Source organism: Bidens hawaiensis, unplaced genomic scaffold, assembly GCF_021521415.1.
Source record: "Bidens hawaiensis isolate Kalapana, Puna unplaced genomic scaffold, B.hawaiensis_p1.1 tig00002477_1, whole genome shotgun sequence".
Classification (NCBI taxonomy): domain Eukaryota; kingdom Viridiplantae; phylum Streptophyta; class Magnoliopsida; order Asterales; family Asteraceae; genus Bidens; species Bidens hawaiensis.
The window spans coordinates 1580118-1724296 of record NW_027491136.1 but is presented as its reverse complement, the minus strand read 5'-3'; the positions used below and the strand labels follow the sequence as shown (position 1 = coordinate 1724296).

Genomic DNA, 144179 nt, shown 5'->3' with positions numbered 1-144179 from the left:
TCATCTGCTCATCCATCTCAAATGACTTGATAGTGGATATCAAATCACTGTTTGTCATGGCATTTAGATTTGTAGTTCTCTTGATTGTGATTGTATTGGTACTCCAGCAGTATGGCAATGAATTCATCAACTTGTGGTTGACCTCAGCATTTGCAATGTTGACACTTGCAGCCCTAATTCTTACCATCAACTTCTTAAATCTCTTTACCAAATCCAAAACAGCTTCACCTTGACTATGATTGAACATATTGAATTCTTCCTTTAATAGGGCCTTCTTGTTTTTCCTAATTTCGGCATTACCCTCAACTTTTTCAACAAGTGCTTCCCACAGACCTTTGGCACTTGTGTGTTCACGAAGAGTTTCGGTGATTTCATTTGAAAGGCAAACAATCAATATGAGATAGGCTTTCTTATCTTGTGCCAACAGGTCCCTGTCTGCTTGATCAAAGTTTTCTGGAGCCTTAAGTTGTTCCCCAGCATCAGTGCGAGTCATGTGAACATGAGGACCTTGTTCTAAACATCTCATTAAATTAGTCTCAGTCAATGAGATATAGTTTATGAATCTCCATTTGAAGTCTGCAAAGTTATCATCCAAGGTCATAAACTTTGATGGCTTTGTAGGTGTTCCCACTTGGTTTTCTAACAGCAAATACCCCTTCAGAAGCTCAGAATCAGTACTCGTCATGATTTAAGTAGTATCTACCCAAGCGAAGCGAAAGAGTCCCAAGCGAAGAGAAAGAGTACCAAGCAAAGCGAAAGAGTTCCAAGCGAAGCGAAAGAGTCCCACGCGAAGCGAAAGAGTCCCAAGCGAAGCGAAAGAGTACCAAGCGAAGCAAAAAAGTCCCAAGCGAAGCGAAAGAGTCCCAAGCGAAGAGAAAGAGTCCCAAGCGAAGCGAAACACTTCAAGCGAAGCGAAACACTCCAAGCGAAGCGAAAGACTTCAAGCTAAGCGAAACACTCCAATTAAAGCGAAACAGAATTCAGTTTTCTAGAAGCAATCTTCCTCGGGATCTATTTTCACCTAATCTTGTCAAAAGTGGGTCAAAAGTTGTCACACAAACTTTCATGCCATGAGAAGCAAAACTGCTTCTTTTCACTTTTGATCAACTGTTTGAACCCGTAACCCAAGCTTTAACACCTTTTAACCCAAAACTTCTTAGATCTAGACTTGATATTTTTACCAAGAACACTTTCTAAGACATTTTTATGAAGATTTTGCCCGATTCTTTTTGTATTTTTCTTGTTTTTGAGATTTTTGTGAACTTTCTTGTAAATAGCACTTGTTTTCTTCTTCTCAAGATCAAAACCCAAGGTTGTGATCCAAAAACCCTCAACTAGTGAGCCGAAGCTCTGATATCAATTGTAGGTCCCGAAACCGGATCCGACAACGAACGGTTTGTTCTTGATAAATGCTCGAGACGGGTGCGGTAAATCAAACGACCGAACATAATATAAAGATAATATAAAGTATAGGAACGATCTCGTTATCGGTTGAAAGATTTAATATATTCATAAACGAACCGACCCACCCAAGGTGAGCTCCCCTTGGGTGGATGATTTACACCTTAGAAACACACACATAAATGACTAACATATGACATATTTATAGCTAAAAACAATAATATTCTAGAAGCATATTTCTCGTTGAAGTTAAACGCATGTCCCGAAGCTTTCGTCTCGTGTCCGGACTTCTCGCTGACATTAAATATTATCTTGACCATAAATATATTAACGGGTTTCGTCATTTGATATCGCAAGTCACTCAAATTGGCCTTACAATCACCCCCTTGACTTGTGATATCAAAACTTTGTCTCACCGTGTCTCGCATCTTCACAAATCACCCGATAAATTGAAGCCTCTTCGTTTCAATTCACCCCCTCAAGGTATGACCCACCTATATTTAATGTTGAAGTAGTTCTCGCTTGTATATAGGCATGAGATGAGCTCGAATTTCCACAAATCAATCTCGAATTACCGGCTTCATCAATCAAATGAACAAAACTTATTATTTCGTTCGAAGTTCACCTTTCGTATCAAACTTCTCGAACGCCTTAGAAATAACGAGCTTTGAACACGGTTAAACAAGACGAAAAACCCGATCGCATTTGACTTTTTTCAGTTTGGTCAACCCCGAACATTATCAATTTTTTGGCCAAAAAGTATACTTCATAACCAAAAATCCATACAGCCCAAAATGAATATAACTAGAAGAATACCTTAGGCCCAGCAGCCCATCATCAAAAAAAAAAAAAAAAAAAACTGACCATGTCTTTGGCCCAATTCTTAACAAATGCCTAACATCAGAGCCTAACATCCGGCGCCGCTTTCCCGGTGATCCCTCTCTGGCCAACTACGTTTGTCGTCTCCCTTCTTTCACTCCACTTTTAGCCACCCCTCTGCCCGTTGCATCACCACCTACGGTCACTCCTCCACCCGTCGCAACACCGACGCTAGCAACTCCTCCTCCGACGGCGTTGGTTTCTTCCCTTCTCCGATTCCGGTGATATTTCCGGTGCCCGGTGTGACTCCAACCGGTACATCAACTCCGTCACTTACAAGCCCACCGGAAAACCGTGTTCTATTACCGGTCACCCTCCAAACATTAGCTGGAAAAAACGTTTTCTGATAACATTAGCTTCTGTGCTAACAACATTCGCTGCCTAAGCGAGGTCACCGGACACCCTCCACCGGTTGGCGTTTCAGATCTTCATATTTCTTCTTAAAACCCTCCAGTAAACTTGATAAAATCTTCAAACAAACCTTTAAACATGGTTGAGAATCCAGATCTACACATGAGACGAACTTCAAACACCTTTATTTTCTCGGATCTTCAAACTTTATTTCCAAACTTCAACTTTATTTCCAAAACTTCAAAAAATTTAAGGTCTCGGTTCGGGTAGTCGCGGAATTAAAACCCGAATATCAAGAACAAAGTTGAATCAGAAGATTCGACCCGCTCTGATACCAATTGTAGGTCCCAACGTGGGTGGATCTAACAACGTCTTTGGATCAACCGAGCTTAGTGCTAGCGGAAATCACACTAAGCCACCTAAACGGTCTCGGATCTTGAGATGTTATTTTCTTTTAGTTTGAGAGAAGAAGAGAGAGAGCCGAGAAAGAAAAGAGGAGATTTACAAAAGTTTTCTCTTGGATTAATTTCCTTCAAAAATGAACAACCTTACTTCTCATGGCATGCTTCCTATTTATAGGGAAGCATGCATGAGAAGTAGAATACATCACATGCCCAATGGGCTCTATAACTTATTTCTCTTGGGCCTGAAGTAAACAAAAAGGCCCATTACATAAACGTCAATACAAAAGACTAATATAAACAAAAAGGGACCTAACAGAACCAGTTTGCTTCAACTCGATTATTTTTAATTGTCTTTACTATGCTTGAGATGGGGTAGGTGGATCTTAATTCCAAAGGTGTGAGACCCATAGGTTTTTGATATCACATAAACTTAAATGCTTAATGTGCGTGGGGGCTTGATAGGCTGGTGGTTGGGTTTAAGTGGACAATAATATCGGCAATCGCGGTATTTACGTTTATCTGAGCTTTAAGATAACCTATATGTTTTTAAGACCGTGTCTCTTCGATTCTGATCCCATTGCAATTAGACTTTTTCAAGGACGAAAAAAGATAAATGTGGGGATATTTGATATAATGCTAAATATATATAAATCCCTTGTATATTTTAATTAATATTTTATTAGTTTTTGTTCGGGTTTTATTAGAATTTGTTTATTACTACCATATTTGAATAATGTAGGTTCATGGACTTGCTCATGGTTGAAAGGGGCGAAAAAAGAGCTAAAACAAGCCAAACCAATGAACCGGAGCATCAGAATTGAGCTGGACCGCATCAAGAAACGACCGAGAAGCCAAATCCTGACACGCGGCGCTCTGGTCATCAGTTTCTTAAATTTTCTTCGTTTTTTATCAGTTTTGGGCACAGGAAACCTATATATACACCCCTAAACTTAATCCTGAGCATACCCTGCGAACCGAAGCCGAATTTGGAGTTTCTTGGAGCTTAGGATTGCAATATTTGACGGGTTTGAAGGCAAAGAATCAGCCGGTGAAGTGCCAATCGATCAAGAAATGAAGACTACGGATTTTATCACCTATTTTCTTCCGTTTACATTATTTTTCACCATGAATTCCTTTATTATTGTTTTGTTTGATTCTACCATGCTAGGATAAACATTATAGACTGCCTAGGCTTATGATGAACCTTTGTTGATGTTTGATTTTGACTGGGGATTTATTTATCGTTATGGTTTTATGAATTAGTAAAAGGTTTAATTATATTAAATTGATGCATATGTGTGCTTAGGGTTGTTTGTTGAGTTTTATTATTCCATAGTTGCCTTGATTATTGTTTGTCATTATGATAGGTTGCTATTAGGTCATCTACTTTGTGTTTTTGACTATTTTATGATTGATTTCGAATAAGATCATAGGAATAATATTATTTAATTAAATAAACCTAAGTGTGATGCTAACCTAAATAGCTGTAAGGTGCTAGGTTAATGATAGGTCTTTGTTGATCAGGATTGCTAGATTTAGTTCTTCATAAGGAGTTCGTCTAGGTTTGATTGATTAACTTTGTCTATCGAGTCAATTGAATATATTAGACTGCCTTTGATTTCCGCGCTGTAATGTAGGATTTCGTATAAAGGAACTAGTTTGTAATCAATTAGGTGACCGTAAGAAAACTTGATTTTTAATACTAGTGTGCGTTAAAACTTATTAAAAACCCATAAGTGTCTCTTGAGAAGGGTCAGGGGTCCTGTTTGGGTTTTCTCTTATGTGTCTATTTTACGATCCCAGTTCCATAACTCAATATCCTCCTGGTTAATTGATAACTGAAACTTAGGGGATTCTAGCCTAGGTGGTTGTTCATCATCGTCTGAATTAAGTCCAAGTTCTAAGTTTAGTCGTCTTTATTTTCCTTAATTAGTTTAAATTAGTTTAAAATTAATTTATTAGTAAAACCCCCCTTAAACAAATAATAAATAAATAGTCGTGTCTGTAGTTGACTCTAATTAGATAGTAAACGTAATTTAAAGAGTCTCGTGGGTTCGATATCTGGACTTACTTAGCTGTAATAGAGTCTACCGGTTCACTTGCCGGTTAGTAGTTTAGTCAAGTTTTAGAGAGTCTAGAGTATTACTTAGTGTCTAGATTAGCGTAATTTAGTTAATAATTATTAGACTTCTTTTAGCACATCAATGACTGCCAAAATGGCAAAATGCCCTTAAGGCTAAACAAGAATTGTATGAAAAGCAAGACGTTTTCGAACCTGTAGTTTGAACATCCATAAACGTCAAACCAGTAGGTTATAAATTGGTGTCTTAAAATAAAAAGGAGCGAAAAGTATGAGACTTTGCGATGAATGGCACGACTTATAACATAATGGTTGTTTTCCTAAATCCCTGTGGTTGATTATGAGGAAACGTATTCCCCTGTAGTGGATGCGATTACCATAAAATGTTTTAATCGTCCTCGCAATCTCAGAATGACTTCAAATAAAAAGTTATGTATGTTATTACTGTATATTTATACGTGAAAATTGAACATTACATATACATGAATATCCCTGTACGGATAAAAATGCCTAAAGCATTAAAACCAATATCCCGTGATATGAATCAAAGATTTTTATATGGTCTCAATAAAACTAGTCGCATGTGGTACAAACGACTCTATAGACATCATAATAAAAGGTATGAGTTTGGTCAAAGAGTCATATGCATTTATCAGAACTTCTCTCATAAAATTTCATATAATCGTAGTTTACAGTGATGATGTCCTACATCATCGAGAGACTCTGTCGAACTATTTAAGAGAAAATTTTGATACAAAATAACTTGACACAACTAAATTAATCCTCGACCAGCATTTCGAGTATATGTGTAATTGCATATTTGTTTGTTAATTAAATTACATTCAGAAGATGTTAACATATTTTAATAACGGATAAAGTTGGTTCACTAAGCACACTTAAGATTGTTTGATTTCTAGATGCACATATAAATCTTTACCGTCCCCAAAAAGAGGGCGAAGATGTAATTGGTCCAGAAGTACCATAGTTAAATGAGATTAATGCCTCAATCTATCTTGTAAATAATACAAGATTGAATATTGCATTATTAATATATGTGCCAGTGAAATTTAATTCTATCTACCACGTTGCACTCTTTTTCCCTTCACTATGTTTTGTCCTAAGAGGTTTTCTTAGTAATGTTTTTAATGATGCAACATAATTGATCCAGTAGCATCAATTATCTTATAGGTCCCGAAGTACAGATTTAGCATCATCCTGAAGAATGTTGTTTATTATATAAAATACGCGATGCACAATTTTTTTCCTTAGCTACGGTTTTGTCCCACTAGGTTTTCCTAGCAAGGTTTTTAACGATGCAACATCATTTAGCGTATTAAATGATAAGTTAATATCCTTAAAGGCTCAATATATTGATTTGTTCCATAAAGAAAACATAGAGTCCCATGTTATGTTTATGCAGGATATCCATTAGACTTGCACTGAGCTCGACTATAATTCAACTACATTTTCACTCATGAAGATCAATGATCCAACACTTACAAGAGGCACGTGGTTTAGACCAAATCATGAAGAACACAAAGACTATATATGAAGACAATATAACTTGCATAGTTTCGATTGGAGACGACTACATTAAAATCAAGTTAAGCAGCAACGGTAGGAGATTATGTTCAATTGAGGGGGAGAAATACGCGCGTTGTACTCTTTTTCCTTCACTAAGTTTTGTCCCACTGGGTTTTCTTAGTAAGGTTTTAACGAGGCAGTTGGCAATATAACTAATCCTGAAGTATTGGTTAATATCGGTCCAGAAGAACCGAGCCAACATTATCCAATAGTATAATGTTGATAGTGTGTAATATCGAATCATGTATATCTGAGGGGGAGTGTTATAAAATCAGATATACATATATAGTTACAACTATATTTGGTATATATATATATATATATATATATATATATATATATATATATATATATTCTCATGTACTAAGCATTAATGATTAATCTTATTCAATACTACATAAATTCTCTCTGTATTCTTTGGTTTATAATAAAAACAACTTATTAACTCAAAAATAACTTTTTGTTAAAGCAACTTATTAACTTAAGACTATTTTATAATGAGTTTTTAAAAAATTGTTTAAATTAGCTTATGTGGTGGGAAAAACTAAAATGACCAATTAGGACACTCTTTTTTAAAATGAGTGTAAAGGGTTTTGTTGGTTTGAGAGGTGTAATAGGTAAATCAAACACAATAAGTTAATAAGTTACACATCCTCAACTTATCAAAACCTTTTTATTTTGTCTTGTTGATAAGTTAAAATCCATAAGTCATTTTGTTTGCCAAACAACTTATATAACTTTGAAAAGTTAATAAATTATAACGAGACTCAAATAAGCAATCCCAAACACCCTTTGATTTCATGATTACAATCACAAAACAAACTCATGATCGATCTTAAATTCTTAATGCAAAACATAGAGATTGAAACTTGATAAAATGAATGTGAAAATAACTAATTGGTTACAAATAACCGAACCAAACCCTACATATAGGGAAGTAAGCGACTTGATGATGACAATGATGATGCTTGGATGATAACCGCTACTAGCAGTTATATGATAATTGCCCAAGTAACCAACCTATTAATGTAATGGCCTAATTTCTGTATATTTAATATATCTTTATAAATTATGTATGATATTATGTGACGATAAACGATTAAAGATGCAAGAAATAAGAGAATGGATATGTGTTTATAGGCTTATGTGCTTTTGTTAACATGCTAGCTAGCGGAGGGACTTGTCAAATAGGAAAAACTTGGCGTTTTAACTTGTTCAAAGATGACGAAGCTACTTAGACAATGAATATGTTTGGTAGGGAGCTTAATAAAAAAAATATTAAAAAAACCTTGAAATGATGACAAAATAGTTTGCTATAACCCATATTAGTGTCGCATGTCACCATATGAGTGGATATATTTTTAATTTCTTTTTCTTTATGCTTTTACAATAATTAGTTTTATGTTTAATTTAGAGTTTTGCTAATAATTTTTAATAATTTCGTTTTTACAAAAATCTAAAAACACAGTCGTGTTCAGTTTTTTTTTTTTTTTTTTTTTTTTTTTTTTTTGTGAGCATACATGTATAATTTTAAGTTATGGTTGTTGGTATCTCATCCTCATTAGTATGATCATACGCCGTCGGAGTAGCTCATATTTATCGCAAGGAATTGTCTTTTCAATATTATATATATATATATATATATATATATATATATATATATATGGTAAGGAACCTAAGAGAACCATTGGCAAATTGAGAACTTTGAGAACCATTTTGGATCACGTAAAAAACCTCTAAAAAATATTTAAAAAATTATGAAACAAAAAAACGAAAATTTTAAAAAAGTAAAAAAAAAAAACAAAATTCTTGTATTTCATTCCGGTTTCATTAAAAAACGAATTTTTTCTTTTTAATTCGTATTATACCTATACACATATGTATACTTTCAATTAATCTCTAGTTACTTAATGTACACATATGTACATTATCATTTACCTTAAATTATACATATGTGCATAGGAAAAAACATATGTGTACATATATGTACATATTAAACATATATGTATAATTTAGCTAAACCGAGATTTTTTTTACGTTTTTTTAGAAACCAGGATGATAAATAAGAACTTTGATTTTTTTACTTTTTTTATTTTGTGTTTTTTTATGATTTTTTATATTTAGGTTTTTATATGGTCCAAAATGGTTCTCATAGTTCTCAATTGCCAAAAAGTTCTCACATGATCATGATCCTATATATATATATATAGGGTTTTCATTCTATACTTTGCCTATATATATATATATATATATATATATATATATATAGGGGAAGGATCAAGAGAGAACTCCTTTTGGGAAGAGAACTAGAGAACTCTTAAGTATAGGGTTATTTTTGTAAAAACCCGTTCCAAGTAATATCAGCAATTCACGACTTCCTCTGTAACCATCTTCACCATACGCTTTCACAAAATAATGATTCAGATCTTATATTTGTTTGAATTGATGAGTGATTGATGATATACGAATGATTACGATATGATATGGAACAAATTCAATGCTCAATTTCAGGTTTCCGTCAATTAATTTTCAAATCTAAGAATATGAGTTCGTCATTGGTCAAAATTGAATTGAAAAGGTCAAAATTAGAGTTATATTGATGAAATTGAAGGTTGATTGAGAGCAGATTATTGATTACGAGTATGTTTATACCAATTTCGTTAACAAATGTTAAGTTTTGATTAGTCAATTTGGAGAATTATAACCGATTGTATTTAGGGCTTCCTACAATACTAATATTAGGTATATCCTATAAGTGCATATATGTAATACAACATAGTCCATATTTATTTAGTAGCTGATAACTGCATATATGTAATACAATATCTTGAAACATTCTATATGCCTTTGAGTAAACATACCACAATCCGCAAAGTTGTCAATTGCCTATTCAAACAAAAGTAATACATGGATGCAAACAGACTACATATGTAAGCAGTAGATTAGTTTTGCATATGTATGCAAAATATAACTACTACATTTGTGTAATACAACAGACTGCATATCCACATAATAGACAAGTGTTGCATATATATATATATATAATACAACAGACAACACATGTGTTTAACAGACAGACACTATATACATCTAATACAACAAACTACTAATGCGTATAATAGATAACTGTTGCATATACGTAATATAACTGACTATGTACGTAACTGATAGATGAGTAATGCATCAAAATTATAAGTGTTGCATAAATACAGTAGACTGCATATATGTATGTAATAGATGACTACTGCATATATGTAGTACAATATATTGCTTAACTACGTACGCAATAGACGAGTGTTTCATATATGTAATACAACAGACCCTGTATGCATGTAATATATAATTGTTGCATATTTTAATACAGCAGACTATACATGTAGGTAAAGATTAGTGTTGCATATATGTAATAGATAGCTGCTGCATATATGTAATACAACCGACTATATATGCATGTAGTAGATAAGTATTGCATATTTGTAATACAACTGACTATATATGCACGTAGTAGACAAGTGTTGCAGTTAATAGGCAATCAATGTATAGAATACAACAGATTGCATTTAATGTTTTAAGTATTACACATGTGCAATATTTAGTATTTCATATATGTAATACTAGTATTACATTTATGTAATAATACTATACTGATTTTAAGGAGAAATATAGGTATATAAGAGATCTGATTCGCCAACTTAATGATTAGAGTTTTGTATTAAATATGTGTGTTGTATTTATAATTGTTAACTTCAAAACATTATATACGCGTACCTCTTCATATACATTATCAATCCAACCATATATGTCTGCATTTACACACAGCTAATGTGTATCTTACATGCGATTTAAACATTCTATATGTGCACTCCTTATTATACGTTTTTCTTCCATATGTATTTATGCGTCTATGCATATATGAATACAGTTTTTTCTTACCATAACATTTAGCTAGAAATTACATACATCAACTAACGCAGCCACGTACATATACCATAACATTCATATTCGTACTATCTAAGCATGCTCATTTTTAACAATCGATATGCAAACTCATCTGATTTTACAAAACAACTAGTGCGCTTTTAAACCCATCAGGCGATTAATACATACAAACGATACAAAACCAATTGTTTAATATCTTTAAACTACTAAAAGGAACTTTAACTAATCCTATTTTTGGGTTTTTTTTATTTTTCTTCATTCTTGCATCTTCCATCACTCGTTGCTTGATATATTGGCATCTGAAAGTGTAATACTTGTGGCATAGAACATTTTTTGAAGCTTTGAACTATTCATTGTTTCTAATATCCTCATTGCTGAAGTCACAATAAAAAAAATAATTCTTATCTTTTAAACATCTCACACGCCTCGCAAAAATCACCATAATTTGTGAAGTTTCATTTTGTTGCCCAATCTATCCTTATTTGTGCCGGTCTTGCTAATTGCATATATCCTGTCTTTGAATGATCACCACCTTTTAAGTACTCGTAAAAAAATGTGGCTTTCTGCAAAAAAAAAAAAATCAACTATTATTTTTCCCAAAATTGTCACGTGATAAAGATACTGCATATATGTAATACAACAGAATGCATATGCACGTAATAGTTAGTGCTACAAATATGTAATATAACATATTGTATACGCAATAAATATATCATTTTTGCAGCACGAAAATGTAATGCATTAGCACTTCACATATATTGTGCGTAAATGTAATGTATCAGTACTGCATATATGTAATGCATAAACAGTATTGCATAATGTAATGCATCAACATCATCATCATCATCATCATCATCATCATCGTACTCAGTATATCCCACCAATAGCAATGCTATGGTAGGGTCTGATGAGGGTAAGATGTAGAAAGCCTTACCTCTATCCCATAGGGATAGAGAGGCTGCTTCCGGTGAGACCCCCGGCTCGATAGTAGTTTTGAATCAAGCCTTGGACATAAGACACATAACACTCAATCATCGGGACACCGGCTGATTGGTGCATGTGCCATTGTCTTTCGGCTATCAACGCCACCACATGATGCCTGATTAACCTTCCGCCACTTTTAACGTTATTTTCACGTGATTAGTAAAATAACGTCAAAATTAGTGCAATTTTACTTTTGCCCACCCAAGGGTTCACACATATATACATTATATGTGCGCACCGCAAGCAGGGCGATAATGTAATGCATCAACAGTATTTCATATATACATGCAGTACATAACACTACATACATGTAATCGTGACAATGCATAAATGCGATCCTAACTTATATAGACCATACTGTTTAAGGTTGTGCCATCTTCGTCCTCATATTCCTTATCCACCAATGTTGTTTGTTCCAATTCACATGGTTGTTTTGACCTCCTGGTCTTTGTGACTGTGACATACGTGTAATGTTATTGATATGAATGCATGAATCACAATAATATATGCGTGCCATCAAGACTTTTATTTTACATCATCGTCGCCTGAACTGACCTCGTCTTCGTTTTCCAATAATCTCCCCTGTTTCACTTTGTGTTCCTTTTCGGGCTCCTTGTGTCTTCGTATCTATACAATATATGTACGACGTTAAAACAAACATATGATTCAGTTTATTCACATATGCAATATAAGTATTGCACATGTGCATTATTAGGATAAGTTACGCTCATAAGTTAATAAACTAGCATCCAAATTCAGCAAATTAGTAACAAATGTCAACAAATAACAAATCCAGCACATTAATATGAACTTCAACATATTAGCAATCAAATTCAACATATTGATGTAAAATTCAACATGTTAATATACAAATTCAACAAACTAAGATTAAATTTGGGTATTTACAATAAAATTCACAAATTAATAATCAAAATAAACCTATTGATAATCAAATTCAGCATATTAAAATCAAATTCAGCAAACTATGATTAAATAGAGCTATTGTACCATCAAATTCAGCAAAATAATCATTAATCAACATATTGATAATCAAATTCAGTATCACAGTATCAAATTCAGCAAAACAATAAACAAATTCAACGTATTGATAATCAGATTCAGCTTCAAAATATCAAATTCATCAAATAGCTAATTAAACTCAACAAACTATCAATAACAGGAATATGTCCTTCATGTGCGTACAGTTTAAGCAGTAATATATGATTAGGCTCACAACAATATATGTAATAGACTCTGTTTTTGCTCGATTGGGTGTTTAATACGCCTAATCGATGAGATAATGTGTAAAATTGAAGATTACAGTCGTTTACCTCTTCTAATTTGTGCTCGATTTTGCAACATATTTGGACAAATTAGACGATCGATCTCGGAAAAAACCCTAGATTTGGTGAAAGATTCAGGGATTGATGGTGTGAGGGGAAAGAAAATAATTGTTTAGATTTAGGTCAATTCCAGTTTTACCCTTCTTCATTAAAACCCACCTTTTTTTCTATTTTTCCCTTTCCTTTATTTTCAGTCATTAATCATGTAAATGCATATGTGTAATGAATATGTGTAATACATCTGAATGCAAGTAATGCGTATATGTAATACATCATACCCACATATGTATGTAGTACATCAATAATTCATATAAATCTAAATGATGATATTATTTATGAAATTGAACTCCATAATTGTTACCTGGTATTTTTCTTCTGATGTTCAATTTCGCAACAGATTTGGACAAATCAGATGATCAAAATAGCATTTCTGAAATAGATAATTATCGTTCCTTGATAACATACCTCGGCTCGTATTCCTCGTCCATGAGCATCGCATGTTTCACCTTTCGTGGGCGTGATTCTTATATCCGTGCCACATGCATAAGTAATGTAGTCGATTCAAATATATGTAATCAAAATACAAACTGTATGAAATTTATCAATCAAATTATACCATCAACACTCCTATATTCGTCATTGTTGTCCGAAACGACTTTAATTTTGTTGTTAGTAATTTTCCATTGTTTTGCTATCAGTGTAGACATTATTATCTTTAAATGTATTACGTATATGTATTATAACTAAACAAACGCTTTAACATTATCGTCACAGCTGAACATTAGTGTCATAATATGCATTGCATATATGTATTAACATTACTACCTTAACATTATCATCACATATGGCATTATTATCACAACTGAACTACACAAATGACCTAATATTCTTATCATATTTTTACATATGCATTACACATACGCAGTATAAAGAACATGCTAAAAAAACATTACGATTACTATGTTCAATAGTACATATGTGCAATATAATTAAAAATTACACAGTGAGATACATCATTCATGTATTATATCTATGTAGTATTCCACTAATCATGTAAATTAACGGACTGCTATTGATATATGACAACACGCATACAAAACGCTCATAATCGGTACTAATAGTACGTCTAATCGACACTACACATACAAATTGTTCATATTTGACGCAGTGTACGCCTAACCGGCACCTATAATATGCCTAATCAACAATATATACACAAATCATTAAGAATCGACGCAATATATGCCTAATCGACCCTTATTATGTGACTAATCGACACTATTGTTCTTCAATTAACCAGAAAAAACGAAAACAGAGACGGTTGAACGAGATTTCAATGTAATACGCCTAATTAATGTTATATTGTATGAATTGATTAATATTATTGCATACCTGATGGTGTTCTTCGTTTTTCTGTTTGATTTCTTACTCAATTGGATGAAATAGATGATCAATCGGAAGAATGTGAAAAACCTAGGGTGTTGGTCTGCCAGTTGAGTGAAGGATGAGAGAAAAAAGAACAAATGTATTTTTGTGCATATTCCAACTTTACCCTTCTTCATTAAAAAACCCACATTTTTTTTTCTTTTTGTCCCCTTCTTTTTTTTAGCCATTGATTTAGTAAAATCAATGGTTTTGATGGAGTTCTCTAGTTTTCTATTGATCTCATCCCTATATATATATATATATATATATATATATATTCAAAAATCATGATTCATTGCTCAACTTTATGTTGACAAACTATATATTTTCACGTATAACGCAGGTATCTTTTTGGAATGAAGAAACAAGATAAAGAATAGTTGGACCATAGGATGCATGATGAACTTTTATTGTTAATTATTTAAGTCGTAATGTTTATTTATTTTGAGACTATGTTGTGCTTTGCGTACTTGAAATTTATTAAATAAATAATTTAGATATTGACACGTGTATTTTACTTTAGTGTCTTTTGAGCTATGAGACAATTATGTCGCGCCCCGACATATTCCGTCGTAGGTTGGCATGTGACAGATGGAATAAGAATACTTTTGGTGAAGTGTTCCTTATATAGGTAGTTGGAAGCTTCCTTGGGGGGGGGAAGCTAAAGCTTCTTAAGAGGAAAAAAATCGGCTTTCCTTTCAACTTGCGCAGGCTAGTTGTTGTCATTTCCATATAAGCTTTGCTCAGTTTTTATTTGTCTTCTTGTTACTTTTGCTATATGGCAGACACCAGCTTTTGTCAGCTGTGACTTTATCTGACAATACTGTAGGGAGAGCCTCCTGGTCAACTTAGGAACCTTGCTGGGCAAGTGTTAAACTTCCCGTCTGGAAGCTTATGTTTATTGCTTTCTTGTTCCTAAGCTTCCCTGGTTTATAAGCTTGTGTTTGCTGTTCTTTTATTCTTAAGCTTCTTTTGTTTGTGGGTAGAGGTACCCATGTCATAATCCTTGACCACCAAATTTACACCTAAACCATCTTACCACCTCACTAAAATAGGAATAGCCTATTCGTCATATCTAATTATCTATTTTTATTTAATTAATAGTTAGGTATTCCAAAAGATTTTTTTTTTTTTTACCGTCTTTAGTCTTTTAGTTTTTTTTTCTCCATTTTTCATCCCACAACTTAGCACCATCAGTTTCCGATGTTAGCCTTACTTATAAGTCACATGAGGGGTATGCTTTTTGTAATTTTAATTCCCTCTTTTTATTTAATATTAACATTTTGGTTAACGTTACTGCAATAACTTTATTTTATCTTTATTATTTGCAACAATCCTAAAACCCTATTTTCCTTCATATATTAGTTTGTTTGTTTATTTATTTCAATTTAACAAGTAAAAATGTTTGAAAATCTATATGATGACATGTAAACCTCCAATTCATAATTAAAGAACCATTACATTGTTTAAGATAATATAGGAAAGCCATTGTGAATGGTTTAGTTTGTTTAACAAATTGTTTGTCTTTGGATTTTCATGCTTAAACTGTTAAATCTAAGAGATTGATTCATCAACTCATTTAAAGTTGAAATACAAACTATGTATCTTACAACGTTAGCCCACTATCCTTTTTATGAACAATTTAACAGTTAGTCTAAACTCACGAATCTGTTAACTCGGAATCTGTTAACTCGGAATCTGTTTAGCTCGTTTATACTATTAAAGAGATGTTGATAAGTTTAAATACAAGAGAAAACGTAAGGTCTACTTTTTGTTGGCTCAAAATTGACTTCTTGGATCTAAACATCAAAGTAAACCTCTGAATTAGAAACAATCAGAAAAGTGTGATTGATGTTGAAGTGTATGGCTGATAACTTTCATCCACTAATCATGTCATTAACACGATCCTACTGTTTAAAAATTGAATAAAGAAACTTAATACCTTTTGTCCTTTTCCATGTCCAAGAATAAAAATACATTATTTAACAAGGATTAAAAATTTGAGCTAACTGATAATATCTAAGAAACGAACCGTATATGTTTTGCTACATTTTTCATAATTCACTTGTTATAACTTTAAGTTCATTTGTAACTTAAGCTTAGCAAACTTGGCGGATTCAGGTTACGAGTCAAAAGGAGTTCAGGCTAGCATAAGTCCAAAGCAAAATGAAAAACAAAATGGTGTCTTTAGTTGGTATGAAGGCAACAGTGTTGGTGTGTCGGTGGTTGCGCGGCAGAGGTTAGGCAGTGGCGATAACGCTAGCAAGGGCAGACGCATAATGGTCATGGGTGGTACTAACTAATTTAAACCTCTTTTTAAGTTAAGTTTTATAATAGTCGATTTGATCCATTAACTAATTTAAAGTGACCCGCTATGACCTGGTGACTAATTTAAGGTGACTTAAGAGTTATGATGCTATCCATATCCGAGCCATGAACCAAACCGTAAAACCAGGCATGTAAGTGTGTAACCAAGAAGTCAAAGCAGCAGGTTCATAACATCTACAACCCATATGAGTAACAAAAAAGGTCTAAGATAGATGACGCAAGCACAAAGTACGATATTATCCGAGTTTCAACATTGTGCCAAATCTTTTTCAGCGAATTTAGTGTTTGTGTGCACCCACTTTTGTATGGACCCAAAAGAATCCACTCTGCCAACGTATCAAGGCCACAACAAACTGGTGGCTCACATAACTCCTCCCCAGCTTGCGTGGCATCCACCTTTCCCCTACCCCTATATCAAATCCTTATTCCTACTTAGATTTTTACACCCAACACTACTTTTCTTATTTCCTTCCCAGTTCCCATCCGCCACCTGTCACCGGCTAATCATGACGGATCCCGGCATCATTTTGTTCGGAAAGAAGATCGGCTTGCCGGATGCAACTCCAGAGAAGGGCTGCTCGTCAATGGATGAAGATGGTATGTCGGACAACCCACAAACAACCGACGCTGATACAACGAATTTGCAGCCTAGAGTTCTTAAAAAACCAGACAAGATTCTTCCTTGCCCGCGTTGTGACAGCATGAACACAAAGTTCTGCTACTTCAACAACTCCAACGCTAACCAGCCGCGCCACTTTTGCAAAAGCTGTCAGAGATACTGGACCGCCGGTGGCACCATGAGGAACATGCTGGTTGGAGCAGGTCGCCGGAAGAAAAAGACCCCACCAACGCATTGCCGCTACGTACTGGAATCGAAATCAGCAGCAAATAATATTAACATTGAACTTGCTCCTGATTCCGACCGAATTCAAATTCCATCAAATCTTGGATCGGAGAATAAAGATGATTGTTCTTCCAGTTCAGCAGTTGAGAACGTGGAAAACAACACTGGATTCCATTCCCATTTCCATTGGATTCCAGGGGCTTCATGGCCTTATAACCCATGGAACACACCGATTCCAATTCCGATGCCAAATTTACCCATTTACCCTCCAGGATACCCTCAAATCCCAATGTACCCTCCACCTTATTGGAGCTCGGTATCTTGGTTACCGCCTACCAATTCCATATTAGGAAAGCATCCAACAGATGAAGAACAGGGGAATGAGGAAATCAAGAAACAGAGGAATTCAATTCTGATTCCAAAGACACTTAGAATAGATGATCCGGATGAAGCTGCCAAGAGTTCTATATGGGCAACACTTGGAATCAAGAACGAACACAGTGGCAGAGGTGAATTATTCAAAGCTTTTCAATCAAAAGGAAACGAAAAAAAGAATAATAAAGAAACAGAACCGAGTCCCGTGTTACAGGCCAATCCTGCTGCCTTGTCTAGATCTCTTAGTTTTCAAGAAAGAGCCTAAATAGTTATAGCATTATAGGGTAATTTTTGTAAACTTACTGCAATTTTTTCTGTAAATTGGTTTGCTAATCAAAGAATCTAAGATGGAAAGAAGAGTAATACTGTACAACTTGCTAATGCATAGATCTCACAAAATCTCTATATCGACTGAGAAGTGTAAATCTTGGTTATTATGTGTGGGCACATCAAAATCAAAAGAACCAGCCATGAAAAAGATCAAGATATTTTTAGGTCCTCAACAAATTGAGGCCACATTATATGTAGAATATGAGTTGTATTGTGGACCCAAAATGCCAAATATATATACTATATCTATATCTTTTGTAATGGGCATTTGCTGCTTTCTTGCTTTCTATAAAGGAGTGGTGGAACTTAAATGGTCCAGATTAAAAATGGCAAGTTTTAATGATCTATAAAAGCAGAATCAACAGCTCACTATTCTTGAATCTGTTGTTGTCTAATTATAAGAAAGTCAAGCTTACTTCACTTTGTAGTTCCCTTCATATAGAATACTAGATCAATCTAAAGGAGATATCAAGTGACAAATGGCATACCTTATGAGCATATGATTGCGAACTCTGAAAACTTATGAGGATGCACATAACAACCACAAAAGGTCGGCAGTCAACAGTCAATGAGTCAATGGTCATGTTGGTCAAATCACTATAGCTCCCACTTGTGGTCACTTACTACTGCTTAGTACTTAGTGCTGCTTTACATATTGCCACTAAAGTGGAGGCAGTTAGAAACAGAAAATGCTAAAGAAACTATAAGGAAGTGTGTTTGGTTCAAGCCGGTCAATTGTCAATATAACCTTTGTGAACTCAAGTTTTAGGCCTAATGAGTAAATAATGATGTAGCAAAACCAAATAAGGTCTTGCTACTGATACAGATATCAACAAATAACAACTAAACATAATTGTAACAACATACTTTAATATCTGATCATTGCATGATACATCCGCCAGAATCTTGTCCTCTGCGGACATTGCCATAGGCTGCCAATTCAAGAAAATCCATGTCATGCCCTGCAGTTTTTCATTAAATCATACTGTTAATAAAATATTAAATAAGTTAATTAGTTAGTTAGTTGAGTTTGTTAGCAGTTAATTAGCTCCATTGTAACAAACTTTTTAAGATATAACCACAAGTTTCTCATTTAGTCATTTTCAATATTCTCCCTATACTTTAGTTTAGATTTAGTTGGATTTCCGTTCATACGAGAGTGCAGTCTAATAAATTAGCGAGTGTTAATAAGTTAATACCGTACCTGAAACCCTGCAGTAAGAGCTTTTCTGAATAAGATCAGCTCTAGAAATCTCAGTACGGTTCCCTTTGGATCGGTTAACTGTTGCCTAGAAAGAAACCAAACAGTCACGGGCTCATCAGTCTTAACTTAAAGCCGCAATTTTGAAACAATTTATAACTGATTAAGATGCAATGTTACCTGTAAAACCTGACAGTTTTCCAATGTGCTTTGCCCTCCCTGCAAAATCAACAAAATAAAGCACAATTTAAAGCCTAAACGTAACAATATTGCAGACAAGCAGTAAATTAACTCAAAATGATTAAATTAATATTAAATTACTTTGGAGTAGGGCAGAATATGATCGTAGTCATGGCAGAGGCAACCCGCACAGCCGACGAGCTTACGGAAGATAGTGTTACCGAGGGGGTCTCGACGCCAGCGGTCAGGATCACGTCCTTTGATTTTATCTGCTTTGTCCCAGCATTGTTGCTTCACGGCGTAGGGGAAGCTTCTAGGGTTTAAGAATTTATTATTATTATTAATAATATCGGAGGATAGAGAGAGTTCGTCTTCTTCGGTGACCAATTGGGAGTCCAGGAGAGTGGCGGAGGTGGTGCGGTGGTTTCGCGTTGGAGAGGATGAGTGACTCCTTCGTTTACCCCTGTTGTTTCTTCTTTGGTTCATCTTCTTTGCTTTGCTTTGCTTGCTTTATGGGATAAGGAATACCTGCAGTAGAAAAATACATTTGGAAAAATCCCCTAAATAATCACTTTAACCACCCATTCCCAACTTTGGCCATGATATTAATAAAATACCTAAATTAGTCGGATCTCACAGAATCACATCAACCTCCAACGAAATGCGCCAACCATTAAAACTCATCATGTGTCACCGTATTAATGGATCCGACTAAATACGCAAAGGACCTGACGGAATATGCAAGAGAGTCGATGGAACGTTAATTAGTCAGACCGACAGTGCTGGAGGCTGCTTCCTTCGGGCCCGATGGTTTCACCCCCCGTCGGATTTTTACACTATAAACTCTAGGGTTCATCACTTTCTTGCTCGAATTTCTCGACAACATATGTGATTCGTGAAAAACAAACACCATGGTTGTGTTTTTCTCGAAAAAACTAAGCGATTTAGAGCATTCCAGACAACTTCTCTATCTCCATCTATATAATTACACTAAAAAATATTACATTTAATCTCTCTTATTTTTAATAAAATAAATTTTGTTTATACTTCTATCATTGTTTTTTCTCTCTCTTGCACTCACTACTAGGGGTGCAAACGAGCCGAGCTCGAGCTCGGCTCGTTTCGAGCTCTATTTTCAAAGCTCGAGGTCGAGCTCTATTTTCAAAGCTCGAGCTCGGCTCGTGAGTAGATTTTCAAGCTCGAGCTCGACTAGTTTACTATATATCAATTAGTTTTTATATAATTATAACTATTTTTATATATTTTTTCTATTATAGTTTTAAGTATAAAATAATATATATTATTTAGTTATTTTTAATTATTTATTAATTAATAATTATTAAATATATATTTTCAAAAATTATATAAATGGCAAGCTCGTTTAGGCTCGCGAGTCGGCTCGAGCTCGTTTATTAAACGAGCTTACTTTTAGGCTCGAGCTCGGGCACGGGCTTGATTGAGCTCGGCTCAATCGAGCTTTTTAACAAGCCGATCTCGAGTAGCTCGCGAGCAACTCGGCTCGTTTGAACCCCTACTCACTACCATTTTCGAAAAACATTAAAAATTATAGAAGATGAATAATGTTTCTTCAAATTTACTCATCAAAAAAAAGTTCCTCTATATCCTCACCTCACAACCACTTACACAAATACAAACATAACAATTTCCGTGTCTCTCTCTCTCTCTCTCTCTCTCTATATATATATATATAATGAAAACCCACTTGAGTTGTGAAAACTCTATAAAATGAAAACTCTTGTTTGAAAACTCTATAAACTCATTGTGTTGTGAAAACTCTATAAACTCATTCTTAACCATATGTTTTTAATTAATGCTTAAATCTTGTGATCCACAATTAAAATGAATAAAAAAATGGGTTTTCATTTTAACCTTATCTTATAAATATATATATATATATATATATATATATATATATATATATTCGATTTTCACAAAACCCTAATCCTCATCACTAACGTACATCCTAAAGGGAAACTCTACCTTGCCGACAATCATGTCGTCTGGATCATACTCTGCAGCAGTGGCTACCATCTCTGCTGTAACAGGTTAATAAATTTAACATTATATTAACGTTTTCTATTATTATTATGAAGAAATAATCAACATTTAAATCTTGTTTGATTCAATAAGTCCACTAGGAATCCAAACCGTTTAATGAAAACTAAAACCAATATATACGTTGGAAAATTGGGCCAACAAGAATCATGACATTGGCCTAACAAGAATTAATCGATATAAATGACGCTCGTTACATAATTGAAACTTAACTAAAATTATGTTGTACAAAAGTGCCCAAAACTATTTGTGTCGACCTTGACACAACTCGTAAATCCAAACACGACTTGAGTTAGCATTCATATTCAGTTCAATACCATGTATTCATATATATCATATAATTACACTCAAAATTAATGCAGTTTTTCTTTCATTTTCAATTAAATAATACACTTTTATCATTATCATTTCTCTATCTGCACTCACAACCACTTTCAGAAAATATTATATGATGTGAACAGTGAAACCCCAAATTTAATTTTGCCGTGAAACATTTTTTTCTCTTCTCTACTCTACTTATAATCATGTCATATAATTTACAAATTTCTTTCACATATTTTACGAAATATTTGTGGTTTTATATTTTTCTTTTTAAAATTACAATATTTAGCATCTATACTATAGTATTAAAAAATAGAAAACTTAATTATGTTTGTTTCCAAAAGTTGTTCGCTGATATTACCGACCAACCAATTATCAGTTGAAAACCAATTGCTTGGCACCGTCAAAACCAATCGACAAGCCTACTTTTTTTTGTTAATTATTTTTCACGACATTACCAAGAAGCTTACATTGACAAACTTGTCGTCAAAATCATTGGAAATATTTATGCAGTTTCGTCAAAACTTCCCCATTTCATGTTCTACAAGAACCAAAGGATTCTCCACTTCATCCTTCACAAATGCTAGCAATTCTAGTCTCATAGATACTAAAACATGATTTACTTTATTTATTTGCATCTTACATGTTTATAGAGTGGTTTATCTTATTACATGACTTGTATTCGTTTCTTGTTCGTCCTCTTTTTCAGATTTTATTTGATATGCCAGCTGTCACTTGTGTGGCAGCTCCACCATGCGAAGAAGCTCATGCTATGAACTTTGGCGGTTTTGAGGATGATCAAGGCAAGAAGAAGTTGGGAATGAATCAAGATAATATTATGGCAAGACTAGGAATGTGTGATCAAAATGAGAGTGCAGGGTTAAAGGATATGGTTGATTTGTTTGTTGAGAATGAACCAAGCTTAGATGAAGTGAAAGAAGCATTTAGCATGTTTGATAAGAAAGGTGATGGGTACATTGATGCAAAAGAGTTACAAAATGTGCTTTATGATATGGGGTTTTCACCAATATCTGAAAGTGATTGTAGAACGATGATTGTTGGCTATAGTGCTCAGAAAGACGACAATATTAGTTTTCGAGAATTTTTAAAAGTTGTTGAGGATGCCTTTCTTTCTCATTGAAATCTCATGTATTAGGTTACATTGTTAGTTCCTGTTTATTTTTATTGAAACACATATTGTTATATTTGGTACATTGCACGAGTACTACAAGAAACAAAGTGCATAGTTTGTGTATGTATTAGATGCTTGTTGAAATAACTATTGTGGCATGCATGCTTGGTCTCAAACTCTTTATTTATCATCATTGATTTATCAAAAAAGATAGAAAAAGAAAAAAACCTAGTTAAGTTATGCACTAAGAAATGCCATAAACTTTTTCACCATGAAAAACCTTATACAAATGGAAAGAAATTCAACAACTACCAATTCACTTAAAGAATACCCATTGACAAAATAATAAGGGATTTTTACATATTTTACTTACTTAACACCCTTAATTATATTTTTCCTCACACTTAACAAGCAATTACATATTTTCCTTTTTCATATCAAATTACCAAGTTACTCATATCTCTTACCATTAATAAATTAATTAAAAAATAAAGTTATACTAGTAATTATAGAGTTAAACCCACACCATCAAATCATCTTCTCCAACCTACTTCCAGCAAGCTTCTGGCCATCTTATCACCGTCATAAATGACTACCACCACTTTTTCCCTCTAAATCCCGCCGTCTCATGTACACTTTTTGATTCACTTGAGTTGTTTTTGTTGGTAAAAAAATTTAAATTCAAAACTTTTTTATATTGACTATTGATTAAAAAGTTCGATGCCAATTGGTTTATTAGTGTTTGGTATGTTTGTCTTTACATCGACTCGGTTTAGAGTTTTAAGGATGCGAATATATGTAAATGCTTATTTAATTATGTCATTAAGGGTAAAACAGTTATTTAATTAGTTAATTTTAATGAAATGGGGAGATATGTAATATGGGTGGTTTAGGGATGGGAAATGTGTAATTGATTTTTAAGATATGGGTAAATATGTAATAAGGTAACTTAGCATTTAAGAAGGAGATATCTGTAAATGCCCAAAATAATAAAACTCTTAATACAAGTGAGTTGTATCAGTTTCTCTGTAATTGAAGTCTAGATGTTTGATACAAATCACTAGACATTTTTCCTACCATCATTTCATAACTAATAACCTAAACTAGAACCCAAACTAGCAAAATTCAAGACACTAATAATAATCAAGAATCCATTCCAACAAAACTAAAACCATATTGACTTTCAGGGGCCAAAAGAGCAGCCCAAGAGCACATGTTGACCAAAACCACAGTTACATGTTTGGCATAATAGAGATTTATAACAATGCAACTAAGTTGTAAAATTCATACTAAAGAAAAAAAAGCAGATTCACAATGCCACAGCCTTTACAACATCATATTACTCCTTTCCCAAAGAAGTACCTGCGAATGAGAACAACAAAAGGTTAACAAGGATGCATCATATCTGCTTTATTACACTTAATCATGTAATTAGATTTAAACACTCTATCAAGGTTAGATTGTTAGAATACAATAAAAAGAAGTATTATATTTGTCCCCTCTGACATTTTTCTAGATTTTGCTTTGCCGGCTCTCCTCCAAACTTTAATTCTCGGGCAATAGACCATCTTGTGCTTCTTCACATCTTCAGCCTGTTTATACCCAAAAAAAACAAAAACAAAAAAACAAAACAAAACAAAATTGTTTTTGCAAATGGGTTATTTGTTGCAAATTGACAAAAGAAGAGAAACAAAATGCAGGAAAACCTCTCTTTTTTGCTTCTTCATTTTGCTTCTGAAGAAGTTTATTTTGTGATTTTGTTCTACGAAGCAAGACCAATCGACCTTCCTTTGCAGTGATAAATGGTGCTGGTGTATTCTAACAAAACATAACTTAATAAAACCACTTAAATTAGATCAAAACATTGTTGAAAAAACATTAAAGAAGGTAAAAAAGAAAATACATTTTGAATACGATGGATAAAGAACTCATCATCACTTGGTAAATGATATGACGAAAAACTTGCGCGTTTGAAAAGCTCTTGAATGCAAGCAAGTGGATCTTTGGCGTCTCGGGAATGAGCACAAACAGAATACATTTTTTTGAATTTCAAACTCTAGCTACATGTGTTGCTCTTAAACAACTATTTAGAATGCTTTTGAACACAACTAAAGGAAATGAATTGTAACATCTCGGAAAAATCCCATGATTATTTTGGGCTAAATATGTCAACTTTGAAAGATGAGGGATTAAAAATTATCTCAAAGGCAAGTAATGGGAAAAATGAGATAAGAGAAATAAAACATCATGTATTAAGGAAGTAAGAAATTTCATCCCACACTGAAAGATGGAAGAAAGTGGCAGCATTCAACATGGGTATAAATATGAAAGATAACTTTTATCTCACTCCCACAAGGAAGGAGGAAAGAAAATAAAAGCTCTTTATAAGGAAGAAACTTTCCATAGTAATATTCTTATGTAGGTAACCACTCTCCATAATTCTAGTGGAGGGTGGGTGCGAAGCACCCGACGCGTGCGCGCATGGACTCGGACACGGACTCGGGCGATGGGCGTAGTGTGGCGTTTTGATGGCACACTTTAACGACATTGAACAACTTCGCGCTACGCGAAGTAATCTGATATGCATGCGTGACACGTGTAGACACGTGGCAACACGCCTGATGACTCAGCCAACTTTATGGCGGTTTGCTTGACGCAAAGGGTCCTTCGCGCGACGCGAAGAAGTCCAAAATCTGCTATAAATAGGAGGGTTCACGGCTTGTCTAACTCACACCGTCACACATCACTTTCACATGTTTTGCCTCGGGGAAGCATGCCGACCTCGTGGAACGTGCCAAGTTCCGAAGCTCTGACGGTTTAAGCTCTAGAACGCGATAGAGAGTAGAAGTGCTGCTCGATCAGTCTCAGGCATCTAACTCTGAATACCCGTGTGAGGTAGGAGTCCCGCGTAAGTATTATTATAATGGCTTAGACCATAGTCACGGTATAGCCCGAACCTTGATCCCAGTTAAGTATAATATAACTTTTCATAAGCAAAGGTTATAATCAAAGTATTGTTTCTTTAAGAAACATAAGGAATAAAATAATATTTCTTTATAATTAAGAAATGTATACAAAGGTTATAGTTAAATTAATGTTTGAAGAAACCCAATATAGATGTTTCTTCCTGAAGAAAAAATATATTATATGATTAATGAATAGACAAAGTGACTAAAGGTCCAAATGCATGTTTTATAGAAACAAATGATTTGTCAAGGTTAAAGCTATACGAAACAGACTATATGTCTGAAGCTAGATCGTTGATCTAGATATTTATACGAAGGTTATTCCCGTACTATAGGTTCGAGATAGCAAGAAAGCATAAATCAGTAAGACACATTGATAAAGGAAAAAAGTGATACGCTCAACCTTTTTTTATAATATGATTATGTTTAAAAGCTTCTTTATGGTGTGAATACGCCTATCTACTATTTTAAAGATATTTACTCTTTTAAATTATGGAGAGTTGTCCATATGTAAAGAGTTATCAAAGTATTTGCATATGGGTTGGTTCAAATCCTTTAAAACGTTTTGGTACAAGGTAGTACTAAACACTCAAACTAAAATACACATGTGTCTAGATCCTTATATATATGAGTTGTAGTGGGCACACTACAAACATACTGACAATGAGGTAAATTGTCTCTAGGGCGAGTGAAGTCCGATTATGTGGTCTATGGGTATTTTTAGTTCCGATGAGATGGGATTGATACCCACTGAGTCGTTGAACGCTATTGGTGTTGTGTCATAACGAATGTGATTTTGTATTAACGAATGTGATTAGGTTATGATGAATTAAGAAACCTTTTATTGAGTCAGCGTTATTCACTAACATATAGCTGGCGTATTTTCCCCACATTTAAGGGAAACAGTAAAGGTTAGAACAGACAAGCAAGACAGATTAGAAGATTGATGATATAGTCATTAAACGTTATCTGATGACTTAGATATTTTATTCAAAATATTATAAAGAATGATACTTTCAAATAACAGGTATTTGAAACATTTAATGGGTATTCAAAAGACTTCCGCTAAAAGAACATAACTCTGATATATTTGCAAAACAGGTACCAACTATTGGTCATACGTCTCGGCCCTAGGTCGAGGTGTGACATGAATATCATTCAGCAATAGAAATCACTTTATTAAATTGTTTGAAAGGGACAGATTGTATTGTATCTACCTGGTAGTAACCAATATCATTACTGAAAATATCCTTAAGATGAAGAGAAGGGTCTAGCCGTCTCTCAACAACCAACTTCATGAAACTAGAATCACATATCACAAAAATTGAGCCTTCCTCATCCTCCATACGATGTTTCTTTAATAATTCAGCCTATTTAGAACCAGAAAAATAAATTTGTTTTTGGAAATGAGTTATATGCTGACAATAGACAAAAAAAGAGAAGAACAATGATGGAAGACCTTTATCTTTTTCTCTTCTTCAGCCAGCTTCTGAAGTAGGTTATTTTCTGATTTTGTATTAGGAAGCAAGACCAAGCCACCTTCCTTTGCAGTGATAACTAGTGCTGGTGTGCTCTAAAGATAAATAAAACATAACTTAAGAAAACTACATAGAATGAGATCAAAACATTATTTAAAAGAAACATTAAAAGAGACATTAAAGGAGGTAAAAAAAAATATACATTTTGAATGTGATGGATAAAGGACTCATCATCACTTGCTGAATGATATGACCAAACTTGGGGATTTAAGCAGATTTTGAATGCAAGCAAGCGGATTTATGGTTCATTTGTCATAAGTGCAAGCAAAATCCATATCCTTGAATGTCAAACTCCATTTGCATGTATGGCGCTTGAACAACTCCTTCAAACGCTCTATAACACAACTATTAAAAATGATTATTATTTCAGCAATAGAAATCACTTTATTAAACTGTCAAAATGAGGAGATTAAGCCTAGTAGTAAGCAATGCAACATCATTAATAAAGATATCCTTCAGTGGAATAGAAAGGTTAAGCCCTTAACAACCAACTCAATGAAACTAGGATCACAAATCACAAAAACTGGACCATCTTCCTTGCTGACTATAGGTCCCTGGAATGGATCTTACAAAAGATATCACAAACTCTAAGGGTATAGAATCCCTTAGTGATTGATTACGAGTATTAACACAAACTAGAACAATAGACAACGATTAAAGAAAACGCTTACTTGTATTGAGTAATAACCCGGTATCTTTCAATACACTGCAAAGAAATTCGCAAGTTCACAACTATCAGAATGAACTCTCTACAAACCCTTGGCCGAAGTTATGTTTATATACTACATATCTTCGCCCGTTACGTAATAGGCGAAGCTATCACAACTTCACTTATCCCACAACTTCACTTAATACTAACAAACGTAATTGAAATTGATTAAATTCTCATTGACTCACCACCACAATGCCCAAGACCGACAACACTCGGATTTTACCAACTCACCACCGCAATACCCGGCTTTTACCGACCTTTTTGTTTCGTTCCAATACTGTAACCGAGACCAACCAAATTCACGTCGACTCACCGCCACAATGCCCAGGACCGACAACGCTTGGATTTTACCGACCTTTTCTTTTAGTTCCGGTATCGTAATGCAGGTAATCAAGACTGACCAAATTCGTGTTAACGTGAACCGCAACACGCACATTTCAACTATTAACAGTTTATCCCGGATGTTATATGCATATTAGCATATATACCGTATTATCATCTCACGAAAAACATTGTAATAGTAATGTGTCTTTCATCTATACATAAATTTAAGTCAAAGATATGTGTGGTTAATATGAGTAAGTTAAGAGTATGTTATGAGTCGTTCTAGAAAATAAAAATAAAAAAGTAAATATATTGTATAAGATATATCTTTGCTTTTGGTTGCTATCATGTTTCTACAACTAACTTGATTCTTTGCAAGTAAGTTGTGAGGATGGACCACCTGAAGTACTACGTACATAACCTCCAATTCTGAAAAGGCTGCAAGATACGACACATGCTAGAATTGCTTAATCGCCTATTTCTTCACAATATTGTTGGCTAAAATATTTTCAACGATTTTGAGCTGTGGATTTGAGTTAAAAAATCTTGACGGAAACCGACCAAATTTGCATAGACTCACAGCCTCAACACCTCGGTTCGACAAACGTCAGGTTTTACCAACGCTCGAGTTTTATTCACCGACCCCACCTCATTAGTCCACCCCAATTTTTATAATTTTTTTTTCTTTTATTTTTGGCTTTAGTTCCAGCACAATAAAAGTAGGTAACCAAAACCGACCAAATTCACCTCGATTTACTGTCTCAACACTTGGGGTCGACAATGCTTGGATTTTACCAACGCCCATGTTTTACTCACTTGACCCAACGCAACGCGCCGGGTGTAACATTAAATTCTATTAAAAATGCTAATTCACAAACATCGGCATACAAAATCACATGAAGATCCTATCTACCAATGCACATGAAGCAATGAAATCAAATACTCAATATCAAGCATCAACATTCTATCCACCAATTCAATCATATGATCATAACATAATTATAAGAGAAATTTAACGAATAATCACTAAATAAGCTAGATTATGACAATCAATTAAAATACCAATTGAAACTGTACGGATTAACCTAATTTCTATTAACAAACAAAACGAGCGAAATCAATCTAATGAGATGACGAACTCACGAACATTAACGTGAAGTTGAACGAAGAAAATGCATGTAGACGAACCTGTGTGAAGTGAAGTGAGGTGAAATAATAGCCGCTTCAATGAGGTTGGGTGGTAACGCGTGGGGTGGGATTCGTTTAAAACAATATATATATATATATATATATATATATATATATATATATATATATATAATATGGAAAAAAGATTATGATTTTTTTATAAGGGTTAGATTATAATAGTAAGTATGATTTTGGACATGGATGGTTGAGATTAATTTATGGTAAATTAAGTGTTACATAAGGAGAAATGCATAATAGGGATAGCACATTTGTTAACTTTCTCTTTCTACCTGAAAGGGACGTGTCAATTCCCCATCATTTAAAAAAAAATAAAATCATCATATTAATAAGTGTTTTTTAATCTTTATAAGAGTACCATGTTGCTATATAAAAAAATTAGTGAGTTCTTTACAAATTGTGTTTTACAATAATTGTGTTACACAATTATGTTTTTCATTGTGTTTTTCATATTATTTTCCATTTTGCTTTTTCCGGCGATATTTTCTGGCAAAAATTCCCAATGACTTTTCCGGCCAAAAAATACAGACGCCTTTTCCAGCAAAATTTCCTGCAATTTCTCGGTGAATTTTCCGGCAAATCTTCGGTCAAAATGGTGGCGGTGGCTGACATTTATGGTGAAGGTGGGAGGTGGGTAGTTGTAGTTGCAGTAAATGAGTGAAAATGTATGTGAGTTTTTGAGATTAAAGTACCAAAATGTTTTATTTTCTAAAAAAATCAAACTTGATATTTGAAATCAACCCTTTTAAAAAATCTAAAGAAAATAGATAATCAGTAAAAACGGGTTTTTGCCACCCCTCGCGCAATCCCTCTCACGGCCCTTCTCCATTTTTTGATTCTTTTCCTTCTTTTTTTGCTTCTTTTTTCTCCAACAAATAAAATATGGTGATGGTGATTTGGTGAATAAGATGGGAGATGAAAATAATAGAGTTTGAGGAACATATACGAAGAAGTGAAGTCAAGATAGAGAATGGTGGTGTGCGTCCGCTAAGATATATTGACAATCAGGAAGGGAAGAATGGTGGTGTGTGTCGGTTAAGTTTAAGAATGAGGAAGAGATAGATAAAAGAAAGTTTGGGGTTTGTGCATTTATATAGTTGTTTTTTTTTTTCCTAAATTTTTCTTGAGGTTTGATCAATTATGCTGCTTTCATCCAAAAAGTTTCTTTTTTGCAAGTGAATCATTGAGAATTCTTAATTGTTGTCAATAACGTCAAATTCACTAACTCTATTGTATTAGTATTTTTAACGCTAAGTGAAGGGTAAATCTGTCTTTTACTTTCTTTTGTTATTTTAATATGGATGAATGCTATCAACATCATATGCCATTATCATCATCATCTAGTCATCACCATCCCTCTCAATCGTACAGCCACCCACCACCACTACAACCTAAAGAATAGTTTAACACTCATCTCCACCAATAGTTTAACACCATTCAGACACTCATTAATACAAGATTACTGTCGACGACCTCCCATCACCCGACAACAAGCCACCCTGCCCACCCACCATTATTCATCTTCATTAATACAAGATTACCGTCCACTCCTTCGCTTCTTTACAACATTTCTTCTTCCCCTAACTTCAAAACCCCCAATTTCAAAATTCAAAAATAGATTCAAGCGACCGGCGATTACACCCGATCAGAATTTTGTGAATCATTTATCCGGAGATGGTGTGAATACAAATCAATCACGATGGTGGTGGTGGCCAGATTCTTTCGTCGTGGTGGTGGTCTTTAACGGTGGCCTTAGAATGGGCGACGATATAGTGGGATGAGTTGTTTTTTTGTGTTTTGTTTTTTTATTTGTTATTAGTTTTTTATAGGGTTTGTGAAAATTTTAATATATTTAAAACAATAAAGATATTTTGGTCTTTGTAAACAAAGTTAATTGACAAAACGTAGAAAACCTTCATAAACCAGACATACAAAAAAAGTTTTTTGGGACAAAAATAACATTATCTACCAAACCTCGGGAAACATTTTAAGACTTTACTGTTTCTTGAATTAAAGATTTTAAATATGAAATTTTATTTAGTATAATTGCTAAATGCATCAAACAACCCCTATTTGGTTTTACTTATTTTATTACTTCCAGGACTAGTGTTTTATCCGGTACGGTACGCTGGACAGATTGGTAAAATCCGTGCAGTGATAAAGAACAAGCGTTGTTGGTTCGGAGCGTTGAGACGTTAATTTGACGCTAATTCGATTGGTTTCGGTTACATGTGTTATGATACCAGAACTAAAACTAAAACTAAAACTAAAACCAAAAGGTTTATGAAAATAGAGGTGGACCAATGGGTTGCCGTTGGTTGGTAAAACTCGGGTGCTGGTTAGACATGAGTTGTCAAACCCGAACGTTGAGGCGGCTAGTCTATGCAAATTCGACCGGTTTCCATCACGTTCGTTATTTTACCGGAACTAAAACAATATATATATATATATATATATATATATATATATAATTCTCGTTACATTCGTTACGATACCATAACTAATACAAAACGCGGTGAGTCTACGCGAATTCGGCCAGTTTCCATCATGTTCATAACGATACCAAAACTATAAAAAATGACATTCGGTTGATTATCGTTACAGTACCAGAAGTAAAACGAAAATAAACAAAAACAAAATGCCTTGACCAATATGGTGCCACCAAGTGGCCCAATGGGGACTTAGCGACACCAAAATTCTCAATTGTAATATATAATAACTAGTGTTACACCCGGTGCGTTGCGCCCCGGCAAGTCAGTAAAACCTGGGCGTTGGTAAACTCAAGCATTGTCGACCAAAAGTGTTGTGGCGGTAAATCGAGGCGAATTAGTCAGTTTTGGTTACGTGCGTTATTGTACTCGAACTAAAACAAAAAATAAAACAAAAAAATAATAAAAATTGAGGTGGACCAATGGGTGGAGTCGGTGAATAAAACTCGAGCGTTGGTAAAACCCAACGTGTCGAACCCAGGTGTTGATACTGTGAGTCTACAAAAATTCGGTCGATTTCTGTCAAGTTTGTTAACCGGAAGCCAAGGCTCAAAATGGATGAAAATATTTTAGCCAACAATATTATGAAGAAGTATGTGATTGGCCAATTATAGCATGTGTCGTACCCTGCAGCTTTTCAGAATTGGAGTACTTTAGGTGGTCCATCCTCACTACTTTTTTTTTTTTTTGAAAAAAATCAAGTTAGTTGTAGAAACATGATAGCAACCAAAAGCATAAATAATATGTTATACAATTTATTTACTTTTCTATTCTTATTTTCTAGAACGACTCATAATATACTCTTAATTCATTAATATTAACCACATATATCTTCGGCTTAAGTTTATGTATAGATGAAAGACACGTTGCTATTACAATGTTTTTCGTGAGATGATAATACAGTATATGCTAATATGCATACAACATCTAGATATGCACAACAAAACATCTAGGATAAAATGTTAACATTTAGAGCGCACGCGTTGCGGTTCACGTTAACGTGAATTTGGTCAGTCTCAGTTATGTTCATTACAATACCGAAACTACAAAAATTCGGTCGGTTTAGAACCCAGGTGTTGAGACTGTGAGTCTACAAAAATTCGGTCGGTTTCCGTCAAGTTTGTTAACCGGAAGCCAAGGCTCAAAATGGATGAAAATATTTTCGCCAACAATATTGTGAAGAAGTATGTGATTGGCCAATTTTAGCATGTGTCGTACCCTGTAGCTTTTTCAGAATTGGAGATTATGTATGTAGTACTTTAGGTGGTCCATCCTCACTACTTTTTTTTTTTTTTTGCCAAGAATCAAGTTAGTTGTAAAAACATGATAGCAACCAAAAGCATAAATAATATGTTATACAATTTATTTACTTTTCTATTCTTAATTTCTAGAACGACTCGTAATATACTCTTAATTCACTCATATTAACCACACATATATTCGACTTAAGTTTATGTATAGATGAAAGACACATTACTATTACAATGTTTTTCGTGAGATGATAATACAGTATATGCTAATATGCATACAACATCTAGATATGCGCAACAAAACATCTAGGATAAAATGTTAACATTTAGAGCGCACGCGTTGCGGTTCACGTTAACACGAATTTGGCCGGTCTCAGTTACGTTCATTACAATACCGGAACTAAAACAAAAGGTCGTTAAAACCCAAGCGTTGTCTGTCCCGGCCGTTGCGGCGGTGAGTCGACGCAAATTCGGTCGGTATCGGTTGTGTTCATTTCGGTATTGGAACAAAACAAAAGGTCGGTAAAACCCGGGTGTTGCGGTAGCGAGTTGGTAAAATCTGAGTTTTGTCGGTCTCTAGCATTGTTGTGGTGAGCCAACTCAAATTTAGTCAGTTTCAATCACGTTTGTTACAATATCAAAACTAAAAAACAAAAATAACCATAATATTGACGTGGCCCATTACCGAACCGCCAAGCAGGTTACCTAGCAGCACCAAAATTTCGTTTTATACATATTGGATAATAGATAATTACTTATTGTTAGTATTATTATTTTACTACATAAGCACTTTTTTTATCTTACAATCTTACACAAAGGAGATAATACCCAAATCTAGCTTGTCATAGAGCATTTGCAACAAACGAATCCTAGACAAAGAATTTTAAACTAGGACAATAAAAACATGAGTTTGATTTATACCTTCACATGCCAGATACTTTATATAAGAATCAAGAAGGGTTTTGGATGTTTATAAATCAAGAACTATGACAGAGTAAAGAAGGTGAATTTAACTTGTCGGCCGAGTGATTTGAAGAGTGAAATCGAATAATTTTCTATATTTCAAAGAGAACGAGTCTAGCGAGGGAAATCAACAATATTAGCCCATCGTTAATGTTATGACTGTTGACTATGAGTTTTTAAGAACTGATTAGTTGTCTATACCAGGGTAGTAAAGTTAGAGATATTACGATTTGCGATAGGCATTTAAATTGAACAAGCTAAGAAACTAATAACTAGTGCTTTATCCGGCGCGTTGCGCCGAGGTAGGTCGGTAAAATTCGGACGGTGGTAAACCCAAGCGTTATTTGTCCCAAGCCTTGAGGCGGTAAGTCGACGTGAACTCGGTCAGTTTGGGTTACAGGCGTTATTGTACCGTAACTAAAACAAAAAATATAACAAAAGAATGTGAACCAAAAGGGTGGCGCTGGTCGGTAAAACACAAGTGTTGGTAAACCTGAGCGTTGTCCATCCCGGGCGTTGAGGTGACGAGTCCACGCAAATTTAGCCGGTTTCCATTAACTTAGTTACAATAATGGAAGCCAAGACTCAAAATGGTTGAAAATATTTTAGGCCAACATTATTGTGAAGAAATAGACGATTGGGCAATAATGTACCGTACCTGCAACTTTTTGAGAACCACGGGATATGTGTGGTTGTAGATCAGGTGTTTTATCCTTACAGTATATTTGCCGAGAATCAAGTTAGTTGTAGAAACACGTAACAGCAACAAAAACTTAGAATAGTATGTTATACAATATATGGCTTTTTACCTTTTTATGTATTTGATTTTTTATTTTCTAGAATAACTCGTAATATACTCTTAATTCAGTCGTATTAGTCACATAGATCTACGACTTAAGTCTATGTACAGAGGAAAGATATATTACTACTACAATGTTTCTTGAGATGGTTATACAATATATGCATACAACATTTGGGATAAATTGTTTACATTTGGAATGTGGGCGTTGCGGCGGTGAGTCGATACAAATTTGGTCGGTCTCGGTTACGTTTGTTGAAGCACCGGAACTAAAACAAAAAGGTCGGTAAAACCTTAGCGTTGTTGGTCATGGACGTTGAGGAGGTGGTGTGAATTCGGGTCGGTCTCGGTTACGTTCGTTACGGTACTAGAACTAAAATAAAAAGGTCGGTAAAACCTAAGCGTGGTAGCGATGAGTTGGTAAAACTGAGCGTTGTCAGTCTCGGGCGTTGTGGCAGTGAGTCAACGCGAATTCAGTCGGTTTCAATTACGTTCGTATCGTACCGGAACTAAAAAACAAAAAACTATAACATTGACGTGGCATAATGCTGAACCGCCATTTGAGCCAATTGGATGACTTGCAACACCAAGTTTCTATTTTATGCATATCAGATAACTATATAATTAATATGCACAAGTATTATTATTATTACTATCATCATTATTTTATTAATTAATAACTTTTGTTGGGAATGGCCAAAGAATCTTCCACACTCACCTTTCGCGATACACATCATACCCTCACCTTTTGATCTGGAGAAAACTTTCACCTAATGCCAACGTTTATGAACACCTGCCCGAAGGCATGACAGTGCGATGAGGTAAAACCCGCTTAGTTCAAATATCCAACTAATGAACGTCACATATTCGCCTAGTCTGTCATTATCACCCGGCGCCGCCAAAACTAAATAATGGGGACATAAATCAAACCTAGATGACATGGAACACCAAGTCTCTCCCTTACCACACCACCGCGCCTACTCATTGACAAATTACTAACTTAAGTCTCTCTATGGTGCCTGGCTTACGTAATTTAAACAACACTTCTACTTGGTCGTTAGGTTAAGAACTGAAATAACGATACGTCGGGCATCGGTAACACAACGTCAAACTTGGCACGAACTTCAAGAAGCATATCATGACTACTTGCTTCAAGCTCGGGAACGCAAATCGAGACAAAGGCAAAGAGATATTAAGTGTGATGTTTCAAAATGGCTTCCTCTAGGTCATTATTTATAGTTGAGGTTGTCCACCTTTGGCCGACCGTCGGTGCTATGGCGACGGCTCGTCGGGCCACAATATAACACGTAATCGGACACGTGTCAAAATCCTGTTAGAACGAATAAATAATCAGTCATTGTTATATCATTGGCGGCGCAATCGGAAGTTTGTCGGGTAATGAGTCAGCGTCACGTGTCACTCGTTGGTTGATCCTTATCCGCCGCATGTCGTTACCAAGTTTATTACATTGGGGTTAAGCGATAGCCCATCGACCGTTTTAAGACAATGATCCTTTTCCCTTCTCCATTCTTGGCAGACCCTACACATTTGTGATAACGGTCCATTTGGTTTTGGGGGGGGGGGGTGTAATTGGCATCAGTTTTCAGTCCTTTGCCTTTTGATGTTTGGAAAATAGCATGAAATTTTAAGGCTGCTACGCTTCAAAAATCGTACTCGAAATCAAAATCCTTCACCACCGTCCTTCGTAACGAAGTGAGTCTCGCCTGTTAAAAAAACAGTTTAAAAAAAAAACATCTTAAATATACCACCACATAGGCACCCTCACACCGCCCATTGCAACCCCTAGCCACCATTAAAGCAAACCCCTCACTTTCAGTTAGAATCCACCGAACTACCAACACCACTACCAACTAAACCCCAATAAACCCTCACCAACGAACTAGATTGACTCGGATTTTGCCAACAGATAAAGGTTTTTTTGTATGAACCTTTTCATTAATCATGCTTAAATCGATACGAGGATATGTCACGTTGTCATCGTCATATTAGAACTTCGACTAAGGTAGAACAATTGGAACTGGGGGGTGGCCTGGATGAGATTAGCGGTAGAGAGTTATAAAAGAGATTTAACTGCAATCTGCTTCTCCTGGAGGGTAAAGATGTAATTTCAGTGGTTTGTTAGCGTTCATTTTAACGGGAGATAGACGGGGAAGAGGGGGGGGGGGAGTGGGGGCTAATACTAAACACGTACGTCGGGGACTCAAACAACCATCCTTTCAAAATAAGGATGCGGGTTGCTCCCGCCCAATACCAACATGGACGCAAATTGCAGTTAATTATTTTTAATAATTTTTTCTATAGTAAATATAAAACGTGTTTGTTTCTAAAAAAATTTTTTGCTCCATAAAATCATTCAAACCTTGCATTTGAAAGGATATGAACCGACCCTCAATACAGGGCCGTCTTTGAGAACTGTTAAATTTTTTTAGGGCCAAATCTTTCTATGGATTGTTTTTTTTCGCCTCTTTTTCTAACTCGGAATTATTTGGAAGTGCGAGATGCACCAATCGGAAAGAGACTGTAGGCGAAAAAAAATTATGCCTCAAGTAAAAGGGGCTTTTTTTGGGTTTAAATAATTTAATTTTTAAATTTGCTTATTTGATTATGATTTGGGTTGTGCACAAAAAAAAAGCTTTTTATATAAAAATGGCCTTAAAAATGTCTTAAATGAGACCGAAACCCCCAACCTTTTGACTGGGAGTCTACCCCTTTGCCACTAGACCAAACTAGTGTTTATGTAATTGAGTTTAAACATTAAATATATACATATATTGTTTTTCACAAATATATATATAAATTTGTTTCAAAATTCCAGACCTAGCAGGGTGTCTGGGCAGGGTTTGTCGACCACCCTGCCCTCCTTGAGATTTGAGAACCAGCCTGCCTCAATATCAAAGACAAATAAAAATAAGAATGCCAAATATCAAAGATCAAAAAAAGTAAGAATGTCAAATGTAGTCGACTTGCTAGCGGCGATTACTTTAAGTAGCACGATAACCTATAATTGGGTAAGACTTATGAATGTATTGCCAAGTGTTCAGTAAAGTTTGTCGTATATACTCGAAACATGAGAACACGGATACTTAAATATCTCCAATTTACCACACGAGCAATTTTCTTTTTTTAAAATTAACTATTGGACATTTTTTTTCCCTTTTGTATTACGATCTCAAAAATTCCTTCTCCCAGTTAAAACATCTAAAAGAATGTGCACCGACTTTTGACATTAAGGCAACTTCTTTTGCCCAAAAAACATCTCCATTAGTTTGAGCGTTAGTTTGAACCAATCTACAAAAACTAAAAATTAATATTTAAAACACAAGTGTTACTATTAAGTGACAATATTATCGTTAATTAATTTACAAGTCAAGTACACAGGTTTGAAACAAGAAATACAAGGAAAATAGACACAACTAAATAGTTTGTCTAAGTCTAGTGTCTTCTCCGTATGTCATTTTTTACTAACAGTACCTGTAGCATATGTATAAAATAATGCCAACTATATGAATAGTTTGTGAGTTCACACAGTTTGATATAAATACGCAAGTAAAATCGTACAATTCAATGAACAAGTGTAATCGAGCAAGTAGGGTCATTTCCAGTTGGTAACAACCAACGTACTCGGATAATCGCGCAACTAAGGTCCTTTCCAGTTGGTACAGCCAACGTACTCGAATAATGAGACCCTTTTACACTCATAACAAATGGTCCTAAGTGCAAAAGGGGGGGGGGGGCGTATGATCATACTTATTGAGGCAAGTATGAGCAAGTAATTCTGAGCAAGTAATCAAGTAAACACACAAGTCCATGTAACGAATTGTAGTTTTGTAAATGACTCGATAAACCATTGAGTAAATAGGATACACATTCTACCCTCAGAAGTAATAAAAGAGTAAAAATGGGGTGTGAAAAACTCACATCGAAATCAAAGATAACTTGAAATATAAACCGAAAGCACAATAACGAAAGCGAAGCAACCGAATGTCTTGAACTTTAAATAAAATAATACGAAAATTTAAAGACTAGCTAACGGGATAACAAGAGTTAATTATTTGTATAAATTTGCTGGGGAAAAATATTATTTTATTATATTTACAAATTTTAATGCATTTGATTATTTTAATAATATTTTATGTTTTAGCAGAGTTTTAATGGTTTAATATTATTTGATTGATAACTTAACGTAAATATGATATTTGCAATGCATGGGTTAACATTTACAAGTTAAAACTAATTTTAACGTTTTAACGAGTTAAAGTTAGATAACTAAAGTTTAACAAATTTAACGAACAAATTATAATTAACGAGTTAACGATTAGGAACGTTGGTTTTTATATGGGAAAAAGGTGAAATATAATTTATACTTATTTTATAAAAATTTTATTTGGTTTAAGTTGATTTTATTTGATTTATAATAGTTTTTTTAATATTTTTTAACAATTTAACCTTTTGGTTTATATAAAAATATGATTTAAGAAAATAAGCAAAGAAATAAATGGCTTGACCCGGGTGGAATTAAAAATATATAACATCTTAATGTTCATCATCTCCTCAAACCCTAAATTTCAATTATCTGATTCTAATCTAGTTTCGTTAAAATTGAGTTAGGGATTTTTTTTATAGATGAACACGATCAACATACATATTCGAATTACCTGTAAAGATCCTTGGTTGACAGGGAATGAGAATCGCCGGAAAACGGGTTTTAGATGAAGAATTACGATATCTCGAAGGGTTTTCGGTGTAATTAAAGGTTATGAGCAAGTTTACACGATGTAGGAGGGTCTATTTATAGTTCAAATTAGACCGTTGGACGTTTTAATTGCTATTATTACGTTTTAATAAAATCCGACCGTTAAGGGTGGATTAAATCGGCATTATATGATCGTTATTGCAATAATAATGGCCGATTAATGCTTGACATTAACGGAGAATAGTGTTACAATCATTTAATTGGGTGAAAAACGCATTTTGGTGGTATTTTAAGGTTCGCCGGAAAAACTCCTCCGTTGCCAGCCGTGGTTGATCGGAAAACCGAAGGAAGAAGGGGTGGGGGAAGGCTACCGGATTATATCATCATCATCATCATCATCATCATCATCATTATTATTATTATTATTATTATTATTATTATTATTATAAATTCAATTTACATACTAAGACCTCCAACTTTCATAAATCTGTCAATTTTTATTAACAAATAATTAAATCATAAATTACCAAAGGAACCTTATACTTTGAAATGTTATAAAAGTTTGAATGCTTAGTTAATTTTTTTTTACCCAAATAGTGTAACTCGTTAATCCTTTAAACAAAACTTTAACTTTCAGAGTTTCGTTATTTGAACAAAATGAATAAGAAGAACAAACGAATGATAAACGTAAATCCACGTGTATATTATATTAACGAAGAGCGATGAACGAAATACATTGAAACGATAAAAGGGTCAGTTTAACAATACAAATACAATTACAAACAATAAACATTGACGGATGTCAATTAAAATACATGAAATGAAACTTGAGAATATAATAAAATATTTATAAACAAAACCGAAAATTCAAAATGGGTCGGATTTTTGGGTTTAACGAATGTTATAACCATCGACCTCTAACTACACCAATCTGTCACAACCACCATCCAACCCATATCATCACAACTCTGACAGACACCACCACTATGTCACCGACCTCCATTGCAGCCTCCACCTCCAAACAGAACCACCACAACTACCGTCGTTCATCACCTACTCGAAAATCTTTACCCTACCACCGTTTGTCGCACACCCTCCACGTTCATCGCTGTAACCATCCATCACTAGCATTCCCGTCCTAGACCACCATAAGCATTACTTGTTGCCACCACCCTCCACCGCTATCAACACCATCACTGCAACCATCACCCTTCATCATCTATAACGAAATGCACCTCAAATTAAAATATTTACCACATAAAAAAAATCCTAAAACAAATCGCAAAAAACGATGGCCAATCAGTTGTTGCCACTGAACAATAGAACCAAAAAGACCCAAAATTGACCCAAAAATGTATCCTCGCTTTACCAACGGATAGTCCATCGGTTTTGAGTTCCTACTAAAACCGACGAAATTCAATACTTTTTATATGTTACCGGATTAGGTTGAAATTATGTCGGTAATAACCAAAAGATTTCGTCCATCGATGACACTTGTTTGTTTAGTAGTTTATACAATCAGATGCGAGTGTGTGTATAAACTTCATTTTAGTGTTTGGTTTGATCGCATTTGAATCTGATATGATTCATTAAGGTAGCGTTTGGTATGCAGGAATGAAGGAGGAATGGAATGATTCATTGCGCATGAATGAAAAAATAGGTGGTTGGTTGTTCAATTGAATGGAATCATCCATTACACATGGAATACCATTACATCAAAACCATTCCTTCCCCCCCCCCCCTCTTTTTTTTCATTCAATTCATTCTTCACCCTACTTTCTCAACACCACCACCACCTAACAACAGCCACCACAACTACCATCGGCACCGCCGCCACCACCACAACTACCACCAGCATTACCACCGCCTCCACCACTTCAACGACGTAACCACCGCATCCATTGTCACCCGCCGCTGCTTTACCACCACCGACACCACTAGTGTCGTTGCCTGATCACAACCACCGTACCATTGCCATCGCTGCCAATGCTACCACCGCTTGACCACCGCCACACCTGCCGCCTGACCGCCACCGCCAACACCATTTTCGTCGCCAGAGCTACCATCTTCATTGTAAGGTTTTTTTTTTTTTTTTTTTTTTTTTTTTTCTATGAAAGTATTTTAAGATAGGAGTGTTTTTAATATTTCTATTTCATTCTTACAATTTTTTTTGGATATCAAACAACATGAAGTAATAATTCATTTTATTCCATAGGTTAACCAAACAAGACAAAGAAATTGTAATTATTCATTTCATTCTCATGTCTATTCCATTTTTTCTCCCATTTCGTTCCCCGTTCATTTCATACCTCCAACCAAACATACCTTAAGTCCAACTCACTAGGAATCCAAACCGTTTAACGAAAACTCAAACCAATATATACATTGGAGAATTGGGCCGACAAGAATCATGACATTGGCCTAACAAGAATTAATCGATATGAATCACGCTCGTTATATATATAATTGAACTCAACTAAAATTATGTTGATACGAAAGTGCCCAAAACTATTTGTGTCGACCTTGACCCAACCTCCTTAGTTTTGTTTTTATATTTTTCTTTCTAAAATTTACATATATGTATAGCATCAATAGTGTTAAAAAAATAGAAAACTTAATTATACTTGTTTCCAAAACTTGTTCACTGATATTACCGACCAACCAATTGCTTTGCACCGTCAAAACTAATCGTCAAGCCTACTTCTTTTTGTTAATTATTTTTCACGACATTACCAGGAAGCTTACATTGACAAACTTGTCGTCAAAATCATTGGAAATGTTTATGCAATTTTGTCAAAACTTCCTCATTTCATGTTCTACAAGAACCAAAGGATCCTCCACTTCATCCTTCACAAATGCTAGCAATTCTAGTCTCATAGAAACTAAAACATGATTTACATTTATTTATCTGCATCTTACATGTTTATAGAGTGGTTTATCTTATTACATGACTTGTATTCGTTTCTTGCTCGTACTTTTTCAGTCTATATTTGATGCGTCAACCACGACTTTTGTGGCGGTTCCACCATGCGAAGAATCTCACGCTATGGACTTTGGTGGTTTTGAAGATGGCCAAGGCAAGAAGTCGTTGAGAATGAATCAAGATGATATGATGGTATGACTAGGAATGTGTGATCACAATGAGAGTATAGGGTTGAAGGATATGGCTGATTTGTTTGTTGAGGATGAACCAAGCTTAGATGAAGTGAAAGAAGCATTTAGCGTGTTTGATAAGAACGGTGATGGGTACATTGATGCAAAAGAGTTACAAAATGTACTTTATGATATGGGGTTTTTACAAATATCTGAAAGTGATTGTAGAATGATGATTGTTGGCTATAGCGCTCAGAAAGACAATAAGATTAGTTTTCGAGAGTTTTTGAAAGTGGTTTGAGGATGCCTTTCATTGACATTAAAGTCTCGTGTATTGAGTGTTAATGTTAGTTCCCCATATAATTTTATTGAAACATATATTGTCATATTTGATACATTGTACGAGTATTACAATAAAGGAAGTACATAGTTTGTGTGTGTACTAGATGCCTGTTGAAATAATTATACTGTGGCATGCTAGGTCTTAAACTCTTTATTTATCATCATTGATTTATGAATTTAAACAAAAAACCTAGTTGAAGTTATGCACTAAGAAATACCAAAACCTTTTTCACCATGAAAAACCTTATACAAACGGAAGAAATTCAACAAATAATTATTCACATAAAGAGAATGCACATTGACAAAAAAAACATAATACAAGTAGGATAGCATACCAAATTTTGGAGATCAAAAGTAATTATGCAAATGCATACTTGCATCGACATTACGAAAGAAAATATTTTAAAAATCGAAGTTGAAGATATGATAGTTATCAATTTTGAAAATTGGTCATATGGTTGGTGGTCCGGTGGTAGAAACAAAGTCTCTTAAACATCCTAACATCCTAGGTTCGAATACGTTTAGGTAAAAGAAAATGTCTTTCAAAAAGAAGAAAATAACATTTGAAAATTGCATGAGAAGTGACATTTAGAGTAACAGCATCGGTTGCTTACAAAAATCTAGGTTCTATTATGTTTTTAAAAAGTAAAAGACTAAAATTTTTTAATTTTATAGAATTAAATTTATTTTTAGAAAAACCCAGGTTTTATTTTATTTTATTATAAAAACACTTTTTAAAAGAGATGTAATAGAATCGGTTTCGTAGTAAAATTGCTAAATTCCATTAAATTTTCAAAAACTATCGTTCAAATGTAATAAAGTTTGATTCCATAGTAACCCGGGCTATAATTGAACATTTGAACGATATTGAACCAATCTTTTTTTTTACTAGCAACTGGGTTCTATTAGTTTTACTGTGTAATTACTAATGTTTTGAAACCCGGACGGACCGGTCCGACCGAGACCCACTAGGTATTCTGGTCTACTTCGCACTAATAACCCGTTTTCTAACAACCCGGCCAGGTTGGACGGTTTCCGGTCAGACCAGAACCGGTGATTGAACCGGTAAGCCCTTGACGTTTTTCATTAAATAAAAAATGAAATGGTAGCCGGGACGAGCTAGGATTCGAACCTTGGCAAATAAATTTAAGGATGAAAGCTTCAACAAATGTGACTCATTGGGTTGAATGAGTTGTAATAAAATGTATATAATGGGAATTGGTAAAAAAAAAAAGGATTGAAACGGGTTGACAATTTTGAGTTTTTTTTTAATGGAACGAGAAAAACGGAGGAAACTTTTTTGTTTTTTATTTATATTTCAAGTTGTGATTTTTTAATTATTTTTTAATGAGTGGTTTTTGAAATCTCAACCTATTTTGACCCATTTCAAAAATCACTCATTTCAAAATTCAAAAAAAAAAATTAATAATTAAAAAATCATAATTCGAAATATAAATAAAAAACTAGAAAAGTAATAAAACTAAAAATTTTCCTTCATTTTTCTCGTTCCATTAAAATAAATAAATAACTCAAGAAATGTCAACCCGTTTTGACCCGTTTCAATCCCCCTTTTTTTAGTTTGATTAACTCTGACCCATTATATACATTTTATTACAGCTCATTCAACCCAATAACTACATTTGTCACCCCTACAAATACCCATGAGTCAATCAACCAAACTTTATTAATATCTTTTCGTTTCACAAACAAACCCTATATACAAAAAAAATTGCTTAAAACATAAAGGGACATTAAAGTAGGTTATTTTATTATTGATACTTTTTTGTTACAATTATTTTTTTTATATCCATATGAATTATATAAATATATATTTATATTATTTATAATGTCAACCAAGTCAAACATCAGTCCGTCTTTCATGGTCGGTCAGACTTTTGACCCAGTAAGACCGCCGGGTCAACATCCAGATCAGGTTTGAAAACATTGGTAATTACTGACTAAACTCTGTATTTTTGCTGCATAGTGGGTTGTATTACTTTTATGAGCACGCCAATATATGGCAGCTGGCATATCCTTTCCAATATGCCTTTCTCATATATCTATGTATTTCTAGTTTCTTAATTATCATATCAATCTGAAATGTTTTATGGTCCACTATTTTACTATGGTTTTCAGGAATGAAACTAGGCTTTCTTTTTGTTTGTTCTGTTCCGAACTCTTTACTTGTTGTTTAGAATAATTTATATTAAAACAGATTGAGCAGCCACGAGTTAAATTTCTGGTCAGTGTATCCTCATAATTAGAAAGATCTTTCATCCTTTTAGCATATAACATTGTGTTTTAAACACGTTAACTATATTCAAGGTAGGCTATATGAACACTGCACATCATTCACAAACCACTAACATGTTAGAGCTTTCTTAGCCTATTCCCTATATTTGTATAAGGGAGTTTTGTAAATTATAATGTATGGCCGTATGTATGGTTATCAGTTTTTGTGAGTAAAGAAGATAGAAAATGTTACATGGGAAAGCTAAATTTGGGGTTTCACTGTTCATACCGTATAATATTTTAATATTTTTTATAAAAGTAGTTGTTAGTGAAAGAGAGAAAAAATATAATGATAAAGGTATATAAAGTATTATTTATTAAACAAAAGAGAGAAAATACAGTGATTTTTAGTATAGTTATATGATATATATAGATATATGGTATGAAATTAGATGAGAATGCTCTTACATAGACACATCATTTATATATCATTGACAGGTTCTACTGTTCGTATAACGTTTTCCTTATATCATATGGTCATATATCCGTATGATACGACTCTACGAGAAATTAAAATGCTATGCGAGCTTGAATAAAAATAATATAAGATTTTTATATAAGCTTGTAAGATGTGTGTAAAATGTTGTTTGATATGTGAAATATATTATACGTCATGCATGATATGACTTCAACCAACAGACTAGGCATTTGTGTTTTATATCCGTATAACCTCATACGATGCGTATGATAAGTAGGAGTGTAGTTAGACCAAACTTCTAGTTCATTATCATTTAGTTCGGATCAAACCTTATAATTAAAGTTGTGCTTGCAATGAGTAGTGCATGATGCATTAGTCTTTGTACAAACTCATTACTACATTTAGCATATTGGCATTAACTGTTATACATGCAATAAATACACAACAAGCCAGGACACGTGTCTAGTATATGTGACAGAAAAGGACTGAGATTACACATAAAAACAGTTGCACACAAACTGCAAGCAAACATCATATTCATTATGACGACAAAGAAACAGCACACACACAAACAAGCCGTGTGTCATCACCAGGTGACCACACTGACTTAATAATAACAATCAACAACTAAAAAAGGCTGGCTTCTTTAGTTTTCACTATTACCTTGTGAAAATTCCACCACATTAATAATATTAATCTAATTCACACACAACTACGAAAATATAAAGACAAAAGAGCCTCTTTAATACGAGCCCCTTTGTGAGCGTTAAATGTTTGATAAAATGCCTAAGTGAATTGTCCACCGGTGAATGTTTGACCAAAGGACCAGCCGGCGGGTATTGCGTTGTTGCATATGACTGTATGGCCATCACTGGTCGTCACCTTGAAAGACAAAGCCTGTCGATCAAGGTTTGAGTTGCTCTGCCAGTTTTGACCCCAGTTTCTTTTCATGGGTGCCCATCCGGTCTTTGAACCTTTAATTGAAACCGAGGTTACGTCCCCGGCTCCTCCTACGTTTGTTATTAGCACTAAGTTGAAGTATGAGTGTCCGTTCAATGTGAACCTGATCCCACCTTTCTTTTTGCATGGTACCCTAAGAAATAAATTAAAAAAAACCAAAAAAACCAATATCAAAATTGTTTTTTTTTTTTAAGATGTTGCATGCTAGTATGTTACAGAAATATAGATTTTCGATTTTAATTTTGAATAATTAGTAATTTATAACGGTTAATAAATAGTGTAACTCAATTATCTTAGTTATTACGAAATAATCAACTAATCATTAATAAACAAAACGAATTAGCTCAAAATTTTAGGCCTGAATTTATTGTTTAGGCCAAATATATGTCTACTTAGATCAAGCCCAAATGGTAAAACTGAAAAACCTGAAGTTGAACCGAACCCAAAACCAAAAAAGAAAAAAGAAGAAGAAAAAAACCTAAAACCGAAGTCTTAAAAGATTCGAAAATTGAATTTTCAGTTTTGCTTGGGAGGTCACAATGGAACCAAACCGAAACCATATAGTTTTCGAAACTCAAACATTGGTTTAAGCCCAAACCAACCCATGCACACCCTAGTAGAAAAAACAAACCTCAAAAAACAAATATTCACTTTTTATTCTATTTGAGCCCAAAACCAATGAAAGCGGAAAAACCGAAACAGAACCCAAAAAAACCAAAACCGAGCAATTTTAAAAACTCAAATACCAAATATTTCGGATTCTGATTCGGTTTGAGCAAAAACCCAATCATACCGACTCATGCACACCACGTAACAGAAAAATTCGAATCTAAGACCTTCTGTAATGAACCGGAACAATTCCGGCTCTAAATTGAGCAATGTGTTGAAACATAGGTTGAGAGAGATCAAAATGATGTTGTGGTGGATTACCCCACCCTCCTTTATCATTAGGTAAGGCATTGTTTGGAGGGCAAAAATTAGTGGCAGTGACTACTATAGAACCAGGATGACACCATTTTGGCTGACCAGCACACTTGAGTTCAAAGCAAGCTCCACAACTCATCCCATTGTTGAATAGAGCTGTACTCAATGCTGCTGTGTTTGTACCATACCCTTGACTGTATAAATTCCCATACCCACAAGCACACCTGCATGTTAATTAATAATTATAACTTCATAGTTCATAACACAAATATAGAATAATAATATGAAGTTAAAGCATAATTGTTGTGTTTTAATTTGTACCCATTGTCCCAGAAGCATCACCACCTCCATAGAAGGTAGCATGAGCATTAATCCAACCTCCATTAATGTTGTTTCCTTTAACCATAGAGACCAATGACAATATACCCACTATTAATATCCCAATTAAAGTCATTTTTCCTGCAAAATATAAACAAAAGTTGAGACTTTTAGAATCTTGAAATCCAAGATTTGTGAAAACTGAAGAATAAAATTAATAAAGGTTATGCCTTTATAAAATATAATGCAAGAGAGTGTTTGTAGATGAAAATGATGAGTGGGGGTGAACTTTGAAGGGTGTTTAGGTGGGAATAAATAGGTGGTTGAGAGTGGCATTTATGTAAATATAAGTTAAAATGTTTTTTTTTTAATTTATTGTAAGGAAAACACGTTGTAGCATTGTAACAACAAATCGCCAGGTGCTGCTAGGGGTTTGATCTTATGTGAAAGAAAGAAGCAATATTGCATCAAGACAAAATCTGTATAAAATGTTTTAACTTTATATGTTGGATTTGTAACATTTTGACATAAAAATGTGGTTGGTTGATTCTATGTTTGTGTGCTGCAAATGGAATTGAAACCACAGTATGAATGTGAAGGTAGAAGATGATATTTGACTCATTCATTGTATTTCTAAATCATTTAATGTTATCTCCCCCTGACTGACATATAATCAATTCTTTCACACTTATGTGAGAGAGAGGAAGAAAATGTGTGATTAAATGGTCGGTCGAGTTTCTTAAATGAATGTTGTACTTTCGAATCTTATATGTCGTATCAAAGTTTTGCTCAACCGTAGCTAACAAATGCTTGAATATGTGAATACATAAATGAATATGATATTCGTATTTGTTCGTTAAAAATATAAATGTATTCATGTCTATTTATGCCAACATCAAAAAAGTTAAGAGCGGTATAACATGTAATGTTATTCATACCAAGATAGGCATACTAATTTTAAAACACAAATTAAAACTTGAAAAGTAATGATTAATTACATCGAAACAGAAAGCAAGCGGACAACATGTAATTAACTCTTTATAAGACCGTATACATTATTAAACGTAAATAAGTGAATAAGACTTGTCTTCACATTCATTTGATTAATTAAATAGAAAAACTGTATTTTTATCGTTTATAAGGCTTTAGATTTGTATATTATTAATTCTTAGATGTTAAACTAAGTGGCGAACGCCTACTTGAAAGTCGTGTGGCAGTTAGGGACGCGTCTTGTTTCCAACATGAAAGTCCTTACTAATCGCCTTTGGAGTAGAGAGACGGTTCTTTGAGAGAGGGAGGAGAGACGGGACGGTTGGCGTTCACTAAAATTTTGTTAGATAAGTCAGATGTGGAGGTCCTTGATCTCCCAATAGTTGAAGATGCTCTAAGGGGGATCTCGTTAGTTGATGATATTAGTAGGGAGTATCGTACACAAGAATTTTCTCATGGGGTTGGATATTTTTTATGGTGGTTGGCTATCCTTTAAACTTAAAATAACTTAGGTCTGATTGGGGCTGGTTCCAGTCGATCGAGTCGGTCATAAATAACCAACAAGTTTCATAAATTAAATAATTAATCTAACAAGAAGTTTCAATTTTTGAGGTAACACGCATACTAGCATTCAAATAATAAAGCATTAAAGCAAGCAATCAACCTATAAATCAAATAATATGACCCACTAATCAATAATCTAAAAACTAATGTAGCAAATAATTCACTTCACTAATAAGGAAAAATTTGCAGAAAAAGTTTTGTTGAATTGAATATTTTTAAATGATTTACAATCAATTCCTGGGGGTGAAGTGGTGGTCAGAGTCGATTGTGTGTGTGTGTGGGGGGGGGGGGGGGGGGTTGTCAGAGATAGTTGGCGGTGGTTCAGGAACAGGGGTAGCAGCAGTGCGTTAGGGTGCATGTTCAATTGTTCCTCGTATGGACTTTGACGATTGACGATAATTGTTGAGTTTCAAATTGCTACTAATTTCATTGTTTTGTTGTTTAAAATACACGTATGTTATCCAAATTAATTCTTTAAAATGAAATTATATAAATTCGATTTGGATTATCCAAATATATTGTTTGCGGTGGGATGTGAAGTAGGGATTTAATTGAATGTGTGCTATGAAAAAATTATTCATTGGTAAATTTAACACTTACGCCCATCTACATTGTGCATGTAGGTTTGTGATTCAATTCTTTAAGACCAATTGTAGTGAAGGGAGATTACTTAACAAAAAGTATCGCAGATAACTACCACACATGCATGTAGCATTCACTAACTTTACAGTTAAAAATGTATAATGGTTTAACTGAAAAACACGTATTTTTATATATCTTCTTTTAATAGAAGAATGAGTGAATAGTTTGATTGGTTGGAGAAAACCTTGGCCGCCACCAAATTTGCCCCTTTAGTCTTGCTGTGCTGGCGTTCTAAAGAGCTGACGGCCTTCTTATTCTTTTGTTTAACAATTTTAGATGTTAAAATGGATGAGGTAGCAAGAAATAACGTTCTCACCTCTCCACTACACCAGGTATAAGATGGTTAACAGCATGGGAAGCAACCATCGTAGGATAAGGTAAGATGTAAGCAAGTTTCCTAAGGAAAACCAACAAACTACAAATTTTGACTTTGAAAAGTCAATTTCAAATTCACATGGGTCAAACTATTTCGAAACTTGTGTTCTTTAGGTTTAAAATGAGACCCAATTTTATTCACCGTTATCCATAGATAACCGTCGTCTTCCTCGGTTAACCCTTTCAATAATATCACTTTTCTTTTTGAAAGGCAATTCTTTTAATGATATCACTTTTTTAATTTCTTATTTTCTTCCTGCCCTTGACTATCACTTTGGCACTTTATTGTGGAGGGGTTGTAAAAAAAGAAACCAAACCAAAAGTTAAACCTAAGCCCGAACGTACCTACACACGCAACCAAACAAGATTAAGCTTTTAAATAAAGATTGTTTTAGGTTTGGCAAACCGTTTTGTGTAATCATGGTTTAGGTTGGGTAGCACTAAGCGACTAACTTAATCGAACCACTTAAATTTAAGAACAATCAATTGTGGGTTAAAACACTTGTTTTAGGTCGGGTCAAGCCTGTAGTGAAATTACTTGTTCAACTATTCACCTGTTTGAACCGCTCTGGCCACCATCAAATTCATTGTCGTTTTCAACCACATTTGATAATATAGGAGTTTCTAACCACTTTGGGTTTTTTCGGCCGTCTTGCCAAAAATTGATCAGTTTAACTTTACTTTTGCATGATCCACTCTTTTGTCAGTCCTGTGCTTTAACATGGATATGAAAGTGTTCGATCATCGGTCATAATTAAAAGGCCACAAACAAAAAGCCATGACTGATAAAAGTATTTGGTACCTTTTTTGGGTTGGATGTTATGTTACTTGAATCGGGGAAAATATAAATATAGACATTGATCTGGACATAAAGCCCATATATATCCTACAATCTATCACACGTCAATGCTGACAAAGAGGTTACTTTTTCTTTTTATCTCCTACATACGTTGTCGTGAACTTTCTCCTTAAGGTTACCACTGATGTGATGTAACCTTAAATCACTTGCAAGGTACAAATATCATACAATCATAAAGTTATTTTATGTGCTACTTATATAAAAATGGTATTGCTATTTGTGAATTTCTAGTGACCATCTAGACATTTAGAGTTGAAATAAAAAATGTAAAGTAACACTAAGTGAACTTGAGGCGGTCAACTTAATATCTCATCCGGGTACAAGACTAATGTCAGATCTTTCAAGGTTATCACTGACGATTCCTGCAAAACAGAACACCGTGAGCTTGTTACGAGAAGGGGAATGTGGGGTTCTTCTTGTAACACCATCCAGCGTGAAAATCAGTATGGTAAGTTATGAGTATTTCATAGGAGAGAATATAATGTGTTTACCATTGGGTTTTTCCTTCTATTTGTAACCGAAAGGGTTGAGAAGATTTGGCCAACTGCCACCATCTTTGGAACCTTTTATTTGCTATGCTGCTGCACATTGCGGATTCTTAATTGACCGAGACAGCTGATGTATATAATGTTTGTCTGCTGATAGTATGGTGTTGGCCTTTTCTTATAGGCCCGTCGTGCACATCTGTCCTTTTTGTACTATTTGTCTCCCCATAAGATTTTGAGGACTGCGTTTGGTAGTATTATTCCGCCGTCCGCATCCGCTTCCGCGGGTGATCATGTTGTCTGTTATGATCTTTCTCGCGAAGTTTGGAATCATGTCCTTCCTGTGAGGTACCCTACCTCTACAAATGATATCGCCATATCGGTTGTATAACTATATAAGTGTAACTACATGTGCAATCAACTTATATTGTATGTGAGTTAGTTGAGATCAGTTTGTTCAAGTATGGCTTAAATGAGCTTTAACTCAATTTGAGCTCATATTTGGGGTTCATTTAATTCATTTAGCTTGAGCTTGTGCTTCATATACCGAATTTTACTAAGATTACGAGCTTTAACAGATCTTTTTATGTGGTTCCAACGTTTTAATCGTTGGCCAAAAAATTTAGAAAGAAGCCAGATTAGAAATTATAGTTTTTTTTTGTGTAAAACACTTGATCATTCGATCATAATATTTTCATTCATAATCTCATTAACTAAAGAAATGCTCCTTAAAAATAAGGACTGCTCCTTAAAAATAAGGACTACAAGAAACGGAAACTAACACAAAATAGGAAATCATGGCAACCCATGCTTAACTGCCCACGACTAGTTTGTTTGACCAAAATAAACAAGTGAACAAAACATAAAATCTTATATTACGATACTAATAAAAGAAAATGTTAAAGCTTAGGTGTCAAATCCACATTTCACCTAATTCATAATCTCTCATTTCATTCATTATAGCTATTCATGGGTCATTGGTCAAACTATTTTATCAAATGGGTTATAACATAGTGTGGATTATATTTATTATTAAATAAAGTGTCATTTTCATGCCTAGGTTTGACCAACTACACAACTTTAGTACAATTTTTTAAATTTCTTGCAAATCAACACCCGGTGTTTTCAAAATCATGCTATTTTAGTACTTTTCGTTAACTTCGTTTTTTCCATTAAGCCTACATTAAATTAATTCACAAGTATTTTGAGAATCACAACTAAAATAACAAACCTTATTTATCTTTATCATATGATAAAACCCGTGTAATACACGAGTTTAAAAGCTAGTAAACTAATATAAACTTCACCACTAAATTTGCATGCACATGGAAACCCTCCCTTAATCCCTCCACGGGTACATATCACTTTTATTTATAAGTATAACAATTTTAGTCTATCTAGTTAAACAAAAAATAGAGTGGATTTCACTTCGGGTATTTGGATACATCTGGGGTTGCTTGTGTAACTTCTCATTCATCATATAATAAATTAGATTTGGAGTTGTTTTATATAAATAAGTGGTTTCTAGAAGATGCTAGCATTACTTTAGCATAACGCCTAGAAACCTGATATTTCCAATGATTTTATCCTATTTTAAAACTAAAAACTTCATATATTCTATAAGAGCATTCTCAGTCCGTTCTCTAAAAATATGTGAGGAGAATTTATAAATTATATGGCATGGTTATGAGTGGCTGTGAGTAGAAGAGAGAGAAAATGTTATGGTGGAAAGTTAAATTTGAGGTTTCACTATTCATACCGTATAATTTTTTAATATTTTCTAAAAGTGGTTGTGAGTTAAGGAAAGAGAAAAGATAATGATAGAGGTATAGAAAATATTATTTAATTAAACAGAAGAGAGAAAAAACAGTGATTTTTAGTGTAATTATATGATATATATGGATATAAGGTAGGGAATAGACTGAGAATGCTCTAAGGATACAAACCAGCTGACCATAGTGTACTAGTGTCATGGGCATTTAAATTGCACATCATGGATACAGATATACGTTCGTTTATTGGGTTGTAAACTTGACCTATAATTACTTGGGCCCATAGTAAAACAACCGGTTAAGTAAAAAGCAGCCCAGTAGGCCATCAATATGGTGTGTCTATATAACAATCGCTAAATTGTCTTGCTGCTGACCAATAAACCCTAATAATAATAACCAGTGTCGTCTCCCCGGTTCGATCTGCGGCTTAATCGCTCAAAAGTGTTATACTTTATTTGATTTATGATTTATGTTTTCCACTTATTTGTCGTCATCAAAATTTGATTTTATTTTTTGGTTTAAGTGCAAATGATGATATACCAGACTGACAGGGACATCTGCACTCCACTGGAGTATGATGATTTGTCTGTGGGAATCTCTCTGATGCTTAATCTTAAGCCGCAAGAACATAATTGTTTTGAGGTTGTCCGTTGTATTGTTCTTGATACTTTACTTTTTTTCCTTATTTCTATGCCATTTTTGAATAGCCAGTGATGCATAAATTTCTTTATGATAATTTAAGATGATTATACCTCAAATAAAATGAATCATCGCAGCTGAGGCTATGTTTTTTAGTGTAGTTTTGTGTAAGTCGTTGTCGTAATTACAATTAGTTTTTCTTTCATATTTTGTCTAGAGCCTAGAGGTTATTTTATTTCTTTTATTCATTGATTTATATTTTTTAATAGGTAAGTTTTTTGTCCCACCTATTTTACTCCTCAAGGGAGAATAACATTTGATGTAAGTCACGCACCTTTGTCATTAGATCAAGCTAGAAGCGGTAAATAGGGGTTATTTGTAATTAAATAATCAAACCAAATCAACAATACAATTAAGGTTTGGACTTCAATCTAGTTTCTTATTATGTGTTTTTTAACGGCAACTTTAAATATAGCAGGTTGTATTGTGTGTAAGAACAGAACATTTACAGACGAATCCTAGACATAATTTTAAACTAGGACAATAAAAACATGAGTTTAATTTATTCCAAGTTAAGAAACTTTATATAAGTTAAGAACTATCGAGGAAAGAGTGAATATTACTTGTCGGCTTACTCAGTCTTGCCGGCCAAACCTTTTTGGGACATAAAATGAATCATTAATTCGGGGCTTTTTTTGAATTTTATTGTTGTGAAGCAAAAGAACAAACCATGATAAACTTGTCTTTTCAAATAACACGAGATATAAACAAATCTTTTTCTATATTTCCAAGAGAACAAATCTAGAGAGTGAAATCAACCAGAGTAGCTCGCTGTAAAGGTTGTGACCACTGACTTGGACTGTCTAAACCGGGTTAAATAGATTGCTTGACTCAGGTTAGAGTTAATATGATTTGTAATAGACAGGTAAACTGACTGTCCAAGATACTGATAGAAAACCTGTTATTAGTGAGCCCGGCTTAAAAGTTATGAAAATTGGTTCTAAGTTAAACGGTATGATTTGTGTCATATACAAAAACCCGACTTGAACCGTTAAACAGTCAAAATGAAAATGTTTGAACTCAAACCACCCTATCAGTGTGATTTTCTCCAAAAACTTTAGTTACTCGTTTGAGCTAAAAAATCAACGTAAAAAACAACCCATCTGTTAATGTTTGTAATTTTGTTTCATGTGTGAACTCACCAGAAAACATCAAATAAAACATAATCAATTTAAATATCGTTGGCCTATTAGCTCAGTTGGTTAGAGCGTCGTGCTAATAACGCGAAGGTCGCAGGTTCGAGACCTGCATGGGCCAGTTAACAGTAGTTTTTTTCTTTCTCTCTTTGATTTTGTTGGTTGGTCAAGGGTGGCTTGCATACGATCCTTTCTTAATCCCTCGTTTGTCATAACTCATAACACCCAATTTTAATCAACAAACAATCTTCATGATATTATTTTTTGTTTCAAATTTATTTTACTATTTGTAAAATATATTAAATAATTATACTATATCTACCTATTCTAATAAAATACTTGTAGACACGTGCCACTGTATCATGAATTCTTGATGGTAACTTCCTCTCAAATTTCTTTTACCTGCATAAACAACACATGCGAATCTTCTTAGACCCATACCCGGTTTGTTTTCTCTATCTTTGAACATCTCTTTCAGCCAAAACCTAACTTCGAACCTTACGTATCTCTTTGGCCTCTGTCAATTATCAATCTCTTGCATATGTGTATTACTCATCAAGATTGAATTCCTTACAAATCGATTAGTCAACTATGTTTTGTCAACCTTATCGATTTTTTATGCCAATTTCTCATCTATTTTATGTATATCGAATTGATTTTTTGTTCATCGCTCTTTTAGGAAGTGCGGTGGCCTAACACACATGAAAGTCGCCGTTAAAAAAAAAAAGAATCTTGTGATGACCCCAACCATGCATTTAGTGGGAAACTTGAGTGAAAGCGTGATTATGTTGGCCATGATTTTATGACTTTAAGGTACTTACCTTCTCACTATTGAATTGCAGTAACAATCGTGATAGGTTGAGTAACGGGTTAAAATGAGTCATTTTTTGTATAATATGGGCTGAGTTTTAACTCGATTTTACAAAAAAAAGGAAAAAGATGACTTTTTTTATAAGTACAATTACAAAGCTAACCCTTGTCCAGTGCCTTGCAAAGCTAAGGGGGCTTGATGCTTGCGCTTACACTCTGTTTCCCAGTCTCATTTTTAGTGAGGGAAAGGAAAAGAAAGTTAAAGGAATCAGAAGATAAGAGCGTTCCTGAGTTTTTCTAAGGAAGGAAAGGAAGCGAAAAGGAGTGGATTGGAAGGAAAATCAACTCTTATCTTCATCCTTCCAAATTGGAAGGAATCAAAGAGAAAGAATAGGAGAAGAGTTTCAATCGAACTCAAATTCCAAACCTACCCTCGTTAACCATAAACCAAATTACCATCCATCACCGCCTCATCACCCTACTCCGATGCGGAGACGCTCAAGCACACTGCCACTTGCAACTCCATTCTTCTCACCATTGTTCCTTTATCAAACAATCTTTTATCAGGTAGGTCCAATTGATACTTTTAAGTTTTGCAAAGTTGTTTGAACTCACTTATATCAAATATTGGTCAACTAAACTGTGTGTTTTCTTCTCCTGCTAATCACCTATTCGAGTTATTTATTTCGATTATTTTGTCAAATTGTTAGTTTTGCATACTTAATTTATTAGTTTAATTTATGCATCACATTATCAAGATTTAGAAGCTAATTGTAAATGGCGTAATTTTAACAACTGTTTTCACGATCCAATAGCTCAAATTTGGAATAATGCTGCCTGCCCGGATCTGCCCTAATTCAAGTTTGGTTGTTTGTGCTAAAGTTGTATATGTTAAGAGTTACCTGAGGTTGGAATACTGTGAAAAATTATTGATCTTAAACAAGAAGACCCAACGGATGTTATATCATGCATTTTCTATTTAATTTTACTCAAAGGGCATAACGGTAAAATTGTAACTTTCTTTTCTTTTCCTTTCCTCCCATCTCGGGAACACATAAAATGTTTAAATTCATTTCCATTCCATTGAACTCAGGAACACGAAATAAAATTACATTTTTCCTTTCCTTTCATTTCTTTTCTTTTCTAATTTCTTTTCCCTCGTTAAATGAAACTCGAAAACACAACGTTAATGCAGGCATATGAAGCTGGTGCATCTGATATAGCATCTCCTAGAAACAATAATTAAAATTAACAGCAAAATCAAATTCATTGGATGATTATCAACTTATTAAAAAAGATTCTAATTATTTATAATCAACACTCAGATTTCTTTAATATATATATTGGAGTCATAATATTACTATTGACCAATTTTATTACCTGTAGATACGTTGTCAAGGGATGGCTAGAGTTTATGCAACCTTAATGGTATATCCGTTGATGATCCTTGTGTCTTCGCGTTAAAGAAAACACGTGATATGATTGTAATCCAAAAGATGACAGACATGATCTAATGTAATACGCAACTTTATTTATCTTTATCATTATTATTATTATTATTGTTATTGTTTTTGTTATTGTTATTATAGACTTATGACTTATAAAACTTTTAATTGTTTAACCCGTGTAATACACGAGTTATAAAGCTAGTAATATAATATACTAAAAATCAACATCTAAATTACATGGCCATCAATAGATATGGATAGTTTAAATGTTAGCCTTTTCCCCTTAACAAAATATGACTCACTTTCTTTATTAAAAAAAGTAAAGAAAACGATAAACTTGGTAATCAAGATGATTATAGATTAAAATAATTTGCACACTAATAAATATGAATTTGGCGATTTATGAATGTTAGTTTGATAAGTAGCATTGCCCGTAATATATTGCATAAGAGCCATGAATCTTATAATATATCTTGGACTCAACTATTTATACACGTAAATGAAGAAACACTAAGTTACCCCGGGCAGATTACGGATAATCTGGGGGTTATATAGATGTTTCCCACGAGGGGTTAGATCCGGCAAAGATGGTTCTTCTGATAACCTGCAAAACAGACACCGTGAGCTCGTCACTGAGAAGGGGGGGTACCTCCTTGTGACCACCCTCCGGCGTGAGAATCAGACTAGATTACTCTTGAATATAAGTGTATATTAAGAGATTGCTAGAGCAGATATCAAGTATAAGATGTAAGATATAAGATGAGATACCATTCCAAGGTGTTGGAGTATTTATAGCCGAAGGTAGGTTTCCAAGAAGGTACAACCGGCTGAATAGTATTCCTGTTCTACCAACTGTGGCCTACGCACGTGCCATGCTGGCAGTTGGTGGGTAGGCAGCGGCTGACAGTGACCAAGCCTGCTGTGTACTATTCCTTTTCCACCAACTGCAGGCTATGCACGTGGTATGACAGGAGTTGGTGAGTAGGTAGCGGCTAATAGTGACATACAGTACAAGAGCATGCTGCTCGCCATACTGTTGTCAATGGGCTGTCGTATCTCTGGTCAGATCTTTTGCCCATACATCGTCAGGTACAGTACAAAAGATCTTCCAGTATCGTACGGACTGGCTCATTTGGGCGGGAGTATTCCCCCTCCCGCCTTTGTGCGGGATTGTTCCCGGCTTTGCTCATTCCTTCAGGTGACTACTGAATTATTGAGAGCTAAGTGCCTTGTGCGTGTAGCCTTGCTGCGCGGGTGGCCTTCCCTGATGGCTTGTATCCGCAGCTGCGGGAACAGGCGGAGTACACCATTGGGAGGCATTTCCTGCGGGAACAGCTTGCGAACTGCGCGTAAGGACGTCACGTCTCTGAGCATGGTGGGTCCTGCGGATCCAGTTGGTTTCTGCGCAGACGTCTCTCTTCAAGGTGAGTCCTGTGGGTCCAACTGGGCTCTGCTGGGACCTACCTCTTCAGTAAATGATATGTATTTATAGAAGAAACTTCAAATTATAGGAAATGAAACCTTGTTGGACAGATGTTTGAGTCAATCAACTCGACAAAGACAAACAAAAGACATATTGTCTAATCAAAAATCAACAATTTTGAAAATGACAACTCTAAAAAAGTCAAATTCCAAGTTTTAATACATCGTTAACAAAAAAGACAACCCTAAAAAATATAGATATTTTAAACTTGAAAGTATTCTTTTTCTTTTGGAAAATTGATTCAAAAACAAATATTTTGGTTGAAAAACTTCGTTAGTTAGTATCAGTTGAACAACTAGTTTTACATTCAAAGTCGGCTGATTTCATTAGATGAAATAGAAAACAAAGAATTTATATATTCTAATAGAATTTGCATACATATTGATGGATATGCATATACTTTTAGTTTTCCAAATATTATTTGTTAATTATAACACGATTTAAGCTTTTTAACCTTTACTATACCAAAAAATATACTTTGTTACCTATGTATGAACATGACGTCTCCCATCTAAAAACCGTACACCTCTACCAAATTACTAGCCCCACGTTGGTGTTTATCTACTAGACTAATTTTGAATTTAAACAATAACCATTTGATACCTCAAAAACCCATTTGATATTAAAATACTTAAATTGTTTTGTGACATGTGGCACAATAGCATAATTTATTTATTTATTTATAAATATACATTTTCATCTGAAAGTTTGCATTAAGGGTTATACCACCAACATAGCAACTTATACATAGGTTTATGGGTATCAACTTCATTTAATTTAATATATTTTGTACCATCCACGTATTATATGTTCCACCTTATCATTTCAGCCTTGATACGTGGCTATTGCTACTTTCTCCTAGATCACCACGTATGATGTAACTCTCTTCTCAAAAATTAGCCACCATCAAATTCTATTAGATTTCAGCTTTCTTTTTCATTTCCCTCTGCTAATGAAGTTATGTGGTGGAGTCGGAAACCATGTTCTCTCTCTCTCTCTCTCTGTTTTCTCCATACATTTTTGGCGTCCGTGTGACGGTGTGGTTATATTGTCTCCTTTTCCGACCACCGGCCACCTACCACTTTCTAGAGAGAGAAACATAGAAGGGTTTTTTAGAGAGAGAGGTGTTGCCCTGCTGTTGCCGGCTGTTTTTCGGCCGTCTATGGCGGCGGCGGATGTGTGCGACCCTCTCTCTCTCTTGTGTTTTAACTCAATGATAGTGAGCCCAGGCTCATCTGAGAAGTTGATTGCTACGTGTTCTCTGAGAAAATGGGTGTTGTCGGGGGCTTTCCGGCCATCTTTGGAGGTGGCAGCGGCAAAACTATTTTTTGTGATTCTATTTCGTAACATGTGATAAAGGCTATGATGATGTGATTGGACATATGTGAGCCTATCGTCAACATTGATTTGTGGTTGTGTGATCTTTTTCAGGTAAGAATAACCTCCGGCGCTTCAATCGGCAGCACAGACAGTGGCGTTGCCGGGTTCGTGGCGGCCCAAAAATAGGGCTTTTGAGGAGTTGTGAAGAGTATTGGAAAGCATGGAGGTGGTTCTGCGAGTTGGTGGTTCGTTGATGGCTCCCATGGGGTTGATGAAAGAGCCGGCGATGAGTCATGTCCATCAGATTTATGTTGATCTGAACTACTTACTGAATATGTTAATAGTTATTTCTTAAAGGGCCACAATTTATTAGAGAGTTATTTGTTTAATATTTGTTACCAACAAAAGTTTTTCGTCGGCATAGTTAATTTTTTATATTAAAAATATTGGTATTGATTCAAACAGACATTGTTTATGATAAGTTTGGTTGGCGATGAATAGCAAAATACTTTTATTATTTTGTAATAATTATATTATTTCTAAGAATGATAATCTTATAATACTAAACATGTTTGTTTCTACAAGTTAACCAAACTAGCTCCGTACGCGTGTTCTTAATACTACATATGTATTTTTGTACAAGTTAACGGAACCAGCTGCATATGCGGGTTGCAAGAACGACATAATCTTACAACACCAAGCATAATACTAAACATTGTATGTTTCTACAAGTTAACAAAACCCAGCGCAACGCACGGGTTGTAGAAACTAGTATATTTACATTTATGGGTGAAATGCTACAGCCAAAGTTGTACGACCTGCTTCTTAAGTAGTTTGTGCTTTAGTTTGTACACTAAGAAACTTAAGTTGTACCATGACTCTGCTGGTTACACGTATCTTATTAACGTGTACCCTCATCATTCACGCATATGGGCTTGCTACCACAAGTCCACAACACATTCATCTCATCCTCTCTCTCTCTCTCTCTTCCGATTTGATCGACGTTACCTCAGGCCCGGCTTCGAGAAAGCGAATGCGGAAATTTTTTTGGGCCTTAAATAAAAGAAGTATTTTGTTGTGTTTAAACAATTTAATTTTGATATAGGCTTAATTGGTTATAATTTAGGTTGTATAAAAAACTTTTGTATAAATATAAGATTAAAAATATCACAAATGACACTAGAACCCATAATCTTTTGGTTGGGAGTAATTCTTCTTTGTTACTAGACCAAGGTAATGTTTATACAAATGAGTTTAAACACTAAACATATATATTGTTTTAATAAAAATACATATAAATTAAAAAAAAATTTCGGGCCTAACGGGGGTGTCGGGCCTGTAGCCGTCGACCACCCAGCCCCCCTATGGGCCGGCCCTGCGTTACCTTCATCCATGTCCACCAGAGCCTCCAGCGATCGATTCATCCCTTGCCGATCATCAGTCATTACCTACTGTTGCCGGGTTCGATTTCAGATCCCTTGGTGGCGGTGGTGTGGTGTCGCAGTGGTCTGGTGGGAGTATAGACCATCGCTGCTCAGGAGTGTGGTTTCCAATCGCCTGCGATGCTTGCTGCCGATTGACCACTATTAACAATCAAAATCGTTCTATTCGGTGGGTACAATTAATTTGACTGATTGCTTATGAGTTGAATTTATCTGCCATAAATCATGTAAGAACCAAAGTTAATATATGTGAGCTACACCGATTATTGCAGTGATTGGCTTCCGGGTTCGATTTCATAATTGGTTAAATGGTTAATTTGTGAACCTGTTCGCTTTTTAAAGTTGTGATGGTTTATGGAGCTTTATAGGCGATGATGTTGTCCGAACCTCTTTGGTCCCTGCTTTTGTTAGCTTGATATGGTTCAATTTGTGAATCCGTCAGTTATTTAAAGCTGTGATGGTTGTTACCTGAGCTTTATAGGCGATGATGCTGTATGAGCCTTTTTGGTTCCTATTTTTGACAAATTGAAACCGTCACCATAATTGAGTTAAACGGGCCAATGTGTAAAAGCATCAAGTATTCAAAAGTTGTGATGGTTTCTTGAAATTTATTAATAGCTTGAAGCCTTGAACAACAAAAAAGTGCTAACTGTTATATATATATAATGGTAGACCGAATTGGTTTAACGGGTCAATGTGTGAACCCATATTGCTTTCATGATCTTTATAGGCAATGAATGTGTAAACCCATATTGCTTTCGTGATCTTTATAGACAATGATGTTGACTGAGCCTCTTTGATGACCTGAATTGGTTAAAGAATGTAATTGGGTTAAACGGATGAATGTGGTAGCCGGTTATGTCACTTCACTTTCTCTTAACTTTTCTTTTCACTTTTCATCGCAGCTTTTCATTATCTGTTTTCGTTCACGCTATTATCGCCAGTAATGAAATACTTGTAGTCAAGGTTTGTTTTGGTACGTATTTAATTTACTGCTTATCAATGTGTTCAATTTTACATGTTATCATTGCGAATGTGTTAGGTTTGCAATCTTGTACATAGTTGAATGAATCTGCATTAAACTTTCCTAATTGTTCTTTCGCGGCTGTGATTTAGTCTTTGTTAGGTCATATATATTCTTTAAATTAGCAAGTCAATTTACTTGAAATTTGTTTTCTCAATTCTTGGTATTTGAAATTTGATAGATGATTGTGTTAACTTTTATTAACCATTACACAATCACCAAATCACAATTGTATTAGCATGTTAAAACAATACCATCTGGTTGTTGAAAATACATTAAAAAGAAACATGTATGCTATAAACAACACAATTAGGTACGCTAAGTGAACGTTAGTCAAAACTGTAAATTACAATAGCAGTAGCATGTTATTTATCAAAACTTAAAAACTGTTCAATTTGGTTGACTTTTATTTCGTCAGAGGGGCTTTGTTGTTATAATCTTTGCTAATAAAAAATGAGATTTGCAAGTTGTTTTTTATTTGCTAATTGTTGTCGAGTCTTTTATGTACATGACTCAACTGGCTTGGCAGCTGCCTCGGGAGTTATACGAAGACATAATTATGCAGCTCTTGAGGGACAATTTCACTTTGTGGACTTCTAACATTTCAGCAGATGAAAGTAAATCATGTATTAACCTTTTATCCTTATTTTACAACCAAGTTTTTGTATTAATTTTTTTTTCTCTTAGTTTGTCTCTTGAAGAATTATGATTTTATGCTTTATATTCGCTTTGTTAACAGGATTATCTAAAGCTTTGAAATGGATTGTGGTGCTAGAGTTTCACTTTGCTTTGTATGTACCTTCATTTGTTTACATGTACGATTAGAGGTGCACAAATCGGGTATTAAAAAAAACAGGTTCGGGTATGGAACCGGGTACGGGGTGATCGGGTATTGGAAAATCGGGTATTAGTAATAACCGGGTCGGGTTTGGGTTCGGGTATTGGCATGAAAAACCATACCCTATGTACCGGGTCCAGGTCCGGGTCGGGTATTGAACCGGGTTTTCAATACCTGGGTATTTGAATACCCTATTTTCGGGTATTGAAAAAACCCATTTCCAGGTATTTGAATACCTTATTTCTGGGTATTAAAAATATCAATTTTCTTCAGCATTCTTCTATTAACGGGCCTACTTTGTTTTTTTATTATAACTCCATTTTTTTGCATACAAACTTCAAAGTTCATTCGAACATATGTAAATAACTAAACATCATCATCATCATCATCGTACTCAGTATATCCCACCAATAGCAATGCTATGGTAGGGTCTGAGGAGGGTAAGATGTAGACAGCCTTACCTCTATCCCATAGGGATAGAGAGGCTGCTTCCGGTGAGACCCCCGGCTCGATAGTAGTTTTGCATCAAGCCTTGGACATAAGGCACATAGCACTCAATCATCGGGACACCGGCTGATCGGTGCATGTGCCCTTGTCTTTCGGCTATCAACGCCACCACATGATGCCTGATTAACCTTCCGCCACTTTTAACGTTATTTTCACGAGATTAGTAAAATAACGTCAAAATTAGTGCAATTTTACTTTTGCCCACCCGAGGGTTCACACATATATACATTATATGCGCGCACCGCAAGCAGGGCGTATGTAAATAACTAAACAATGATATAAAAAAAACATATATTTTATGTATTTTAAATTGTTGTTTGATATATCAAAAGACGTTGCTCTAAACAAAATATTTATATCAAATATGTGCTTCAAAAAAGATCTGTTGAAGAACGACTATAGATCTGTGGGTAGCCACACAACCATTGTCAAGTGTCACACAGACACATGTGCACAAACACTAATATCAGGTAAAAAAATCCAGTTCGGATATGCAAAAAACCTGGGTTTCGGGTATAACTAGAACCAGGTTTCGGGTATTATCGGGTTTGTATCGGGTACGGGTTCGGGTTCGGGTTCGGGTTTCAGCATTGAAAGTCATACCCTATCCGTACCCTACGGGTAGGGTCGGGTTCGGGTATAAAAAATCCGGGTTTAAAAAAAAACCGGTTCCGGGTTTTTTTCCGGGTCCGGTTCCGGGTTCGGGTTTTTTGTGCACCTCTATGTACGAGGTAACTAACTCTGTGTTACCGTTTTAACATATGTTTAACTGTAACATTGACTTAAGCGTAAGATGTGCGTGCCCCAACATCCAGTTGGCAGCCCAATTACGCCGCAACGCGGCAGGTAAGCCAACTAATATATATACATTTGTGGGAGATTATGTGCATATAAGTGTACTTCATGCTTTAGTAACTTCTTTTTATCAACTTTTCAACGTTTAGTTTTGGCCCATGCACTTTCCATAGTTTACAAATATGTCATAAAATACTTTTAATTTTAGCCCCCAACATTTTTCACTTTCAACTTTGGCCTCTTATATTTTTCATCCTTTACAATTTTTTTTAACGTTTTGGGCTAAATTTAATGAGTTAACATGCTACAACGTGTGTCTGTGGTTCAATCTTTTTATGTCTATTTTTTCCCGTTTATGGCCCCTTTGCAACGCGTAGATGTTAAGTTGACTTAGTTATTTTTTTCTATATTTTTCGTTTCGGTCTAACTTTTATGTGTTAACACGACGCAACGAGCGTATGTGGTTCAGCATGTTTACGTATGCTTTTTGTTCGGTTTTCTTAATGGTTAATGATAGTTACTGGCCATGAGAGAGGGGATGGTGACCGAAGGAGGCGATGGTGGCAAGTTCATGCTTTCGAGTGGAGTGGATGTGTAAATACACGGTTTTACACCCTCCCACCGCAACGCGGTGGGTGTTAATACTATTTTAAAAATAAAACTAGGTAAACAACCCACCGTGTTGCGGCGGTGCAACAATGTAAATTCGATTGGCATCGGTTAGGTCCGTTACGACACCGACACTAAATCGGGGAAAAAATGTAAATGATCAAAATTGTATCGGCACACATACAACTTATGATCAGAATGTTCAAAACACCCCTATAACTTTTTGCTAAATATGAAAATGTTGATGATGACCAAATTTTACATAAAAATAAGCTCTCATAATAATATATTAATATAATATTAAAAGTTTTTATAAGTTATAAGGAATGATGCACCTTCAATGTTGGAAGAACATTTTACGTTTTGTGGCGAATCAACCTTCCAAACTAGTTCACATAGAATTATCATAGATAGAAAAGAAAGACTCCTCTACGAAATGAATCCTTCAAAAAGGACTTTGACTATATGAGGAGTCAAATCAATGTCGAATCCTTGAAATACCCTAGGAATAAACACCATTAAACACATAGTCTTTTACCTCATCTTTGTTTCTTAATAACGGGTACATATCTTTTCATATTGTATCAGTTTTTTGTATGTTTGTGTCTACAGTCTCAATCAAGTCCTATTCATTAAGTAAATTATGGTCTCGAACCATGTAATTTGACCAATATAACTATGTAAATTGGCATGTACTACTTAGGTTAGGCCATAATCCGTTACCTTTTGTCATCTTGTATTTTAATCCTATTTGTTAACAATCAGTGGAATGCTTGTATTAATTCTTTACATCCTTATGCTTTCTTGAATAATTCTAAGTGTTGGAGACACATCTAGCTTGCCTAGTCGAAGACTGATCTTAGGTTGTAGGTGGTTTTAACTTTTGGTTCGATACTAGATGGTACATCAGGTGAGCCAAGACTTAGTCTTGTCACGTGGCGCGTCATATGCTTATAAGTTTTACATACTTTTACCCCCATTTTTTAATTATCTATTGGAAAATTCATGAGAATCAACAGTTAAACACTTCTTTTGTGAATTTATGGTATTAGTCGACAAAGTTGTTGATTTTGAAGCATTTGGATCAAAGATTGTTGGAGTTTGATCAAATTGCTACAAATTGACAGTGAGGCACACCCGTGACTTAGCCAGACACAATTGTGCCTCAGCTCGTGCTCAACAATAACTACACTCTTCTAGCCCTATAGCGGGGCCTACTCCGGGCACACCCCCGCCCAACCAGTGGCGGACCCAAGATTTTTTGTCAATGGGGTCCCAGTTTTTTCGATTTACAAAATTTTCGGGTCGGTCGTTATTCGGGTCGGGTCGAGGCGAGGAACATGATAAAACACGGAAATATGGTGTCATTGGAAACGAGTAAGCAGAAAGAATCTAGATTAGAAACTAGATAAAACATAGACTTTTAATTCATTTTTATTCATACCCGGAAAACATAAACGTAAGTTATATATATATAATCTTACATACATGACCAAACATGAAAAAATAACTCTAACATAAATAAATGATTAATTATAATACACATAATCAAGATAAATAATAAAAGCATATGCAAAACTCACTTTGTCATTATATATGTTGCATGGTGATAATGGCTATATGGGAGAAACTAACGAAAGACACAAATACACTAACTAAATAACTAATATTGACTAGTATATAAAAACACAACAAAATTAGAGTATGGTAAGGCTTGAACCTGCAACCTCTTAGAGGGAAAACAACAGATTTTCCACTACACCCGTTATAGTTTTAATAGTATGGGTTCCAAGTATTAATTTTTATGGGGTCGTTACAAAATTTAATATACCGCCTCTAATTAATTTTTAAAAAACATTGGTGTCTCGGGACCCCGGTCAAATGTATGTGGGTCCGCCCCTGCGCCCAACACATTCTCGCAACTCTTGAGCTTTGTGCATTGTCCGAATAATAACATCGGCAAGAATCTTAAGAAGCATTTCCAGGTTTCCCACCCACATACCCATGCGTCAGACAGGCACACCCGTGCCTTTGTAAGGAGGCACACCTGCACCCTTGTACATACGAGCGTGCCTAGCCCAGGAGACAACAAAATTCTTCATATGAGACAAATTTTGGAGAGAGAAACCAGTTTTCTCTCTCAGAAAGCCGCCATCTTCACCGTTCTTGAGCATTCTAGAAGCTTTTCAATCACCAAAGGAGGAGATCTGCATCATCCTAATCATCTAGCATCAATTTTTGGTTTGAAAACTTCCATTTTCATTCATGAAGTTAGTTTTGATAAAGTGTGTTGCTCTTATGCTCATAGTGAGCTAAACTTATTTTATCATCCTTTTCAAATGAAGTTCGGACTTTTATTATGATATAATAAATTTGGCATGATTTTATGTATGTTAATGTTATGATAAATGTATGAATATTTCTTGATGAGTAAGAAATATTGAATCTCTGATTGATTATGCGAAGTTTATGAATGTTGGATCAGATATGTTGGAAGACCTACATTTTTCTAGCATTTGAACATAACTTTGTGTTCAAATGCTTAGGACTGGTGATGGAAATTCATGTCCCCTTATCAAATTAACTCAAAGGGTTAACCTCATTAATTGCAGTGCCGCTAAAGGATTATGAGCATAAACATAAGCTATTTACAAGAAGTATCCAACAGCTTGAAGTATAAAGGAATAGGTCACTGGATAAATATTTAGTTGATTTTGATAACGGCTAGAAAGAGCCCTCATGCCTGCCAGCCCCATCACGCCCTCTACCGCCCTGACATAACCATGTTATGCTGAGGTGGAGTGGGGCATGAGCCCAATCCATATTAGTTCTTGTATTCTAGAATGCTCACTTACTGAAAGACTTGGTTTCGTGCAAGGCCTGACAGCAGGAAGAAGCAGTTGTCATTTAAAAGAAAACGCTCTTTGTTTGTATAAAGTTCCAAACCTTCGCACCCTGATGAAACCTTTCTTTTCTATCTTATTACTAAGCCCCAAATGTCCTTATTGAAGCCTAGCTAACGAGAAATATAAACAATAATGCACCGATTAGAATCCAAATAGAAGAGAATGCCTTTCTTTCTCAAAGTAAACTTTCTCCCTTCCCTTCTTGCTTTAGAAAGATTGCAGCTAGCATGCGGGACTAATATAATAGAAGGTCAAGGCTCTTCTCCTATTCTAGCATGCTCACTTATTGAAAGATGAACTAAAGTCTATGTTCACATAACAGTTTGCAGGGCCGGCCCAACTAATATGGGGACTCAAAGCTAACTAAAAATCAGGGGCCTTTTTTTCATAATTTATTGATACAAAAGTTTTCGTACTTTATTTCGATATGGAATCAACAATAATAAGTTCTTTATATAACAAATGTAATCTTGCATCAATGATCTTTTTTCGCTTAACATTAATATGTCTTTTACCAAGTTTGTAGAAAGTGAAGAGGTTTAAGTAAACGAGTGAGATTAAATATAAAATTTAAGGGAATATGGGTAATACTTTATTTTATTAGAATGGGGTGTAAAATTTATTTAAATAGGAATATGTTATGGGTTGGAGATAAATTAGGATTTAAGCTTAAAAAAGAAAGGTGTATGAAAAAATTAAGAATGAGATGAGATTCAAACACCAATTAGACAAATCAGTATTGTTGGAAAGGAAGCGCTAAAACCACTCGGCCAATAAACCTGATTAAAATGAAATTCCTTTATTCCTTATATATATATGCTAGTTTTTATCCTCCCGTAATACCGGGGTTGTTTTACACTATTCGTTTATAATAGTTATATATTTTTTTGAATTTTAATTTATTCATTATAAAGAAGTTAATAATATATTTAGGGTTTGATAATAAAATGGTTTCACACATAAATGAGATGGTATAGCCCGGTTTAAAAGCCATCTCGGTTTGGTAAGACCCAACCCGCTTATTTTTTTACAATAAAACTGTTTAATTATAAATAATATATATATATTTTTAAAAAAAATAAGATATTAATTTTTAGTATATCCCTATTGAGTTAATGGCCATTTTCGTCCATGTGGTTTGCTACTTTCGCCACTTCCATCCAAAATTTGTATTTTTGTCAATTTAGTCCTCATAGTTTTAAATATTAGCCAATTACGTCCTATCCGTCTAACGGCATCCAGCTATGCCGTTAGTTTAAGGGTATTTTTGTCTTTCTCCTTTTTATTTTGAGTTATTGGTCATTTTCGTCCCTGTGGTTTGATATTTTTGCCAATTAAGTCCAAAGTTTGAAATTTTGTCAATTTAAGTCAGTTTTTTTTCTATAACCCTAGAGAGCATTATCCAAGCCCAAACAAGTCTGCATTTACTCTGTCGACAATAGTAATCATACCCCCTCCTCTCGTATTTAGTTTCTAGACGGTTCCTAAAATCTCCCCCATGGTGGAATTCAATGGTAAAGTGGTCAAAGCAATTCCGTAAAACCGAATTGTACGGAAAAAACTAAAAATCGTTTCTTTGATGAATGCATAATATTTAGGGTTTAGAGATTAAAATATCATAACGAAAATCTGGGTCGTAATCAACTATTATACATTAATCAACAAAACAATTTTTAGTTTTTTCTGTATAATTCGATTTCAAGGAATTACCTTGACCACTTTACCATTGAATTCCATCATGGAGAAGATTTTAGGAAATGTCTATAAACTAAATATAGGGGGGGTGTGATTACTGTTGTCAACAGAGTAAATGCATACCAGTATTTGAGGTTGCTCGATGGTATTGGGCTTGAATTATACTCTTCAGGGTTATAAAAAATAAAAAACAAAAAATAAAAAAACTGAATTAAACTGAAATTAAATTGACAAATTTTCAAACTTTGGACTGAATTCGCAAAAATATAAAACCACAGGGACTAAAATGATCATTAAATCAAAATTAAAAGGAGAAAAACAAAAATACCCTTAAACTAACGGCATAGCTGGATGCCGTTAGACGGATGGGACGTAATTGGCTAATATTTAAAACTATGAGGACTAAACTGACAAAATTAAAAATTGTGGACTGAAGTGGCGAAAGTAGCAAACCACAGGGACGAAAATGGCCATTATAAAATTTTCACATCAAATATTTGGTGAAATTAATTTAATTTAATGAGATGTTATAACCCGTTTAAGGGCTATCAGCCTTTGGTGAGACCCATACCCGTAAATTCGGGTAAAATGCACGAGAAGCCTCCAATTACAAATAAAGCAATCTAGAGGCTTGAAAACTAGTAGGGATTAATCAGAGAGCTTTTAAAGATTTCGTTTATATATATAGATACAAAATATATAAATGGGGGCCTTTAAAATTTGGTGGCCCTAAGCTAGGGCTTGGGTTTCTTGGTCTTACGGGCCGGCCCTGACAGTTTGCCACCACAATCTTCTTAATTTTGGTGAATCTGCATATCAGAACACCAATAATTAAGTCAAACAAATCCAACAAAGAGAGACAGAAGATCAGGACTGAGAGAGTGAAACCTGCTAATGAAAAAATAACTGAGCTATCAAGGCAAATAGAGTTATTTGATTATATATCATCTACCTATATATTAAAGCAACACAATCTTTATACATGCCATTCAACTAGACCCTCCACATAGACTGCCAAATATACAAGTTTCCAATTTTACAATTTCCATTTTATGAGTGATAAAATGAAAAATATTCTTACTAATCTATGTATTTTAGAAAATTATTTATATCTTATTAATTCATAATGTATGTTATTATACATATTATTTTATTTAACTTTTTTGTTATATTTTTTTAACCACCCGTGTATCACATGGGTTATATTCTAGTAAAGCATTAAAGAAAGCACATGGTTTTTATTTTAATGGAGTAAGGCCGGAAGAAAACAAAGAGAACATGTTAATAGTAAGATATTAACTAATATTTTTTCCACAAATAGTAGTGCAATAATATTCTTATTTTTAGATTGTTTCAAAATAAATATTATATTAGTATTATGTGGTACAGAAATCAGAATATGTTTTGATCCTTTATATATTATATATAAATAATGATTCTTAATGAGTCAATAGGTGCTTTAATCTTCTTGTTTTAATTTACAAATTGTAATGTAAGTTATTTATTTATTTTTTATTATCATGTATTTTATAATCAATAGACCAAATGAAGAACAAACCACTGTCCATAGGCTAAAGTTTGGAATAAAAATGAAAATGTGTGTAAGAAAAGTTATTTCAATTCGTACAATATCTTCAACTCAAAGTAACATATATACATTAACGATGATATGATCATGTCCTATATATAACTTGTTGTATTCACAATTATATAACAAACTTACCATCAAGTATCAATATACATTCGCTTATACAATTCCCTTGCCTCACTTAAACGTCATTATTCCGTTAAAAATAAAACCTCATTATTAATGGCACATGTCCCTGGTAGATCACCATTCGGTGACAACCAAAGTTCTCGTTTAGTATTCGAAGAGTTTGTGCCCCCTTCAGATTGGACTGAAGACTCAACTTGCCATTACCTCCTTGTTGATCTTCCCGGTACATCAAATTCATCTTGTTTTTACCCTTAAACTTATAGTTTAGAGACCTGAACCCATAAACAAATTTTTCTCTATTTTTTTTCCAACTTTTTATATAAAGTTAATGCATTAACTATGATTACAAAGATAATATTACTACAAAATTTATAAAAAAAATCTTAATAAAGCTATTTAAGAAGATGCACTTGTAACTTTCAACCTGTTTGACGTGTTCCTCTTTTAGGTCAAACAAGGTCCAAATCGACTAATTTATAAAAAAATACGAGAAAACAATTCTTAGTTTGGTGTTTTTTGCATTACAGGTTTTAGGAAACAAGAGCTAAAGCTTCAAGTCGATAAAGGAACCCATATATTAGTTAGTGGAGTAAGGCAGGCGACAGAGAACAGATACAAGCGGTTTGAACAAAGTTTTGAATTGCCAAAAGATGCAAACACAGAAAAGATCACCGGGAAGTTCGATGGTGAGATTCTATATATTTCAGTCCCAAAGAAAGTTGAACAACAACACAAAGAGATCAAACAAGACATCATTCAAGAACCGGAACCGGAACCAGCATCAGATGAAGATGATAATGACAAGAAATCAGATACACATGAATCTGACGATGAACAAGAACACAAAGAAACTCCAACACAATTATCAGATGAAGATGAAGATGGCAAGAAACCAAATGCATATGAAACTGAAGAAAGTGTTAACAAACATGGTGAAAAGGATCTTGAAAGAAAGAAACAAAGAACGGGTTTCGATGATAACTGGGGACAAGATGCTGAATTTCTTCTAAGGCTAGCAATGGAGAAACTAAACAAGAATAAAAAGATTGTTGTGACAGCAATCTTTGCATTTTCATTAGGGGTGTTGGTGTCTCAAAAGTTTCAGTCAAATGGGAATTGATGGAGCTCTTGAAATCAATAGTAGGAGTCCATCATGCATTATATCAAATTGTACTTTGAGAATAAAAAATGTAACACAAATTGCAAACATCAATAATGTTAAATCAGTTTGATTATGGTAATACAAAGGAACAACATATCAATTCCTCATATGATTTTGTCTCCGGATATAAAAAAGACAAGTATCAATACTATTCGTTCATTTCTTTTTCTAACTTTATATTTTAAAAAGGATCAGATGCCATACCATCGACCAAAACTCGCTATTGGTTTTAACCTCCTAAAAAAACTATTAAAAACACTTAAGATTAACGCAATAACCGTCCATATTTAGAAGGTTATCATATTAGGGTAGTAGTACTACACTGTAACACTGTAGTTTTTATATAACGACTCATTGTAACCTAATATTTATACAATCAATATACAATACATTCTATAGTGTTACCGGTTAAAAAACAATATCCCACGTCCAAATTGCATTCTTTTAAGTAAAAACAATTATATCATGGTAAGTGTGAAAATTTGAATAGGATCAAAGGAAGAAAATAGTAAAAGGGAATGCTTACTTCTAAACACTTTATTCAAAAAGTTACTTTTTTGACAAGAAAAAGGAGAGAAAGAAGGTGGAATCATGTGCCATGGAAGCATATTAGGTTACAAGTGGTTTGAGAATAGTGATATTTGCTGATGCAAAATGGAGTTGGAGTGAATGAGAATGCAAATAGATGATGAATGAATAAAAATAAAGTAACTTGATGTTTGTGACAAAGAATCTAATGCTGATGTCCACAACAAGAATTTAGTTGCTTGACTAAAAAGCAACATATTCAAATCTTGTTCTACACTTTAGCCTCAACTCCACATCTCTTTTATAGTTTTTCTACTTTTTATCCCAAATCATCTAAAAATGCGTAGAACATAATAAAAATAATATGCAGTATACATAATTTAAAACCATGAATGAGAAAAAAAAATATGTATTATACATCAGATAAAAACCATGATCGATGCCACAAATATGGTTTTGTTTCGATGTTGTAATTTGATACCGACTAAATTTGTGTTAGGCTGCCAGCTAATCACTGTAACATGCAGTTTTAGTTTAACTTCTTGTATTTGAGCGTTAACGAATTTATTTTTTGGTTTAATTCCGGTATCATAACCTACTCACACCCAAACCACATGGGTTTAACCAATTGAGTACACAGCGTTTCAAATATATTTTACTATCATTAGCTATACGAGTGCACTTACTATTCTTTACATTTATTTTTCTGGGTTTATCATCGTTATCATTACAAACCTACCCGATAACATTCGTATTCGTGTCGTTACACCGTCACCAAAGAATAGGAATTGCACTCACATTTGGATTCGTGTCGGTACTCCGTCACTAGCATAATCTTTTTTCTTTCTTTTTTTTTAGATTATTTTAGTTTGCAAAAAGAATAAGGGGATGATGAAAAACAAAGAGAAAGCATTCTTTTCTCATTAAACAAAGTCATCTCTCACCATCTACCACCACGGATGCCACCATGACGCCGGACCAACAACCACCGCCGTTGGGAAGACCTGTCCGGAAACTAGTCGTCGAAGTTTCCGACGCGCGTGACCTGCTCCCTAAGGACGGACTAGGCAGCTCAAGCGCATACGTGGTGGCAGATTTCGACGGCCAGAAGAGACGAACATCTACAGTTTCTAGAAGCTTGAATCCGGTATGGAACGAGAGTCTGGAGTTCGTGGTTTCCGATCCGAGCACCATGGATTACGAGGAGTTGGAGATTGAAGTGTTTAATGATAAACGGATGAGTAACGGCAGTGCTCGGAAAAATCATTTTCTGGGTCGGGTCAAACTGTACGGAACCCAGTTTGCCAGAAGAGAAGATGCGGGTTTGGTTTACTTTCAATTGGAGAAGAAGAGTGTGTTTAGTTGGATTAGAGGCGAGATTGGATTAAGAATTTATTACTACGATGACGTGGAAGTCACCGCCGGAGATAATATTAATCCCGATAATGCTCAATCAGCACCACCGGAGAAAGACGCGCCACCGCCGCAGCAACCACCGTTTGAAGGTAGGAAAATAGAAGAAGCTAGGGTTATGGATGTTCCGGGTCCGGGTCAAGTTCCACCTCCGGCGGAGATTCCGATGGATAATATGCACCCACCGGTAACGGTTACCGAAGAGCCTCCACCGGCGGTGACAGTACAAATGGAAAACCATCATCATCATCAGCATCAAGGGATGCCACCACCTCCGATGAATCCAGAATACCCACCGGATATGAGGAGAATGCAGGCTAGAGGAAACGAGAGAGTTAGGGTTTTGAAACGACCAGATAATACTGGGGATTACTCGCCACGAGTAATCCCTAGACGATCTGGAACCACAGAATCTGAAAGAATCCAAGCATATGATTTAGTAGACCCAATGCAATACTTATTCGTAAGAATAGTTAAAGCCCGTGGTCTCTCACCCAACGAAAGCCCGTATGTAAGAATCGGTAGCTCCGTCCGGTCTAAACCCGGGATTCCCAAGCCGGGTGAACCATCGTCGAATCCAGAGTGGCATCAAGTGTTTGCGTTAGCTTACAACAAGCCGGAGTCTGGAAACTCGTCTACACTCGAGATCTCTGTATGGGACACTCAATCGGAGAATTTCCTTGGCGGTGTGTGTTTTGATCTGTCCGATGTCCCGGTTCGTGATCCGCCGGACAGTCCTTTGGCTCCTCAGTGGTACCGTCTGGAAGGCGGTGATGATCCTAACGCTGGAGAGAAAGTTTCGGGTGATATACAGCTTTCGGTTTGGATAGGAACGCAAGCCGATGACGCTTTTCCGGAATCGTGGAGCTCGGATGCGCCTTATGTGTCTCATACTAGATCAAAGGTTTATCAATCGCCTAAGTTGTGGTATTTGAGAGTTACTATAATGGAAGCTCAAGACCTTGAGATTGCGCCTAATTTGCCTCCGTTAACAGCGCCCGATGTGAGAGTTAAAGCGCAGTTAGGGTTTCAGTCTGTACGGACAAGGAGAGGCGTGATGAATAATCGTACGGCGTCGTTTCACTGGAATGAAGATTTAATATTCGTCGCCGGTGAGCCTTTGGAAGACAGTTTGATCTTGCTGCTAGAGGACCGGACGGGGCCGGATCCGGTGCTGCTGGGACATGTTTTGATCCCTGTCGCTGCGATTGAGCAACGATTAGATGAACGCCACGTGAAAGCAAGGTGGTTGTCGTTAGAGGGTGGCCCTGGTGGATCCTACTGCGGCAGAATCCAGTTAAGAATGTGCTTGGAAGGCGGGTATCACGTGCTTGACGAGGCAGCGCACGTGTGTAGTGATTTCCGGCCTACCGCAACCCAGTTGTGGAAGCCGGCGATCGGGATTTTGGAGCTCGGTATCCTTGGTGCCCGCAGGCTATTACCGATGAAATCCAGGGGCGCGGGTAAAGGGTCAACAGACCCGTATTGTGTAGCGAAGTATGGAAAGAAATGGGTCCGGACACGAACCATAACCGACAGTTTTGACCCACGGTGGAACGAGCAGTACACGTGGCAGGTCTATGACCTGTGCACGGTCCTAACCATAGGCGTCTTCGACAACTGGCGTATGTTTGCTGACATGGCAGAGGAGAAACCCGACTTCCGGATAGGTAAAGTCCGAATTCGCGTATCTACATTAGAAAGTAACAAGGTTTACACAAACTCATACCCGTTATTAGTCTTACAACGAACCGGGTTGAAAAAAATGGGAGAAATTGAGTTGGCGGTTCGGTTCGCATGCCCGTCATTGTTGCCCGACACGTGTGCGGTTTACGGGCAGCCTTTGCTTCCACGAATGCACTATTTGCGCCCACTTGGTGTGGCGCAACAAGAGGCGTTACGTGGGGCTGCCACCAAAATGGTGGCGGCCTGGCTGGCACGGTCAGAGCCGCCACTAGGTGCTGAGGTGGTTCGGTACATGTTGGATGCAGATTCACATACATGGAGCATGAGAAAAAGTAAAGCGAATTGGTTCCGGATCGTGGGTGTACTCGCGTGGGCGGTTGGGTTAGCTAAATGGTTAGATAATATTAGGAGGTGGAGGAACCCGGTTACTACGGTTCTAGTGCATTTGCTATATCTGGTTCTAGTTTGGTTCCCGGATTTAATCGTCCCAACCGCATTTCTATACGTGTGTTTGATCGGGACATGGTATTATCGGTTCAGACCAAAAACACCTGCGGGTATGGACATCCGTTTATCTCAAGCGGAAACAGTTGACCCGGAGGATTTAGACGAGGAATTCGACACCTTTCCAAGTTCAAGACCGCCTGATCTGGTTCGAGCCCGGTACGACCGGTTAAGAATGTTGGCAGCTCGGGTCCAAACCGTGTTGGGTGATTTTGCAACACAAGGGGAGAGGGTCCAAGCCTTGGTGAGCTGGCGGGACCCAAGGGCTACAAAACTGTTTATCGGGGTGTGTCTTATGATCACGGTGGTACTGTATGTGGTGCCGCCCAAGATGGTGGCGGTGGCCCTCGGGTTTTACTTTTTGCGACACCCGATGTTCAGGGAACCGATGCCGCCGGCTAGTCTGAATTTCTTTAGAAGGCTTCCAAGTTTATCTGATAGGCTAATGTAGTGATGAAATACACAATAATAAGGTTGTTTTTAGAGTAAATTGGGTTGACATTGGGATTTATCATTTTTGAATGTTTTGAGACGAAAATAAATAGTGTTACGGATGCTCATGAACCGGTCTTATGATCAAGTGACCCGGCAGAATTTGCTTTTAGTGCAATGTAGATCCTATAATTATAATTATATTTTTACATGAAAAGAGTTATCTCGGTTTATGGCATCACCTGCTCGGCCACTGGCTATGATTTAATTTAGTTGTATCAATGCTTGTAAATGAATGCAAACAAAACAACATTGGCTATTGATATTGATATTAAATATTAATTAATGATGTGGGTCGTGGGCCAATCTTTTGGATTCTTTTTATTGGCTTATTCTCCAATAACTGAGGCCCAACCTCGGTCATAACTCATGGCTACCAACCATAGAATTTGTTGGTCCATGGCCACATTATATAATATTATAATGTCAAGTGTCTTTTTCTTTCTTTGTTTTTTTTTATTTCCTTTTTTTTTTAAATTATGGCATATCATAGAAATCTAGCAAGAAACTAGAAAAGGCAAAGAGACCAATTACGAGTTTGAGCCCACAAAATATAGAGGCCCGTCCTTAAGTTTTGTAACACTATCCATACTTCCATTATTGCATAGTCATGTATGTACTCATGTATTTTTGTTGGACTCAAGAGCATAATTCTGGAATATTTATCAAATGTCAAGTGGTTCTAAAGTAATCAACAAGGTTATATTTGTTCTATAATGATGCTGGTACCATATTTTGATTTGTTTTAACATAATTCTAGAAACTTTAACTCGCAATGGTGATAAAGATCCTTATCTCTGTTATGAAAAGAAACTTTATGGCATTCTTTATAGCCAATTATAATTGTTTATCAAAGTTTTTGAATATAGATGTTATATGTTGTTAAAAAAATAGATTATTTTATTTAAGCAAAGAATTATGTAAATTCAATCACAATCATATTTCTGCGGTGATAGCTATGCCACAATTGCAATTACTGATCCATGGTAGCTGATTACTCACGATATTTATAATTAGTGGTAGCTATGTCACAATGGCAATTGAGTGTAAGCAGCAATGACAAACGTTGTCAGTGGTAACTAAGTTACCATGATGGAGTCTTCTGTTGAAGGTTTCTATTGGGTAAGCAGCCCAGCAATTGAATCGTTATAGTTTGCTCCTATATAAAAAAGGTCTTTGGTCTACATTCTATACGTTTCAAAACGTATATTCATATGTTATTCTTTGCGAATTATCCGACTGAACCAGTACAATCAAAATGTTTCAATCTAAAAGTGATTCACACACCACTCAATTAAGGCCTATTCGATTTCTATAAACCTAAAAGTTATATTAAAATAATTCAAAAGGTGTGAAAAACATGTATTGTGATGCAGTTTTGAAAACGATCAATGGTTCAAGACACTTTATGATTAATCAAAGACGATAAATTGAACCATAGGTTTCAAGAACTCTGTTCTTATAATTCAAACTTAATCAAAAACTTATTAAACAATAAACCTTCAATCCTAACTTATACTAAAATAAAATGAGATAAACTTGGAAACGAGATAAACATATAATAATAAAAAATAATGTAACAAAAATAAAATATTCCAAATAAATATAAATGTTCCTGTTCCTGCATCATATTAATACCAGCACATATCTCTTTATATAATAGATTACAACAACAAAGATAATGATTTACAATTTGAAGATAAATGATAGACCAAATAATAATAAGTAATAACTATTAAGTTAATAAACTCGGCTAACTTGTATAATTATTTAAACGGATATTAACAAAGTAGTTGTTCATAACACAAGATGATTGTAGGCCAGAAGTCCTCTAGTTGGTGACGCACCATTTGTGGGGTATTCACATTTTTAAGGCCCCTGGTTTCATAATCTCTTTCAACCCATTATTTCATACCAAAATTAGTAAATAAAAGATTGATATAAAAGCTTGAAGTCACACTTTTAATACATCAAATTTTCTTGGGCTTTTTGCAACAACAGGTTAGTTATTCAACCTCATTTCTTGTTTAACTTTTTAATATTAGTATAACATGGTTTGGTTTGGTTCTAAGGCACAATTAATATATCACATAAAATGACAAAATCTATGGTGACAGTTAAGAAATGGGAGACACCGAGGAAAACCTTAAAAAGGAAGAGAAACAGGGAGACAAGGATGGGAAAAAAGAAAAGGTTAAAGACAAGAAGAAGAAGGAAAAGAAAGAAAAGAATCCCGCGGATAAAAATGACCCGACCAAACTAAAGGCCAAGCTTGAAAAGATTGATTCGAAGATTCAAGCGCTTAACGTTAAACGGGAAGAACTTGTCAAACAAATTGAGCAAGCTCAGGCCAGTGCTCCTGGGCCACAAGCATGAGCCTCTTGAGGTTGCTCATATATGTTTGCCTTGAAACACGTTATTTACAAAATGCAAAATTTAATCATATACTCCAATATTACCACTTGTTTTTAAGTAAAATTTCTTTTGTTTTTTTATGTCAAAATCATTGTTGTTATCAGGAATTAGGGACTGATGATGACTCTTTGGACTTAATATTAGGTATGGACCATTTTGTACCAATTTGTGAACCTTGGTTATCTTAATCAATCAATTTGGGTAATCTGTCAATGATTTATTGTATGTTAGTTTAGTGCCTCTTCTTCAGTTTCTGGAAAAAAAATTTCCTTAATTATCACTTCATATTATTATTATTATTATTATTATTATTATTATTATTATTATTATTATTATTATCATTATCATTACCCCCACCATTTTACATCCACTTATGTTACTTGATTAGACTTCATTCAACACAGGTGTTCTAGCTAATTCATTTTCTTTTTCATAATCAAGCGTGTGCATGGGTTTTTAGTTTTTAAAAAACTGTTTAGTTTTTTTGGTTTTACCATTTGAACTTGAAAATTTTGAGGAAAAAAAAAGGTCAAAAGTAATGAATTTTGGTCAAAAGTTTTTTTGTTAGTTAATAACTAACTGATTACATTAGTTTGGGCTAAAATTTTTGGTTCAAACTCTTACATAATTATAAATATAAATTACCTGATATTCAAAATAAAAAATGAAAAAAAATCGAAAGTTCGGTTCGGTTTTTTTCATTTTAAACTGCACGCAAAACCGAAACCGTACCGATAGTTTCGGTTTTTACAAAAACATAAAACCTATCGATCGGGTTTTGTTTCAGTTCGGTTTTTTGGTTTGGATCGGTTTTTCCGGTTTTATGCACATCCTTACTTATAATCATAGTTTTGATTTTCTCATCATTTCAAATCAACATCAGCAAATGACCGAATTCACCGAACCGCAACAGAATTAGTCGATGGTTTCGGTTAAGCCATAATCGACTAACTGGAAATTGCTTTCTGTATTTGGTATTGGTGTGTGATATAACTGAATTAATCAAAGAGAACTGATTATAGTTTATACACCTAGCTATTCAAAATATGTGATGTTCTTCAGACACAGCATGCGTATATTTTTAAAACAAAAGAAATAGTATTAAAGAAAACAACATACATCAACTTAAAACCACTTAGTACACACATTAACCAGTAACACCGACCCTAACTGACTCATGCACACCCTAACATTTACCATTGAAACCGACCTTAACTGACTCATGCAAACTCTTACAGGCTCATGCACACCTCTAACTACTAAACTCCTGATGATTTGCACAGCATTCGTGTGTCTTGAACAGCCACCGTTGACTTTTGACCCTTACTTATATGATTTAGCCCAAATGAGATACACAATAAAGTTCAAACCACTTAATACACACATTAACCAGTAAAACCTCTCAAGATGATAATGATTCAAGTTACTTCCATAGAGCCACGGCGTGTGACGGAATGTGCCAGTAACATGGTTCACAACAGAAACCAACACTGAGCTAAGATAATAACCCATGGCTAATGAGACCCACGAGAGCGATGTAGCCAGTGATCTCATGCTAAATGGCGCCTCGGTGAAAAAGAAGTCCATCATGCCAGCTAAGCTAAAAAGATCAGCCGACCCGAGAAACAAGTACTGCAAGGAAACCCAAAGGAAAGTGACTGGAAGTGGCTCAGTGGAGTTTGTTAGACCGGTTTGGTTAGCCACTCGTTTTCGTTTGATTTCCACTAAGGCTGCAACCGCCATGGCTATGATGGATAAGACTAGCCCGGTCCCTATTCGTTGTAAATGGGTTATACCTGTTTCGGTTTTGGTTATTTTTCTTGCAAGTGGGATTACAATATGGTTATACATTGGTGCAAGTAGCATGATGAAAATAACTGGGAATACAGGAAGTGAAGCGGGTGGGACCCGTAACGACCGGAGTTTAGTGTTCATTGTGGCTGCTTGTTGGACCGAGAAGGTTGAGAGCTGCGCGAGACAGCAGTTGAGCATTATGGTTGATATGAATACTGGGAAAATTTTGAAAACAATTTTAACTTCTTCCACTTGCTTGACATTGACCTTAAATGGTGGAAAGGTTGACTTGTTCATAACTGCTCTGTTGAGAAAGGCGAGATCTTCGGTTATGTTCTGTTTTAGTTTAGCTTCTTCTTCTTGTTCCTTGTGTTGTGTTAGATTTGATGTGGGTGATGATGGATTTGTGCTAACTGCTGCATTTCTTGCATTACTTGAAAATGTGTTGAAGATAGCTGCAGCAAGTACCTGGTGCAAATAACTTATTAGAAATAGAAATTGAATGCATTTATTATCCAGTAAGTTTCAAAAGTGATGAGGAGTTGATCCAATAGTTTGCGGACTCTTAGTTCGACAGGTCAACAGGGCAGGCAATGCCCAAACTTCAAATGGTATAACTTGGGCTATGGCGTAGACGAAAAGGTCTCGATGAGCTGGATCATGGCCAAGCTGTGAGACCCGAATTCCTTGATTTAAAGCCTAGATTTCATAAATCAAGATTTTTCTACAATTTCATATTTCTTTTGTACTTTGCTTTTTTAGCCTAAAACATGTAAATCAATGATTTATAATAATTCACATGATTTATTTTGTTTTTTTTTAATATAAGGGTAGAGTGGTAATTTCACACCTATTTAATAGAATAAAATTATGAGTTGGGACTAAATGTGTTGCTTTTTTGAAAATGTAATTTTTCAAAAGTATGTTACAATCCGAAATTTGGATAAACCACAAGAACCATACGTGTAAGCATAATTTGTACGTCTATCTATGGTTTTAACTGTCAGTTGTCATTTTGAGAACTTGGCAAACCTACCAAATTTCGAAAATCCCTATGAAAAGGCACCTCTTGTATTGATTGAATTATTCAGTTTTTATATAAAGTTTATTGAGAAACTATTTATATGTTACTCTTGCTTCCGCTATGCGGCAAAAACTACCTTGCATATGGTTGTTATAGGACTTCCATTGGGAACTTTGATCTTGTAGACAGTGGAACCAAGAAGAAATATAGGTATAGAGATCAATATTGCCAAGGTGGAAATACCAAAACCCCAATGCCATCCTTTATTATCCTCAACCCACACTGCAAAGGTGACCGCGATAAGTGCACCGAAAGCGAGACAAAATACATAATAATTGAAAAATGATGATCTTTGTTTTCTTCCTTGAGTGGTTTCTTCATCAAATTGTTCAGCCCCGTGAGGGGGAAGTGATCCTTTGATGCCTCCAACACCCAATGCCACTAAATATAATCCTATGAAGAAAAACACTTCCTTGCCTCCTTCAAGTTCTTCACATTTATCATTCCTGTTGGCTGATAAACAACTTTCTGGTTTCAAAGAATGTTTGTGGGCTTGTGTTGTGAGTATTATAAGGCCCTGTTTGAATAGTCAAAATCAGTTCACTTATAATTTTGTTAATCACATTTTTGAGTAGTTACAAGCTCGAAGAAATTCAGATTTAGTATACAGTAGGATTTGTTAAAGAGTGTCGTTTAATACATAATCAACTTTAAGCAAAGAACTGCAATAATCACATAAACATTTGTGTCTTTTGCTTTATTTGTAATGTATAAGGTGGTTATGTAATCACCTACCCTACTATGTCTCCCAGTATATTGGAAAGCACTACCTGAAGTGTATTATGCGATTCTTATAATTCTATATTTACATGTATTGAACGTGCATTGTGAATATATGTTCCTCGCTAGTAATATAAGTGCAACTAATAAGAAAAGAAAAAGAAAACATAAATATGTTAGTATCCATGATGAATTGACTTAATTAACATAAGCTGTTTAAATTTAAACACGAGAAAACTTCATATATAAAAGTTTGTTACGTACCGTAAGTTCAATTGTAGCGCTTATAAGATAGATGGAATAGGTTGTAAAGAAAGCATCGGCTAAGAAGCCACCAAGGATAGCAAGAAAGAAAGATGTGCCCATGAAATTGCTCACAATGTTTGAACAACTTGATGGAGAATAGTGCATGAATTTTGATAGATAGAGCACAAGGTTGCTTGCATTAGCCAGATATGCTAAGTTCTCAAGTACCTCCACAACTATTGGAAAAAAAAAATTATAAAATCAACTAATTTGTATACTAAACAATATGACTATTTGAACATAAGAGTTGACATAATTACCCAAGACAAAAGATGCTGCAAGTGTGCCACCATGTTGACCTTCTACAGCTGGTTTGTTTCTCCAACTAACATACCTGTTGGATTTGCTTATTTGGCATTCTTCATCCTACAATATCATCACAAACCAGAATAACAATGTTACGATATAAGCAAGTTATTTATTTAGTATTAAAGAGAAATCATAAATAAGAGGTACCATGTTGTTGTGAAAACTTGGGATGATCTTTCTCTACAGAATAATGTTGTGTTACAATGTTTTATGTGGTGAGAGGATGATGCATGTCATCCTATTTATACATGGCATTATACAACCCACCTGGATCGAATGGTCTAGACCATAGACATCTTGAAAGTGATTGCATCCTCTAATGTTTTAACCAAATGGCTTACCTTTTGTTACTATTAATATTGTTAAACATTTTTTATTGTTGTTATTATTTATAAGTATTATTTTGGGGAGAAGAAAACTTGATCACTTAATTTCCAATTAGGGTATGATTCAGCCACTAGTTAGTGACTGAACGGTAGTGCTATAAGTGCGTCAAAATAGTAGTCTCTAGAAATAGTGTTAAAGATGATAATGATATACTCATAGGATTGCTTAATCAAGTTAATAGATAAATGATGGTTATAAAAAAAGTTGATGTCTTACTAAGGCTACCCGTTGTTGGCCTTAAACCCACATGTGCCGAAGCCATATCATTGTCAAACATAAAAACGAGCTTGTGAAAGTTGAGCGTTAAACCCATGGGCGCCAACCCATTAAAAGCTAAATTATATCAATGAGGTGGGATGTTAGTGATTTTAGTATAAATGGGGATTACCTTGTTGATCAAGTTAATTTTAATATGAAATTAAATAAATTGGGTGTGTGTGCACACTTATTTAATCTTAGTATAATTTATAATCATATTGGTACTTAGGCGCAAAGCCCCAAAGCAATGAGGGTTCTAAGGGGCTACGCCCCCATGGCATGGGTCCGGGGGCAGCGCCGCTGATAGCAAGGTCCAAGGGACGGCAACCCCTGGCATGCCAGTTTGAAAATTTTTTATTTTGACGTATGTAGTTATATTAAAAATGCATTAGAAATTTCATAAGTATTTTATTTGTCAAAATCAGGAGCGTATTTTGATTATTTGAAATTCAAAATATGATATGACCCTTAATTACCATCGCTTGATCATACGATAAACTCTCTGGTTCACAAAACTCTCAAATCCATACTCATTTCTTGCCCTCAATCTGAATTTTATCCGGTCAAGATATTTGGGAACCACAAATAATTTGGATCTGAAAGTATTTCACGACTCTCAGATTTCCGAGGATACCCGTTTTCCGTATAATTCCCTAATATGGATCCACCCCCAAACCAACTAACTGATCACACACTTTTATAAAAAAAATTCTTATACTTGTTTTTTATTGAAACCGCAACGATCTTATTAAAGTGGGTTTGTTAAAGCCCACTACGCCAATGATCCCAAGTCCAAGTTGTTGAGATTTAAAAGTGGAGGTCATACACTCATACCCACTTATGACAAAATAGGGGTTCCAGGTTGGGCAGGGGGTTTTCTAACTTATGGTGGGTTGTCTCTTGAGGGGGGACTATGGTACTTGAAGAACAGAGATGAACTTGTCGATGGCCCGTCAATGATTCAAATTGTCATTCAAAAAAAATGTTAAAGCTTAATGCCTACGTGATAATAACATGGTAGAGCGTTTTGCACTTTTTAGTTAAAGCACAACACATAGTCTAATGGTAATCCAGCGAGATATTAAAAAGCAACTTTTTTGTCATTATACATTTATTTGTTAAATTAAAATAGGGGAAAGTGAATACGGTGCTGTCATGCGTGTAAGCTTAGACGCAAAACTCATCAAAACTACGTAGTTTTGATTAAAAATAGTCCAAATTTATTTTTTTTTACTCTAACCCCTACCATCTATATTCTATCATCTATTCCTTAACAGCCAGATCTTCCTTCCACCCACCATCTCCCAAGGCTTTAATCCGAAAGGTTTTTTAAGTTTTTTTGCTTTAGTATCACAATGATGGTTAACAATCAGTCAATTTTAAAATTGATTTGTATCCTTCCCTAATGATTGTATCATATGCTTCCCAACTGAATCTGTTATTGCATATGGACTTATTTGTTTAAGCAATTCACTCAAAAAGTTCATTCCCGTAATTATTCATGAATTCCCCACTTTGTGTTTTATTACTATTTTAATTTAATAATAATAATGAGTTGTACGGCAATTGGATATTAGTATTCTAATTTTGTGGATACAACACCTGAACACACGAACACACACAGTTAACAGATTTTAAAACAAATCTAACAAATGATATTGATACAAAAGGGTATTCGGTCTAAACCCGAGATCCTGATGCTAAAGAAAAGCAAAGAAAGACATAGATGACATGGGTCAAAATAAAGTTTTGATTTAAGGATTGCGTTAATTGCAGATCTAAGCCTTGGGAGACGGTGGGTGGAAGGGAGATCAGGCTGTTAAGAAATAGATGACAGGGATTAAGGTAAAAAATTAAATTTTGACTATTTTAATCAAAACTACGTAGTTTTGATGAGTTTTGCGGCTAAACTTACACGCATGACAGCACCGTATTCACTTTCCCATTAAAATACTACTAAGTCTAAAGTTAATTACACAAATGGTTGTTTCAGAAAGACAAATTGTCAAAAAATAGTAATCAAGTTTCAAAAGTGTTTCAATTAGGTCACTCATTCATTTCTTTTTTCTCCAAATCGGGTTACTATATCTCCAAATCCCGGATTTTTTGTGCGTCTAAAAAACGCTATTTTTAAAAACATAAAATCAACGTTACCACTCTACATTAACATAAAAAAAAGATATATATAAAGATTTCCTTATTGAAAGAAAAATAGAGCATGATTAAAAAAACATGTAACAACCTATAATTTAATAAAATATAAAAGTTGAACAACTTAATTAGAACAATTTTTAATTTGAGTGACCTAATTAAAATATTTTTGAAACTTGGTTACTGTTCTACAAATTATATGAGTACAATATAAACTTCTAGATATAGAGGTTTACTTTAGTTTTCAATTTTTTTTTATTATTATAGAAAATTCAATATACATGTTTTAGTTGTTTCTTTTATTTTTCTTTCATATTTATAGAAAGTATGTATATAAACTATAAAGGCTCTAATATGAATGTTCCTCAAGTGATTTTGTTAAACACTTAGAAAAAGTTCGAATATGGTTCTATGCAGCTTTTTCCAAGGCATCGTTTTAAAGTTTGTGTTTCTGCTGTTCAAGTCTCCAAGTAAACCAATTTGGTTAAATCCCTCATAATTTAATTAAGTATATTTAATAATATTACTAATAATTATTAACTTAGATTTTTAAATATATTTAATAGTAATTAGATTCAATAAGAATAAAAATTAATTTTGATAAAAACACGTCATTCCGATAATAAGATTATCCAATTATTCAATCATACCTAAAATTTTAAATTATTCGCGCTGCATCCACCTCTCGAGTATATGCTTCAACAGGTTTAACACAATGGTAGATTATGCACCTCTAGTAAAATAACCGTTCATAACCCAATAGTCCGTTTTAGGGATTATAGCGACTTATCCATTCAGTGGCTTAGGCATTGAACGTTCCCCAAACGGGTACTATTGGGTCGGATGAATTGAATAATGGCGCATGTTGGCATTCTAACCTTCCTTCGTCTGTCATGGCCACATATCTTTCCAGCTAAGGAATGAAAAATCCTTCTCCTGTTCCACATATCTTTACGTGGGAGTGACCACATGTTAACGTATAGTCTCTCAAACTCACTTCCTTTCTCTCTTGTAGTTCACCTTTCGTTTCAAGGATATAAAAACAAAACATGATAGAGATTCACCGGCACTTAAAAGTCTTATATGCACATAGAGAAGTAACAAATTTGCATTCTCTTAAACTCAGTCAAAGTCTTTGGAGTGTAATAGCCGATTGGTGCAAGGTAGCGCCAATATTTGCATTCTCAACTCGTGACTTGTTAGAGTTACACAAGTTCTCCTTTATGCCAAAATGAAAAGCGAAGGCTTTTTACACGGCTTGTCTTACCACAATTGTTGTTTTTTGTTAGGAAGCTTTTGCAACTAAATAGTGTGATTGCCAAGATTAAAGCGTTGAGCTTCTTATGGGTTCGAAATAAATCAAAGTGGCCGGGTCTAACGTGGAAAAGGTGTAGTTTTAATTGAAATATGTTGTAATGGTGCAAGGGATTCTTTATCTCGGGTGTTTTTGTTGCTAGCATCTTGCTTGTAACGGTTATTTATTTATGATATTTTGTTGGTCGAAAAAAAGGTCATATTTATAGTTTTAAGTAGTGTGGTAGTTTATTCAGTTAATTTCCTTTTAAGTGCATGCATTTGCTTTGTATTGCTATATAATTACTAATTAGCCACAAGTACTTTCATTAGCATGATATGAATATGAATTGATAACTCTCTGAATTATCTCGTGTTCCTTGTATATTCTCTCACTTTGGTCCACATAAAAGTAATAAGTAAAGACCTAAAGCTAGCCAATGTTAAATAAACCTCTTGAACTTCATCATGGGCATTGTAAATGTGATTTTTGGATGGGTGACAGAAGGTTTCATGAAAAAGAGACTGAAGACAGAAAGTTTAGAACATCATCAATAGTGGTTTTAAGAGCATCTACCTAAATACCGATCCACCTAAATGGGTAAACCAACATAGTTCTACTAGAAATATGACTATTTGCAACGGACAAAACCGTTACCACACTCCTTCGCATCATATCCGGATAACGTGGCACAGGATAAAATGATGAAATGCAATACACATTATTCGTTTTCCACTACTTTACACCGACCATATCATGTGATCTCAGTTCTCGTTATATTGCAATCGTAATCATATCTCCTTCTCATGAGGGGCATTCATGGGCACCATTGATGGTAAGGGGGATGCTACTAGGTTATTTTCAGTTTGCAGTCTAGTCATTACCAAACAATTCATTAAGGCGTACTATTTCCCTAAAATAGTGGGGAACATGATCATGAAAAATCCATATAGTGTGGACGATGTTCGAGAAACTGTAATATATCTATCTCAATCTTATGAATTATAAGTTTTTTCGCATCATACAATGTTGTCATGTAAGGTTCTAGTGTTGTGGACTTGTCTCTATGAAGTCACTTTTGTACCTTCCCAATATGTTTTTGGACCAGTGGTTACTTGTTCCCAGCCACCCATGGGCTTGGTCAATGGACCATTCGTAGTACACCGCATTAATGAAGAATTCTCTTTAAGGTTTTTCATGTTACATGGCTATTATTCCATATCGTCATCGTATCTAAGTAGCATCACAAACTAACAAATATGTTACATGTGACAACGAATTTTTTCACGCAATAAATGAATTGTTAATCTTAGCAAATGTGTAACATATTTATTGCGTGAAATGATATTTAAAAATTCGTCTTGAGAATGTATCTGATTTAGAGCATCATTAACTTACCTTTGTTATATTTAACATGATATTATTCTTACCTTTGCTACATTTAACATGATATATTTGGAGTCAAATGATATTTAAAAACTCATAATCACTCATAAAATGCAATACCAAACACCCAACAACTCTTGTTATTATATATAAAGTTTCTGTTGGACTTCAACTTATAAAATTTTTAGTAGATATAATTTATTATTTCTCAGTTTCAAATTTGGAACATTTGTGTATAAATAGAGAAGATAGTGGTCACGTGAATTCCTATCTTCAACCTCACCTTTTGGCTTTTGGTGACTAAAAATGCCCACTAGGCACTAACTCATATGTTCCAACTAGAATTCACTAGGGGACAACAAAAACTCCTGTCACGGTTGGTAATGATGCATCATAACCTTTTTAATACTATAAACACAACCAAATTGACATTTAGCATATATGATCCAGACCCAAAAGGACGAAATTAACAACCAAATCGCCCAAACCCGTTAACAAACGGTTCTGTGGGAGTATGGAGTAAAAAGGCTAGCGGGAGCACGCTCGCCCATAACACTATGGATTGCTTTAAGAACAGTTTAGAAGGTCCACTAATGGTTACCACCGGTAAATATATATATTTATAAAGGTTCACTAATTGTTACCGGTAAATATGAGCCTAACTTTGACTTGGGCTTTTAATAGCTCTTTCTTTGTATTGTGCTTGCAAAATTTGTTTATTATTGGGCCAATTGGGTATATACACAAAGTGACAAAACTAAAGTCCATCTTTGCTTATGACTACTAATACTAAATTCAATAATATCCTTTTTGAAAGCTAGCTTTTGGAGAATGCCATCACCATAAAGCACTTGGAGATGTGGGACTGCAATATATATATTTACTTGTATTTCATAATCTTTATGGTGGTTTGTATGATTGGTGCAAGAAACAGGAAACATGAGATTCGGAAAAGGAGAACAAATATGCGACAAACAAACGGGTAGTTAAACAATTAATTGCAAAAGCTCTAGGTGGATTATTAGTGCACTCTTTGTCGTTCCATGTTCCATCATTATTGTATTATTTGTATTAAGCATATGAGATCTTAGTGGTTGAGACATCTTTAAAGAAATGTCTTGGAAAGTAGGATGGGTTGTGTGCCTGAGGGCTTGATAATGTATTCCCCAAGACCTGAACTTGCTTAATTCGATATGTGTTGGGAACAAACCATTATCGGTTAAGTGTATTGTCTCAACATCATTGTTCGAAAGGTATCGACTTTCTATCTGAAGAGTCTTGTCATGAGCCTACTCCTTAAAAAAGCATGGAGCTGTGTTGAAATATTAAGTGGTAATATTTTATTTGTTTCAATTCAATAATATTAAATGATTATTTGATGTATTATAACTCTTTTTTTGTTGGTGACATATTGTTGGAGTTTTGGGCTGCTAGACTTTATGGACATTCGGTTTGCTTTGATGGGCTGGATAGAGGACTTTGGGCTAGAGTCTTGGAGCAGGTTAAAAGTGAAAGGCCTTTCAAGTTGTTACAAGAAGTTATAACAAATTAACTTTTGTTTTCCCAAGGCCATATAAAAACGAGTGCATACTCACATATTATCAAGTTTCTTGTCTTTGGTTCTCTCAAACTGTAATCTAGAGTCAGGTTCATGATGTTATTGAATCGTTAGTTTGCTAGATTGGTTTAGAGAGATTAGATCATTGGATTGGTGATCTTGTTGCTTCTGATTGATATCTTCCGCTGTGTATGTAATCGGTTCAAATTAAAGAATAATATCGGTGTTTATGATATCTGTCTTTTGACAAACCGATTTTTTTTTAATCTTTAGGTGGTGGTTAGATTTCTAGGTGGTTATATTAATTAATTGTAGAGGTAGGTAATTCGCTTGGGGGAGGTCCCAAAAGCTTTCATGAAAGTCGTAGCTGAGTTGCGACTTTGATGAATCTCAATCCGCAATAGTGAATGTTGTCGCATGCTTACTCTGCATGTTCTTCTTCTCGTTACGCATGAATAATCAAGGTGGTATTGCTAATCATCTAAAGATACAAAAAAGGCAAAGGTTCATCCCCTAACTTAGAAAGAGTTTGTTTTTTTTTTTGGGAGGGGGAGGGGGGGGGGGGTGTTATCAATATAGTCCTCTAAGCATGCTAGCAAAAGGAAGTCTAAACGGCCAACCCCACATCTTATTTCTAGCCAAGGCGCACGAAAAGACAAAGCTCCCTATGAAGTAAACCGACAAATGTTGAAGATCGTGCGTACGGCACAATTGGGCATAGAAACAATGCATGCAACAAAAGGATAATACAGACACAAACATTAATGCTCCTAATAAGTAAATATTTCATGATGACAAGTTGCGGATAATAAGGTCAAACTTAAGATGATAAATTGCATATACAAAGGGGCTTCTGGCCTAGTGGTATCAGTGTGGTTGATAGTGATGTCCCTCCTCATGAGGTTGAGGGTTCGAGTCTCGTTGCGGATAGTGATATGCATTCAGGAGTAGAATTAGTTAATTGTGGGTAACTTGTTCTAAAAATGAAAAAAGGTAAAAAGACATTGTTTATACACAGATGTAATCACTAAGAGAATGTGTTGCAGAAGGATGTGGAGTGCTCATCACACTCTTAAGAGCATTATGAACAAAACTTTATCTACATGACTGCAACTATTGTGTTAGCTCATGCCAAATTAGATTCCAAATGTTAATTACTATGTAATACAATTTGAGTGAGACAAGAGTATTATTAATCATATCAACAAGTCAACTGCTGTTGGCTTATATACTATTACTACTTGGAGCCTTGGCCCTATCACCATTTCATTCTTTTTACTAAAAAAGACATAAACAACAATTGCAGTACTCTCTCTTTTTGGATAATATTCCTTCTTTTCTGTTCATCTTTCTTTTGATTCGCGGCTTACTTCCCTACGATCAACGGGGAGTTTTGTTATGATGGGTGTGACCAACAGGTGTTCACATACCTCCCATATCACCGAGATCATCATCACCAGCTTCTTCCGCCACAAGATTTAAACAGCCCATCTTTCCATAACAAGATTACTTTTTTATAAATCCAAATTATCCAGAATCTATAGAGTTGACGTTTGTCATCACACTTGATCTAACTCAAAACTGTGTTCATGATGTTCTTGATTGATATCCCATCAGGATCCAGATCAATGGTTAGTTTTGGAGATAAAAAAAATGGATCAAGAAACGCGTTTTATAAAACATTCGATCAGGAAGACAATGGGGATGACGAATATGACGATTACTTTCACCATCACGAGAAGAAAAGACGATTGAAAGCTGATCAAGTTCAGTTTTTGGAGAAAAGTTTTAAGACAGAAAACAAACTCAAGCCGGAAAGAAAGATTTGGCTAGCAAAAGAACTTGGGTTGCAGCCTAGACAGATCGCGGTCTGGTTCCAAAACCGCCGTGCGAGGTGGAGAACCAAACAGCTTGAAAAAGACTATGATACTCTCCAAGAAAGTTACAACCAACTCAAGGCAAATTATGACAGTCTACTTCAAGAAAAGGAAAAACTAAAATCACAGGTAGTCATGTAATCTTGATCTTAAAGTGTTAACTAAGTTTATTATCTATATTTGGTTTATTATTTATCTTTCATTAAGTTTGTTTGGTAGTCATTAAATAATCTTTATTTTAAATATTAGGATAGCTTTTGATGTTTTTCAATTGTCATTTGTTAGTTAGTTTAATCATTCACCAATACAATTTTTTTAGTTATTTTGAATTTTTCGTCGATATAAATAAATCTAATCTTTACATTCAAATAATTGTTTAGGTTGTTGATCTAAGTGACAAATTACTTCAGCAAGAGACAGAAAAGGGAAGTTTTGATACATCTAGTACCAAATGTGTATCTTTTCGGATCCAACATGAACCCGTTGCAGATTGTTTGAATGATGAACATATATCCAAGAACTTAAATGTGGGGGACGTTATGAGTGACTCGAGCAGCCCGAAATATACAGATGAGGTGCAGTGTCTATTAGATCAGGGTGACTTCTCTTATTTGTTTGATCATGATCAAACTGATGAATCTTTGGATGAAGAAGATAACTTGGGGAAGATGTTTGTAACTGCGGCTAGCGGTTACATGTCACCAAAGATCATAAATAGTGATGACCAAGAACTTGATCAATCATTTTGTTTTTGGTCTTATTGAGTTAACTCATTATGTAAGTTTTATTGTTGTATGTTCTTCATGAAATTTCCCAAGAAAAGAATAATGTAGAAATGAATTAGCACCTATTTGCATTCCCATCTAACCATGAGTGTAATGTTTGTTTAATTTTAATATAAATTGAAAACATAAAATAACTAATGTGAAAACATAAATTTGATCCATAATAGTTTACTAAACAATTGTGCCTGATGAAATATATATGCATATAGTTGTATATAATTTGCATAATCTTCTTTATTTAAAAATGCAGAATAATCCTGCCTGCCTGCCTGAGCTGCTTAATTTAAGACTATGATCTACACGTGGAATCTTAGTGATGCCATCTGAAAATGATGCAACCATTTTTATAATATAAGCTTGTTGACATCTTAACATATTGAATCAGTTAGAACAATTCAACAAACAATGAAGCACCAGCTCAACTTTAGCCACAAATTTATTTAAAAAGCTCTTAAACTCATTTCAAATTCATTTCTGGTTAACAAAATCTTTAGTTCCCAAAACAATAATATACAAACAATCTCAGCCACAGGGAAGTTACTTAATTTAGAAAGGGTCACGAAAATAAACGGATTGATTATGATCAAGCATAATCTGAATGTGAGTCATAGAAGTCACTCGGGCAGGGTGACATAACCTCTTGTTCTATGAACTGCAAGACCTCTTGCATCGATGGCCTGTCATCCGGGTTTGCCTCGGTGCACCGCCCTGCAATCTCCAGAACCGCTTCTACAGTCGTTGCATCTGCATCGGTGCACCTATTGTCCACCACATCTTCCAACCGGTTCTCCTTTCGCAGGGTGTTCAACTGTTTAATAAAATTCATAATCAAATTATTGCATTTTCAAATATTCAACCTTTATAATAAATAAATAAATAATAATAAAAAAAAAGTTAGAAATACATACCCAACCAACAACATTTAGGCCCCGTTTCACAAAAGTCGGATCGGTTGGTCGTTTCTCCCGTTATAAGCTCCAACAACAAAACCCCAAAGCTATAAACATCAGATTTCATAGTGGCTCGCCCGCTTTGTAAATACTCTGTTTTACATACCCGGTGGGGAATATGAAATTATTTGTGATTTGATGCAAGACAGCAAAAGGTGAAAAAAGTGACGAACCTGGTGCAAGATACCCGAATGTGCCGGCCACGACAGTGGTTACATGGGCTTCCTCGTCTACCAAAAGCTTAGCAAGACCAAAATCAGAAACCCGAGGCTCGAGATTATCATCTAGAAGAATATTGCTCGATTTTATATCCTGGTGAAGTATTTTGGGACTGCAATCATGGTGCAAATAAGCCAATCCACGAGCTGAACCGTAAGCTACTTTCAAACGAGCAGTCCAACTTAACGTTTGGTCTCCATCCCGACATTCTAAAAACACAAATTCATAGAAACATTAAAACACATATAAAGTGGTCGGTTTTGGCTCAAGCCGAACCAAAAACCAAAAATTTGGAAAGTTCGGTTTAAGATTTTTGTTTTCAGTTTTACCATTTGACCTCAAAATTTTGGGTCAAAAAAAAGGGGGGGGGGATAATGAATTTGAGCCTAATTCTTAATTGATTATTATACATTTGGACCTAAAATATTTGGGTTACGCTATTTACTAAACTCTTATAAATTACTTGGCATTCATAATTAAAAACAAATATTCATAAAATCGGTTCGGTTTTTTCAGTTTTAGTTACATGCAAAACTGAACCAAAAATTCGCTTTTCACGAAAATATAAAACCAAACAATCGGTTTTTTAGCTTTCATAGACACCCTAAGTCAAAGTATGAAGATTACCGTGTAAGAAATTTTCAAGACTACCATTGGCCACATAGTCATAGATAAGAAGCTTTGAATCAGGAAACCGACAATACCCTCGAAGATTAACAAGATTAATATGCTTAACACTACCCAATATTTCCAATTCCCGTTCAAATGCTAGATCTTGACTTTCTCGTCTTCGGTCAACTCTTTTAACAGCAAATGTGGCACAATCATTCATGACCATCCGGTACACGGTCCCAAACCCACCAGACCCAACAACATGCTCATCATTAAGAGACTCGAGCTTCTCGATAATCTCACTCGAAGGGTAAGGAAGATCGCCATGGAATGTTATAAGTTGTGTGCCTATAAATTCATAAAATCAGTTAATAAATTAATAAACTTTACTAAAACAGTTAAAAATGTGAGCTTTTTTTTTCTTTCCTTACTTGTTTCCTGATGAAATTGTTTCTTGACAACCATGTATCGTTTTGCAGCCCGTGATTTCTTTGTAAGCAACCAAGCCAACAAGGATACAAAGAACACAAGTGCTACACACAACGCGACCACAACACCGATAAATACTCCTTTTACTGAATGAGACGAACTTTTAGGCACTGTAACAGTTAAAACAAATCATAAACGGTTAAGACTGATTCTGCCCACTAGTAATTTTATTATATTTAATTGCTAAATGGACAAAAAGTCGTTTTTCATATTAATAACTTGCCTGCTGCTTCATCACTTTCTGCATGTGGTAAGACAGCAGGAAATCCCAATGACGTTTTGCACGGTTTGTGAATTTGCTGGCCACAAAGGTCTAAATTACCAATAAACCTACAAGTAGTGACCCATATTTCAAATTAGTATCTTTGAAAAAGGTAAATAAGCTATGAATAATACTAGAATATAAAATAACATGGTTGATGGCAACTTAAGACTAAATGCATCTACATAGTATTTTAAAGTCATATAAAGTAGTGAGCTTACGAGTTGTTTCCAAACTTGCTTAGTGCTCCAAAATTTGGAATTTCACCCGAAAAAAAATTTGCGGATAAGTTCCTGAAAGTAAATGTGATTATTAATGTTTCTTTTTTTTCAAATTTAGAGCAATGTGATTATCAAATTAACTTACAAGGATTGAAGACGAATGAGATGACCAAGAGATGAAGGTATTGCTCCCCTCAAAGTATTGCTTGACAAATCCCTGAATAATGAGAGAAATTATGGATACAAATTACAGAAGAAACAAATCTTTATTGATATTCTTCGGTTTTGAGTCATGGGTGAAAGTATAACATATAACATAAACACATTATTTGACTTTCACTAAATCAATTGTAATTGCATATGGGCAAAACCCTAGTAGGCGAACCACATTTATACATAAATGAATTTTCCACTTATATAATTCTTAAATTTCAGTCAGCAATACGTTACTTCGATTATGAAAAGAATGCACAATCTAAAAAAATGAAACTAACTTACAGTATACTAAGAAGAGAAAGATTTCCTATATTTGAAGGTATGCCGCCTTGAAGAAAATTAGCCCTCAAGTACCTACACAAGATCCAGCACATTGCACCGCATTGCATATCAGTAAAATGTGCAATAATCGTTGTACATTGCTGATAACCAAGATACAGATTTCACACTTTGACTTACACAGCTCTGAGTTCAACACATTTACTTATATCATTAGGAATTATACCATGTAATCTATTCTGGTGAAGTGCCCTGATAATAAACAAGAACACCATTATTTCAAATGACAAAAACACACTTATATCATTGCAGCTAATAAAGATGCAAAAATACACTTACAGTCTCTGTAATCTACTGAGTTCACCAATGCTTGGAGATATAAACCCTTCAAGCTCCATGTAAGGCAAGTTTCTGCAAAATCCCCAAACTTAAATCAAAGTTTACAACTTTTAGCAAGAACAAAGAATCTTGAAATTAGGGTTTTGTTACTCTTTTCATATTTCTTGAAATATGCAGTAAAAAAGTTAAAAACTTGAAACAAGAAGTCATAGATTTACATTGCTAAAACTCTTTGGTCACTCGGGTATCAAGTGATACCAGTCCATTGACAAGGGGTTTCATCATTATCCACCCAATTGCTCAAAACATTCTTGGTGTCATTCAAACTTTGTTTCAGCTCCAGCAAAGTTAGCCCTTAAAGAAACAATAAAGATTCAATATTATTAATACAAAAAAGTGTCAAAAGAACAATCTTTTTGTTAGAAGAATGTTACCATCTTGAGTGAGAGCAAAAGAACAAGTGCTGAAAAGGGTTGTTGAAATGGAAACAGCTGAAAAAAACCAAATCATGATTAGATTCATGGTACTGCTGGTTTGTTGTTGTTGTTGAGACATGAGTCAAAGAGGTTCAAATGTGTGTGTGCTATAATAAAGAGGATTCAAATTTAAAGCAAAAGGCTGAGGGGTGTGGGGGGCTTTAGTGGGGTTTAGTGGGGGCTTTAACCAATAATATTATGACCTGTGGCAGAGAGAGAAACTGGATAAGGGGGTTGTTGGAGCCCTGGCCCCTGGTGTGGAGGGGCTCCAGTGAAATTTTTTTTTTATTTTTTTATAAATATATTCAAACAACGTATTATTAAAAAAACTCATAAATTATTAAAAAAACACACATTAATAAAAAAACACATTAATATCTAAAATTCAAATTACAAAAAAAAACATACTAAAAATTAAACAAACAATAATACTTAATAATAACATTAATCTAATACAAGATCATCGGGTCGCCTCGCCCACAAATGTTCAACCAACTCATGTCGAAGATTCCCGTGTATCTCACGGCTCTTGATATTTGCTATGTTATGAAGTCTTTGTTGATCACTGATTGTGGACGGTTGTGGCGGAATGTCACCTTGGTAGTTTTGGCAGATAGCTTTGCCCTCGTCTTCTAACGTCATGTTGTGTAGGATCAGACACGTGTAGACGACGTCCATTATCCTCTCCCGAGTCCAATAACGTATCGGGTTCGCCAGCACATAATATTGTTTTTTCATAACTCCAAAAGCTTTTTCAATATCTTTTCTAGCAGACTCTTGCTTCTTCGTAAAATACTTCCGTTTATCGGCGATTGGATCAGTAAAAGCTTGAACTAACAAAGCCCATTCGTTGTAAATACCATCGACCAGATAGTACCCGTACTTGAAGAGTTCTCCAGTTGCAACAAAAGATTGAGGTGGTTCAACCCCGTCGACAAGGTCGTTGATCAAATGTGACTGATCGATAACATTAAGGTCGTTATTTGACCCAGCAACACCAAAAAAAGCATGCCAAAACCAAAGATTCCTGTGACACCGCCGCCTCAAGTATAAGGGTCGGCCCTTCATGATCACCACGGTGGAACTGACCTCGCCAGGCCGTTGGACACATAGCCCATCCAACATGCGTACAATCGATGTTACCTAGCATCCCAGGAAAACCATGTTTTTCTGCGTGCACCTCATATATGCGTTGGATGTCATACATTGTAGGTTTACGCAGATATCTCCGAGAGTAAATCGATATGACTCCTACGTATATAAAATAATCTATAAACATATAATATATATTAAAAGATGTAATAAATATTTAATAAAAACTAAAATTAATGTTTTTTACCTTGGCAGAAAAAATGAAGGGATTCACGTTCAACCCTTTTCGACATCTGTAAATACTCATCCCAAGCGTCCGACGAGATGCCGTACGCTAATTGACGGATAGCAGCCGTGCATTTTTGAAGAGAGGTAAAACCGGGGAGACCCCTAGCATCCTCCCTTTGTTGAAAAAAGGGATACCGTGCCTCTAAATCACTTGCTATACGCATGAACAATTGTCTGCTCATTCGGAAACGAGTTCGAAAATCCGACTCCTCGCATACCGGTTGAGGGCTAAAATAATGCCTAATCAAAGTATCGTTAGCACCCGATCGATCACGATCACGAGGTGGTGCTCTAACTCTCGGGACTCGAGGTTGATGGGCTTGATTTTGCAAGAGATCCACCACGGTTGCGGTCAAAACTCCCCCTACATGAAGAAGCAAATCATCCTCTTCGGAGGAGTTGGAATCAGACGAGTACCACGACATTTTTTTTGTGTTAGTTTTGAGAGGATTTTAGGAGGAAAGGTGTATAATTGTGAAATGAAGTATATTTTATAAAGGTATATATTTATAGTTTAAGAAAATATTTTTTTTTTAATATTTAAGAGCCTAACGGCTCTTTTTCTAAACCCAATGCAAGTTTCTCTCTCTCTTCAGCCGCTAACCCGGCTCACGCCTGCATTGTTTTTCACGCTAGTGCCCCGTTAGCGCCCCCCGCTAGCGCCCCGGTGGTGTGGTGTTAGCGCCTGGGGGCGCGAGCGGAGGGGCTCTAGCGCCCCCCGTTGAAGCCCCACACCCCTCAGCCTAATGTGGTTTGAGTAGTGGGTACTCAATTGTCACAATGGCAATTGAGTGTAAGCAGCAATGACAAACGTTGTCAGTGGTAACTAAGTTACCATGATGGAGTCTTCTGTTGAAGGTTTCTATTGGGTAAGCAGCCCAGCAATTGAATCGTTATGGTTTGCTCCTATATAAAAAAGGTCTTTGGTCTACATTCTATGCGTTTCAAAACGTATATTCATATGTTATTCTTTGTGAATTATCCGACTGAACCAGTACAATCAAAATGTTTCAATCTAAAAGTGATTCACACACCACTCAATTAAGGCCTATTCGATTTCTATAAACCTAAAAGTTATATTAAAATAATTCAAAAGATGTGAAAAACATGTATTGTGATGCAGTTTTGAAAACGATCAATGGTTCAAGACACTTTATGATTAATCAAAGACGATAAATTGAACCATAGGTTTCAAGAACTCTGTTCTTATAATTCAAACTTAATCAAAAACTTATTAAACAATAAACCTTCAATCCTAACTTATACTAAAATAAAATGAGATAAACTTGGAAACGAGATAAACATATAATAATAAAAAATAATGTAACAAAAATAAAATATTCCAAATAAATATAAATGTTCCTGTTCCTGCATCATATTAATACCAGCACATATCTCTTTATATAATAGATTACAACAACAAAGATAATGATTTACAATTTGAAGATAAATGATAGACCAAATAATAATAAGTAATAACTATTAAGTTAATAAACTCGGCTAACTTGTATAATTATTTAAACGGATATTAACAAAGTAGTTGTTCATAACACAAGATGATTGTAGGCCAGAAGTCCTCTAGTTGGTGACGCACCATTTGTGGGGTATTCACATTTTTAAGGCCCCTGGTTTCATAATCTCTTTCAACCCATTATTTCATACCAAAATTAGTAAATAAAAGATTGATATAAAAGCTTGAAGTCACACTTTTAATACATCAAATTTTCTTGGGCTTTTTGCAACAACAGGTTAGTTATTCAACCTCATTTCTTGTTTAACTTTTTAATATTAGTATAACATGGTTTGGTTTGGTTCTAAGGCACAATTAATATATCACATAAAATGACAAAATCTATGGTGACAGTTAAGAAATGGGAGACACCGAGGAAAACCTTAAAAAGGAAGAGAAACAGGGAGACAAGGATGGGAAAAAAGAAAAGGTTAAAGACAAGGAGAAGAAGGAAAAGAAAGAAAAGAATCCCGCGGATAAAAATGACCCGACCAAACTAAAGGCCAAGCTTGAAAAGATTGATTCGAAGATTCAAGCGCTTAACGTTAAACGGGAAGAACTTGTCAAACAAATTGAGCAAGCTCAGGCCAGTGCTCCTGGGCCACAAGCATGAGCCTCTTGAGAGAAGTTGTGACCCATAAGACTAATTAAAAGAAGTTTGTATGTACATATATGTGAAAAAATGTTTTCTAATTATAATTACACTAAGAATTTTTCGGTTTACAATTGATGGTTATATAATAAACAACTCTTAAATTATAAATCAAAGCTAAAAAAATTGACATTAAATAATGGAGATGCGGGGTATCAATCCCCGTACCTCTCGCATGCTAAGCGAGCGCTCTACCATCTGAGCTACATCCCCATCATGTTTGCCTTGAAACACGTTATTTACAAAATGCAAAATTTAATCATATACTCCAATATTACCACTTGTTTTTAAGTAAAATTTCTTTTGTTTTTTTATGTCAAAATCATTGTTGTTATCAGGAATTAGGGACTGATGATGACTCTTTGGACTTAATATTAGGTATGGACCATTTTGTACCAATTTGTGAACCTTGGTTATCTTAATCAATCAATTTGGGTAATCTGTCAATGATTTATTGTATGTTAGTTTAGTGCCTCTTCTTCAGTTTCTGGAAAAAAAATTTCCTTAATTATCACTTCATATTATTATTATTATTATTATTATTATTATTATTATTATTATTATCATTATCATTACCCCCACCATTTTACATCCACTTATGTTACTTGATTAGACTTCATTCAACACAGGTGTTCTAGCTAATTCATTTTCTTTTTCATAATCAAGCGTGTGCATGGGTTTTTAGTTTTTAAAAAACTGTTTAGTTTTTTTGGTTTTACCATTTGAACTTGAAAATTTTGAGGAAAAAAAAAGGTCAAAAGTAATGAATTTTGGTCAAAAGTTTTTTTGTTAGTTAATAACTAACTGATTACATTAGTTTGGGCTAAAATTTTTGGTTCAAACTCTTACATAATTATAAATATAAATTACCTGATATTCAAAATAAAAAATGAAAAAAAATCTAAAGTTCGGTTCGGTTTTTTTCATTTTAAACTGCACGCAAAACCGAAACCGTACCGATAGTTCGGTTTTTACAAAAACATAAAACCTAACGATCGGGTTTTGTTTCAGTTCGGTTTTTTGGTTTGGATCGGTTTTTCCGGTTTTATGCACATCCTTACTTATAATCATAGTTTTGATTTTCTCATCATTTCAAATCAACATCAGCAAATGACCGAATTCACCGAACCGCAACAGAATTAGTCGATGGTTTCGGTTAAGCCATAATCGACTAACTGGAAATTGCTTTCTGTATCTGGTATTGGTGTGTGATATAACTGAATTAATCAAAGAGAACTGATTATAGTTTATACACCTAGCTATTCAAAATATGTGATGTTCTTCAGACACAGCATGCGTATATTTTTAAAACAAAAGAAATAGTATTAAAGAAAACAACATACATCAACTTAAAACCACTTAGTACACACATTAACCAGTAACACCGACCCTAACTGACTCATGCACACCCTAACATTTACCATTGAAACCGACCTTAACTGACTCATGCAAACTCTTACAGGCTCATGCACACCTCTAACTACTAAACTCCTGATGATTTGCACAGCATTCGTGTGTCTTGAACAGCCACCGTTGACTTTTGACCCTTACTTATATGATTTAGCCCAAATGAGATACACAATAAAGTTCAAACCACTTAATACACACATTAACCAGTAAAACCTCTCAAGATGATAATGATTCAAGTTACTTCCATAGAGCCACGGCGTGTGACGGAATGTGCCAGTAACATGGTTCACAACAGAAACCAACACTGAGCTAAGATAATAACCCATGGCTAATGAGACCCACGAGAGCGATGTAGCCAGTGATCTCATGCTAAATGGCGCCTCGGTGAAAAAGAAGTCCATCATGCCAGCTAAGCTAAAAAGATCAGCCGACCCGAGAAACAAGTACTGCAAGGAAACCCAAAGGAAAGTGACTGGAAGTGGCTCAGTGGAGTTTGTTAGACCGGTTTGGTTAGCCACTCGTTTTCGTTTGATTTCCACTAAGGCTGCAACCGCCATGGCTATGATGGATAAGACTAGCCCGGTCCCTATTCGTTGTAAATGGGTTATACCTGTTTCGGTTTTGGTTATTTTTCTTGCAAGTGGGATTACAATATGGTTATACATTGGTGCAAGTAGCATGATGAAAATAACTGGGAATACAGGAAGTGAAGCGGGTGGGACCCGTAACGACCGGAGTTTAGTGTTCATTGTGGCTGCTTGTTGGACCGAGAAGGTTGAGAGCTGCGCGAGACAGCAGTTGAGCATTATGGTTGATATGAATACTGGGAAAATTTTGAAAACAATTTTAACTTCTTCCACTTGCTTGACATTGACCTTAAATGGTGGAAAGGTTGACTTGTTCATAACTGCTCTGTTGAGAAAGGCGAGATCTTCGGTTATGTTCTGTTTTAGTTTAGCTTCTTCTTCTTGTTCCTTGTGTTGTGTTAGATTTGATGTGGGTGATGATGGATTTGTGCTAACTGCTGCATTTCTTGCATTACTTGAAAATGTGTTGAAGATAGCTGCAGCAAGTACCTGGTGCAAATAACTTATTAGAAATAGAAATTGAATGCATTTATTATCCAGTAAGTTTCAAAAGTGATGAGGAGTTGATCCAATAGTTTGCGGACTCTTAGTTCGACAGGTCAACAGGGCAGGCAATGCCCAAACTTCAAATGGTATAACTTGGGCTATGGCGTAGACGAAAAGGTCTCGATGAGCTGGATCATGGCCAAGCTGTGAGACCCGAATTCCTTGATTTAAAGCCTAGATTTCATAAATCAAGATTTTTCTACAATTTCATATTTCTTTTGTACTTTGCTTTTTTAGCCTAAAACATGTAAATCAATGATTTATAATAATTCACATGATTTATTTTGTTTTTTTTTAATATAAGGGTAGAATGGTAATTTCACACCTATTTAATAGAATAAAATTATGAGTTGGGACTAAATGTGTTGCTTTTTTGAAAAAATGTAATTTTTCAAAAGTATGTTACAATCCGAAATTTGGATAAACCACAAGAACCATACGTGTAAGCATGATTTGTACGTCTATCTATGGTTTTAACTGTCAGTTGTCATTTTGAGAACTTGGCAAACCTACCAAATTTCGAAAATCCCTATGAAAAGGCACCTCTTGTATTGATTGAATTATTCAGTTTTTATATAAAGTTTATTGAGAAACTATTTATATGTTACTCTTGCTTCCGCTATGCGGCAAAAACTACCTTGCATATGGTTGTTATAGGACTTCCATTGGGAACTTTGATCTTGTAGACAGTGGAACCAAGAAGAAATATAGGTATAGAGATCAATATTGCCAAGGTGGAAATACCAAAACCCCAATGCCATCCTTTATTATCCTCAACCCACACTGCAAAGGTGACCGCGATAAGTGCACCGAAAGCGAGACAAAATACATAATAATTGAAAAATGATGATCTTTGTTTTCTTCCTTGAGTGGTTTCTTCATCAAATTGTTCAGCCCCGTGAGGGGGAAGTGATCCTTTGATGCCTCCAACACCCAATGCCACTAAATATAATCCTATGAAGAAAAACACTTCCTTGCCTCCTTCAAGTTCTTCACATTTATCATTCCTGTTGGCTGATAAACAACTTTCTGGTTTCAAAGAATGTTTGTGGGCTTGTGTTGTGAGTATTATAAGGCCCTGTTTGAATAGTCAAAATCAGTTCACTTATAATTTTGTTAATCACATTTTTGAGTAGTTACAAGCTCGAAGAAATTCAGATTTAGTATACAGTAGGATTTGTTAAAGAGTGTCGTTTAATACATAATCAACTTTAAGCAAAGAACTGCAATAATCACATAAACATTTGTGTCTTTTGCTTTATTTGTAATGTATAAGGTGGTTATGTAATCACCTACCCTACTATGTCTCCCAGTATATTGGAAAGCACTACCTGAAGTGTATTATGCGATTCTTATAATTCTATATTTACATGTATTGAACGTGCATTGTGAATATATGTTCCTCGCTAGTAATATAAGTGCAACTAATAAGAAAAGAAAAAGAAAACATAAATATGTTAGTATCCATGATGAATTGACTTAATTAACATAAGCTGTTTAAATTTAAACACGAGAAAACTTCATATATAAAAGTTTGTTACGTACCGTAAGTTCAATTGTAGCGCTTATAAGATAGATGGAATAGGTTGTAAAGAAAGCATCGGCTAAGAAGCCACCAAGGATAGCAAGAAAGAAAGATGTGCCCATGAAATTGCTCACAATGTTTGAACAACTTGATGGAGAATAGTGCATGAATTTTGATAGATAGAGCACAAGGTTGCTTGCATTAGCCAGATATGCTAAGTTCTCAAGTACCTCCACAACTATTGGAAAAAAAAATTATAAAATCAACTAATTTGTATACTAAACAATATGACTATTTGAACATAAGAGTTGACATAATTACCCAAGACAAAAGATGCTGCAAGTGTGCCACCATGTTGACCTTCTACAGCTGGTTTGTTTCTCCAACTAACATACCTGTTGGATTTGCTTATTTGGCATTCTTCATCCTACAATATCATCACAAACCAGAATAACAATGTTACGATATAAGCAAGTTATTTATTTAGTATTAAAGAGAAATCATAAATAAGAGGTACCATGTTGTTGTGAAAACTTGGGATGATCTTTCTCTACAGAATAATGTTGTGTTACAATGTTTTATGTGGTGAGAGGATGATGCATGTCATCCTATTTATACATGGCATTATACAACCCACCTGGATCGAATGGTCTAGACCATAGACATCTTGAAAGTGATTGCATCCTCTAATGTTTTAACCAAATGGCTTACCTTTTGTTACTATTAATATTGTTAAACATTTTTTATTGTTGTTATTATTTATAAGTATTATTTTGGGGAGAAGAAAACTTGATCACTTAATTTCCAATTAGGGTATGATTCAGCCACTAGTTAGTGACTGAACGGTAGTGCTATAAGTGCGTCAAAATAGTAGTCTCTAGAAATAGTGTTAAAGATGATAATGATATACTCATAGGATTGCTTAATCAAGTTAATAGATAAATGATGGTTATAAAAAAAGTTGATGTCTTACTAAGGCTACCCGTTGTTGGCCTTAAACCCACATGTGCCGAAGCCATATCATTGTCAAACATAAAAACGAGCTTGTGAAAGTTGAGCGTTAAACCCATGGGCGCCAACCCATTAAAAGCTAAATTATATCAATGAGGTGGGATGTTAGTGATTTTAGTATAAATGGGGATTACCTTGTTGATCAAGTTAATTTTAATATGAAATTAAATAAATTGGGTGTGTGTGCACACTTATTTAATCTTAGTATAATTTATAATCATATTGGTACTTAGGCGCAAAGCCCCAAAGCAATGAGGGTTCTAAGGGGCTACGCCCCCATGGCATGGGTCCGGGGGCAGCGCCGCTGATAGCAAGGTCCAAGGGACGGCAACCCCTGGCATGCCAGTTTGAAAATTTTTTATTTTGACGTATGTAGTTATATTAAAAATGCATTAGAAATTTCATAAGTATTTTATTTGTCAAAATCAGGAGCGTATTTTGATTATTTGAAATTCAAAATATGATATGACCCTTAATTACCATCGCTTGATCATACGATAAACTCTCTGGTTCACAAAACTCTCAAATCCATACTCATTTCTTGCCCTCAATCTGAATTTTATCCGGTCAAGATATTTGGGAACCACAAATAATTTGGATCTGAAAGTATTTCACGACTCTCAGATTTCCGAGGATACCCGTTTTCCGTATAATTCCCTAATATGGATCCACCCCCAAACCAACTAACTGATCACACACTTTTATAAAAAAAATTCTTATACTTGTTTTTTATTGAAACCGCAACGATCTTATTAAAGTGGGTTAGTTAAAGCCCACTACGCCAATGATCCCAAGTCCAAGTTGTTGAGATTTAAAAGTTGAGGTCATACACTCATACCCACTTATGACAAAATAGGGGTTCCAGGTTGGGCAGGGGGTTTTCTAACTTATGGTGGGTTGTCTCTTGAGGGGGGACTATGGTACTTGAAGAACAGAGATGAACTTGTCGATGGCCCGTCAATGATTCAAATTGTCATTCAAAAAAAATGTTAAAGCTTAATGCCTACGTGATAATAACATGGTAGAGCGTTATGCACTTTTTAGTTAAAGCACAACACATAGTCTAATGGTAATCCAGCGAGATATTAAAAAGCAACTTTTTTGTCATTATACATTTATTTGTTAAATTAAAATAGGGGAAAGTGAATACGGTGCTGTCATGCGTGTAAGCTTAGACGCAAAACTCATCAAAACTACGTAGTTTTGATTAAAAATAGTCCAAATTTATTTTTTTTACTCTAACCCCTACCATCTATATTCTATCATCTATTCCTTAACAGCCAGATCTTCCTTCCACCCACCATCTCCCAAGGCTTTAATCCGAAAGGTTTTTTAAGTTTTTTTGCTTTAGTATCACAATGATGGTTAACAATCAGTCAATTTTAAAATTGATTTGTATCCTTCCCTAATGATTGTATCATATGCTTCCCAACTGAATCTGTTATTGCATATGGACTTATTTGTTTAAGCAATTCACTCAAAAAGTTCATTCCCGTAATTATTCATGAATTCCCCACTGTGTTTTATTACTATTTTAATTTAATAATAATAATGAGTTGTACGGCAATTGAATATTAGTATTCTAATTTTGTGGATACAACACCTGAACACACGAACACACACAGTTAACAGATTTTAAAACAAATCTAACAAATGATATTGATACAAAAGGGTATTCGGTCTAAACCCGAGATCCTGATGCTAAAGAAAAGCAAAGAAAGACATAGATGACATGGGTCAAAATAAAGTTTTGATTTAAGGATTGCGTTAATTGCAGATCTAAGCCTTGGGAGACGGTGGGTGGAAGGGAGATCAGGCTGTTAAGAAATAGATGACAGGGATTAAGGTAAAAAATTAAATTTTGACTATTTTAATCAAAACTACGTAGTTTTGATGAGTTTTGCGGCTAAACTTACACGCATGACAGCACCGTATTCACTTTTCCCATTAAAATACTACTAAGTCTAAAGTTAATTACACAAATGGTTGTTTCAGAAAGACAAATTGTCAAAAAATAGTAATCAAGTTTCAAAAGTGTTTCAATTAGGTCACTCATTCATTTCTTTTTTCTCCAAATCGGGTTACTATATCTCCAAATCCCGGATTTTTTGTGCGTCTAAAAAACGCTATTTTTAAAAACATAAAATCAACGTTACCACTCTACATTAACATAAAAAAAAGATATATATAAAGATTTCCTTATTGAAAGAAAAATAGAGCATGATTAAAAAAACATGTAACAACCTATAATTTAATAAAATATAAAAGTTGAACAACTTAATTAGAACAATTTTTAATTTGAGTGACCTAATTAAAATATTTTTGAAACTTGGTTACTGTTCTACAAATTATACGAGTACAATATAAACTTCTAGATATAGAGGTTTACTTTAGTTTTCAATTTTTTTTTCTTATTATAGAAAATTCAATATACATGTTTTAGTTGTTTATTTTATTTTTCTTTCATATTTATAGAAAGTATGTATATAAACTATAAAGGCTCTAATATGAATGTTCCTCAAGTGATTTTGTTAAACACTTAGAAAAAGCTCGAATATGGTTCTATGCAGCTTTTTCCAAGGCGTCGTTTTAAAGTTTGTGTTTCTGCTGTTCAAGTCTCCAAGTAAACCAATTTGGTTAAATCCCTCATAATTTAATTAAGTATATTTAATAATATTACTAATAATTATTAACTTAGATTTCTAAATATATTTAATAGTAATTAGATTCAATAAGAATAAAAATTAATTTTGATAAAAACGCGTCATTCCGATAATAAGATTATCCAATTATTCAATCATACCTAAAATTTTAAATTATTCGCGCTGCATCCACCTCTCGAGTATATGCTTCAACAGGTTTAACACAATGGTAGATTATGTACCTCTAGTAAAATAACCGTTCATAACCCAATAGTCCGTTTTAGGGATTATAGCGACTTATCCATTCAGTGGCTTAGGCATTGAACGTTCCCCAAACGGGTACTATTGGGTCGGATGAATTGAATAATGGCGCATGTTGGCATTCTAACCTTCCTTTGTCTGTCATGGCCACATATCTTTCCAGCTAAGGAATGAAAAATCCTTCTCCTGTTCCACATATCTTTACGTGGGAGTGACCACATGTTAACGTATAGTCTCTCAAACTCACTTCCTTTCTCTCTTGTAGTTCACCTTTCGTTTCAAGGATATAAAAACAAAACATGATAGAGATTCACCGGCACTTAAAAGTCTTATATGCACATAGAGAAGTAACAAATTTGCATTCTCTTAAACTCAGTCAAAGTCTTTGGAGTGTAATAGCCGATTGGTGCAAGGTAGCGCCAATATTTGCATTCTCAACTCGTGACTTGTTAGAGTTACACAAGTTCTCCTTTTTGCCAAAATGAAAAGCGAAGGCTTTTTACACGGCTTGTCTTACCACAATTGTTGTTTTTTGTTAGGAAGCTTTTGCAACTAAATAGTGTGATTGCCAAGATTAAAGCGTTGAGCTTCTTATGGGTTCGAAATAGATCAAAGTGGCCGGGTCTAACGTGGGAAAGGTGTAGTTTTAATTGAAATATGTTGTAATGGTGCAAGGGATTCTTTATCTCGGGTGTTTTTGTTGCTAGCATCTTGCTTGTAACGGTTATTTATTTATGATATTTTGTTGGTCGAAAAAAAGGTCATATTTATAGTTTTAAGTAGTGTGGTAGTTTATTCAGTTAATTTCCTTTTAAGTGCATGCATTTGCTTTGTATGGCTATATAATTACTAATTAGCCACAAGTACTTTCATTAGCATGATATGAATATGAATTGATAACTCTCTGAATTATCTCGTGTTCCTTGTATATTCTCGCACTTTGGTCCACATAAAAGTAATAAGTAAAGACCTAAAGCTAGCCAATGTTAAATAAACCTCTTGAACTTCATCATGGGCAATGTAAATGTGATTTTTGGATGGGTGACAGAAGGTTTCATGAAAAAGAGACTGAAGACAGAAAGTTTAGAACATCATCAATAGTGGTTTTAAGAGCATCTACCTAAATACCGATCCACCTAAATGGGTAAACCAACATAGTTCTACTAGAAATATGACTATTTGCAACGGACAAAACCGTTACCACACTCCTTCGCATCATATCCGGATAACGTGGCACAGGATAAAATGATGAAATGCAATACACATTATTCGTTTTCCACTACTTTACACCGACCATATCATGTGATCTCAGTTCTCGTTATATTGCAATCGTAATCATATCTCCTTCACATGAGGGGCATTCATGGGCACCATTGATGGTAAGGGGGATGCTACTAGGTTATTTTCAGTTTGCAGTCTAGTCATTACCAAACAATTCATTAAGGCGTACTATTTCCCTAAAATAGTGGGGAACATGATCATGAAAAATCCATATAGTGTGGACGATGTTCGAGAAACTGTAATATATCTATCTCAATCTTATGAATTATATGTTTTTTCGCATCATACAATGTTGTCATGTAAGGTTCTAGTGTTGTGGACTTGTCTCTATGAAGTCACTTTTGTACCTTCCCAATATGTTTTTGGACCAGTAGTTACTTGTTCCCAGCCACCCATGGGCTTGGTCAATGGACCATTCGTAGTACACCGCATTAATGAAGAATTCTCTTTAAGGTTTTTCATGTTACATGGCTATCGTCATCGTATCTAAGTAGCATCACAAACTAACAAATATGTTACATGTGACAACGAATTTTTTCACGCAATAAATGAATTGTTAATCTTAGCAAATGTGTAACATATTTATTGCGTGAAATGATATTTAAAAATTCGTCTTGAGAATGTATCTGATTTAGAGCATCATTAACTTACCTTTGTTATATTTAACATGATATTATTCTTACCTTTGCTACATTTAACATGATATATTTGGAGTCAAATGATATTTAAAAACTCATAATCACTCATAAAATGCAATACCAAACACCCAACAACTCTTGTTATTATATATAAAGTTTCTGTTGGACTTCAACTTATAAAATTTTTAGTAGATATAATTTATTATTTCTCAGTTTCAAATTTGGAACATTTGTGTATAAATAGAGAAGATAGTGGTCACGTGAATTCCTATCTTCAACCTCACCTTTTGGCTTTTGGTGACTAAAAATGCCCACTAGGCACTAACTCATATGTTCCAACTAGAATTCACTAGGGGACAACAAAAACTCCTGTCACGGTTGGTAATGATGCATCATAACCTTTTTAATACTATAAACACAACCAAATTGACATTTAGCATATATGATCCAGACCCAAAAGGACGAAATTAACAACCAAATCGCCCAAACCCGTTAACAAACGGTTCTGTGGGAGTATGGAGTAAAAAGGCTAGCGGGAGCACGCTCGCCCATAACACTATGGATTGCTTTAAGAACAGTTTAGAAGGTCCACTAATGGTTACCACCGGTAAATATATATATTTATAAAGGTTCACTAATTGTTACCGGTAAATATGAGCCTAACTTTGACTTGGGCTTTTAATAGCTCTTTCTTTGTATTGTGCTTGCAAAATTTGTTTATTATTGGGCCAATTGGGTATATACACAAAGTGACAAAACTAAAGTCCATCTTTGCTTATGACTACTAATACTAAATTCAATAATATCCTTTTTGAAAGCTAGCTTTTGGAGAATGCCATCACCATAAAGCACTTGGAGATGTGGGACTGCATTATATATATTTACTTGTATTTCATAATCTTTATGGTGGTTTGTATGATTGGTGCAAGAAACAGGAAACATGAGATTCGGAAAAGGAGAACAAATATGCGACAAACAAACGGGTAGTTAAACAATTAATTGCAAAAGCTCTAGGTGGATTATTAGTGCACTCTTTGTCGTTCCATGTTCCATCATTATTGTATTATTTGTATTAAGCATATGAGATCTTAGTGGTTGAGACATCTTTAAAGAAATGTCTTGGAAAGTAGGATGGGTTGTGTGCCTGAGGGCTTGATAATGTATTCCCCAAGACCCGAACTTGCTTAATTCGATATGTGTTGGGAACAAACCATTATCGGTTAAGTGTATTGTCTCAACATCATTGTTCGAAAGGTATCGACTTTCTATCTGAAGAGTCTTGTCATGAGCCTACTCCTTAAAAAAGCATGGAGCTGTGTTGAAATATTAAGTGGTAATATTTTATTTGTTTCAATTCAATAATATTAAATGATTATTTGATGTATTATAACTCTTTTTTTGTTGGTGACATATTGTTGGAGTTTTGGGCTGCTAGACTTTATGGACATTCGGTTTGCTTTGATGGGCTGGATAGAGGACTTTGGGCTAGAGTCTTGGAGCAGGTTAAAAGTGAAAGGCCTTTCAAGTTGTTACAAGAAGTTATAACAAATTAACTTTTGTTTTCCCAAGGCCATATAAAAACGAGTGCATACTCACATATTATCAAGTTTCTTGTCTTTGGTTCTCTCAAACTGTAATCTAGAGTCAGGTTCATGATGTTATTGAATCGTTAGTTTGCTAGATTGGTTTAGAGAGATTAGATCATTGGATTGGTGATCTTGTTGCTTCTGATTGATATCTTCCGCTGTGTATGCAATCGGTTCAAATTAAAGAATAATATCGGTGTTTATGATATCTGTCTTTTGACAAACCGATTTTTTTTTAATCTTTAGGTGGTGGTTAGATTTCTAGGTGGTTATATTAATTAATTGTAGAGGTAGGTAATTCGCTCGGGGGAGGTCCCAAAAGCTTTCATGAAAGTCGTAGCTGAGTTGCGACTTTGATGAATCTCAATCCGCAATAGTGAATGTTGCCGCATGCTTACTCTGCATGTTCTTCTTCTCGTTACGCATGAATAATCAAGGTGGTATTGCTAATCATCTAAAGATACAAAAAAGACAAAGGTTCATCCCCTAACTTAGAAAGAGTTTGTTTTTTTTTTTTGGGAGGGGGAGGGGGGGGGGGGGGGGTGTTATCAATATAGTCCTCTAAGCATGCTAGCAAAAGGAAGTCTAAACGGCCAACCCCACATCTTATTTCTAGCCAAGGCGCACGAAAAGACAAAGCTCCCTATGAAGTAAACCGACAAATGTTGAAGATCGTGCGTACGACACAATTGGGCATAGAAACAATGCATGCAACAAAAGGATAATACAGACACAAACATTAATGCTCCTAATAAGTAAATATTTCATGATGACAAGTTGCGGATAATAAGGTCAAACTTAAGATGATAAATTGCATATACAAAGGGGCTTCTGGCCTAGTGGTATCAGTGTGGTTGATAGTGATGTCCCTCCTCATGAGGTTGAGGGTTCGAGTCTCGTTGCGGATAGTGATATGCATTCAGGAGTAGAATTAGTTAATTGTGGGTAACTTGTTCTAAAAATGAAAAAAGGTAAAAAGACATTGTTTATACACAGATGTAATCACTAAGAGAATGTGTTGCAGAAGGATGTGGAGTGCTCATCACACTCTTAAGAGCATTATGAACAAAACTTTATCTACATGACTGCAACTATTGTGTTAGCTCATGCCAAATTAGATTCCAAATGTTAATTACTATGTAATACAATTTGAGTGAGACAAGAGTATTATTAATCATATCAACAAGTCAACTGCTGTTGGCTTATATACTATTACTACTTGGAGCCTTGGCCCTATCACCATTTCATTCTTTTTACTAAAAAAGACAAACAATTGCAGTACTCTCTCTTTTTGGATAATATTCCTTCTTTTCTGTTCATCTTTCTTTTGATTCGCGGCTTACTTCCCTACGATCAACGGGGAGTTTTGTTATGATGGGTGTGACCAACAGGTGTTCACATACCTCCCATATCACCGAGATCATCATCACCAGCTTCTTCCGCCACAAGATTTAAACAGCCCATCTTTCCATAACAAGATTACTTTTTTATAAATCCAAATTATCCAGAATCTATAGAGTTGACGTTTGTCATCACACTTGATCTAACTCAAAACTGTGTTCATGATGTTCTTGATTGATATCCCATCAGGATCCAGATCAATGGTTAGTTTTGGAGATAAAAGAAATGGATCAAGAAACGCGTTTTATAAAACATTCGATCAGGAAGACAATGGGGATGACGAATATGACGATTACTTTCACCAACACGAGAAGAAAAGACGATTGAAAGCTGATCAAGTTCAGTTTTTGGAGAAAAGTTTTAAGACAGAAAACAAACTCAAGCCGGAAAGAAAGATTTGGCTAGCAAAAGAACTTGGGTTGCAGCCTAGACAGATCGCGGTCTGGTTCCAAAACCGCCGTGCGAGGTGGAGAACCAAACAGCTTGAAAAAGACTATGATACTCTCCAAGAAAGTTACAACCAACTCAAGGCAAATTATGACAGTCTACTTCAAGAAAAAGAAAAACTAAAATCACAGGTAGTCATGTAATCTTGATCTTAAAGTGTTAACTAAGTTTATTATCTATATTTGGTTTATTATTTATCTTTCATTAAGTTTGTTTGGTAGTCATTAAATAATCTTTATTTTAAATATTAGGATAGCTTTTGATGTTTTTCAATTGTCATTTGTTAGTTAGTTTAATCATTCACCAATACAATTTTTTTAGTTATTTTGAATTTTTCGTCGATATAAATAAATCTAATCTTTACATTCAAATAATTGTTTAGGTTGTTGATCTAAGTGACAAATTACTTCAGCAAGAGACAGAAAAGGGAAGTTTTGATACATCTAGTACCAAATGTGTATCTTTTCGGATCCAACATGAACCCGTTGCAGATTGTTTGAATGATGAACATATATCCAAGAACTTAAATGTGGGGGACGTTATGAGTGACTCGAGCAGCCCGAAATATGCAGATGAGGTGCAGTGTCTATTAGATCAGGGTGACTTCTCTTATTTGTTTGATCATGATCAAACTGATGAATCTTTGGATGAAGAAGATAACTTGGGGAAGATGTTTGTAACTGCGGCTAGCGGTTACATGTCACCAAAGATCATAAATAGTGATGACCAAGAACTTGATCAATCATTTTGTTTTTGGTCTTATTGAGTTAACTCATTATGTAAGTTTTATTGTTGTATGTTCTTCATGAAATTTCCCAAGAAAAGAATAATGTAGAAATGAATAAGCACCTATTTGCATTCCCATCTAACCATGAGTGTAATGTTTGTTTAATTTTAATATAAATTGAAAACATAAAATAACTAATGTGAAAACATAAATTTGATCCATAATAGTTTACTAAACAATTGTGCCTGATGAAATATATATGCATATAGTTGTATATAATTTGCATAATCTTCTTTATTTAAAAATGCAGAATAATCCTGCCTGCCTGCCTGAGCTGCTTAATTTAAGACTATGATCTACACGTGGAATCTTAGTGATGCCATCTGAAAATGATGCAACCATTTTTATAATATAAGCTTGTTGACATCTTAACATATTGAATCAGTTAGAACAATTCAACAAACAATGAAGCACCAGCTCAACTTTAGCCACAAATTTATTTAAAAAGCTCTTAAACTCATTTCAAATTCATTTCTGGTTAACAAAATCTTTAGTTCCCAAAACAATAATATACAAACAATCTCAGCCACAGGGAAGTTACTTAATTTAGAAAGGGTCACGAAAATAAACGGATTGATTATGATCAAGCATAATCTGAATGTGAGTCATAGAAGTCACTCGGGCAGGGTGACATAACCTCTTGTTCTATGAACTGCAAGACCTCTTGCATCGATGGCCTGTCATCCGGGTTTGCCTCGGTGCACCGCCCTGCAATCTCCAGAACCGCTTCTACAGTCGTTGCATCTGCATCGGTGCACCTATTGTCCACCACATCTTCCAACCGGTTCTCCTTTCGCAGGGTGTTCAACTGTTTAATAAAATTCATAATCAAATTATTGCATTTTCAAATATTCAACCTTTATAAAAAATAAATAAATAATAATAATAAAAAAGTTAGAAATACATACCCAACCAACAACATTTAGGCCCCGTTTCACAAAAGTCGGATCGGTTGGTCGTTTCCCGGTTATAAGCTCCAACAACAAAACCCCAAAGCTATAAACATCAGATTTCATAGTGGCTCGCCCGCTTTGTAAATACTCTGTTTTACATACCCGGTGGGGAATATGAAATTATTTGTGATTTGATGCAAGACAGCAAAAGGTGAAAAAAGTGACGAACCTGGTGCAAGATACCCGAATGTGCCGGCCACGACAGTGGTTACATGGGCTTCCTCGTCTACCAAAAGCTTAGCAAGACCAAAATCAGAAACCCGAGGCTCGAGATTATCATCTAGAAGAATATTGCTCGATTTTATATCCTGGTGAAGTATTTTGGGACTGCAATCATGGTGCAAATAAGCCAATCCACGAGCTGAACCGTAAGCTACTTTCAAACGAGCAGTCCAACTTAACGTTTGGTCTCCATCCCGACATTCTAAAAACACAAATTCATAGAAACATTAAAACACATATAAAGTGGTCGGTTTTGGCTCAAGCCGAACCAAAAACCAAAAATTTGGAAAGTTCGGTTTAAGATTTTTGTTTTCAGTTTTACCATTTGACCTCAAAATTTTGGGTCAAAAAAAAAGGGAGGGGGGGGGGTAATGAATTTGAGCCTAATTCTTAATTGATTATTATACATTTGGACCTAAAATATTGGGGTTACGCTATTTACTAAACTCTTATAAATTACTTGACATTCATAATTAAAAACAAATATTCATAAAATCGGTTCGGTTTTTTCAGTTTTAGTTACATGCAAAACTGAACCAAAAATTCGCTTTTCACGAAAATATAAAACCAAACAATCGGTTTTTTAGCTTTCATAGACACCCTAAGTCAAAGTATGAAGATTACCGTGTAAGAAATTTTCAAGACTACCATTGGCCACATAGTCATAGATAAGAAGCTTTGAATCAGGAAACCGACAATACCCTCGAAGATTAACAAGATTAATATGCTTAACACTACCCAATATTTCCAATTCCCGTTCAAATGCTAGATCTTGACTTTCTCGTCTTCGGTCAACTCTTTTAACAGCAAATGTGGCACAATCATTCATGACCATTCGGTACACGGTCCCAAACCCACCAGACCCAACAACATGCTCATCATTAAGAGACTCGAGCTTCTCGATAATCTCACTCGAAGGGTAAGGAAGATCGCCATGGAATGTTATAAGTTGTGTGCCTATAAATTCATAAAATCAGTTCAATCAATCAATCAATCATACCCAGTAAAATCCCACCGACAGCAGAGCTATAGGTAGGGTCTGGGGAGGGTGGGATGTAGGCACACCGTACCTCTATCCAAAGGAATAAAGAGGTGGCTTCCAGAGAGACCCTCGGCTCTAAGAACATGTGTATGAAGCAAAAAAAGGAAATCAAAGTTTAACAGTTATATAAAAAACTACTACTAATTATAATAATATTAATAAAAAGGTCACAGTTTAACCGCAATATAAAAGCTAATAATAATAATAATAAAATATGTAAGGGAAATACCATTATGGTATGTGACCTAAATAAGTTAAGTCTAAGCCCTAAGGTATTCAATTCTCTCTAAAAATCCTTAACTTTAATTCTACTTCTCCACGAATTCCTATCCTCAACCATGTCCTCGGAGAGGTTTAGGTCTATCAAATCATGCCTAATCCTCTCATCCCAAGTCAATTTCGGTCGTCCTCTACCCCTCCTCCCCTCTATAGTAATGTTTTCTACGGATCTAACAGGATTCGTCGTCTGTCTTCTCTTTACATGTCCAAACCATCTCAATCTCCACTCTCTTATCTTGTCTGCTATGTTCGCCACCCCTAATCTCTCGCGAAGCACAACGTTTCTTATTCTGTCTAGCCTTGTGTGCCCACACATCCAACGTAGCATTCTCATTTCTGCTACCTCCATCTTCCGCACTTGTGCCTTCTTGATGGCCCAACAATCTGTTCCATATAGCATTGCAGGTCTAACTGCCACCCTATAGAATTTTCCCTTCAGATTAGTTGGGAAACTCTTGTCGCATAATATACCTGTGGCTGCTTTCCATCTACACCATCCTACCTGAACTCGGTGGGTCACATCACTGTCTAATTCCCCATCGCTCTGTACAAATGATCCTAAATACTTGAACTTCGTTACCTGCGGGACCACCTGCCCTTCAATTGTGATGTGTGCGTCTTCACTGTCGTTTATCTCACCAAAATCACAGTGTAGGTACTCCGTCTTAGATCGGCTAATCTTTAAACCTTTTGTCTCTAAGGTTGTTCGCCACTCCTCAAGCCTCATGTTTAGATCTTGTTTTTTCTCAGCAAGTAACACAATATGAGACGAACTTTTAATAAACTAATAAACTAATAAACTTTACTAAAACAGTTAAAAATGTGAGCTTTTTTTTTCTTTCCTTACTTGTTTCCTGATGAAATTGTTTCCTGATGAAATTCTTTCCTTACTTTTTTTTTCCTCAAGCCTCATGTTTAGATCTTGTTTTTTCTCTAAGGTTTTTCTCAGCAAGTAACATAAAATCAGTTAATAAATTAATAAACTTTACTAAAACAGTTAAAAATGTGAGCTTTTTTTTTCTTTCCTTACTTGTTTCCTGATGAAATTGTTTCTTGACAACCATGTATCGTTTTGCAGCCCGTGATTTCTTTGTAAGCAACCAAGCCAACAAGGATACAAAGAACACAAGTGCTACACACAACGCGACCACAACACCGATAAATACTCCTTTTACTGAATGAGACGAACTTTTAGACACTGTAACAGTTAAAACAAATCATAAACGGTTAAGACTGATTCTGCCCACTAGTAATTTTATTATATTTAATTGCTAAATGGACAAAAAGTCGTTTTTCATATTAATAACTTGCCTGCTGCTTCATCACTTTCTGCATGTGGTAAGACAGCAGGAAATCCCAATGACGTTTTGCACGGTTTGTGAATTTGCTGGCCACAAAGGTCTAAATTACCAATAAACCTACAAGTAGTGACCCATATTTCAAATTAGTATCTTTGAAAAAGGTAAATAAGCTATGAATAATACTAGAATATAAAATAACATGGTTGATGGCAACTTAAGACTAAATGCATCTACATAGTATTTTAAAGTCATATAAAGTAGTGAGCTTACGAGTTGTTTCCAAACTTGCTTAGTGCTCCAAAATTTGGAATTTCACCCGAAAAAAAATTTGCGGATAAGTTCCTGAAAGTAAATGTGATTATTAATGTTTCTTTTTTTTCAAATTTAGAGCAATGTGATTATCAAATTAACTTACAAGGATTGAAGACGAATGAGATGACCAAGAGATGAAGGTATTGCTCCCCTCAAAGTATTGCTTGACAAATCCCTGAATAATGAGAGAAATTATGGATACAAATTACAGAAGAAACAAATCTTTATTGATATTCTTCGGTTTTGAGTCATGGGTGAAAGTATAACATATAACATAAACACATTATTTGACTTTCACTAAATCAATTGTAATTGCATATGGGCAAAACCCTAGTAGGCGAACCACATTTATACATAAATGAATTTTCCACTTATATAATTCTTAAATTTCAGTCAGCAATACGTTACTTCGATTATGAAAAGAATGCACAATCTAAAAAAATGAAACTAACTTACAGTATACTAAGAAGAGAAAGATTTCCTATATTTGAAGGTATGCCGCCTTGAAGAAAATTAGCCCTCAAGTACCTACACAAGATCCAGCACATTGCACCGCATTGCATATCAGTAAAATGTGCAATAATCGTTGTACATTGCTGATAACCAAGATACAGATTTCACACTTTGACTTACACAGCTCTGAGTTCAACACATTTACTTATATCATTAGGAATTATACCATGTAATCTATTCTGGTGAAGTGCCCTGATAATAAACAAGAACACCATTATTTCAAATGACAAAAACACACTTATATCATTGCAGCTAATAAAGATGCAAAAATACACTTACAGTCTCTGTAATCTACTGAGTTCACCAATGCTTGGAGATATAAACCCTTCAAGCTCCATGTAAGGCAAGTTTCTGCAAAATCCCCAAACTTAAATCAAAGTTTACAACTTTTAGCAAGAACAAAGAATCTTGAAATTAGGGTTTTGTTACTCTTTTCATATTTCTTGAAATATGCAGTAAAAAAGTTAAAAACTTGAAACAAGAAGTCATAGATTTACATTGCTAAAACTCTTTGGTCACTCGGGTAGCAAGTGATACCAGTCCATTGACAAGGGGTTTCATCATTATCCACCCAATTGCTCAAAACATTCTTGGTGTCATTCAAACTTTGTTTCAGCTCCAGCAAAGTTAGCCCTTAAAGAAACAATAAAGATTCAATATTATTAATACAAAAAAGTGTCAAAAGAACAATCTTTTTGTTAGAAGAATGTTACCATCTTGAGTGAGAGCAAAAGAACAAGTGCTGAAAAGGGTTGTTGAAATGGAAACAGCTGAAAAAAACCAAATCATGATTAGATTCATGGTACTGCTGGTTTGTTGTTGTTGTTGAGACATGAGTCAAAGAGGTTCAAATGTGTGTGTGCTATAATAAAGAGGATTCAAATTTAAAGCCCCAATGATGTAAGGCTGAGGGGTGTGGGGGGCTTTAATGGGGCTTTAGTGGGGCTCCAACCAATAATATTATGACGTGTGGCAGAGAGAGAAACTTGATAAGGGGGTTGTTGGAGCCCCCGTTGGAGCCCTGGCCCCTGGTGTGGAGGGGCTCCAGCGAAAATTTTTTTTTTATTTTTTTATAAATATATTCAAACAATGTATTATTAAAAAAACTCATAAATTATTAAAAAAACACACATTAATAAAAAAAACACATTAATATCTAAAATTCAAATTACAAAAAAAAACATACTAAAAATTAAACAAACAATAATACTTAATAATAACATTAATCTAATACAAGATCATCGGGTCGCCTCGCCCACAAATGTTCAACCAACTCATGTCGAAGATTCCCGTGTATCTCACGGCTCTTGATATTTGCTATGTTATGAAGTCTTTGTTGATCACTGATTGTGGACGGTTGTGGCGGAATGTCACCTTGGTAGTTTTGGCAGATAGCTTTGCCCTCGTCTTCTAACGTCATGTTGTGTAGGATCAGACACGTGTAGACGACGTCCATTATCCTCTCCCGAGTCCAATAACGTATCGGGTTCGCCAGCACATAATATTGTTTTTTCAGAACTCCAAAAGCTCTTTCAATATCTTTTCTAGCAGACTCTTGCTTCTTCGTAAAATACTTCCGTTTATCGGCGATTGGATCAGTAAAAGCTTGAACTAACAAAGCCCATTCGTTGTAAATACCATCGACCAGATAGTACCCGTACTTGAAGAGTTCTCCATTTGCAACAAAAGATTGAGGTGGTTCAACCCCGTCGACAAGGTCGTTGATCAAATGTGACTGATCGATAACATTAAGGTCGTTATTTGACCCAGCAACACCAAAAAAAGCATGCCAAAACCAAAGATCCTGTGACACCGCCGCCTCAAGTATAAGGGTCGGCCCTTCATGATCACCACGGTGGAACTGACCTCGCCAGGCCGTTGGACACATAGCCCATCCAACATGCGTACAATCGATGCTACCTAGCATCCCAGGAAAACCATGTTTTTCTGCGTGCACCTCATATATGCGTTGGATGTCATACATTGTAGGTTTACGCAGATATCTCCGAGAGTAAATCGATATGACTCCTACGTATATAAAATAATCTATAAACATATAATATATATTAAAAGATGTAATAAATATTTAATAAAAACTAAAATTAATGTTTTTTACCTTGGCAGAAAAAATGAAGGGATTCACGTGCAACCCTTTTCGACATCTGTAAATACTCATCCAAAGCGTCCGACGAGATGCCGTACGCTAATTGACGGATAGCAGCCGTGCATTTTTGAAGAGAGGTAAAACCGGGGAGACCCCTAGCATCCTCCCTTTGTTGAAAAAAGGGATACCGTGCCTCTAAATCACTTGCTATACGCATGAACAATTGTCTGCTCATTCGGAAACGAGTTCGAAAATCCGACTCCTCGTATACCGGTTGAGGGCTAAAATAATGCCTAATCAAAGTATCGTTAGCACCCGATCGATCACGATCACGAGGTGGTGCTCTAACTCTCGGGACTCGAGGTTGATGGGCTTGATTTTGCAAGAGATCCACCACGGTTGCGGTCAAAACTCCCCCTACATGAAGAAGCAAATCATCCTCTTCGGAGGAGTTGGAATCAGACGAGTACCACGACATTTTTTTTGTGTTAGTTTTGAGAGGATTTTAGGAGGAAAGGTGTATAATTGTGAAATGAAGTATATTTTATAAAGGTATATATTTATAGTTTAAGAAAATATTTTTTTTTTTAATATTTAAGAGCCTAACGGCTCTTTTTCTAAACCCAATGCAAGTTTCTCTCTCTCTTCAGTCGCTAACCGGCTCACGCCTGCATTGTTTTTCACGCTAGCGCCCCGTTAGCGCCCCCGCTAGCGCCCCGGTGGTGTGGTGTTAGCGCCTGGGGGCGTGAGCGGAGGGGCTCTAGCGCCCCCGTTGAAGCCCCACACCCCTCAGCCTAATGTGGTTTGAGTAGTGGGTACGCTGCTTTTAAAACAAATAGGGTGGTGGGGTTGTGAAGGTTAAAGTTCAAACTGGATTTGACAAAACCAACTGTGATTTCCAATTTTTTAATTAGCCCACGGACATAAGTTCAGATTTTGGTCTTGTAATTAAATTTGTTTTATTGTTTTTGAACCAGAAGAGCTCGAATATTTCAGATCAAATTCAAATAATTAATGTACTGTTTTTATTCATTTATATAAAAAAATACATTTATTTGATTTTTTTACTTTTAGGTTTGAGTTGAATTGCTGTTAATAAAAATGATAATTTAAAGTGTGATTAGTTAATTACTATATAAATTATTATTGACAGATAGATAATAGTTTAAAAAAAATAATTGCATTTCAAATTAAATACTTTTATTAAATAGATAAAAAAAACACCAACTAATCTTATTGCTACATCTGCACGATTGTCTATTAGACCCTTCGTAGTAGGGCGCTTTGGGCTCTTAAAAAGCTCCAAAGTATCGGGGAACACCATCCCCGAGACGCTTTGAACGTTTTGGAGGGGGGAGCATTTCCCACAAAGCGTCGGATGGTGGGAAGAAACTTATTTTTGATTGGTGGGTTGGTTTATTTGTATCATATTTAATAAATAATAATAATGAGATAATGATTAGTAGGGACTTCATCCACTACACTATTTTTGTCAAAAAAAAAAAACCCTCTATGATGACGTGGCATCACATAACTCAAAACACCCTCATAGGGCGGCTCCATCTACTATATACAGTCTCATGGCGCTTGAGTCTTAAACACGTAAGTAGTGACATCATTTTACACACCTTAACGACGTTAAACCACAATTTAATGGTAGAAATGTTACTGGTGACAAAAGCAGTTATATATAAAAAAAAAATTTAGAACCACTTTGAGTTTTAAAAACTCAAAAAAACTCAGTTTAACAAAAAAAATTTTGAATATTTTTTACATATATGTAATATGTAGGTTATATGTAGGTAAAAAAATTACAATATTTTTTTACATATCGAATCGACTTTTTACATAAGTGTCACTAACGTTTACACTAGTGTAATTATCGCACATCTTTATTTTTTCTTCTAATTCTTTTTTTAATCAGATTTAATCTCAGCCACGTATTCTATATCCATTTAAATGATTGTGTGGTATATATAAAGTTCTTATGACTCATCAAATTTTCAAAATATCATTCCCCTGTATAGTCAGAATCATTCCAATTCCACTTTATACAGTGTGTGTTACTTGTAACAGCAATAAGAGCATTCATATTCTGTCCACCATATTCAGTGAGTTGTGTTTTTATAATATAGAGAGTAGTTTAGTGTTGTAAATGGAGGAGAGAGAAATGCAGTGATTTTTCTATAAATTTGAAAAGTTACTGTTTATCCTCTATAATATTTGAATGTTTGTTGAAAGTAGTTATGAGTGTGAATGAGAAAGAAAATATAATGATAAAAGTATAAAACAATATTATATAATTGAAAATGATAGCGAAAATATAGTGTTTTTAATATAATTTTGGATTTAAAGATAGAGAAAGGGATGTGATGTGGTCTAAATTATACATATTATTATATAAGTATTTCCTACACTTTTAAGACTTTTGAGCCAGGTTTTTATTAAATATTATTCTCATTTGGTTCACATTTGGATTATTCTGAGTTCAAGAGACAACAAGCTAAAATACGATATTTATACAAAACTTGAAACTGACAAGTAAAACTTAAAACAAGCTTCGTGTATTTATTGTTATTATTATTTTCTCATACATATGATTTATTTATAAGTTATTTACTAAAATATAATATGTAGTATATTTACTAAAAATATGTCACGTGAAGTCAATATGCTACACCACATATATTAGTGATTGATTTGCATTGATTTATGTTCTATGATGCCTATTAACTCAATTGGTGTTCTATGTAGGGCCGAAGAAAAACGTGAATGGATTTGTACTTGGCCCACAAGAAAAATCATAACATATAACAACATTATTAAAGGAGGCCGAATATATGATTGGAGAAAAAAAATTAAGTGGTGGCGGCTGGGAATAGACTGGAACGAAAGGCAAGACGCAAAGAGAGAAGAAAAGAGATAGCAAGCCTTTGGTCCGAGCAGATAGCGTCCGGGTTTAACACCTACTCATCCAAACATTCTTATTATTTGGTTTGAATTTATTATTTTCGTCATGAATTTATTATTTGAACCTTATTTATTTGTTTTGTTCTTGAGTATGGTTGTTGGCCAAACCCTTAGACCACCTAGGTTTATGATGAACTTTTGTTGACGTTGGATTTTAGTTTGGATTTTGCTTTTGTTTATGGTTTATGATTAAGTAAGAGGTTTATTGTTATTCCTTCAATGCATATGTGTGCTTAGGATTGTTTGATGAGTTTTATTGTTTCACAGTTTCCTTGGTGATTGTATGTCATATAATAGGATTCTGTTATGTCATCTACTGTGTGTTTTTGACTAGTTTATGGTTGATTTGCAATAAAGCCATAGCAACAACATTAATAAATCAAATAGACCTAAGTGTGCTGCTAATCTAAATAGCTGAGAGGTGATAGATTATATGATAAGTCTTGGTTGTTTAAGATTGCTAGATTTAGTTCTTCGTAAGGAATCTGTCTATGTTTGATTTTTCAGCTTTGTTTATCTAGTCGAGCGAAATCTTTAAACTACCTTTGATTTCCGCGCTGTAAGGTAGGATTTCTTATAGAGGTACTTGTCATAAAATAATTAGTGACCGTAAGCGATTCTAATTAAACTGGTGTTTTTAAGAGCTTAATAGAGATCCATAGGTGTCTTCTTGAGAAGGGTCAGGGGTCCTGTTCGGGTTTTCTTTAAGTGAATAATTTAAGATCCCAGTTCCATAACTTAGCATTTTCCAACTATTTGATAATTGATACATTAGGGATTCTAGTCTAGGTGGTTGTTTGTCATCATTTAAATTAAGTCTAGGTTTAAGTCGTCTTTAAGTCTTAGTGATTAATTTAATATTAGTTTAATAGTAGTTATTAGAAAAACCCCCCAACATAATATAAATAGTCGTGTCAGTTATTTGAGTCTAATTAGCTAGTTTACGTAATTAAAAGAGTCTCGTGGGTTCGATATCCGGACTTACTTAGCTGTACTGTAGTCAACCGGTTCACTTGTCGGTTAGTAGTTTTAGTTAAGTTAAGAGTTTAGAATTATTACTTAGTGTCTAGATTAGCGTTTATTTAATTAATAAATTAATAACTACTTTTAGCACATCAGAATGTTAATACTCGAGTATACAATATATTATTATATGTTGTTACGTATTTATTTTATGGTTTTGTTTATACTCTTATAAGTTATTACCATAGATGTTAACTGTTTCTTAAACTTGCTATTAAAAGTCATTGAATAGTCAAGAAATTAAAGAAAAGATAACATTCGATATTTGATGCAAATAAAATCGGATGTGCTTTTGATTTTCATTAAAAGAGCAACTCAATCATACGAGACTCTCGAATGCGTACAGTCTGATCAACTCGGATCGGATGTACGCGCCTTAACATTTCTGCAATAAATTGTTTCTATAACTCAAATTGTGACCTCTAGTAACATTGCAACAACTTTAATGTTGTCCCAAGGTTCGTCGTATGTGATTTTCGGTAATAGTTCAAAAAAGTTTAAGACCCTAAATGACTACATTAAATGCTACACATTTTTGATAACCAAAATGAATAGACTATTTGAACTAAATAAATAGAGGTTAGAGTATTCTCAATCCGTTTTCTAAAATTATGTGGAGGGTATTTGCAAATTATATTGTATAGTTATGAGTAGTTGTGAATAGAGGAGAGAGAAAATTTATATGGGAAAGTTAAATTTGAGGTTTTAGTGTAGATTCTATATAATTTTTTAATTTTTTTATCAAGTAGTTGCGAGTGAAAGAGAGAGAAAATATGATAATAAATGTATAAAAATATTATTTATTTAAACAAGAGAAGGAAAATACAGTGGTATTTAGTATAATTATATGATATATATTGATATAGGACAAAACATCACATCCTATCCCCTATCTTTAAATCTATAAATTACACTAAAAAGCACTACATTTTCTCTTTTCTTTAAATTAAATAATATTTTTTATACATCTATCATTGCATTTTCTCTCTCCTTTAATATTAAAAAATTTATAGGGCACTACAGGAACTTTTCAAATATACAGAAAAATCACTGCATTTTCTCTCTTTTCTACTCACAACACCCAAACTACTCCCTAAATAATAAAAACTCTACTCGCATAATTTGGTGAGCATTTCCGGTAGCTTCTCTATCTCTATATCTATAATTACACTAAAAAAACAATACATTTTCTCTCTCAATACAATTAAATAATATTTTTTTACACTTTTTATCATTATCGTTTCTATCTTCTCCCTCACGACCATTTTCAAATATATTAAAAAATAAATAGATGTGAACAGTGTTCCTCTAAATTTACTCCGAAATATAGCTGCTACACCAAAACTAGGCGCAAAAAACCAACCAGACTGACCTAGTGGATAAATCAGGAATACAGAAACAAAAACGACAATTGGACCAGAGAATGCGATTGCATTATAAGGTCGCGATTGAACATATCGAGCAAGTTCGAATTGACATAATATGAAACCTACTAGTCTTTAAAATTTTCTCTCTCATCCACTCACAACCACTTACAATCCTTTAAAAAATTTTAGAGATTTCTCTCACAATTTTTTAGAGGAGCTGCTGAGAAATGCTCGAGCATTCCCAATCCATTTTCCATTTCCATCTCTAAAATTACACTAAAAATCACTGCATTTTTTCACTTCTTACCAATTAAATAATACTTTTTATATCTTTATCTTTACATTTTCTTTTTCCTCCACTCACAACCACTTTAAAAAAATATTAAAAAATTTTAGAATATGAACAGTATTTCTCTAAATTTAACTAAGAACAGTAAATTGTTTTCTCTCTCATCTACTCATAATCACTCAAAACCATACTTAAAAAATAAAGAATACATTCACATAAATTTGAAGAACCAATTGAGAATGCTTTATAAATTTAAATGTAAAAATATAAGTTTGCTTACGTTAACCAAGGTCAATTATGGGTTTTCTCAATTCATGTTCATCAAGCACTACGTAAAAGTATTTGGTATCATACGGCCATACGGGTTGAATAAATTTAATATTATGTACTTAGAAATAAAACTTACGTCTTTAAAACACTCGTGTATTGCACAGGTTGAACTGTCCGTATATTACACAAATTGTGTGTAGTGGGGAGCTACAAAATGGGAAGGACTTTTGACACGTGACGCCACATCAGCAGAATGGCGATTTTTATTTAGCGGTGTAGTGGTGTTGTAACCCCCCCCCCCCCCCGGTCGCCCTTTTGTATCATAGTGGATGGTGTTGTAGCCCAAATTTGCCCAAATACCTCCCACTTATCATTTATCAACCCACTACGCATACCCTAATCGTTAAAATAAGTTTTTTTTTATTCCGTAAACTTTTATGTGATAGTTATACATTCAATTCAATCAACTTTTAAAATTTTATTTTTGACAACCCGATTAACATTTTTTTTATGTAATTGATAAATGCTAATTAAATTAACTTGTAAAGTTTTTTTTAAATATTTCTTTTAGCATAGTTAACTTAGGTTGGAGTTATAATATATTAATGGTATATTGGTTTTTAATGGTCTCAACTATTGTATTTTGGTCACTGCTGGTCCTAACTAATGAATTGGCTACTGATGGTCCTAACTTTTAAAGTATTTGTTCATAATGGTTCGCGACTAATAGAATCCTAATGTCGTTAGTTTCAGGTCGTTGGGAAAACGTTTTTGGCCGGAAAATTCAAATTTGTTGCCGGAAAACACCACCTGAACACCGCAACCACCGCCAATTGACTCACCGCTAACCAACTACCACCACTTGAGCACCATCAACCGATTCTGATGATGGTTCTAAGGTTTTCGGCGAACTCAATTGTAACATTCGTTACTTTTCAAACCCGAAAACCCAGCTTGTCACACCCCGACCAAAGGCGGCGGAACATGCCGAGGTGTAACGATTGTCCATAAGCACATGACACTAATTAAAGTGACAGTATTTAATAAACTCATTTCATTTCACAACATCGAAAATGTCACATAACAATTATCCATAAAATAACCATAAACAAGATTTCACAAAATATGGCAAATTGATATTGTTCATTTTTACTAATATCCTAAGGTCTTTGATGTCGTTTTCTTCACAATCATAAATCAACCAAGATGCAAACCTGTAACATTTCATAAAATAAAGTTTGTCAACACAAAGGTCGGTGAGCAATTCATAAGTTTGATCATATTAGTATATAATAAAGATAGCCACAAAACTTGCATACGAAACGATAAATAAAAGTGGTAATTTAAATAGATATCGCTAAACACATTAGCGACACCTAGCTATAAGGGGATGCCAAATAGTCTAGGATTTTATAGTTATCGTTAATTGCATTACGTTAACGACACCTTGCTATAAGGGGATGCCAAATAGTCTAGGATTTTATAGTTCCACCAACCAAAAGCGATAAACACATAGGCATATAAGCATAGAACACCAAATCGAGCAATTATTTAGGTAAAGTATACAACTACGTCTGTGGTTTAAGATTTAAATATAAAGCATTTTGTTGAATAAGTATGAAATGTCACCCCCAAAGTAAAAGATGGAAAATGGGGTATGAAATACTCACCTTCAAGTGGTAAACTTGAAAGATGATAATATGGAGATTTGTCGGAACGACGAGTTTAACGCACAATGCCTAAAAAGAAAAGAAGTCTTGAATTTAGAAAGGTTGTCTTGAAGGTCTTTAAACAAAATAAATGTTGAGAAATGTAAATAATTAAAGTTCAAGGTTTAAAATGTGACTATTTAAGAATTTATAATAATAACCCTTTAAAAATGTAAGTTTGCTCGAAACCGGGTTAAAGTATCTAACCTTAATATTTACTCAACCTATGTTAAGTAATAAGGTGGGTAAAATGCAAGAATGCAAATCCCTTTGGAATAAAGATACTAAAACGGGTTTTTTTTATCGAGTGTTCGGGTTGTCGGTTTGGGTCTTGATAATTGGTCAAACCTAAAGTCAACTTTCCAAAATATTGAATGTTATGAGATAACTCAATAAAATTTAATAAGACTTAACCAAGTATGTAGTTCCATTGTTTTAGAACTAACAACGCACGTTAAGCGAGTGTTCGGTTTTGTCGGTCCAAACTTTGTTATGAGATCAAGTTGGATCCAACATTTCCAAGTACTTAAGAAAATATTTAAAAATCAATTTGTAACTATTTTTAAAGAAATATACAAGTTTTGATGGCTAAAAAAACACACTTGTGTGTCTTAAGCGAGCAAGAATCGGTTTGGTTCGATTTCCATCATACAACAAGTTCATAGATGGTTTCCACATGTCCAAACACTAAATAACTTGTATAATAATGTACAAATAAAAAAATACCAAAAGTTAACAATAAAGTCTTTAAACAAAAGTTCGGTTTTCGGTTCGGATCGTGTTTCGGGTTAAGACCGAGGTAAGATTCTACAAACCCATAACCATAGAATTTGTAAAAATGATTTTAGAAACTTAGATCTAACACTAAGTATGTTTAAACAAACAAAACTAGTAACAAAGTTCGGTTTACGGTTTAGAGCTATTTACGGTTAAACCGAAGCATAGACTTTTAAAAACCCATAACCATGGAACTTGTAAACATGACCAACAAACTAAAATAAGCAAGATTAATATGTATGAACAAGTTATATAGATGTATATATATCAAGGACACGAAGTCCTCCATGAAGCCTTGCCTTATGAAGTCCGAAACCTCACCGACCGGAATCGGAGAAGTAACTACCAAAGGTAAACAAGGGGTGTATATTATATATATGTTGCACAACCATAAACAAGTATTAATAAGGCTACATAAACTAATTAAGATGAAAGACCAAAATCCTTCAAGAACACTTAAGAAGATAACCTTGAATCTTTGATGTTTGAGAGAGTTTTTTTTTTTTTGAGTTGTAGCAAGGGAAAATGAAGAGGAAAGGTGGTGTATATATAGGGTAATGTTGGTGGTCAAATATGGGTGTGAGACACAAGAGTTTTCATGCAAAATTGATCAAGACAAAAACACAAAACAACAAAACAATAAATAAATAAATAAATAATAAATAAATAAATAAAAATACACATAAAAATAGGATGTTTTCAAGACCCAACAAGTGTGAAACAATATTGTAACATAAATCCATCATTTTGATTATAACATAAGCTTCGGTTTACAAATCGGGTCGGTTTACATAATAAACAAATACAAAACGTATACAAACAAGACCCGAAATTGACGAATGTCACACAGCTCATTTTAAATTTTCGGTTTTGTTTATTAATATATATATATGTATGTATATATATGTATGTATGTATGTATGTATGTATCAAGTTTCGTTGCATGTATTTTATGTGTCATTCGTTAATTTCATTTGTATTTGGATTTGTATTCATTAAACTGTAACATTCGTTACCTTTTTTTTCGAAAACTTGACCCATTTCGAATTTTCGTTTTTGTTTATAAGTATGTGCGTGTGTATGTGTGTGTGTGTATTATTATTAAATTCTCAAGTTTCTTTTGGCGTTCGTCAATGTTTATTCGTTAAACCAACCCAGTTTATCGTTTCAATGCATCCTTGCTCGTTGTTTATCATTGTATAACATTTCTGACGATTTACGTTATGTTTGTTCGTTCATTTTATATTGTTCTCGATCAACAAACGAAACTCTGGGATTAAAGTATTTATTAAAGTTAAATAATTTACAAAAGCGAGTATAACATAAAAGTTATCCAAGTATTAAATATTTACTCCACCTTTTATCGCGTTTCAAAGTTCAGGATCGAATTCGTAAAATTTCATTTTAAATTTTCTAGTCTTTATGCATCTCAAAGTTAAGAGACCAATTTGTAATTTATACTTTATTTTTGTTTCGAAAAGAACTAGAAACTGCAGGGGCTAATCTTGTAAATGTATTTAAATTATATAATATAATAATAATTCACCCAACCCACCAGCCCCCTTTCCCCACGGTTTGCCGGCCGAGAATCCGGCGGAATTTCCGGCCATCTCCAAACCACTCAATCTTCGTTCCTTTGACCCGTTAAATTAGCTCAACAACTTTAACTTTCAATATTAATCGTTAATCAACTAATTAATTGTATTTTAATAGCCTAATTGACGCGTTTACGTTTAATGGTTTAATAACAATCATTAAACGTAAATGCGTCAATTATAAGTATAAACAGGACCCTATTGTTCATCTAAACTTGCTCACACCATCTTTACCCACTGAAATACTCTCTAAAGCTTATAATCCATCCGTCAAAGTTCGTTTTCCGGCGAGTTTGTGTTCTCCATCAAAACGACATCCTCACGGGTAATCTTTATATTGTTTTCATTTAGTTTTGGCCGACAATTAAAACCCCTAACATAGTCTAAGCAAACAAGGAACAGATTAAACGAATTGCAAACCTAGGGTTTATGTAGGAAGAAGATGACTTGAACTAATATATTTATATTGATTTTTTCCATCTGTAAACAAAATGGATCTAGTAGTTCAGCTGGTTAGTATGCGTAACTATGAACAAAAGGACCTGAGTTTGAAACCCGGGTCATGCACTTGTTTTATTATTTTTACAGCTTTTACTAAATAGAATTAATTAAAATAAATTGTTTTAAAAATCATAATAAATCAAAGATAATTACCTTTAACTTAAAACAAATTTTTATACAAATTTTTATTTATCACTTTCAACCAAAACCCAACCACCACACTCATTAAAAACTAATTTTTTAGTCCGTTAACTTAACCCATTAAAACCGTTCGTTAACTTTAAACATGTTAATATAATATTATTATATCATTCATTAATCTTTATAACACACCTACGTAATCGTTTTCAAGATAAAACCTGTACCTTAAAATCCATATTCCATAAATATTAAAGTTTACATATTAATAATAAATTATTAATTAAATAATATGTGAACAAGATATTTTGTTAAATCATTTAAAATTAGTTTATATCATGTTTCGTTAACGTTAACTTGTCAACTTTAATTTCTTAATTTTAATTCGTTCGTTGAACTTTAATTCGTTAACTTTAAACCATTAAATCTTGATTCGGTAATGTAAATTCATAATTCGTTAAACTTTATTTCGTTAACTTAAAAACTCGTTATCTTTTTAATTCATTAACTTTAATTAAATAACTTAGTTATTATTGTTCGATATAAATTCTCATTTAAAATCGTACAACGTAATATCGCAACTCTCACGTTGGTGTTGAACCTAGAATATTAAAATAATCCACGCAATAAGATAACAAAATATATAGCGCAACATCTTTTAAGCTAAATAATTAACCCGTATAATCCCGTTAGTTAATCCTTAAATATTTGTATTTATTTTATTTATTGTTCGAGAAGTTCAAATGTTTTGAGTTCTTTAACGCACTTTTGATTGCTTCGATTTCGTTATCATGCTTTTGGCTTTCATTGCAATGTTTATCTTCACTTTCGAGGTGAGTTTTCACAACCCCTTTTTAAATGTTTTAATGTTTTGGGGTGACATATGTATCCTTTATAAAATTCAAGTATTATTATTTCGATTGCTTACAAACTACAATTCTTATCATGGACTTGTATGCTTATTTGCTTACATGGATTCAAGTGGTTGCCTCAATAAGTATGATCATACGCCCCCCTTTGCATTCAGGTCCATTTGTATCGAGTGGAAAAGGGACCTCATACCCAAGTACGTTGGTAGCTCCAACTAGAAAGGACCTTCGTTTGTTTTTACACTCAGGTCCATTGCATTGAGTGTAAAGAACCCTTACTTGCGCTTTTTACAAGTTTTCATGGAATTGTATGGTTTTTATATTATATGTATCAAACTGTGAAAGTCTCACCAGCTATATTTATAGCTGACCGTATTTTATACATATGTTACAGGTACCGTGATTAGAGGATGAAAGACTAGAAGACGCTTAGAATACTTAGGTTATTTAATAAAATAGACATTTGTTTTATTATGATTTGATTTCAATTTGTATTCTTATTTGAACTTGTGTTACATGATGCTTCAATGAATTAATGTTATTATGGTCACAAAATAGTGTCACGTGTGTAACAATCTGTACGTCACACTCGGGCGTTTCCGCTATAGCCAGGGTGTTACATAAATCGACACGTTTCATCGTTTCATTTTATTCGTGTTGACATTCATCGTTAAGATAACATTTACAAGGATTTAAGTTATTGTTCGTTCGCTTTATTTTCATTTTGATCGATTATCGAAACCTCGAGTTTAGAGTTTTATTAAATCTAATGGACTTGCGAACTATTCGGGTATAATATGATAATACCAAGACTTTATAACTTTTCTAACTTTTACATTTCCAACTTTTCTAACTTTTACATTTCCAACTTTATTTTCATTTGTAATTATATATTATAAGTTTATTATAATATAACTTGAAAGATATAAGAAACTTGAAGGATGAAATGTGTAACATTAATTTAAATTAAAATTAATATTATAATAAAAGTCTTTCATCCCAATTCCCAAACCACCCAGCCCGATGCCCACGCTTTTCCGGCAGCAAGGATTCCGACTGGCGATTTTTTCCGGCGAACCCTTAAAACGAACTAAAAACTCGCAATTAACTCAATTAAATCAGGTAATGGTCTTAGTCAATAACGGAGAAATGTTAATCAACAATAAAAACTCGTTATCATGACCCGTAATTAGCGTGATGACTCCGTAATTGCTGGAATTTCTTTAAAACCCAATAACGAACAATTAAAGCTTTTACGCTCCAATTAGCAGTATAAAAAGGCCGAAAATCTCCATCTAAGCCCGCATCAATCATCAAGTTAACATAAAAACACTCTAAATCGCTCGAAGTGATTCGTCCAAGTCCGATTCCGGCCAAGCTTCATTCACCTCAATCTGAAACATTTACAGGTAGTGTTTATATGCATTTTGATCGTTTAAAGCCAAATAACAAAACCCCTAATCTAATTAGAGCAAACATGGAACCATTTGTGAAAATGAATTCTAGGGTTATAGGAGGAAGATGAACATGAAAGATAGTTTAAATAAATTATTTTTCATTTTTTTAAATAACAATCATACTAGTCCAATTGGTTAATTCATATGGATTTGACCATGAGGACCCGGGTTTGAACCCAGGTTACTGCAACAGTTTATTTATTTCTTTTTTGTAACCATTTTAGTAATTATTATAAAAAATATATATTTTTATAAATCATTTAAAATCAAATAAAATTATTTTAATCACTTAAAAATCAATTATAAATTTATATTTATCAATTTTACTTAAGAACCAAACTTTCAAACCCGTCAAGTTCGTTTTAAACTCGTTTAGCATTTATATATTTAGTTATCGTTCGTAAACTTTATAATTCGTTAACACTTCCTTTTTCAAAATAAAATATACCGTTAACACCAAAATTCCTTAAACGTTATAATATTCAAACTTAGTATTAATCTTGTAATTAAGATAATATTAAAATATTAATAAATTGTTAACCCGTTAATATAACTTCATTCGTTAACCGTAATCCGTTAAGTTAGTTTTATAATTCGTTAAACTTTAACCCGTTAGAATTATAATTTGCTAGCTTTAATTCGTTAATATAAATAGTTGTTCGAGATAAAATTGTCCATTTAAGATCCGTACTTTTTAATATTGTAACTCGCATATTAGTGTTAAAAAATAATATTAAAATAATCCATGCCTTAACATAATAAAATATATGTTAAAATAATGCAAAATTCCTAAAACCAAATTGTTTAACTTTATAATCCCGTTAGTTAGATTTTGTTTTTGTTTTAATTATTGTTTGTGAAGTTCATTTGCTTCGGTTTCGTTAACTCGCTTTCACTTTTTATTTCAAGTTGATCTTCAATTTCAATGTGAGTTTTTTCACCACCCCTTTTTATGTTTTATTGTTTTGGGGTAGCATATGTATCCTTATTAAAATTCAAGTATTGATTTCTTCTATTACAAAACTACAATTCCTATATGGACTTGTGTGTTACTTGTATTACTTGCACGAATATTACTTGCACGTTGGGAAGCCTCATTAAGTATGATCATACGCTCCCCTTTGCACTCCGGTCTATTTGTATCGAGTGGAAAAGGGTCTCATTATCCAAGTACGTTGGTTGTTACCAATTGGAAATGACCTTACTTGCACGATTACCCAAGTATGTTGGTTGTTACCAACTGGAAAGGATTTACTTACTCGTCCATGAGTTGTACGGTTTTTATGTATGTATTTAAAACTGTGGAAACTCACCGGCTATTTATAGCTGACTTTATTTTATACATATGTTACATGTACGGTGATTAGAGGATGAAGTATGAAGACACCTAGATTACCTAGGTTATTTAATAAACGAGACATTTGTTTTGATTATGATTTGATTTCAAGTTGTATTCTTATTTGAACTTGTGTTACATGGCTTATTAATGAATTAATGTTATTATTGTCACAAACTAGTGTCACGTGTGTTTGAACAATCTGTACGTCACACTCGGGCGTATTCCGCTTAAACGGGGGTGTTACATCAATAATTGGGGCTTTTACTAGAAAATGTATTTAAAGGTCCGATACCAAGTTACCAAGATGTTTTGGACGAAAATGTTGAGTTTTCCGGCCAAAACCGTTTTTCCGGCGACCTGAAACTAACGACGTTAGGATTCTGTTAGTCGCGGACCGTTAGAAACAAATACTTTAAAAGTTGGGACCATTAGTAGCCAATTCATTAGTTGGGACCAGCAGTGACCAAAAGTCAATAGTTGGGATCATTAAAAACCAATATACCTATATTAATTCATATAAAATACTAAGAACTAAAACTTGATTTCTTAATACCGTCTTTTTTTACATCATATTTTAACCACCATTCAACCATATTAAAATTTTGAAATATTTAGAAATCACCAATAAAAAATAAAAATAAGTGTTATCATTATTCTCCCCTTTTAATAAGGTTTTCTTTTTCTTATTTTCATTATTTACCCATGCATTTTATTATAATTATTTTAGTCTTTCTTCTTTGTTAGAATTACTATTTAGATCCTTAATTTTTAGTTTCTTTTCTTTAAACTTTATTGTAACTGTTATTTAAAAATGGGCGTGCGTACTTCAACATTTTTACATCTACCTTTCGCTTATCTGAGCCTCTTTAGTTTCTATTTGGATGGCTTGAATTGGTAAAGATCGTAACTTGGTCAAATGGATTATATTTTACCGGTTTACTCCCGCCGCAACACGAGAGTCTTAATACTAGTTTAACATATGATGTAAAAAATTATAAAAGTGTGTTTTAATATGATCAATTGCATTTTTCTCCCTCCCTACCTATTTAAATGCATATTTACCCAACCCATAAATTCAATTGCATATTTTTCCATCATTTATGAAATTTTAATATTGATAAAATTGCCCTTTTATATCTTAAGAGACTCCACTAAAAAAACCCCTTCAAAAGAAAATTAAAAAAATTAAATAAAAAATCATAAAACCAAAAAAACGCAAAATAAAAAAAAGCTAAAAAAAATAAACAAAATGTTTATCTAGCATCCCTCATTATAAAAAATAATAATAATAATAAAAAAATTCTCGGTTTAGCCTTCGGGTTTAGTTTTTGGGTTTGGTTTAGCTTTTGAGAATTAGATTTTTGGGAGTTTAGCATTTTCCTAGAGGGGGGGGGGGGGGGGGGTAGGTTTTGGTTGAAAACACAACAAATTAAGGGTGAAATAGTCATTGTATAAACTACTTTTAATTAAAATAAATTAAAATGGAAATTTGCCATTTCTATAACTAAGAGAGAAATATGTAATTGAATTTATGAGTTTGGTAAATATGGATTTAAAAAATTTGGGAGGGTGAAATATGCAATTGCCCCTTATGAATATGGACTAACCATAAAATTAAAAATAAGCTAAACTAGGGATGAGCAAAAATCGGTATGGTACTGGTACCGAAATCGATACCTATTCGGTACCGTCGGTACCGAATCGGTATTTTCTGAATTTTACCTTAAATACCGGTACCGTCCTGATACCGAACCGAACATTTCGGTACCGGTACCGGTACCAAAAATTTGCGATTTTCGGTAGGCTAAATCAGTTTCTTTCCTAGTTTAGTCAATTTTTTAGTTCTATATTTTATCATACTTCGATGCCTGGCCCCTGGGCTACATGTTTTCACTCGGCCCATTAATAAGCCCACTTAGCGACTGTTAAGAGTGTTAGATTTGTTTATTTATTAGACCCCTGTAGAAAAGCCCATTCAGCAACACCCACAAAACTTCCATTTAGCAACACCCACAAAACTTCACACCAATTTCTTTAAGCAATTCACTTTTTCCCATTAACCTCCTTGTATTTTCATTTATCATTTATTTTTAAATTTATTTAATAACTAATCTAGTTATGATTTTTAGTCAATCCCGTTTTGGTAGAGTGATAAGGTGATTTCTGTATGAATATAATAGTTAAGGGTTTAATCTCCATGATGCATAATATTTAGCTGTTAGAAAAAAATAGAAGTTATAATTTTTATAGCCATAGTGAAGGTTTTGCAGCATCGATTCAATTTATGTGAAATTAGGCGGTTACCAAATTTATTCTATCATAGCCTGTCGAACACAGGTCCCCGTGTTCTAGATATATTTATGTTGTCCAATATTTTCTTAACAGCATGGAGTTACCTCAATATTTGAGTGAGTCTTCTTAAAACGGGATACCAACTGTCCATATTGATTATGACGCTCTAAGCCTGACTCACTCAGAAACACAATTAAGGAAGAAACACACCATTATAAAAAACCGAAACAGGAGCAAATACATTTTATTCTTAACATGAAAATAGTGAGAATCAATTTGCTGTTATTATTAGTTTTATTTTTATAAGTGGTTGCTGTTATTCTTTGTTCGTATTTGCTAATTTTCGATTATGAGACGTTATAAGTATTTGCTTATTTATATTTTGTTGTTATTATTAGATTTTTTCTTTTGCTGATATAAGTATTTGTTGGTATTTGCTGTTATTATTTTGTTATTGATTTTGATTCTTTTGTTGTAATTTTTAGGTTTTTTTCTTTGTTATTATAAATAATTGTTTATGTAGATTGGTATTGTAGTTGGTATTGTTTCTTACATTCTTATTTTTTTTATAAATTGGTATTATTTCCTATGTTCTCATGTTAAGACTAAAATGCACATAAACCTTTCTCATAAAAAAACCCACTTGAATCAGGTTTCAAATACAAAACCATAAGATCACAGTTAATAAACCATTTTCACATGTTTTAGGTTTAATTTCTTTTGATTGCTTATGGATAAGCAATTATACATTAAAAAAATATAAAATAAGAATCCCACTTGGAAACAAGTATATTATATAGTCAACCACTCTTTAATGACTAACAACATTGAAGATTATTTTAAATTTGTAGTTTTGTATCAAATTTGAATCCGCAAAATGATAATTTTCCATCAATGTATACTGACTGTGATGTTTGTTATTATATTTTTCATCAAAAGGAAAATTATGGCTTTTTGTTTAATTTTCTTGGTTGTCGACCAATTTTCTGAAATTCTTATGCATAGAGAATTGCCGTTTTGGTTTTGCTTATAGATTTTAAAATTATCAATTTTGGTCTAATAATTTATTTTAGGTCTTTGTGGTACAATAATTATATTTGACTATTAATTTTACTTCAAATCTTTAATGTTATCCATCAACCATTAGTTAATACAACTTTGAAGGGTTTTTTTTTTCTTTTGTATTTTTCACATACTTTTAATCATATAATGTCATATTAGCAAAAACACTATGGTCAATTGGGCTTTGTGTGAAAACTTGTTTAACATAATTCCGTAGGGTTGTAAACGAAACGAATGTCCGACAAACAGTTCAGTGGGAAGTTCGCTTATATTCATTTGTTTACTAAATGAACGAACATGAACCAAAAACTTCGTTTGGTAAGCTTAACGAACGAACACGAACAAAGGCCGCATTCATTCAATGGTGTTCGTGAACCGTTTGGTAATGTGTTCGTTTGCATGCGTCATGTTAGGTTCATAATTCGTCTGTGTTCATCCGGTTAGATTCATGTATTAATATTTTGCTGTTAATATTTTTATTACGCTCATATATATTCAAATCAATATGCTATCATTTACTATTACTATTAATATTTTTTTATGTTTATATCTCCGAATTAATATATAATTGTTTATGTTCGTTAGTGTCATTTTTATTCATTTGTCCGTCCTGTGAGGTCTTTTATGTCTGACTGCCCAAAGTATGTGAAATACAAAAGGCCACTTTAACTAATGGTTGGTGAATAACGTAAATAAATTGGACTAAAATTGATACTCAAATGAAAGTATTATAACATAAAAGTTTAAAATAATCTATTACACGAAAATTGATAATTTAAAAAAACATATGAAATAAAAACGAAGTACTCTTTATTATATATATGTGTGATGTGGTCTACTTTTTGTTTAATAAAGTTTTATTTTATGTATATTCGATGTGACGTGAAGCAATCATTGAAGATAGTATTACAAATTGATTACGCTTTTATGCCCTGCTTGCGGTGCGCGCATATAATGTATATATGTGTGAACCCTCGGGTGGGCAAAAGTAAAATTGCACAAATTTTGACGTTATTTTACTAATTTTGTGAAAATAACGTTAAAAGTGATGGAATGTTAATCAGGCATCATGTGGTGGCGTTGATAGCCGAAAGACAAGGGTACATGCACCAATCAGCCGGCGTCCCGATGATTGAGTGCTATGTGCCTTATGTAATATGTCCAAGGCTTGATGCAAAACTACTATCGAGCCGGGGGTCTCACCGGAAGCAGCCTCTCTATCCCCATGGGGTAGAGGTAAGGCTGTCTACATCTTACCCTCCTCAGACCCTACCATAGCTTTGCCATTGATGGGATATACTGAGTACGATGATGATGATGATAATGATGATTACGCTTTTAACTAGTTTTTTTTGGTCGTTTTTTAACAACGGTGTTTCCGGGTAATAATATTTCAACCGTCTAGTTATTTGATGCTTTAGCTCAGACTCAAAAACCCTTTATAGATAGAAATCACAAAATTAAGTACTGCCATAAATTAAATAAACATCAATTACAAGTTTAGTTTATAGAGCTACCTCCCAAGTCCCAACAACGGTCTTCAACGGTACTATAACAATTCCCGTGAGGCCATGAGCATCGGTCTGACCACCGCCCTTTCACATAACGATCTCGATTTACCAAGAGTATTTCTGAGACCACTCCCATCGGGTGATTATCTTTCAGTCGGTTGAGGGTAAAGTAATTAAAAAAAATTCAAAACTCATTTTATTTGACCGACTTGTTCAATCCACCTAACAAGAGTCGGTTGGGATCATGATACCAACAAAACAATTTGGCAGTGCAAATTTAACTGAGTGGGCACATGTAAATTCTAAGTGGTTGATTATATATTAAAAGAAATCTTTTATCTATAAAGTTTAATCTTATTTGATTTAGAAAAATATAAAAAGAATAACAAAATTCACACAACAATTCTTTATATATTTTCATTTCCACTTTATCATTTTTATTCTCAGCATTTAAAGTAAATATATATATATATATATATATATATATATATATTCTTGAATATAAAAAGTTATTTTTAATTTTTAGATTATTATTAACAAAATAAAAAGTAATTAAAATATATATTTATTTAATAAAAAAATGGGTTGGTTGGGTTATGAATGATAGTGAAAATTTGAGCTTGGTTGGGTTGTATAGATGAAAGAGAAAGAAATTAATATATTAATAAAAAATTGTGTTTAGTTGGATTGTGAATGAGAATAGCCTAAGGGTGTTACCAAACAAATATGCCCACTATACCCCCAGTACTCAAAATAAATTGAAAGTGGCTCCAACATCTATAAACTGCAGAGTAGTTTAACTGACAACTTGACAACTGTATATGAACATTTTGATCAACAATAATTGTGAAGCAAACAAACAAGAAAATTGATAAAATAGAGATGTGACATACATCAGAAATTCGTTAATCACAAAATCTCAAATCCAATCATATTGGTGGGTGTAAAAACTTGATTTCTAATCTTCTACAATTAAACCATATCTACGATTCATGGAGAATTGCCAATTAAAATACATTGTACTCTTGTGCTAGTAAATAACTTAATTTAACTATGGTAGAGTTTTGGATCATAGAAGAAAGAGAAAATAAACATGAAGAATAGAATCCATAACTTTTAAAGATTAAAGAACTGAAGAAGCGTGGATCGACTTACTTGTATACGATCAACGTTTCTCGGGTACGAGTGTGCTATATCACCGATGGTTTTCCGAGATACGAGTTCTTCCACCTACAAAACGAACAGCACCGTGAGCTTACCCCTCAGAAAGGGACAGAGGGGTCCTCTTTGGGGTAACCCTCCGGTGTGAGAATCAGACCTTGTAGGAGAAGATAATAAGGATCTGAAAATGAGTAAATGACTTAGAATATATTTTCTTGCCTGGCTCCAACTGTGGAGGTGGTGTGGTATTTATACTATTAGGGTTTCCAATGATTGGGCTCAGACCCAATTAGGGCCTTTTTGGCCTCCTCCTATTGCTTCGCGCCACGTGTACTTAGGACACCTGGTGCTTTTTCATTGATTATTCTCTGACCAAGGTATTTCACCTGACCCATGTGCCATCACGTGGTGGCACATGGGCTTTGCTGAGTTGTCCACCCTTCATTGGCAGCTGTCAACATCAGCACATTCTTTATTCCTTAAAAGATACCTTCTGGAAGGTTGTCTGATGAGTACAATCATGGTTGTCCTTATCCTGATTTGGATTAGACTATTGTCTCATTTGTTGTGTGTCGCTTACGCGCGGCCTTTATGCGCCTATCCCGGGGATGCGCAAGGTCTTCTCTTTATTCTCACAGATGTTTCATGCGCTTGCGCATAGGTTGTGTGCATATGTGATATGCGCC

The 144179-nt window shown here is 34.5% G+C and overlaps 8 protein-coding genes, 3 non-coding genes and 3 pseudogenes across 13 annotated transcripts; 7 read left to right on the top strand and 7 right to left on the bottom strand.

Annotated features, from left to right (window-relative positions):
* Positions 1–16942: 16942 nt before the first annotated feature.
* LOC143619605 (cyclic dof factor 1 pseudogene) lies at positions 16943–18629 on the top strand (annotated as a pseudogene).
* Positions 18630–18978: 349 nt separating this feature from the next.
* Positions 18979–20144, bottom strand: LOC143619604 (uncharacterized). 2 transcript variants are annotated; one of them, XM_077091493.1, is made up of 4 exons: positions 19790–20144; positions 19649–19687; positions 19472–19549; positions 18979–19229 (listed from the first exon to the last, which is right to left on the bottom strand). In XM_077091493.1, exons 1-4 carry the CDS (start codon positions 20132–20134, stop codon positions 19026–19028), a joined length of 666 nt encoding a protein of 221 aa, XP_076947608.1. In that variant the 5' UTR covers positions 20135–20144; the 3' UTR covers positions 18979–19025. The 2 variants fall into 2 exon arrangements, with proteins under 2 accessions (XP_076947608.1, XP_076947609.1); XM_077091494.1 differs by having other exon boundaries at positions 19047–19229; positions 19472–19556.
* Positions 20145–47066: 26922 nt separating this feature from the next.
* On the bottom strand, positions 47067–48621 carry LOC143619603 (expansin-A1-like). Its single transcript, XM_077091492.1, has 3 exons — positions 48486–48621; positions 48080–48389; positions 47067–47376 (listed from the first exon to the last, which is right to left on the bottom strand). The coding sequence occupies exons 1-3, from the start codon at positions 48619–48621 to the stop codon at positions 47070–47072; spliced, it is 753 nt and encodes a 250-aa protein (XP_076947607.1). The 3' UTR covers positions 47067–47069.
* A 6072-nt stretch (positions 48622–54693) lies between these two features.
* LOC143619716 (small nucleolar RNA R44/J54/Z268 family) lies at positions 54694–54782 on the top strand. The gene has a single exon (XR_013151227.1). It is a non-coding gene; the product is annotated as a small nucleolar RNA R44/J54/Z268 family (small nucleolar RNA).
* Positions 54783–56054: 1272 nt separating this feature from the next.
* TRNAI-AAU (transfer RNA isoleucine (anticodon AAU)) lies at positions 56055–56128 on the top strand. The gene has a single exon. It is a non-coding gene; the product is annotated as a tRNA-Ile (tRNA).
* Positions 56129–72686: 16558 nt separating this feature from the next.
* LOC143619601 (uncharacterized) lies at positions 72687–73853 on the top strand. The gene is made up of 2 exons (XM_077091491.1): positions 72687–72824; positions 73129–73853. The coding sequence occupies exons 1-2, from the start codon at positions 72695–72697 to the stop codon at positions 73719–73721; spliced, it is 723 nt and encodes a 240-aa protein (XP_076947606.1). The 5' UTR covers positions 72687–72694; the 3' UTR covers positions 73722–73853.
* A 1335-nt stretch (positions 73854–75188) lies between these two features.
* On the top strand, positions 75189–78416 carry LOC143619688 (protein QUIRKY pseudogene; annotated as a pseudogene).
* Positions 78417–82060: 3644 nt separating this feature from the next.
* LOC143619524 (protein NRT1/ PTR FAMILY 4.6-like) lies at positions 82061–93539 on the bottom strand. Its single transcript, XM_077091430.1, is given in 7 exon segments — positions 82061–82097; positions 82099–83063; positions 83756–84196; positions 84664–84881; positions 84966–85071; positions 90535–90539; positions 93479–93539. Coding segments are annotated over 7 exon segments (1833 nt in total).
* Positions 93432–94689, top strand: LOC143619522 (uncharacterized). Its single transcript, XM_077091429.1, has 2 exons — positions 93432–94054; positions 94306–94689. The coding sequence occupies exons 1-2, from the start codon at positions 93638–93640 to the stop codon at positions 94687–94689; spliced, it is 801 nt and encodes a 266-aa protein (XP_076947544.1). The 5' UTR covers positions 93432–93637.
* Positions 94690–95239: 550 nt separating this feature from the next.
* Positions 95240–98852, bottom strand: LOC143619600 (LRR receptor-like serine/threonine-protein kinase FEI 2; annotated as a pseudogene). Its single transcript, XR_013151208.1, has 13 exons — positions 98732–98852; positions 98516–98651; positions 98298–98369; positions 98139–98210; positions 97962–98033; positions 97609–97680; positions 97464–97535; positions 97204–97310; positions 96923–97090; positions 96507–96839; positions 95834–96088; positions 95619–95753; positions 95240–95518 (listed from the first exon to the last, which is right to left on the bottom strand). The product of XR_013151208.1 is annotated as an LRR receptor-like serine/threonine-protein kinase FEI 2 (transcript).
* Positions 98853–102455: 3603 nt separating this feature from the next.
* Positions 102456–102528, bottom strand: TRNAA-AGC (transfer RNA alanine (anticodon AGC)). Its single transcript has one exon. It is a non-coding gene; the product is annotated as a tRNA-Ala (tRNA).
* Positions 102529–103862: 1334 nt separating this feature from the next.
* Positions 103863–106903, bottom strand: LOC143619599 (protein NRT1/ PTR FAMILY 4.6-like). The gene is made up of 5 exons (XM_077091490.1): positions 106901–106903; positions 106705–106810; positions 106404–106621; positions 105496–105936; positions 103863–104801 (listed from the first exon to the last, which is right to left on the bottom strand). Exons 1-5 carry the CDS (start codon positions 106901–106903, stop codon positions 103863–103865), a joined length of 1707 nt encoding a protein of 568 aa, XP_076947605.1.
* An 8424-nt stretch (positions 106904–115327) lies between these two features.
* LOC143619598 (homeobox-leucine zipper protein HOX16-like) lies at positions 115328–116472 on the top strand. Its single transcript, XM_077091489.1, has 2 exons — positions 115328–115781; positions 116033–116472. The coding sequence occupies exons 1-2, from the start codon at positions 115365–115367 to the stop codon at positions 116414–116416; spliced, it is 801 nt and encodes a 266-aa protein (XP_076947604.1). The 5' UTR covers positions 115328–115364; the 3' UTR covers positions 116417–116472.
* A 494-nt stretch (positions 116473–116966) lies between these two features.
* LOC143619597 (LRR receptor-like serine/threonine-protein kinase FEI 2) lies at positions 116967–121893 on the bottom strand. Its single transcript, XM_077091488.1, has 13 exons — positions 121773–121893; positions 121557–121692; positions 121339–121410; positions 121180–121251; positions 121003–121074; positions 120650–120721; positions 120505–120576; positions 120245–120351; positions 119964–120131; positions 118237–118569; positions 117560–117814; positions 117346–117479; positions 116967–117245 (listed from the first exon to the last, which is right to left on the bottom strand). Exons 1-13 carry the CDS (start codon positions 121891–121893, stop codon positions 117021–117023), a joined length of 1839 nt encoding a protein of 612 aa, XP_076947603.1. The 3' UTR covers positions 116967–117020.
* Positions 121894–144179: the final 22286 nt, after the last annotated feature.

Coding starts and splice junctions, on each gene's coding strand:
- LOC143619599 (XM_077091490.1), bottom strand. Junction 106,622..106,704: donor TGCAGCATCTTTTGTCTTGG/GTAATTATGTCA, acceptor TTTTTCCAATAG/TTGTGGAGGTACTTGAGAAC. Junction 105,937..106,403: donor GCGCTACAATTGAACTTACG/GTACGTAACAAA, acceptor CTATTCAAACAG/GGCCTTATAATACTCACAAC.
- LOC143619601 (XM_077091491.1), top strand. CDS start 72,695: ATGGCACATGTCCCTGGTAGATCACCATTCGGTGACAACCAAAGTTCT. Junction 72,825..73,128: donor CCTCCTTGTTGATCTTCCCG/GTACATCAAATT, acceptor TTTGCATTACAG/GTTTTAGGAAACAAGAGCTA.
- LOC143619522 (XM_077091429.1), top strand. CDS start 93,638: ATGATGTTCTTGATTGATATCCCATCAGGATCCAGATCAATGGTTAGT. Junction 94,055..94,305: donor AGGAAAAACTAAAATCACAG/GTAGTCATGTAA, acceptor ATAATTGTTTAG/GTTGTTGATCTAAGTGACAA.
- LOC143619604 (XM_077091493.1), bottom strand. CDS start 20,134: ATGAACCAAAGAAGAAACAACAGGGGTAAACGAAGGAGTCACTCATCC. Junction 19,550..19,648: donor AAAACTGTCAGGTTTTACAG/GTAACATTGCAT, acceptor TCTAGGCAACAG/TTAACCGATCCAAAGGGAAC. Junction 19,230..19,471: donor CTCTTACTGCAGGGTTTCAG/GTACGGTATTAA, acceptor GAAAAACTGCAG/GGCATGACATGGATTTTCTT.
- LOC143619603 (XM_077091492.1), bottom strand. CDS start 48,621: ATGACTTTAATTGGGATATTAATAGTGGGTATATTGTCATTGGTCTCT. Junction 48,390..48,485: donor TGCTTCTGGGACAATGGGTA/CAAATTAAAACA, acceptor TAACATGCAGGT/GTGCTTGTGGGTATGGGAAT. Junction 47,377..48,079: donor GTTCCGGTTCATTACAGAAG/GTCTTAGATTCG, acceptor TTTATTTCTTAG/GGTACCATGCAAAAAGAAAG.
- LOC143619597 (XM_077091488.1), bottom strand. CDS start 121,893: ATGTCTCAACAACAACAACAAACCAGCAGTACCATGAATCTAATCATG. Junction 121,411..121,556: donor GACCAAAGAGTTTTAGCAAT/GTAAATCTATGA, acceptor GGGATTTTGCAG/AAACTTGCCTTACATGGAGC. Junction 121,075..121,179: donor TGTGTTGAACTCAGAGCTGT/GTAAGTCAAAGT, acceptor GATCTTGTGTAG/GTACTTGAGGGCTAATTTTC.
- LOC143619598 (XM_077091489.1), top strand. CDS start 115,365: ATGATGTTCTTGATTGATATCCCATCAGGATCCAGATCAATGGTTAGT. Junction 115,782..116,032: donor AAGAAAAACTAAAATCACAG/GTAGTCATGTAA, acceptor ATAATTGTTTAG/GTTGTTGATCTAAGTGACAA.